Raw genomic sequence first — 128,200 nt, forward strand, 5'->3', positions numbered from 1 at the left:
TCTCTCGCTCTCCCTCTCACTCCCTCTCTCTTTTGCTGGTCCTCTTTCCATCCCCCCTCCTCTCCTCCCCCCTCCCTCTCTTCCCCATCTCCCCCTCCCTCCCTCATCTGGAGGCCTCACACTCAGGATGCTACAATATCCCCCCTTTCCGGGGCTTCACGTGAAGGACATGGTTCCTTGAGCCAGGAGCAAGGACGGCCAGTGCATTGGTGCCCGATTGCCGAAGGCAATCGGGCCCCCATTTTGCTTTTTCCTAACCGGCCCGTGCCCCTTGTCGACCCACTCTGGGAACCCTCTGTCTTTACACTGAAACACTCTGCGTGTGTATATACTCTACGATTGTACAATCATCAACGTGATTCCATTTGTGATGATTTTTCTTTGACCCTCATATGGAGGTTGATTTATTGTAAAGACGTTATATGTTTCTGTTCACAAGTTAAGGTCATTCTGTATGTATATATCTTTACATATTCATATCATCAACATTATACTATTTGTGATGATGTTCCCTCAACTCTCATAGGCAGAGTAACTTGTTGTGAAAACTGTACATATATATATATATATATCTCCTGACAAATCATTGTACTTTACAATGTCCCTGAACGCAACACACAGGCAAACGACCAACCAACTGGACTTCTTTAAAGGGACCTCTGACGCACGGAGCATGAACTCCTCTCATTGGTTGTTGAGACCCGCACAATTTTTTGCTGGTCCTCTTTCCATCCCCCCTCCTCTCCTCCCCCCTCCCTCTCTTCCCCATCTCCCCCTCCCTCCCTCATCTGGAGGCCTCACACTCAGGATGCTACAATATCCCCCCTTTCCGGGGCTTCACGTGAAGGACATGGTTCCTTGAGCCAGGAGCAAGGATGGCCAGTGCATTGGTGCCCGATTGCCGAAGGCAATCGGGCCCCCATTTTGCTTTTTTCTTAACCTCTACACCCCTCCTCCCCCCACCACCTCTCTAACCACATCTATGACATTCCATTTGGAGCTCCACTGGGGGGGTCCTGGACGCCTGAGATGGGAGCAGGTATGGTCTGTGCATTGGAGCGCGGCCCCCTTCGGGGACCGTGCTCCCAACTTTGATTCCCCCTAACCCTAACCCTCTGAAATATGGCCAAACTGGTGGCAAGTGGCATCTTGGCAGCTGCACGCTTGACTTTTCTCAGTTCATGGGCAGTTATTTTGCGCCTTGGTTTTTCCACACGCTTCTTGCGACCCTGTTGACTATTTTGAATGAAACGCTTGATTGTTCGATGATCACGCTTCAGAAGCTTTGCAATTTTGAGACTGCTGCATCCCTCTGCAAGATATCTCACTATTTTTGACTTTTCTGAGCCTGTCAAGTCCTTCTTTTGACCCATTTTGCCAAAGGAAAGGACGTTGCCTAATAATTATGCACACCTGATATAGGGTGTTGATGTCACTAGACCACACCCCTTCTTATTACAGAGATGCACATCACCTAATATGCTTAATAGGCTTTCGAGCCTATACAGCTTGGAGTAAGACAACATGCATGAAGAGGATGATGTGGACAAAATACTCATTTGCCTAATAATTCTGCACTCCCTGTAGATGAGTTTTAAGTAGTGATTTAAAAGTGGTGAGACAGTGTGTGGTCCGTAGAGCAAGTGAAAGTGCATCCAAAGTCTCGGGGCAGAACAACTAAAGGCTCTGAGTCCCGTGGTAGTCAGGCGAGCAGGTGGAACAGACAGAAGGGAAGCTGAAGAAGAGCGGAGTGTACGAAGGGGTGAGTATGTGTGGAGAAGATCAGATAGATATGGAGGAGCAAGGTTATGAAGCGCTTTGAAAGTGAGAAGCAGGATCTTGAAATTGACATGGAGGTGAACTGGGAGCCAATGGAGCTGTTTAAGAACAGGTGTTATATGTTCAGTGGATCTAGTTCTGGAAATAATACGAGCAGCTGTATTTTGAACTAACTGCAATTTATGGAGGGATTCATGAGGTAAACCATAGAGAAGAGAAGTACAGTAATTCAGACAAGATGTGACAAGAGCATTGACAAGTATGGCGGTACTATGTGGTGTGAGTGAGGGACGAAGATGGTTAATATTACAGAGATGAAAGTAGGAAGACCGAGTGATATTATTTATATATACTAACTTCCCTTTTTCTCATTTATCTATCAAAACTCACCCCTTACGCGTATTCCTCTAACTCTTATTTACAGCAAGAATTATTTTTATATTTACAGCAATACATGGTTATATTCATAGATTAATATTAAGCAGTATTTACAGCAACAAACAGATTATACTCTAGACCAGGGGTGTCGAACTCCAGGCCTCGAGGGCCGGTGTCCTGCAGGTTTTAGATAATACCCTGGGTCAACACACCTGAATGAAATGATTAGTTCATTACCAGGCTTCTGGAGAATTTCAAGACATGTTGAGGAGGTCATTTATCCATTTAAATCAGCTGTGTTGGATCAAGGACACATCTAAAACCTGCAGGACACCGGCCCTCCAGGCCTGGAGTTCGACACCTGTGCTCTAGACTACTAGTCAGCAGTATTTACAGCAGTAATTATACTCAAGGGTTAGTAACAGCTATTTACTAGGGCTGTCAAATGATTAAAATTTTTAATCAGATTAATCACAGCCTAAAAATTAATTAATCATGATTAATCGCAACTCGAAATATGACCAAAATGTGTGCAAACATACGGACAGATAGCGGATTTTTACACACTTGTTAGTGTTATTTAATGCTAAGACCACGCTGAGTGGCCTGCGTTCACTCAGCGTGGTCTGACGTAGGCTGGGTGTTGTGCTGGAAGCGAATTAATCACAGCCTAAAAATTGATTAATTGCAACTCGAAATATATGTATATATGTGTAAAAATCGGGACAGATAGTGGTTTTTAAACACACTTGTTTGTTTTATTTATTATTAATTGTGAGTACAAGCAGAACAGGGCTTCAAATAATTGTGAGGGATTTTTACTGAATGTTTTCCACCCGTTTAAATCTAGCACATTGTTTTATCCATATACATCTTCAAGTTCACAGAACATAGGCCTAATTCAACAGGCAAAATAGAAAAAATCTCCAATCATCCTTTTGGGTAAGGTAGATTAGTGCAAAAGAATATGAACAACAGTGAAAAGTGTTGTTTAAATCACATTCAACCATAGAACAAGCTCTAAACACACGGTCCTCTGGTCTACTCATCCTTCAGCCAGTTGCTGAGACAAACCAACTTGTCCACGTTCTCTGAGTGCAGAGCAGACCTCTTCTTGTTCACAATGTGCCCTGCTACAGAGAACAGCCTCTCACAGGGCACTGTGGAGGCAGGAGTGGCCAGGTATCTGCGAGCAAGGCGGGCCAGCTGGCTGTGGGCTCCTGCATGAGCTGCCCACCACTGTAAGGGACAGTCCTCTAAGGCAGTGCAGGGCTCTGCTCTGTAGCGCTGTATGGCTCTGTCCTGCTGTACCTCCTCCTCTGACTCAGAGTCAGAGTCCATCTGCAGCAGGCTCAGCCTCTTCTTGGCTGGACCTTCTTCTGCAGTGTGTGATCTTCTAGGAGAGTCTTCATGCAGCATGCCTGCCAGTGTGATCCACACTGCTTCTCTGTCAGTCTTGGGCACACTGCGTAGGTCTTTAAAACGTGGGTCCAGTGCAGTTGCGATCTGGAGCCATGCATAGTTGGTATGTTCCTGGCGGGAAGCAAGGTCTTCCTTAAACTTCTCTTTAAACCTCACCACATATGCAGGGTCCTCATCAGTTACTTCCATGACACGGCGCAGGTGGCAGAAGGCTGGTAGAACTACAGAGCAGGAGACGTAGGCCTCTCCTCCCAGCAGTTCAGTCACATATCTGCAGCGGAATACACACACACACACAGATAAGACAGCAAATTTAAAAAAGCTTTTTAATACTAGGTAATATTAATAAAATATTTGATTTCATTTATTTTTTAAATAAGACATTTTCATAATAACAAAACTGATTTAAGATGTATGTTTGATACATTTAATCTAAACCTACAATTATGGTCACAATGACAGGCTCACCTGCAGGGCTCTAGAAGTGTCTCCAGTCTCTGGAGTTTATCCCACTCTGGAGGCGTCAGGAGGACAAGTTTATGCTTTTGTTTATCCAGAGTCGCAGTTACTGCAGTTTGGTTGCGGATCAAGCGCTTCACCATCTCCAGCGTGGAGTTCCAGCGCGTAGGCACGTCCTGGGCCAACGGCTCCTGCTTGCGCCCCAGTGACACCTGCTCTGCGTTCAGCTCTGCTGTGTTTGCTGGGCTGTGCTTAAAATGGCCAACAATTTTGCGGCATTTGGCCAGCGCAGTGACAAAGCCACTGTCTGCGAGACTCACTGTGATGCATCTCTGTAGAATGTGCGCGGTACACGGCATGTGATTGAATGGCATGATGCGAGCCGCGGCGATCATATTGCGCGCACTGTCCGTGCCTACTGTTGTCACCTTCTCCTCAATTCTCCACCTGCAAGCAACAGTCTGGAACTGCTCTGCACAAGCCTCCGCAAAGTGCCGCTCTTCCGTTTTCATTATAGTCAGCGCAAAGGATGTCAGACCCCAGGCTTCAGTGATTAAATGCGCAGTAACTCCCAGGTAATTGTCATTACTCAATGATGTCCAGTGGTCTCCTGTCAGAGCCACGCATTCTGTGTGAACTAAAGCCTCTTCTTTTTTCTTTTTCTCCGTTTCATACAGTTCGTGGATTCGAATTGTTATTGTGCTTCTCGCTGGGGGCTTGTAGGACGCGTCCTGAGATGCAACCTTTAAAACATCCGCAAAACCCTTGTCCTCCACAATGCTTAGCGGTCTACAGTCCTTTGCTATCCATTTGGCTATATTGTCGGTCAGTTCAAAGAAGACTTACCGAGTGGCCTGCGTTCACTAAGAGTGGTCTGACGCAGGCCGGGTGAAGCTGCTGCCCCGACAAACGCGTGTTTGGCATTAAGGTGGTATTTTAAGGTTGAATTTGAACGGTGGAATTGAAACTCTTTACTACAGTGAGTGCAAATTACAACGCGTTTGTTTATTGTCCCATCTATGTTCTTCTTGTATTTAAATTCCCCATCCAGAAGGCCATCCTGTTCCTGCTTCTCCATTTTCAGTGGCGCGGTAAACAAATCAAGTGGAATTATGGGAGCGACTTATCTGCGTGTTGCGCTAAATAGTTAAATATTCTAACGTAATTAATTCCAAAATTTAATTATCGCAATTAACGCGTTAATTTCGACAGCTATACTATTTACATATGTACACTTTGGCCGAAGGTGTGACCTTTTATACAGCGACGCACGCAATTTACCCAGCGTGTCCAGACTATCAAACCCTCAGATTCCCACTGTGAGTCCCAAGTCAAGCATTACTTGCTGAGTCCAAAATTCCCCCAAAGCCCGAACAGACCTGACTACAGAGTAATTCACTTGGGTTAACCAGGTTAACTTATCAAGCTAAATGGATGACTAGATTTTCAGTGTTAACCACCGCGAGGGTGCCATTATGTACATAACTTTTCATCAATTCAACTTTTCACTTCTGCGCAGCTTACACATATTCTTCAGATACACTTCCTCGACACTGAAGAATAGCGGAAAAATAAGCCCAAACTCCCCCAACACAGCCCTGGAGTTATACTCCAGCACATGGCAAAGTAGCCTTTTACCCCCCCCCCCCAAACACACACATAGCGCTCACTCACACTCCCCCACGGGTCACAGAAGTTACAGGAAAAACACGCTGAATGATGGAGCTGAAATTGGAAGACATTTGTCACGGTCTGCGTGTGACCGTAGGGATGAGGAAAGTAAGCATTGGTAAGCATTGTCAGGCAAACTACTGAATACCGTTGCTGCTAGTGATGTGCGAATCATGAACGAGTTGTTCAATACTCGAGAATCACTTTACTGACTCGTGAATCATGATTCACAAGCCCAACTGACTCATTCACTGACTCATTCCTGTTGCTAAAACTAATTTATTTAGTAGAAATATATCTAGCTTATAATTGAAATTGTGTGGAAAAAAACAACAGCCAGTTTCTTAACAAAAACATTTCTGCTCTGAACTGGAAAAAAAAAAAAACCCTGAGTAGAAGCTCACATCAAGACAATAGCTCCTCAGTTCACAGTAGCATCGCTCAGCTAACATGCAAACAGCACATTTGACTCACTCACCCCCTCTCTCCTGGCTCACAGCTTCTTCTTCTTCTTCTTGGTCGGCAACCAATGCTAAGGAGCATTACCGCCCCCTGGCTCACGGCTCAGTGGACATTTAGATGAGAAAATATATATTTGACACATTTGAGGAAAATACTAATAAAATAAAAAATAAATAAATAAAATAAATGTTCCCTTTAGAAATCTTAAATTTTTTGCTCTATAAAAATAGCTGTTTTTCTGTTTTTCAATCACTCATCTTAGCAGTAGGATTTACATGAAACTGGAATAGCTTTATGCATACTTTTTTCCACACTGACTTTCAGGCTTCTTTAAATTCAGCCATTTGTAGGTAGATACATTTTCATCATACAATGTGCATCCTTCTGTTCCTAACTCATTACCTAGTGCATATCATTATAGATATCCAGCATGAATTTTTAGAGACCGCATGTTCCTTTATTTTCTGCATCTGCACAAGCTTTTTTTGACAGGAAATCTTCAATCCATATAAAAGGCCAGTGATATGAAAAAGAGAGGGACGTCTGATAGGAGCTTAAAAAAAAAAAATAATAATAATAATATTAAAAGAAAGAGACTAAATCACTGACAAGTGTTAGAGCTTCGTTTTATTTCCAGCAGTGTATGTGTCATTAGGTTTCCTGTTTTTGATCATCCAGAAACAAACATGGTTTTACAACGTTCAAGTAGTGCCTTTTGTTCAGAATATTTTGTAAAAAATGGTGTGTGTGTGTATATATATATATATATATATATATATATATATATATATATATATATATATATATATATATATATATATATATATATATATTATAAACAATGACATGTGATGAAGGTGAAAAGCTCTGCTGGTTTCATCTGTTTCTATAGTCCCAAAACACTAGTTATTACAGTTACACATTATTCACATTTCTTAAAAAAAATTCTATGCTTAATAAACACTGGAGAACTTTTTACAAATATCTAATAAATTATACTGAAAAAGAATCTGAAGAAATTCTGCAAACATGATTTATGACAAAACAGTGACATCTTCTGGCCATGTTTATGACAGCAGGACAGGCAGTGTTATTTCTATTCATGTTTAACTGTGAAAAACTGAAGAAGAAAAGTTTTTATTTCAGTCAAATTTAATGCTGTATTTTTTGTATCTTAACAAAATTTGGTCTTTTGGGCACTCAGTCCTATTTCCTGGGAATGAACTTATGTGAACCCTTTAGATAAACAGCAGCCAATTTCAATACAGTGGGTAACAGGAACTAAATGGGCTCTTTGTAGACTGCATCAGAACACAAAGCAGAAGAAATGGGATCTAACATTATTTGATGTAATTAATGACAGTCACAGTTCTTCACTGCAGTACAATGAATATTTCAAAGGCAGTTCCTGTTGCATTATCTGGTTGGATGGTAGGTAATCTGATTACCAACCACCAGGTCACATGTAAACTACATTTCAGTGTGTTGCACTCCTCTGTCAGACATGGCAGGTATAATATTACTGTTTTATTACATCACTAACATAAATTTAAAAACAACACATCATTGTGCCGCTGGCTTACATGCGCCCCACAGCAGACCTGATCTGCTCCAGCTGTCAGAACAGACTCTACTACAGTCAGTTACTCTGGTTTTCTCTTTAATAAAATGCAGATCTGGAGCAAATAAAACATCTGTTGGGGTTAACTATGTCTGAAACAGGAGGTCTGAAAGATATAGGCAGTAAAACCAGTGAAATCTCCCACTTCTCCAGATTTGATCACTTCTTTAGAGTCTGAACAGACAGAGATAAGATCAGGTCCATGTTAAAAAGTATCCAGAACTGGAGACCAATTGCCAGTGTAAACCCAGTTTGTGGTGTTCATGGCAATTGTCATGTCTGGTTACTCTGACACTTTGACCCGAAAAGTGACGCGACCCAGAAATTTGTCTCGCTCATCATCATTGCGGAGGTTAGAACCCTCAACTTTACACTCCACCGTCTGCTCGATGTTATAGTCTTCTTTTGTGAACAATAACTTGACTGCAACAAGCGGTTGCACGTAGTCAGGCTGTAAACGGAGAGAGAGGTTGTTAGCTGTAGCTCATAGCCATCTTCTTGGCTTAACCTCATCTAACAGGAGTCTTCTGCAGCCTTTGCCAGCAATTTTATTGAAGTTATCCAACTAAAAATATGGCTGTTGTGTAGTTAATTGTACTGGCAGACCAATCCAAGAAGTCTGAGCTCCAGTTTTCCTGAGTGGTGAACTGTATGGGAGAGAATTATTCAGCTAAATAACACCTTCAACTTACAAACCCAGTCTTGAAAACTGGCCAAAAGGATAACTTCAATCTTCGGCATAAAGCTGGAAAACTGAGCATGAATAACACTATGCACGCCTGCCACCTCTGCTGAGAAAGCCATGTACTTAGTAAATCAGAACTCAAAGAAAGTTTGGGAGGGTTAGGTTACAGACAGCCTACAAAGACTTCATCATCTACTGCATAAATTAAGGACAAGACCAAATTATGTTATTTGCTACTCGCTCCCAAACCACAAGATAAGATAACTTTCTGAATGAATTTCTTTAATTACTTCTTCTAAACCATCAACATGTTTTTTAGACTCCACAAAGAAGTCCTACCATTAGTTAATCCTTCAATCTTAAATATGATCATCCCATCTCTATTAATGGGCTACATACTACAGGCCTAAAAGCTGCCAGTAATTAAAAATCTATCACTTCACCCAGCTCACCAAGCTTTATATTATGTCAAAAATTCTTGACAGAGTATTTGTGAAACAGCTAACTGATCAGAAACCCTTTCTTTGAGTTTCTATCACGGTTCAGAACTTTCAGTACAGAAACAGTATAGTCACTGTTACAAATGATGTTTTTGCCTCTGGCAGTGGAGTGAACTGTGTGCTTGTCCTGCTAGAGTTCAGTGCAGCATTCGATACAATTTACCATAGTATTTTACATTCTTACAACGATTAGAGCATGCCTTAGGTATGAAACCTACTGTGCTGCAGCGGTTTGTTAATTCATATCGATTGGCTTTCTTCATTGGCTCCCTATTAAATCCAGAATTGAATTTAAACTCCTTCTCATATGCTCAGTCGTGAATAATTAAGCCTGATCTCATCTTAAAGACTTCACAGTAGCGCATCACCCAAATACAGTACTTTGCTATCACTGGGAACCACAAGTACGATGGGAGCCAGAGCCTTCAGATTTCAGACCCCTCTTTGTCTGCTGCCATAGGCCTAGGCTGCTAGGGGCTTCCCGTGATGTATCGTTTCTTCACTCACTGTGTTTTTATATACATCTCTGCATTTAATCATTGGTGATTATTAAGTTATGGCATTTGTTATGTCTTCCTCCCACCAACCCCAACCAGTGGCGGCAGATGGCTGCCCATTTCAATCTCCCTTCAATCGGCCAGTCCCTGTCACCAAGCTGAAATTCCCAGTCTTATCCATCTCCCCCATCATTCCAATAGCCTGGTCATTTATGTTGATCTAGAGATCAATTGCAGTCATTCTAACAGAATGATTGCATTTACCCCTCTTACCCCTCTGCAGCCTCCTCCTTGTAAGCTTGCAGCTCTTGCAGCAAGACACTAAAAAATAATTAATTTTCTCATGAAATGCATTTTAACTCCGTGAGATTTTATTCCTCCCTTCAGCTCAGTCTTGGGTTCTGTTTGAGTGATTGTGATAAAAGTTGTCATTGTTGTACTTAAAATTTGTAAACCTTGCCTTAAACTGCAGGCACATTCCATGTAAGGTTCTGGTTTCTTTATTTGGTAAGGAATGTTTACTTCCTGCCCTTTATGGGCTCACCTTTGCTTGTATATGGTGGACCATTAGATTTCAGGCTTTTTCACTGCAAATTGGAATTCCTCATGCCTCTTATAGGCATTTCTTCTGAGAACTGACAAATCAATTCGTATAACTGTGTATGGACTTTCTTGGCATTTCAGGCCTTCGCAATGTTGCTAATCCTCAAATGTTTCATACTCCTTTAGGCCATGGTAAGATTGGTTCTCTTTTCTTTGAGGGTCCTGCTTTAATTCTGTATACAATAAATTGTGTTCAGTTTAATTAAATTCAGTTTTATCAATATAGCGCCAAATCACAACAACAGTCGCCTCAAGGTGCTTTATATTGTACAGTAGATCGTACAATAATACATACAGAGAAAAACCCAACAATTATATGACCCCCTATGAGCAGCACTTTGGCGACAGTGGGAAGGAAAAACTCCCTTTTAACAGGAAGAAACCTCCAGCAGAACCAGGCTCAGGGAGGGGCGGGGCCATCTGCTGTGATTGGTTGGGGTGAGAGAAGGAAGACAGGATAAAGACATGCTGTGGAAGAGAGACAGAGTTTAACAAAATTAAATGCAGAGTGATGTATAAACACAAGGTTACTGAAGAAGAAAAACTCGATGCATCATGGGAATCCTGAGCAGCCGAGACCTATGGCAGCGTCAGTTCCTACAAATGATCTCTCCTTATGGTTGTTGTGATTTGGTGCATTACAACTAAAATTAAAGGTAAATATTTAAATAAAGCTTAGCAACCTGTATCAAATACTATTCTTGTATTCATTCCTTGTAGGTTAAGTAAACTTTGACGCTTCAAAAATAGAAGTATTGTCAAAGTGAGAGGAAATCTGTTAACCTTAAAGTTGCTCTGACATTTTCCTGCATAAATAGAAAAGTAGAAATAAATCAGATTTTTTTTTTTTGCTACATAAAAATACTTCTGAATAAGTACTCAGCATGCAATATTTACTCACGTGAGACTTCTTCCCATAGTATGGAAAAAACATCTTATCCAGACGACCCTCAGACGGAAAGTACTGCATCTGCAAGGAAGTGGCTCTCTACGAGAGAGTGAGGCACATATACAGTTCTTCAATTTAATAGTTCGAAAAAGTAATTTCATTTACTACGGAAACCTTCTAATTTGCACTTCTAAAAATGTGGTGAATTCTCCTTTTACGTTTCTCCTCTGCTTCACAGGTGCACCATGGGATATTTGCATGTTGTGGGTTACCTTGGCAGTGCAGTTGATGTAGGGATCTCCTTCTGGTTTCAGGCCGATTACCTGCAGACAGGTTTTTAATTAGTATTCACGCAAGTCATTTTTGGCTTTTTTAAAATCAACAAGTGCTTCACTGACCCGGTTCAGCTTGATTATGATGCAGGGTTTCCCCTCCTTAAACCCAAAGCTGGGGTCAGGCAAACCAGAACACTGACGCAGTGTACTTCGTTTAAACTGACAAACCTTCTTTATCGGCTCATTGTCCTGTGTAGTGTATTCGCCCACCATACACAAGTCATTACGCTCCTGAATACTGTCATTATAACCTGAAGAGGAAGAAAGACAAAATGAGGCTTGTATGTCTGAGCAGGGGCAGAGTCGACACTACCGTATTAGACAACACACAGTAAAGTCGATCAACTCTAGATCAGGGGTGGGCAACTCCAGGCATCGAGGGCCGGTGTCCTGCAGGTTTTAGATCTCACCCTGGGTCAACACACCTGAATCAAATGATGAGTTCATTCCCTGGAGAACCATAAGACATGTTGAGGAGGTCATTTAGCCATTTAAATCAGCTGTGTTGGATCAAGGATAAATCTAAAACCTGTAGGACACCAGCCCTCCAGGCCTGGAGTACCCCACCCCTGCTCTAGCTCTGATCCTACAAACCCATCCATCCATTTTCTTCTGCTTATATGGGGCGAGGTCACGGGGGCAGCAGCCCAAGCAGAGAAGCCCAGACCTCCCTCTCCCCAGCCACCTCCTCCAGCTTATCCGGGGGAACACAAAAGCATTTCCAGGCCAGCCGAAAGATATGATCTCTCCAGCCTGTCCTGGGTCTGCCCCGGGGCCTCCTCCCGGTGGGACATGCCCGGAAAACCTCGCTCATGAGGCGCCAGGGGATGTCAGATGCCCAAACTACCTCAACTGGCTCCTTTCGATGTGGAGGAGCAGCAGCTCTACTCGGAGCCCCTCCCGGATGGCCGAACTTCTCACCCTATCTCTAAGGGAGAGGCCAGCTGTCCTTCGGAGGAAGCTCATTTCCGCCGCTTGTATTCGCGATCTCGTTCTTTTGGTCACTACCCACAGCCCTTGACCACAGGTGAGGGTAGGGACGTAGATCGACCGGTAAATTGAGAGCTCCACTTTTACACTTGGCTCTCTCTTCACCACAACAGACCGGTACAGCGTCCGCATCACTGCAGCTGCTGCAACAATCCATCTGTCGATCTCCCGCTCCCTTCTCCCATCACTCATGAACAAGACCCCGAGATACTTGAACTCTTCCACTTGGGGCAGGGTCTCGTCCCTGATCCGGAGTGGGCACTCCACTCTTTTCCGGCCTACAAACCATTTCACTTTATCAATATTTCTTTGATTTATCGGTCAGCCTTCTGCCAGTGTAGCTCAGGACTCTTACATGAGCTTCTTCATCCGTCCTGTTGGAATTCTTTTGTCTTTGAACATGTTTCATACAGTTTTGAATCACTGCAAGCACATGTAATTCAGACAGCCACAGAGCTTTATCAATCCATGATACTGCCTGCATTGTGTTTCACAGATGGATGGCATGTTGGCTGTGAGCATGCAGCTATCCAACCTCAGATGTGCTGCAGTGTTTATGTGAAAAGCAATGTTTCTTCTGTGGTTTACATACATTAACACGACTTTTCAGGGTTGTTTGATGCTGTCTGCTGATCTGATCTTCCTGCGCTGTATATAGTTTCTCAGTTTTTACCAGAGTGTGTGCTCAGTTCAGGTAAAATTATTATAGTACTGTTAGGCTTAATTGGCTTCCGTCAAAATGTACATCATCATACTCAAATCCTTACTCTGACATATGTGACTGGAACTAAACACCTAAATGAAGAGGCAGAGCTCAGAGTACATCATGAGTGGACTCACTGATCCACCTCACCAGGATCTACAGCAGAGGTGGAGCCAGACACTTTATACACCCGGGGCTTAGCCACCTGCTTCACGTGGCTGCTAGGGACATTGATGAATACACAGACTCAGTCTGCGGATTTATCAGGACATGCGTGGAAGATGTCGTCCCATCCAGAACAGTTAAATCCTTCCCAAATCAAAAACCCTGGATTAACGGAGATGTTCGCGCGGCACGGAGCACCACCTTTGCCTCCGCGAACACATCGGACTACAAACACGCACATTACCAACTCCGGAAGACGATCAAAGCAGCCAAACGTGAGTACAGGGACAGGGTGGAGCAACAGTTTGACAACCCTCGGAGTATGTGGCAGGGACTAAACACGATCACAGACTTTAGAGGGAAAACCAGCACACCGCAGACCACGGCCTCTCTGTGTGAGGATCTAAACGTATTCTACGCTAGATTCGACACAGCGAACACCATGAGACCGGACAGTGTGCGCACCGCGGATGACGTCAGTGCACACACTGTGTCTGAGGAGGATGTGCGGAGGTGCTTCAGGAAGGTGAACGCACGCAAAGCTACTGGTCCGGACGGGATTCCCGGCCGCGTCCTCAAGTCATGCGCGGCTCAGCTGGCTGGAGTGTTCACGCACATCTTCAACCTTTCCCTCTCTCTGTCTGTAGTCCCAGCCTGCTTCAAAATGGCCACCATCGTCCCTGTACCCAAATCCTCCACCATCTCCTCATTGAACGACTGGCGACCTGTAGCCCTGACCCCCATCGTAAGCAAATGCTTCGAGAAGCTGGTCAGGGACTTCATCTGCTCTGCACTACCCGACTCACTGGACCCTCTACAGTTTGCATACCGCCACAACAGGTCCACTGATGATGCCATAGCCCTGACACTACACACTGCCCTGTCACACCTGGAGAAGAGAGACACGTATGTGAGGATGCTGTTTGTAGATTACAGCTCAGCATTCAATACCATCGTTCCCTCAGAAACTGCAGGATCTAGGACTGAGCAGCTCCCTCTGCAGCTGGATCCTTAGCTTCCTGTCTGACAGACGCCAAGTGGTCAGACTGGGCAGCATCACCTCATCCCCCGTCACACTGAACACTGGTGCTCCACAGGGGTGTGTACTGAGCCCTCTCCTGTACTCACTCTACATCTACGACTGCACGGCCACTAACAACTCCAACATCATTGTGAAGTTTGCGGACGACACTACAGTGGTGGGTCTTATCACCAACAGTGATGAAACAGCTTACAGGGAGGAGGTCAGCGCCCTGACCCACTGGTGTCAAGACAACCATCTCACCCTCAATGTCGCAAAGACAAAGGAGTTGATAGTGGACTTCTGGAGGTGCAGAGAAGTACACACCCCCATCACCATCAACGGCGCTGCTGTGGAGAGAGTGAGCAGCTTCCGGTTCCTTGGTGTACATCTGGCTGAGGATCTTACGTGGTCAGTACACACAAACAAAACAGTGAAGAAGGCGCAGCAGCGCCTCTTCTTTCTCAGGAGACTGAAAAGATTTGGCATGAGCCCCCGCATCCTCAGGACCTTCTATCACTGTGCCATTGAGAGCATCCTCACTGGATGCATCACCACCTGGTATGGCAACAGCACCGCCTACAACTGCAAAGCTCTCCAGCGAGTAGTGCGGTGCTCTGAACGGATAATTGGAGGTGAGCTTCCCTCCCTCCAAGACATCTACAGGAAGCGGTGCCTGAGGAAAGCGGGGAGGATCATCAAGGACTCCAGTCACCCCAGCCATAAACTGTTCAGACTGCTTCCATCAGGAAGGAGGTTCTGCAGCATCCGGTCCCGTACCAGCAGACTGAGAGACAGCTTCTTCCATCAGGCCATCAGACTGCTGAACACTTCATAGACACCTCAGCTTCACTACTGGAACTTTAACATTATGCACTCCATACTGTACAGTAACACCACTGTTTTGCACATGTCTCACTCTGTATATTTTATTTTATTTATTGTTTACTCTATTTAATTTGTAAAATATGTGTACACACACACACACACACACACACACGTAGAAAAATATTTAGTATACACATCCAGAAATGCATATACTATTATATATTGTACATATATTTATTAGTTTCAGATGTAGCCATTCTTGTATTTTGCTTGTTTACATTATTGTATTTTGCACAACTCTGTTGCTTGTGAAGCTCGCACACAAGAATTTCACTCACATGTGCTGTACCAATATACCTGCACATGTGATGTGACAATAAAAGTGATTTGATTTGCTCTTGTTCCATCTCTGTTCTGTCCTCATCCTCCTCTCTCTCTCCCCCCCCCCTCTCTCTCTCTCTGCTGACAATCAAGCCAAACACCAACATCATCAAATATACAGTTGAAACCAGATATTTACAAACTCTTCATCTAAAAACACTTTTTTAATTGTAACATCAAATCAGACTAAATCTTTATTTTTTAGATAAATATAAAAACATGTTTGTTAACTTTAAGAGTAAAGAGAGAAACTGTCTGTATTTCTTAATTGTAAATGGCACCAAATTGTATTCAAACTGAGCCACACTTATGGAGCTCCACAATTCTTTTCCTGGTGTTTTGTTAACATCTCTTGATTTTCCCATGTCACAGAAACAGGCTCTGTGTTTTGCCTTATATGCATCCACAGCTGTGCCACCAATTTACTCACATGGACTCTACGAACCAATCAGAAGCTTCTTCAGCTCAGAATGGAATCGTCTGCAGTTTCTTATAATTAACAATATACTTAGTGTACTTGTACTCCTACATTTGATGAAAGTGATACAAAACAGAAGCTCTGTCTCTCTTTATTCTGACATTTAACTAATTCAAAAGATATTTCAATATTTATTTATCTAAAACAAAACAAGTTTACTCTAAATTGATGTTTAACAGTAAAAAAAAAAAAAAAAAAAAAAAAAAAAAAGTTTTTGTTTTCTCCATAAAGTGTAAATATCTGGTTTAAACTGTGAATATACTGCTGTGTGTTGAAATTCCGTTTTTTGCATAGAAATATACTGAACAACATACAAAGCTTAATATATAAAATAACATCTGAGTTTTTTCTGTGAAAGAAGCTCCTTATGTCCATTGTTGTGTTAATCAGTACATAACTGAAACCGGTTTAGAGAGTTTGTTTAGCCGTGGAAGGTAACAACTGAAAATATGAAATAAACACATGTAAGCTAAGACTCTCTAAACAAACAGCATTGTTGTTGTTCGGCTTTTCATTTCGCCATTTATTGATTCACTTGAAGAACAAGTAACGTAATATGGGTCAAGTGATCAGTTTGACATCAATCTTTCGTGATACACCGTCATATTTACATTATTTGTACAGTACGAATGATTTGGTTTGGTACCTGGTAAAACTTAAGCTCTCCTCTGTCTGCCTGGCTGTGCTTCTCCTACAGCAAACTCGCAGGCAGCAGCTCCCCCCTCACTCACATGCGTAAGTGCTGTGCTTAGTCACCTAGTGCCTGAGCTCGGATCATACCAAAATTAGGGGGAATTCACGACTGTGCGCTATGTGTTTTGAATAATGTGTGTAGTTTTTGTTTTACACATTTGTCAGTCAGGCATCTAACTATGAAACAAATTACACTCGAAAGAGACCCTGGGCTTCTGAGACACCGATGATCTACAGAGGGGACGCTGGGATGTTAGACCGGATACATTTCACCAAGTGGTGCAATGAGAGGGAAGGTGATCGAGACTGAATGATATCACATAAATATGATATCCACGTGTCTTTCATGAAGCTCTGCACACAACAGTACATGATGGACACACACAGACAAACCCATGCGTCCAGCACACAGTCATTTGTATTTTATTTATTTTATTTTCTTCAAGCAATATTGAGAGTGATCTATTAAATGTACCAGTCATATTCACTGACATGGAAAATGTGCTACAGGAACACTAACATTGAAATGTGTGTAAAAAAACATTTTGCTTTTCAACCTAAATTCTTAGTCTGAGAACGAACATTAGGTAGCTTAATGGTTCAAGCTCATGTCTGAACACATCTTGGTCCTTTTCTTCCTGGAATAAGCAAAGTCATTTGCAGGAGTACTTCTATAATTCACCCTTACTTCAGCTAGGTTTTGGGCATAATGTTAGCACAGAGGTTCACTGATGTTCTACAGGGAGGGCCATTTATATGGATACACCATAATAACATGGGAAGGGTTGGTGATATTAAAGTCCTGTTTGTGGCACATTAGTATATGTGAGGGGGCAAACTCCTCAAGATGGGTGGTGACCATGGTGGCCATTTAGAAGTCGGCCATCTTGGATACAACTTTTGTTTTTTCAATAGGAAGAGGGCCACGTGACACATCAAACGTATTGGTAATGTCACAAGAAAAACAATGGTGTGCTTGGTTTCAACGTAACTTTATTCTTTCATGAGTTATTTACAAGTTTCTCTTTGTTCACAGCCATTGATATGTCGAAGAGGTTAACACGTGAGGAGCGGGTCGAAATTGTGTTGATATCTGGTGAACGCAGTAACCGGGTCATTGCAGCAGATTTCAATGCAAGACACCCTACGAGACCACCCATCTCCCATGCTACAGTCATCAAACTGCTTGCTAAGTTTCATGAAACCGGTTCAGTGTTGGATTTGCCAAAATGTGGACGCAAGAAAACTGTCACTAATGAAGAAACATCAGTGGCTTGTCCTAGCTTCATTCAGCAAGAGCCCACAGCGTAGCACTCGCCGCATGTCACTGGAGAGTGGCATTAGTCAAACATCTCTCCGGCGGATATTAGCTACTCACAAATGGCACCCTTACAAACTCCAGCTACTGCAGCATCTCAACGAGGATGACCCAGATTGGCGCACACAATTTGCAGAATGGGCAAAACAAAAATTGGAACAGGACCCTCAGTTCACGCAGAAGATTTTGTTCAGTGATGAGGCAAACTTTTATGTGAAAGGTGAAGTTAACAACAGTACTTTTGAAATGGTGCCGGTGCTTAAACTGTGCTCGAACCGGTGCTCGAACCGGTGCTTAAAGAATGAAGAACACAAACTTTGTCCAAAAACCTCTCGTTTAGCTGTTTTTTTGTAAAAAGATAACAATGAAGATTAGATCAAGTTTTGACAATTCCAGAAATCCCGGAAATGAGTTTGGAGACTCTGTGTGGTGGTTTACATGTTGTACTCACTTTGCAGGAGGTTGTGCAACTGTTGCATGTAATGTTTGTAGTTTTCTGGGTCACTGCGGTTGAAAGTAATTTCAACTGCATGAGGACGAATCACCAAACCTGCAACAAAATCAAAGTCATTACTGAAATTTTAAAAAATGACCATAAGTAAGGATGAGTGGCAGTAGGGTGAAACAGGAAATGAAAGCACCTGGACTGGCCACTCGATCCTGATGTCGGGGCACATTTTCGTCAAGCGTCTGCAACATCACCCACATGGTGAGAGAAAACATTCCCCCCAGGAAACCATAAAAGATGAGGTAGAAGAGGAGGATGAGACCTACAGAGAACATTCAAATGTTACTTTGTTTCACTGTTGTGGTTAAATAGACAGCAAGAGAATAGCCATTGTTGACTATCAAAAATACTATGGAAACCAGTACCCACAGTTAAAGAGTGATTATAGAAAAGAATGCCTTTATTGTCACTGTACGATTGTACAGTGAGATACAGATCATCTCATACTCAGTGCAAGGGGGGGGGGGGGGGGGGGGCAGTTCTGCTGCTCTATATACACATATGGACATTGTAAATTTGTACATTTTATTTATATATATATATATATATATATATATATATATATATATATATATATATATATATATATATATAAATAAATAAAATGTACAAATTTACAATCAGGTGTAAAAGACAGAAAAGAAAAAGTAAATAAATAAATAAACTGGGTTTTGTATATACAGTTACCGGTGATTGCACATAGAATTTAGTATTACACAATGGTGATTTATGGAGGGAACTGGAAAAATGTGGGGGTGGGGCTGTGCTATCGGTGCATGTGTTAGCTCAGGATGGTTATGGCCTTTGGAAAGAAACTGTTCTTGAGTCTGTGGGTCTTTGTGCTGATGCACCTGTAGCGCCTCCCTGAGGGAAGCAGGCTGAACATGTTGAAACCAGGGTGGGAGCTGTCCTTGATGATGTTTGCTGCTCTGCTGAGGCAGCAGGAGGAAAAAATGTCCATCAGGGAGGGGAGAGGGCAGCTGATGAGCTTCTGTGCTGCCTTAACTACATTCTGAAGCCTCACTCTACCCGCCTTAGTGCAGCTGCCCTACCATACCGTGATGCAGTTTGTTAGCAGGCTCTCAATGGATGAGCAGTAGAACATCAGACGCCCGCTGAGATGTTGTCTCTCCAGGAGATGTCAGCAGAGATGAGGACACCAAGGAACTGGAAGGTGTGGACTCTCTCCACACGCTCCCCGTTGATGTAAAGAGAGGCTAAGTCAGTGCTGTGCCTCATGAAGCCGACAATGACCTCTTTGGTTTTCTTAGTGTTCAGTGCCAGGCTGTTCTCTGAACACCAGGCTGCCAACTTCACGACTTCCTCTCTGTAGGCTGCCTCGTCTCCCTTTGAGATGAGGCAGCCTACCGTGGTGTCATCAGCAGACTTGATGATGAGATTGTTGTTTTGGGTTGAACTGCAGTCGTGGATGTAGAGAGAATACAGGAGGGGGCTCAGCACACAGCCCTGTGGGGAGCCGGTGATCAGTGTGCGAGTGGAGGAGAGATGAGGGCGGAGTCTTACAGTCTGGGGCCGGTTTGTGAGAAAGTCCTTTATCCAGGCGCATGTGAGAGGCGGGAGGCCAAGAGTGACCAGTTTGATGATGAGGACGTCTGGGATGATTGTTTTACTGGGACATGCATGTTCTAGGGGACTCAGCACAGAGTGGAGGGCGATGGCGTCTTCTGTGGATCTGTTTGCACGGTATGCAAACTGGTGGGGGTCGAATTCTGGGGGAAGGTAGTCCTTGATGTGCTGAAGGACTAGTTTCTCAAAGCATTTCATGATTACCGGTGTGAGGGCCACAGGGCGGTAATCGTTCAGGCTGGTGATGGGAGACTTCTTCGACACTGGGATGTTTGTTTCTGATTTTAGACAGGATGGGATGGCTGCCTGATCCAGTGAGAGGTTGAAGATTCTGGTGAAGATGAGGGTGAGCTGGTGGGCACATGCTCTTAGCACCTTGCCAGGTACTCCATCTGGACTCCATCTGGCCTTCCTGGGGTTCACTGCTAGGAGCACATGTCTGACATCGTGCTCCGCTACAGTGAGTGGAGCGGTGCAGGAACCAGGTGAGGATGAGAGCAGGGCTGAAGCAGATGAGTACTGCTGTTGTGGCGTTTCAAAGCTGGTGAAGAAGCGATTTATTTCCTCTGGCAGCTGTACATTCAGTGCACTGTTTTCACAGTGCTGCCTTTGTGGTTTATGTCGTCTTGTATGCCCTACCACACCTCCTGTGTGTTGTTGCTCGACAGCTGGGACTCGATGCTTCTTTTATGGTCTTTAATTCCTCTTTTCAGATCGGCTCAAGGAGTGATCGAACCTGGCCCGTTTTTGTTTTGGGAAAACCCGAATGCTTTTGTCCACAGTCACATTTCCAATACAGAACTTGATGTAGTCCAGTAATAATAATAATAATAATAATAATAATAATAATAATGATGGATTGGATTTATATAGCGCTTTTCAAGGCACCCAAAGCGCTTTAAAATACCACTATTCATTCACTCTCACATTCACACACTGGTGGAGGTAAGCTACGGTTGTAGCCACAGCTGCCCTGGGGCAGACCGACAGAAGCGAGGCTGCCATAGCCCCAGTACTGATTCTGTGAAAGTTTCTAGGTTCTGATATTGAAATATGTCCCAGTCTGTCTGTGTGGAGCAGTCCTGCAGTTTGGAGAGATCATTTTCAGGCCAGGTTGTAACTGTCTTTGTGGTGGGCTTGGTACTGCATCTGAGGGGGGTGTAGGCTGGGGAGAGCAGGAGGGAGAGGTCTTCGAACTGGCCGAGGTGGGGGGAGGGATGTGGCATGGAAACATTCTTAACAAAAAAAAACTAGTTCAAGCACATTTTGTTCATACTACTGTACTATATTAGTACATCTGAGTTATTGTGAACCAAAGAAGTCTATACCAGCTGCATAAAACTGCTTACAGAGCCATTTCTACACCTTTATCAGCACCACTTTCTCTGATTCACTTGTAAGTAAAGTTAAATGTGCTTGCACCTCTAGGGCAGGAAAGCAGAAGGGAGTCAGACTGAAGAAACTGAACAGTTGTGCTTGATTTTATGATCTATCGCCCACTTAAACTATTACTTCTGTTCAGGAAAACACAACTTTAATTTGGCATCTTAAAACATGGATAACAACAAAATGACAAAATATATTTTAGCAATAAAATTATCAGCTTGATTAAAGAGCTTGTACCTCCTGGTGGATTAACAATTACAGAAACAGGGGGCTTGGGTCCTGGTTGGTGTGTTGCCGGGGTTGTGGGCGGGTGGGTGCATGGGGGCCCAGCCCTGGAGCAGGGTGCCGCCGGTGCATCGAGCCACCTGGGGGGCTCTTCAACTGGTGGGGAAGATTGTCACATCTTGCAGGAGCTTTCCTCTCCTCAGGGGCTCTCTCTACAGGAGGGGGAGATACAGGAGAGGTGGAGGAAGATCTCAGCCTGGGTGTTTATTGTCTTATGTAGTCTGGAAGAAGAGTGGATGGTGGGGTGGGTGCAGTTTTCTCTGTGGTGGGGTTGGGTGGACTGTCCTGGGCTCTGTGGGGCCGGGGGGCACTGCTGCGCTGGGCCCCGGTCTGGATGGGCCTGGGCCCCCTTTCCCTGGTGGGTCGCGGAGTATGGGGGTGCCTACTGGGGTCAGCGGGGGAGCTGGCCCCAGGGAGGGGTCACTTGCCCCTCCCTTCCTTCCCTCCCCATCTCCAGCTGCCTCCCTCTTCCCGCTCCACCACAACTACCCACACATGCAGGGCCTTGGAGTAGGGGTATGTCACCAGGGTGCAGAGGAGGCCACCCCCCCGTCCCCTTCTGGCTGCCTCTGCCTCAATTTTATCCCACAACTTAGACATTCACATTACTCACACTCTCATTACACATACATATAGGATCTTGGGGGTGGGCACGATACACGGAATCCAAAGTACCATCAGGGTGTACACCCCACCCCTGGCGTCGTTGCCCACCTTTCAATGTTAAATACACGTAGACATTGAGGGCCAGCAGGAGGGACCATGCGCTTACCTGCTGCTCTCTGGCAGGTAGCTCCATGCCCTCCTGGTTTTAAATGCACCTTAGAACACACATGCATCAACACTACAATGAGCGGGTGGAGGGAGGTTTGGAGTCTTCTCTCACCCCCATTCTCTGCGACCTGCTGGAGCGGGGGGGCTAGGAGGAGGAGTTGGCCATCCGACTGCGGTCTGGAGTGTGGGGCCTCCCTGCTGCTGCGGAGTCGGGGCGGTCTGCCTCCCCCCACCGCAGGGAAAAGGGTAACACCACCTGGGTCTGGGTGCAGTTCCCCCCCTCCAGGGGCAAGGGTACCTAGACCCAGGGCTTAGAGTACGCTTGGGGAGTGTGATCGTGTGTACAGCGTCTCTTTATGTCTGTCTCCACGTTGGTTGAGTGTGGAGTAAGTGTATATGAGAGCATGAGGGTGGGAATGGATGTTTGTATATGTGTGTGCCTGTATGTCTGTGTCTATATGTCAGGTTGGGTGTCAGGCGCCACCTCTCTGGGGACATCTTAGGCCCTCCAAGGTATGGAGGCCTATCTCCCCCTACCACCACTTCCCCTGCCAGTGGCGGACTCCCTCAGACATCGGTGCGTTGGTGGTTCTTTGTGTCCGGGGATGGGCGTCCAGGTACACACCGGCTCACTCCTCACTCCTTCTTTCACTCCTCGTTCAAACCGTCTGTCTTCCCTGTCCATCATGTGAGATTTGGCATCTTCAAAGAGTGACCTTTGACCTTCAGATGCAGATGTACAGCTGAGTCCTGTCGAGGTGGCTGTTTGGTGTCTCCAGTATAGAGGTCTGAGCTCTCCTCGCTGCACTGCACAGCTACACTACATTGTTTAGTTTGTGTCTGAGTGTGTGGCTGGGCTAGAAGTACTCTGGGAAGACACTCCTGGCGCAGAGAACTGAAGAAGCTTCTTGGATGAGAGGTGAAACGTCTTCAAGGAACTTAAAGAAGTCCAGACGCTTTTCTTTCCAAGCTCCTTAGACTACGATGACCTGGATGACTGAGAAGCTTCACAGACAAGATGCTCCTGAGTTTCTCTGATAAACCTGATACATGAAGGATGACAATGTTGTTCTGTTTGTCTTTCTTATCCTCCCTAACTGGTGTCTGACCTTCTCTCCTCTGCATATTTGCTGACTTGATAAAAGCTCAATTATGATAACCGCATGTTTTAGGAGCTTAATTTACATGTGTGGATTCCCTCTTTTTCCCTTCAGGCTTAGAGGGAACATTTTCTGCCCGGAGTTGTTGTAGAGTCCTGATTACTCCAAGTTTGTGTTCCAGAGGGTGGTGTAAAGTGTAAAGTGTGCGTGTTAGTCCCCATAGGGAAATAGTTCCTCTGCATTTAACCCATTCACCCAGTGAAGCAGTGGGCAGCCGCCAGTGCAGCGCCCGGGGAGCAGTGTGTAGGGACGGTACCTTGCTCAGGGGTACCTCAGGGTAGCCGTTCAGTGGAGTCGAACCCCCGACCTTCCGATCATGGGGCCACCACTCTACCTACTGAGCTATCCCTGCCCCTGGTGGGAGTCACACACAGGGAAAACATGCAAACTCTTTACTGAAAGAACCTAATGCCACAGGTGCAATGCAGCAATAAAGAAACACAGCTTTTTCATTTAAAAAAAACCAAAACAAAAAACAAACATGCCTTTGTGTAATCTGAAAGAGCTGGACAAGCACAAAGCATCAAACTAGCAATCAGACTTCAGGTGTAGCAGCTATAAGTCTTATAGCCTGATTATTAGGGGTGTGGCAGGGGGATATAACTGTTAGCTAAAAGGAGCTTGCAAAGAAAAGCGTCTGGACTTCTTCAGAACTTCTTCAGTTCAGAACTGAAGAAGCTTCTCGGATGAGAGGTGAAACGTCTTCAAGCAACTTAAAGAAGTCCAGACGCTTTTCTTTGCAAGCTCCTTTGACTACGATGACCTGGATGACTGAGAACCTTCACAGACATAACTGTTAGCTGTCTTCTAGGCTTCATTTTAACTCAAATTTTATTAATACAGCGCCTAATCACAACAGTCACCTCAAGGCACCTTATACTGTAAGGTAGTAATAGATACAGAAAAACCCAACAGTCATATGACCCTCTATGAGCAAGCACTTTGGTGACAGTGGGAAGGAAAAACTCCCTTTTAACAGGAAGAAACCTCTGGCAAGTAACTGATTGGAGTGCCATGTTTTTTTATACACGAAGAACTTTAATGGCCCTAGAACAGACTACTGAGGAACCTGAAATGTGATCATATTCTGGAGCTTTTCCAGTAAACAGGAACTGCTGACTGGTCAATTAAAATTCTTATTATTCAGTTAAATTTGATATGGTGAAGGAATTAAGAGGGGGTGTTTTGTTTGTTTAATTTGGTTGGTAGAGGGGGGGTTTACAGAAACCATACTGGTGTTTGTAAAGAGTTAAATTAGTATGTACATGGGAAAAAAAGAAAAAAAAACTTTTCTAAATAAAAGCTACGCCCAGCTCCTGTATTCACGAGAATACCTGATTTGGCAAATACTTTTCATCAGATGTCTTTCCTGACACAAACTCTAAAGGATCCCTTTTCCAGGATTAAACCAAGATATTGTTTGGTGAATGTGTAAGCCAAAAAAATGAGTTACAAAGTAGTACTTTTGTATGCATTAGAGAGGGTTTACAGTAATTAAAGCAGCATGTATTGTTAAGTTCAGTCTGTTATCTGTGTGTTCATTTTTTTCCTGTCAGGCTGTGTTTTATCAGCTTTGTATCATTATCAGCTCAGACTTCTGCCTAAACATCCAGCATCACTTCGCACTGATGCTGAACAGACTAAGGCCATGTCCACACTAATACGTTTTTGTTTGAAAATGCATCTTTTTCTCTCTGTCCACACTGAGATGGCGTTTTTGGTCAAGGAAAACCGCGTTTTGAAAACGCTCTCCAAAGCAGATACATTTGAAAATCCCATTTTTGCGTTGCAGTGTGGACAGCAAACCCGGAGCCTTTTTGAAAACAATGACACATTTTAGTCATGTGATGCAGTCATGTGACCAATTAAACTAAAATAGCAGAGGGCAATTTACAGCAGTTGTTTTGTCTGTTCTCAATTTTGACAGCCCTATTAAAGATTAATATCAGTCTGCACATGCTCCAGAGAGCTTTTCTTCAAATTCTTTAATTCTCACTCGCTTTTTAAACTTTGTACTTTTGTGTTACTCACAGCAACAACTCCACCTCATTGTTAGTCCTTTAAAAAAAACCTCTGCTTTTCCTCGACGTTTTGCTGCAACGTTTCAAAGAGCCAGTGTTCTGAGAAACCATCCTACTCTGACAAAACGTCCTACCTGCATTATAATTTTGACAGTGACTTGCAACTAAACCTAACCCTACCATAACCATAACCTTAAGAAGTATTCCGGATGGGTGAGAGAAAAAGAAGCTAATTCGGTGTCGGTGTTGTGCGCATGCGCTGCGTCTGCGCAGAAACATTGGGTAGGATGTTTTTTTCAGGTAGGATGGATTCCCAGAACACCTGAAAGTTTATAAAAAGAAAAAAAAAGAAAAAAGAGAAATGAGGCAGGTTGAATCTTCTTATTTTTCACGCATGCGCAGAACTGGAATGTAAGCGTTTTTGGCCGTTTCAATGTGGACGCACACCTCTGTGAAAATGGATGAAAACGATAGTGTGGACGCGGAACGTTTTCAAACTAATTTATCTGGGCTAGTGTAGACGTAGCCTAAATCATTTAAAAATCAACCGGTTTTTCTCACTTCCTGTCAGATAACTCCTGCTCCACAGGGACCTAAAACTAAGGAGCCAAAATGGCTTCCTTCAAACAAGATGAACTTAAGACCAAGGCCCAGGCTCAGATGAAGGAGGATTATTTGGAACAGAGTCATGCTGAGCTGCTCTAGAAAGCCCAAAAATGAGGACATGAAGGTGGAAGTGAGGAGAACAGTTCTGATGAGTTGTGTCTTTGATACTGTTGGCTGTAACCCCAGAGACATTAATTCAGTCACGGTTGCGATGTCATCAGCATTACTGAACTTTTTAAACTGGAAATTTATTAATAAATCCTCAGTGTGTTGATCCTATTTTCATGTTAAGACTGAAAGCTTTTAAAACAGTTTTGTTTTTCGTAGTCACGACGGAACGGACAAACTCTTTTATTAAAATCTTTGCTGGGTTAGGATGATGATCCTAAATCTGCCTCTTAGTCTTTTGTAAATAAATGATAAGTAACGATTTTGCCTCAGTCATGACTGTAGAAATCTTATAAGCAGTCTTCCCTCTGAGCTTCACTCAGACTCATTAAATCTCATCAACGATTAAAATCAATATGAACACGATGGTTATTAAATGTTGTTAGTGTTGAATGTGTGCATTAGTACACAGTGTGTGCAGGCTGTGGTGTACAGCAGCATAAATACTGCAGTATGTTGTAGTACCGTCACAGAGTTGCAGAGGATTTTACATAATTAAACATGAACTCGGCGCGCCTGAGGGCGCAGAGGGTGAATCTGCTTTATTCTGACATCTTCAGCTGTGTTAATGAAAATCACTCATCCGAGCTCACATATTAGCCCGGCTCGGCCCGATCCGGCTCGGCCCACTGTGAAGCTGCGCGCATCGTGACAGGCACCCTTAGCTCAGCGGGATTACAGCCGTGCCCGACCGAGCCGAGTAGGGTCAGACCGGGTCAGAACAGACTTCAACTGTCGGGAAAAGATCAGGTTCTTTGGCCGCCTCTCTTACCCCAGCTGCCAGCGGTTCGGCCCAGAAACTCCCCGGTCCGCGGGTTGTAGATGAAATCCTTCCAGGAATCCTGCTTCTCCTCCTTCTTCTTCTCCATTTTCGCTTCATTCGCTTCTTTCTTGTCGTCCTTCTTTTCCTGTTTCTCCTCCTTTTTCTCTTCTTTCTCCTCCGCCTTCACCTCCTCCTTCGTATTATCCTGGTTCTGATCTTGGTTCGGTTCCTGGGTCTGATCCTGATTTGGTTCCTGGGTCTGGACCTGCGGACTGGACGACATACCGATGCCGGACTAAACTGATCTGGGCTAATCAAGGCTAAACACCAACAGCTGGGATAAACCGATCCGTCGGATCTACGTGAGGAGCCCTGTACGCGCACGCGCAATCACACACACACACACAAGCACATAGGGACTGCTGCAGAACGAGACGCATGCGCAGCACAGAGCATGTGTGAGGGCTGAGGGTCTCCAGTGATAAAGACGATGATGATGATGATGATGATGATGATGATGATGATGATGATGATGAAGATGCACTGTGTTGTGAGAATAGGCTGAGACCATCATCCATCCTAAAGTCTGTCCCAGCTGTTGTGTGTGTGTGTAGGGGGGTTTAATTACAATTAATTCTAATCAGTTAACTCTTACATCCCCAAAAGTTATCACCAATCTAACCATAACCCTACTATCGTGTGATATGGGTTAATATAATGTTAAGTCACCAGTCAGTCTCTGAAGGACGAGGATATTCAGTGTTTTTGTCAATAAAAAATATGCCTGATAAGCCCTTTCACTGTAATTTTTGTATAAAACAATAAAAATAAGCCCTGAAAGAAAAAAATAAGCTGCTCAGAAATAAATTCATGTCAAACCAACATTATATAATCATGTGACAATTGCAGTGGCAAGTAATTGGGCAAAAGCAGGATGATGTCATGCTGTTGTGACACACAGAAAGAAGGAGGAAGCCACCTGAAAAAGAGGAATAAGAAGGAAATAAGGAGCCAGGAAATGCAAGAGGATCTATTCTGTCTCTTTTGTTCAGTGCTTTTTTCTGTCCTGTTGTAATATTTCACGAATGTGACAGCGACAAACACAGTGGCTCCTGATTTCCTTGCACCTGACTCTCTCTGAGATGATGTTTGCACACTTAAAGTCATGTTTCAGATGTGGAGGAAAACAGACTCAGCAGACACTGAACACTGAATGAAGAGGTTCTGGTTCTAGTGAGAAGGTGGTACATGATATATAAAGACACAAGTTTTATTTGTTTTGGACCTTTGGGTGATGATGGAGGGGTTCATGTAGAACAAAGCAGTCTGAAAAATGGAGCCAAGCCTTAAGTGCTGCCTACCTGATCCAGACTTTTACGTCCTTTCTGGTTTTTGTTTGTTTGTTTAGTATCTCCTGTTATGGGCTTTTATTTTGTGTTTTATACTATTTTGTGGACACTTCCTGCTCCCAGTGAAAGGTGTCAGTAAATGTGGGAGCTGTGACATCACACAATTGTGATAAAGTATTGTGTGGTATCATCTATCTCTCTCTCACACACACACACAAACACACACATTTACACATTAAAAACACGCTGCTCTCTCTCTCATCATTCTTCTTCACCCTCCTTACCCCCCACCCCCACCCACCCTTCAGCAATAGGGGGAGGAGCCAGCAGAGTAAGGATGCTGTCAGGTTGCTGTGGTTTCAGCCTCTCGTTTCTTGTGGCGACCATCGTCAGGGATGTGTGTGTGTGAGGGTGAAGGGTGTGTGTGTGTGTGTGTGTGTGTGTGTGTGTGTGTGTGTGTGTGTGTGTGTGTGTGTGTGTGTGTGTGTGTGTGTGTGTGTGTGTGTGTGCATTTGAGTGGTGGTTATTGCAACTGTAAGGATATATGAATGAAGAAAGGCGAAGAGGAAGGAAAGGAAGGACGGGGGAGGAAAGTGGCATTGAAGGGTGGATCTGGATTAACGTCGATGCAGACAAAAAAATCTGTCATTTCCTCTGAGCTGCAGAGATCTGAGAGGACAACAGAAGCCTCATCACTCCATCTTTGTTCCTGCAGAGGGAGGACTGAAGGAGGGAAGGAAGGAGTCGAGGACCAAAAGGGGGAAAGAAAGGAGGACTGAAACAAGGAAAAAATAATAGGAAGCAGGGAAGGAAATAGGATCGAATCAGGGAAGGAGGGAGAGTAGGAGGAAGAGGGAGTCTGAGTCCTTGCTGGTCATCAGGTAAGGCTCCTCATTCAGCTTCAGTGTCATCTTCCTTCATCTCTTCGGTGTTTCTGCTTGTCTCCGAGCTGCTGCTGTTCCCACTGACAGTGTTCAAAATATCCAGTTTCTTCACATCCTTCTCGCCTTTCTGTGAAACCTGAAACGGCAGCATTTTACTTCAATATGGCTGCCATGTTGGGGTTAGAGTAAGGGAAAACTTCATTTGATTTGCTTTTATTTTGAAGGGGACGTCTGTCAGTCATGAGTAAACAGTGTAAAAACAAAGGTGAACACACCTAAGAAGACAAGGTCAAAGTTCAGATTGGAAGTGATTCTGTGTAAACCGTGTGTGTGTGTGTGTGTGTGTGTGTGTGTGTGTGTGTGTGTGTGTGTGTGTGTGTGTGTGGAAGGTTCATGCCTAAGTCAAAGAGATACAGCCAAAGACATACTTATCATATTCTTACCCCTGTTTTCTCCCACTATCAGAGAGTTGCTCATTAAGCAGTTATTCTTGCTGTGGATACATCACTGTGTTTCACCTGTGATGGACTACTGACCTGTCCAGGTGTATCCCACCTATACTGGAATAGGCACCACCCCACATGTTCCAAAGTAGGCTAAGGAGTTAAGGATAATGCGTGGAAGGATGGATACATATATGTTAATGGATGGACAGATGGATGGATGGATGGATGGGTGCTTTAGACAGAATTAGTGGATAGAGGCTATAAAATAAAAAACTGGAATAAACTCAACCTTCAGGGTGGTGTTCCCACAGAAATAAATAGGTGGAGCAGCACCGTTATCAACTAAAAACACTCAGTGCTGAACAGTGCCTGTTGTACTGTAGGTAACATGACTTCACTACCATCTGACAGCAGAACAGTTCCTGTTTTGAGCTTCCTGCTGTGAGGAGTATGGTATTCCTGTTTCCTCCAACAAACACATGCTGGTTACGTTAACCTGTGAGCCAGAAGGAGTGTGTGGTGGGTCAGAATCTGTAATGAAGCTGTATGTGTTAATGTGGGTGGTGGTGTAAAGGACTGAGTAGTCAGTAAACCTCTCAGGAGGCTGCTACAACTCAGAGTGTGAAGCAGCTCCACCTTGACAGATCCTAAAGGGGAGACCCTGAGTAGCAAATCCGAATCTTTCCCCTCATCCTCTCCTCGTGTCTCCTCTCTCACCCGCTTACAGGATGCATTACATCATTCTCCTGTGAGAGATGCTGCTGTTGCTAGGTTACTGCCAGCTGACTCCCTGTTCCATTTTTAGATGGATGCTGAGAAACAGAGAGGTGGGGGAGGGGATCAATATGGCGAGATGAATTCAAAGCAGTACTTTATTTAAAAGTCAGAGAAACAAATATGAAGCCTTCATGATAAAGATGAATAAAAGTGAGCCACGTTCCTCATATTCAGATGATTACTTTAATAAATTCATACAATACAATACAAATTTATTTATATAGCTCATTTAAAAACCAACGGTATACCAAAGTGCTTCACAATAAAACAGCAGGTTAAAACATGAATAATATTGTTACAGCTGGGGACCTAAGGACACCGGAAGACACACAGAAATGACACGGAGAAAGCAGGGCAGGGAAACGCTGAGAAACGCTGATTAACGCTGATTAACACTGAGTTACACAGAGTAATGCAGACGACGCAACGAGGAACACAGGCAGAGACACACCATAAATACACACAAGGTAATGAGGGAATGACACACAGGAGGGGGGCACAGCTGAACCTAATTAGACACAACGAGACACAAACCTTCAAAGTAAAAGAGGAAACGCACAGACTGTTTTACAACACAAACTCAGGGACACGAACAGAGCACAGAGGGAAGACACAGGTAGGGCTGATAAACACTGAAGCACTAAACACAAAAACCAAACCTAAGAACTAATACAAAATCAGAATTAACACAAAACACAAGGTGATGCCAAAAGGAAACACAAAACGCTGGGTCAAAATGACCCAGGATCATGACAAATATAAGACCAATAATAAAGTACTGAATATGCTAACAGGTCAATGGCACTAATTACACAAGAATAAAAGTGAATATCAAATCAAACTTGCTAAAAACAGACAGGTTTTAAGTAGAAGAACAAAATAATTACATTTCAAAGATCATATAAAACCTTGGCTGGTTGAAATGAAATGTATCCTGGAATACTTGATGAAGCAGAGACGAGAACACGTGTTTGTCGACAGTGAACTCTCACTCTGTATTTGAAAATAAAAAACGAAGATGTCTGATCTGAACGATTAGAGCTAAAAGTCACTGCTAATGATACTGCTGCTGTTCAGATCCAGATAGCTTTATGCAGCTTACCCACACAACCTACCCACATGGTCAACGTCACTAATATAATCACTAATCGCAAATACTGTTGCATGTCAAGGCAGAGATCAACAAGCAATAAGTTCAAGGAAAAATGTATACATTAATAAAATAGCAAAAAACAATTCTTCGTTACGAATAAACAGCTGTTTATTTTATTGTTTGTGCACGACACCTCAAAGAGGACTACATTATCAGCATTCCCCGGTGTCCGGACATTCACAGGTGGGAATCCAAAGACCTAGCTGTGCAGAAGAGAGATGACTAAAACAGAAATCAGTCACAATAATCCAGAAATGTGTTGTTTTTTTGTGGGCAGGCTAACATCACCTGAACTGTCTTGCTTCTGCTCTGAGGCTTCCTGGTTGAACTGAACAAGATGTGAGCAGATGTTACACGAGCCAGCGTTGCTGCTTTCCAGCTTCTAACCAGTCTTAAGGTGGAATTCATGAGTTATACTAAGAATCTTTGGCTTACACTCAGAATGATGATTGACCTTTGATCTAACGAGTGGCCCTGCACCATTCAAACATGATCTGCACTGCCAACAGGAACAAACACTGTGAACTGATTTTCTCTGCTCTTCCTCTCAGGTCATTAGGGAGTCATGACATCACAGGAGGAGGGATCTTCATTCAGGAGGTTTTTCCAATACGTGGAGGACAGTGGACTTCGAATATACGATGGTCTGGTGATCCAAAACGCCTCCGACATTGCTAGAGAGAGCGACCGCATTCGCAACCAGACCAATTGGACCTACCTGCATGAAAAACACCAGAAAAAAAGACGGCAGGAAGAAAGCATCAAGAGGTAGAAAGCATCAAACCTTAAAATGAGACCATGTTGTTTCCTGTAAACTCATCTAAACCGCAATAGAAAACTCTTAAGCACACGGACCTCATATGGGCTTAGATACGGTATACTTCTGGTAAACTGGATGTCTGTGTAGGTACTCAGTCATCCAGGTGATGGTAATCTAAGGAACTTGAAACCAACTGGACTTCTTTAAGTTTTATAAAAGAAGTTTAATTAGGTCTGAGAGAGAGAGAGAGATATTTAGGACATTTTTTTAGTGTTTTAAATGTAAATAAGAGTTTAACACATCACCACTTCAGAAACATTATGAGTGTCTTGTATTTGTTTTACAAGCTGTTGTGTTATCGGACAGTCACACTAACATGATCTCCCTTTGGTGCAACCAGGATTGGTGAGGATGTTGCCGCGGCCTCGGATGGGGCGTACTCTGGGAAACACTTCAGGATGGGTTTCATGACGATGCCAGCTCCACAGGACCGATTGCCCCCAGCCAACCAGGGCTTCACCGTCAGATCGCAGTCCCTCCACTCAGTGGGCGGAGGAGAAGATGACTCCAGCAGCAGCCGCAAACAACCCCCACCCAAACCTAAGAGAGATCCCAACACCAAATTGAGCAGCAGCTCCGAAACTGTGGATGGGGGTGGAGTTACAAGAAGAGACCACCAAGACACCAAAGAGAAGCTAGAACAGGCTGAAGGTGAGTCATTAAAACCACATGTCTCACATGGTGGAGATCTGGGCACCAAATTAGATCTGCATGTTCAGGACTGATGTTCAGGTGATGGCCACAACAAGGTCTCATTATAAACATTGTTCATGACCTCCTATTGGTCCATGTGGCGTTGTTGAGGATGCTGCCGTGGCCTCAGATGGAAATTATTCGTAAGGAGAGGTTCAATGTGTTTCACTTCACCTGACTTTATTATTAAAGAAGTGTGTGAAGCCTTTTCTTAGACCTTTAAATGAAGACACTGTAGGGATCAGAATCGAGAACCAGTTCTCTAGAAGAACCAGTTCCTAGTAGTTGAATTCTTTGGAATTGTTCAGCTGCTTGTCTCTTGATCCCACCGATCAATTCTTGCACTTGCGCTACAATCAGGTGATTTCAGTTGTAGGAGGAGGAAAGAGTAGGGCAGTTTACAGCATGCATATGAACAGAACTTTTATTTTTATTGCATTAAAGGACATGAACATGATGGTAAAGTGCAAACTGCATCCAGGACAGAAACAGCTACATTGTGTTGCTAACACAATCTCAGCTCTTTGCAAACACCTGCACAGACAGAACAAACACTGCAGCCAAGTGAGCCGTTATTTTGGGGCTGCGGTGAAGCCAGCTGCCAGTGAACTTCATCAGGTAACAAACGGATGAGCAGTCAGGCTGCAGCCTTCGTTTTTACCTGTTATTTGTTTTGTTTTTTAATATAGTTATATTGCGCCAAATCCAACAACAGTTGCCTCAATGTGCTTTATATTGTAAGGTAAAGACAATAATAGTAATAATAGACAATAAGGGTTTTTATCTTTGTTTTGTGCTGTCAGCTTTGTGTTCTTACCTAAATACTAAGAGAACGATCATTATGTGTGTCCTCTTTAGGTTAGAGATCTCTGTTGGTGTGTAGCTGTAGCTATAGGTTAATATTGCTAAATGGTGATCATGAGACTCCAAAAATCAGAGTCCTGGCCTGACAAGGTAGCTCTTCTGTGTTGTGCCATTCTCTTAGCCAGAGGTTTGGTTTCCCCGATGTATAAATCCTGCCAATCCTCCTGGCACTTAACGACGTACACTATGTTACTCTGTTTGTGTCGGGGGACCTGATCCTTGGGGTGGACCAATTTTTGGCACAGCGTGTTTTGGGATTTAAAACAAAACGCTACATCCAGATGAACAGAATCAACTTTTGGAGATTTACTTACCTAGATGATTGAGCATGCATCAAGACATGATCATGATCATTTTACTGAGAAATGCAATAGTATTAGTAATAGTAGAATTCCTTGCCCCCTGACCTCAGAAACATCACTTCTTGCCCCCTTTTTAAGTCCACCTATTCAAGATAGCTTACTCTGTATAACTTCCCCATGCTCTTAAACTTTGTGCTATTATTGTGTTCATTTCCTGTTTTTATGCTTGTCTTATTTGTTCTGTACAGTGTCCTTGGGTGTTTTGAAAGGCGCTTTTGTTATGGTCCTGAGTCTGGTGACTCAGTGTTTTGTGTTTCTTTATTATGATCTTGTTTATTCTGATTGTGTTTTCCATTAGGATTTGCCAGGTTTCGTTAGGTTTCTGTTCTGTGCCTGCCCTAGTCCCACTTTTCTGTTTTCCTTGATGTCCATGATGTTATTATGTGTGCTCATGAGTCTGTGTCTGTTAAGTTCTGTGTCTCGTCAGTTTATTCAGCGTCAGCCGTCTCTCCCAGCTGTTTCTTCTTAGCTCTGTTTACCTCTTGTATTTAGTGTCTGCCTCCTGCCCTGCTCGTTGTTGCGTTGCACCCTCACTTTCACTGTGTGTTCTGTTTGCCAGCCTGCCTGCCTGATTAGTTTGTTCTTTATTCTCAGTTTAGTTAGTTTTTTGTTCAGTTGCTTTCCAGCAATAAAGCTGAATATTTTGAGTTACGTTTGCCTCCGTGAGTCCTGTATTTTGGGTCCTCTCTTCCTGCCTGCACACAGTCATGACAGCTTTTACATGAAATGTATTATTATTATTAGTAGTAGTAATGTAACCAGTATTGTAAAGAATTACTTACTCCTGGGAGTAATTAAGCTATGTACTGCATTCATTTTAAGAATTACTTTTTTCAGTAATGACCTCGACATGGATCGCAACAAAGAGCAGAAATACCTCCAACATGCACAGTATGTCATTCATGTGCATGAATGTAATGTCTTTGATATGCTGCTTAGAGATGGTGGTGACTTTCATAATGGAGTCAATGAAAACCAAGAAGTAATATCGATAATAGAATCCGATTCGCTAAATTCTTATCAATTCCCATCCCTAAGACTATATTGAAAAGCAGAAGATATTTTTATTGTATCCGTCTGAAGTAATTCTAGTTCTTCTGTCAGTAAGATGACTGAAAAAATGACTGCCCTTGAATTTGAAGTTTAAATAGTTCTCTAAGGAATTTGTAGCTTTCAGAAGGTATGGAAGAAGTGTTGTGACAGTTGTTCGCTCTCTGTCTGCAGCTCAATGTTTCCTGCACTCTGAAGATGCCTCCAAGAAGATGCCTCCACCTAAACCCAAAAGGAATCCCAATACTCAGCTCAGCACCTCCTTTGATGAGTGCTACATCCGTAACCATGGCAACAAGAAGTCTTCCTTGCAGTGGGACAAATCTTCATCCCAAAGTCAGAGTCCAGCATCCAGGGACACAGACGAAGAGGAGCCAGTTTACATTGAGATGGTGGGAAACATCCTGCGAGGGCTGAAAGGTCAGGAAGCAGAGGAGGACGACCAGAATGAATCGGTGTACGAGGAGATGAAGTACCCAATGCTGGAAGACTTTCTGCAGGACACAAATGCTGCCATCATTGACCCTGAAGCTTGGTCATCCCGCGGCTCACTCTGTGACATTCCTCCACCTTTCCCAAATCTCCTGACTCACCGCCCACCACTGCTCATCTTCCCACCTGCCCCCGCTCAGTGCTCCCCAAACTCAGATGAGTCCCCCCTCACCCCTTTGGACGTCACACGCCTCCCCATGTTAGAAAACGTCTCCTACAGCAAGTCGGGCAGTGTTGAACAGCCGCAGAGCTCCACTCACTACCGCAAAGAACGAGACCGGGACATGCCCTCCACTCATACCATCACATCTTCTGGTCGCTCCTCAGCTCCACCTCTCCCCTCCAGCCTTTACAAGTCATCCAGCACCACACACGGTGGTCACGGTTACCCCCGCAGCCAATCAGCATGCCCATCTCCTGTCAGCATGGGACGCTCGCTAACACCTCTGAGCCTGAAGAGGCCACCACCGTATGACACCCTGATGGCAGGAGGAAGTATGCCTCGCTCTTCATCTTCATCTTCATCATCTTCACACAGGGCAGGTGAAGGAGGGGCTAAACTCAGTAACTCCTCCTCCACACATGGGTCCATGCAGAACATGTCCGTGAGGTCACAGACTCCAACAAGTCCACTAGACGAACTCAACAACCTGTTTGCATCAGGTAGACAGGTGATGAAGAGGGGATCAGGAGGGAGGAAGAGCAGGGAGGGTGAAGGTAAGAGAGTTGCAGAGTATTGCATCAACACCATATTATACTACCTGATGCACATCAAGGACAAGGTTTGGTTTTTGGGGGTGCTGGGGGACTACAAGTCAGAGCAAGTAAACCTGAGGTCACATTCACAATAATGGCCCAATCCTTTAACAATGCAAACTTTAAACCTTAATACAATTTCAGCAGGTGAGACAAATAACCCTCCACCATGCAGTTGTTATGTAGGGGGGTATTATCCACAGAGACCAAACCAGCTTGTGTGTCTGGCTGTAAACATGTTTGTTTCTGCTGTGAAATTTTAACATGGAAATCTATGGGGACTGACTCACTGCTGGAGCCCCCGCTGGATGTATGAGGAACTGTAAGTTTAAGGATTTGAGCCTTGGCTTAATTTTAGTCCCAGAGGTTGATGACTGGTTGCTATTACCCAATGGTGCTCATCCACACGTCTGAACGAAAAGTATATTAAACAGTTTTACAAGCTGTTGTGTAACACTGATTACACACTGCGGTTTGTTATCTCAAATACAAAGCAAAACCCAGTCAAACTATGTTCATTATACAAATTAAGTTCAGCACGTTGAAGTGTCCAGTTTATCTCCCACTCTAAAACTGTAAAAGACGATAGAAAAACAGTGTTTAGCTTAGTGTTTAGCTTGTGCGTCTTTATTTACACTAGATAGACTGGATATGTAAAGCACTTTGGGGTCCTTAGGGACTAGTAAAGCGCTATATAAAATACAGGCCATTTACCATTTATTTACACTAACACCCGCCAGCTTTCCTGAATGCCTCCTCAGTCTCTAATGGTCTTTGGGTCAGCTGCTGAGAAATATAATAAGTATAATAAATAAATATAAGGACAGCTGAATCTGATAAATTGACTAAGAATAAAAAAAATCACTCATTTGTAGTCAAATATGAGAGAATACTCAAAAAGTTGTCATTACTGCATTCGGTCTCCAGAGAGACTCTCCAGGGAGACTGTGTTGCCATGGTGACAACAGTCAGTTTACTTCAGCTCAATTAGAATCAAAATTGAACCTTCAGTTTAAGTCCACAAGATGTTTTTTTTTTCCAGTTTCTCAGATTAACTATAGATAGATATGTCTATATCATTGATTTACAATATTTAAACACCATATACAGTTGTGTATGTGGTTTAACCAATGTGTATACATTTTCACAGTAAAATATGTGAGTACAGCTACTGTTACCCAGATCTGCTGAAATAGTGAATGTATTTAGCCAATTTTACCTTCAACTGCACTGGAAAAACACTGCTAAAACTTTAATTGTCTAATTCTATTGTATTGGGTATGATGGCATTAAATTAACAGAATATATGAACAACAGACAGTGACTATAGTTATTTTCTGCTAACAGTATCTTAATTTTTTACAAATTTACAGCACCTAAATCTTCTAATGTACTGGTAGACAACCTACCAATGCATTAGGCATTTAGTTAGTTTTATCTGGGTGTACTGATAGCATAGAGTTTTATTTTTTAACAGCTTCCCTTTAAGAAGTACATCTCAGTCTTCTGTACTGCGATATCTCCATGGTGCAGCTAGGGCATCACATATTTCACATTAGAAAAATCACACAGCACACCAGCAAACAAAATGTCACAAAAGACATATTGATAATTTCCCCCACACACCAGGCATTGTGGAACTGGCTTGGTTTGTCCACAGTTTACCTTCTTTGCTTTCTTCTGACCACAGCTCATGCTAGGGCCTTCATCTGGGTTGGGGTTTTCTCCAAGACCCAGGTCAGACAGATTACTTTTTCTTTATTTTTTTAAATATTTATCTTTGCTATTAGGCACTGCATTGTTTTACTCACAGCATGAGTATTATGTAATTTCTTCTTCGTCCTCTTCTGTTTTACGGGCAGTTGGCAACCAATTTATTTGGGGAGGTACTTGAACTGCCCTCTAGTGGAAGTTATATTCTTGGATTTGTTGGATTTAATGGTTTTGATTCTCATTAATGTTTTCTGTTTATGTTATAGTCTTAGTTTATAGTCCTTAGTTTTCTGTTACTTTGCCTTCCCCGTGTTCCACATCTAGTTACTCTTGTCTCTGTGCTCCATGTTCTCCCTGTCTTCTCTGTCTGCCGTGTCTCCTTGTATAGTTGGTGTTTCCATGTCTTATATTTCCTGTTTTACTTTGAAATTCTTGTGTCCTGTGTTTCAGTTTTGCTTCCTCGCCGTTTTGTTCATGGGCTGCATCCTCCTGAGGACCCGGGTCCTCAGAAGGTCGGGTAGGCTGGAAGTAAACGGCTGTGGAATTGGACGGTCTATCTTTCTGATTAGCGTCACCGCTGTCTCGGTGGAGTTTAATAAACTCGGCCGTCTGCTCCTTGCTATCTAAAGTATAACAGGACACTGGAGTGAACTCTCGACTGTCTCATACTTCTGTTTAATCAGTTTTCTGTTTGACGTTTATTCAGCTGTGTGAAAACCACTCAAGGGATTAATAAAGTTTTATTTCATCTTACTTTAATCTCAGCCAAACCGATTTACTCACGAACAAATAAAACACTGAAAAAAGCCAAATAATAAAAATTTAGGTTGTCTAAGTGACTTATATATTACGTTTAACCTGAGTAGCGAAAGTCCGCGGTGATCTGAAAATGATGTGCCGGGAGTTGTGCCGTTCTCGGCGGCTTCAGTGACCCTCGAGCTCCCGGCTAGCTATCGAGCTGGTGGGTAACAGACGTCTCCAAAAACGTCGAAGCACTTTTGCAAATAAGTGATATCTTGATAAACCGAGCAGATATTTGAAGTTTACACAGCTACATTTTTCGCCTGAAAATATGTTAAAAGTTTATTTTGTGACCCAGAAAGATTAATAACAGTAATTTTAAAACTTAGTAGCGGCCGCCATTGTTGGAAACTGGAGTTTGGCTGGGCCGCGCTATGAATTCTGGGATATGGTGGGCCACGAAGGACACATCTGACCCATCCTTCAAATTCGGGGAAAAGGAGGACGGCTGCACTCGGAGGAGTCTACGAATTTGGACAGCCTTCGGCGCGTTGCTGTGATGAAATTGGCCTACAAATGCGGCCTCAGGAGGAAGCAGCCCATGAATTTGGATCAGAACCAGATCAGGATCATAGATCTGGAGCAAATCAGTTCTTGTATCAGCTCATCTGGCCAGGATTCACTTTGGATCTGTTTATTGTGGCTTGTTGCCGTTTGTTGTGGTCAGCAGTCCAGAGCTGACAACAACAACAACTACTGAGTATAAGTTAACATTGTACCTTCTAATGTCTGGTTAGAGTGTCTGAAAAATCACACTTTTTCTCTGATAAACAGTTTAATTAAATTCTCGCACCTCATGAGAGTTTATTTACAAAGTGTTGGAGCTCCACTTCAAAGAAAGTTTTAATGCCTAATGACAGCTAACAGTGGAAAAAACAGCAGTTACTGTCAAAAAATTCACCTTGTGACATGGACGGTTCTCACTTGGAATATTGAACACTTGATATAACACTGACCGTGAGCAGTACAGCCACTGCGCAGTAGTCCAACACAGTGGTTTACTATGCATTTTCATGCAACATTTGAATAACACAAAATTAATAGTTTCATAATATGAAAATACTAGTGATGTCAGCGTTAATCTCATTAAAATGACGCTAACTCCATAACCGCATTAACGTGGCAACACTCTGTTAGCGAGTTAGCGCATTAGCGCCCCGTGTGCCCCGTGCGTGGAGTGTGTGTAGATACTCTGTTTTCCAGTGTCTCCAGAAGTGGTCTGCTAGGTGCTGGACTTGCTGCCATTGCTGCTTGTAGAGATCCTTCTCTGTAAACTTCCCCGGTGGAGGTGGTGCGCTTGCCTTTTGTGTAAGGAGCATAGCCGGGCTAGTATTTCAAGTGAGTCTGCATCTGAAGAGACAGGAACTACAGGCCTGGAGTTAATAATAGTTGTTACTTCTGCCATTAAAGTGCGCAATACTTCGTGTGTGAGATGGGAACAATCTGTGCGCATTAGCATAGAGTCCAGGATCCTCCTTGCAACTCCAATCGTGCATTCCCATGCGCCACCAGAGTGCAGTTGTATTCACCGGCTCCAGATAGCAAAGAAGAAGAATAGACAGTTAATGAAAACATCCATGGACTCAATCACTTCTATGTGAACAGCACGAGTACTTAGACAAGTAAATAGCACTGCCCAGCGCTTATTGTAGGCTAGTCCTCCTTTTGTGCGCCTTCCAACTACATTCCAAGGCCCAAAGACATCCAGGCCTCTGTAAGTAAAGGGGGAAGAACTACTAAGTTGTTCCTCTGGCAATTGCGACATCTTCTAGCTCTCAGTTCTGCCTCGCAGCTTCCGACAAATGACACATCCATGAATAACACTGCCTATGCATCTTTTGCCACCTATCAGCCATATTCCAGCCGCTCGAATCGCACCCTCAGAGAAACTAGCTGTCTGCACAGAGCGAATAATAACACTCCTTGCCTTGGACAACTGTGGCTTTGAACACTGATGCCATCCTTTGCATTCCTTAGCAATTTGGGTCATGGACTGAGCAATATGAATAAGTGTGGCAACTGGTCATTGCAAAGAGTTCCATGAAAAAAATTTCTCAAACCTTTCTGGAGCGAGTTTCTTTTCCTCTTTCTTACTGGCACAGCAAGTGACTCGTGGCCAGATCGCTTTATCTGAGTCTGGTTCAACAACACTGAAGATGTCTTGCTTTTGTATTGTTCATACAAGATTGCTGGTCCAGACAGCTGGTTCGTATTAGTAAGCTGAGAGGCTTGGATTGATCTTGACGCATGATCTGCTGGATTATGTTCTGTGGGCACATATCGCCTGTCATGTCTGCAGTGGCAGACGAGTGGAGGTTGAAAGTAGGACCCAAGATGCAGGAAGTGTCAGATACAGGTGAACTTTATTAAACCGGTAAGTAAAACAAACAAAAACATAGCAGGCAAGAAACAGAAGCTAAGGAACCTATACTGGGAGAAGTCCAGAAACAAACCAAAACAGACCACAAAATCAAAAACGCAGGAACACAAGAAAACCGAGCCAACAAACAGTTCAGGGGGCTGACCCAGAGGCCAACAGCGCAGGAATCCCAAACAGTTAAATTCAGGAGGCCGACCGTGCGAAAAGCCGCAGGTGGTGGCGCTGCAGGCGACAGCATGGGAGCTAGCGTGGGAGCTGCAGGTGGTGGCGCTGCAGGCAACAGCATGAGGGCCGCAGATGGTGGCGCTGCATGCTGGACGGGCCCCTCGGACCCTCCAGCGGAGGCTGACGAAGGCTGGATGGGCCCTTCGGACCCTCCAGCAGAGACAGGCACAAAAGCAGCAGGCACGAGGTCCTGTGACAGACACGAAGGTGACTGAAGCTGCGCAGGGCACTGACTCTGCCCAAGCAGTGCTAACAAGATGCACTTCTAAGTAAAACAAACAAAAACGTAGCAGGCAAGAAACAGAAGCTAAGGAACCTATACTGGGAAAAACTAAGAAAACACCGACCTGAAACGGGGATGGGGGAGACGCAGGGAGATAACAGAATGAGGCAGGGAAAGAACACAGGTGAACCAGCAACGCACACGAGAAAACACAGGGCTTAAATACACACAGGGAAATCAGGGAATGGGAGACAGAAGGGAGACACGGCTGGGATTAATTTTTGCTGAGGAGACGGATGGCTTGTGGAAAAAAGCTGTTGCACAGTCTGGATGTGTGTGCCCAAATGCTTCGGTACCTTTTTCCAGATGGCAGGAGTGTGAAGAGTGTGTGAGAGGGGTGTGTCCGATCAGCCACAATGCTGGTGGCTTTGCGAATGCATCGTGTGGTGTAGATGTCCTCAATAGAGGGGAGAGAGACCCCGATGATCTTCTCTGCTGTTCCCACTATCCGCTGTAGGGTCTTGCGGTCTGATATGGCACAGTTTCCAAACCAGACAGTGATGCAGCCGCTTAGGATGTTCTCGATAGTTCCTCTATAGAAGGTGGTCAGGATCGGTGGTGGAAGCCGAGCCTTTCTCAGTCTTCTCAGAAAGAAAAGACGCTGTTGGGCTTTCTTGTGCAGGGAGCTGGTGTTGAGGGACCAGCCGAGGTCCTTCCCCAGGAATTTGGTGCTGTCGACGATCTTCACAGAGGAGCCGTTGATGCTCAGCGGTGAGTGGTCGCCTCGTGTCCTCCTAAAGTCAACAACCATCTCTTTTGTCTTGTCAACCTTCGTTATGGCGGTATGCAAATTGCAGTGGGTCCAGTGAGGGGGGCAGCAGATTCTTGATGTGTCTCATGACGAGCCGCTCGAAGCACTTCATGATGGTGGGTGTAAGTGGAACAGGACGGTAGTCGTTGAGACAGGACACAGAAAACTTCTTGGGCACAGGGACGATGGTGGTGGCCTTGAGGCACGTGGGAACGACGGCACTGCTCAGAGAGATGTTGAAGATGTCGGTGAGAACATCTGCCAGCTGATCAGCACATTCTCTGAGTACTCTGCCTGGGATGTTGTCTGGTCCAGCAGCTTTACGTGGGTTGACTCTGCGTAGAGTTTTCCTCACCTCAGCTGTAGTGAGACACAGGACCTGGTCGTTCGGAGGAGGGGTGGTCTTCCTCGCCGCCACGTCGTTCTGCCTGTCGAACCGAGCGTAGAAGTTGTTCAGCGCATCTGGGAGGGAGCCGTCACTGTCACAGGCAGGTGATGTCATCCTGTAGTTAGTAATGGCTTGTAAGCCCTGCCACATGCGCTGTGTGTCGCCGCTGTCCTTGAAGTGGTTGTGGATTCTCTGGGCGTGTGCGCGCTTCGCCTCTCTGATGGCCTAAGAAAGTTCAGCCCTAGCTCTTCTAAGTGCCACCTTATCTCCCTCTTTGAAGGCAGAGTCTCGGGTCCTTAGAAGTGCACGCACTTCCACAGTAATCCACGGTTTCTGGTTGGGTCGTGAGATGATGGTCTTGAAGACAGTGATGTCATCGGTGCACTTGTTGATGTAGCTGGACACTGATGATGTGTACTCCTCCAAGTCAGTGAAGTCACCGTAAGTTGCAGCCTCCCTAAACATGTTCCAGTCAGTGCTCTCGAAACAGTCCTGAAGAGCAGAGATGGCTCCTGCTGGCCAGGTTTTCACCTGCTTCAGAACCGGTTTTGATCGCCTGACGAGTGGTCTGTATGCTGGAATTAGCATAACAGAGATGTGGTCTGAGTAGCCGAGGTGGGGGCGGGGCTCTGCCCGATATGCACCGGGATGTTTGTGTAAACAAGATCCAGCGTGTTTTCCCCTCTCGTTGCAAAGTCCACATACTGATGGAATCTAGGAAGCACTGACTTGAGATTTGCATGGTTGAAATCTCCAGCAACAATAAACAGTCCATCCGGGTGTGTATTTTGCAGTTCACTGATCTTTGTATACAGTTCCCATAGCGCTTCCTTAGCATTAGCGCTAGGTGGAATGTACACTCCGATAATGAAAACAGTGGTGAATTCCTGTGGTAAATAAAAAGGTCTGCATCTAACAGTCACAAACTCCACCAGCGATGAGCAATAACTAGAAACTAGCACAGAGTTCCTGCACCATTTCTCGTTGATGTAAACACACAAGCCGCCACCGCGAGTCTTACCGCACAGAGCTGCATTTCTGTCGGCGCGAAACGAGGCCAGCCCGTTTAGTTCCTCACGATTGTCTGAAATGTCATTGCTTTCAAGCAGTGTTGGCAGTGTGAGGCTGATACCACCATTATGTGCCTCAACCTGATAGCCATTCGCTCTTCTTCCAGATCTCTCTAATGCCAGCACATGTCTTCAAGGTGTAGGGGAATGCATCACCTTGAATTTTGAACAGGTCAAAAAATCCTGTCCTTGCTAATGATCTGTTACTCTGGTTGTCGAGCATATCATTATCATCATCGTCAGTGGTCCTAGCCTGTTTGGCGCCCCGGGCGAACACTCCCTCTGGCGCCGCCCCCCCCCCCCCCCCCCCCCCACACACACACACACACATAAAACATATTAAGGATTATACATTAACATAAAACTGTTGTCAGAACCATACTGAATTTTGCCAGAGAAACACACATATGAAGAGAGAGAGAGAGTATGCATTGTATCCAAATGGCTACCAAACAGCCGTCATAATTCGTCATACAATGAGAGCAGGACAAATCAACAACTGACACTGACTAATTAATATTAAAATCTGTAACATAATGTATTGTTTGGAGTTTAGTCTGTTACTGTTACTATGTTTACCATTTCTTTTTGGAGCAACTGTAACCCACATCATTTCCTTAGGGATTAATAAAGTGTTCTGATTCTGATTGGTTCAGGATGACCTGCCATTATCCAATCACACATCTTCTTACCTGCATCTGTTGCTCGTTTCTCCTCCTCTTCTTTTCCCTTTTTTCTAAACTGAGCACCTGATGGCTTTGAGCTTTTCTTGTCCATCTTCCACTGGTTTTAATGTTGCACTCCAGTATGAACACAAATAATGGAGGACTCGAGGATCACCACAACATAACTTAACAGACCTACACCTTAGTTCACTGATTCACTTTGTCTAAGGTTTATTTCTGGGATTTCACACAACCCAGGATTCAAATCATGAATCCATGATGGGCTTGGATTTACAACATTATGAATGAAATGTGCTCTATTTGGAAGCAGCAGGTCTCCCTCCCCTTTCGACGGGTTGCGTGAGACTTTAAATCATCAAACTGTAAATTATAAACTGTAAATCTTTGTTGATCCCTTTACCCCGAGTCGTAAAGTGTATATTTATTTTCTTACTCTTCTTATATTTATTGTTTGTTTACTTGCACTGCTGTAACTGGAGCCTCGTCGTCTCGTCTCTCTATATACTGGACTGTAAGTAGCGGAGATGACAATAAAGTTTACTTTGACTTCAGCAGCGCGCAGGTGCACCGAGGGCTCTCGCGCTCTCGCGCTCACTTTTCTCATATAGAGTTTCAAAAAAACATCGGTGCAAATTATAAGTCTCTATCATGATGTCTGGTGTTTTCGTGTTTGTCGTTTTGTTTTTATTTTGCAAGTTGATTATTAGACGCTGCTCCAGCCAGCCAGAGAATCCCCCGCCGCCCCGCCCTCTCCTCCCTGTGCTGCAAGCAGCAGGCGCACCTCGCAAACGGAGGGCGCCCTTACTCCCAGCAAATGGGCGAGAGAAAACCGATCGGTGCCTATGCCATTCCCAATATGCGCTGGCTGATGTCGGGGCAGCAGGAGTACGAGCAATTTTTTATTTTTATTTTTTTTTGCCGATGCCCGTGATGCCACCCCGGGCAACCGCCCGTGTTGCCCGTATCAAAAACTGCTACTGATCATCGTTTATATAGCACTTTAAAAACACAGCAGGCAGACCAAAGTGCTGAACAACACAAAAACAAAGAAAAGCAAAACATAGTAGGGATGTCAGTTTCCCGCATAGTTTAAAGTCAGGAAATTAAAATAGGTTTTCAATCTCGACTTAAAGACCTGCACTGAAGACACTTGTCTAATATGAAAGGGAAGGTTGTTCCAAAGCATCGGAGCCGCAATTGAGAAAGCTCGATCTCCTCCGAGTTTCAGCCGCGACTTAGGGACTGACAACAGCAATTGATCAGCTGAATGGAGCGAGCGAGTAGAAGTATGAGGCTTCAACAAATCGGATAAATATACAGGGGCCAGACCGTTTAAAGATTTAAAAACCAATAAAAGGACTTTAAAACTGATCCTAAAAACAATAGGAAGCCAATGGAGTGAAGCCAGAACCAGAGGGATGCGGTCAAATTTCCTTCTACCAGTTAAAAAAAATGTGCCGCTGCATTTTGCACTAATTGCAAGCATGACAGGGTGCCCAACCTGGAAGTTTTCCATTAAATAAGGCCTGCAGACGAGCGGTGAGCGGTAGCTAACATTCTTTAATCCAAACACACAAAGAACAGAAAACCAAGCTTGTGGAGAGCCTACATGACCGCGGGGCAGGTCAGCAGAGTCTCCCTGAGCCCAGCATGGCTCTCAGTTAAACACCTTCTCCAGGAACAAAAGGCAGTACACAGCTGTTTCACACCTTGAGGTTCACACTCCCTTGCTGCCTCCCAGAGTCCTCGAAGAGACAAAAGACTCTTCCTGTGGAGTTCCTGTTTCCCCCAACATCCTTACTACACCCCCACCATTTGTCTAACTGTATGAGTGTGAACATGTTTAAATCCAGTGGCACCAAGGTATCATACAATAAAATAATGTGATTAATACATAAGTAAAAGAAATTCCTATACAATCCCACCCTTTGATTCTTAAATCAAGAATCACATTAATACCAGAATTTCTTTCCTGACATTGCGTATGTCACATCAACATTATTATTCACTTAAAGGAGTTTCACACTGTGTATCCTCACTTCACTGCTCTCCCACCACCCTTTGTTCATCTTTAATCTTCCCCGCAATCTAAGCTCTCACATGCAAATGGCAACAACAATGATACAGAGGAAAGGTCTTCTCCAGAGTGTCAAAGTACTTTGCATGGCAGAGTGAAACAGCATTAGGTGGTCATTCTCAGTCACAGTCATGGCTCCTGGTGTCTGTGCCATTTTCAGAGTCATAATTCCAACGCTGGTCTCCCTCTGCGCTGTCACCTTTGGAGCTTGGCATGCTCTCTTCATCCCTCGATTTCTGTTCTAACGCGGCTGTAGAGAGCAGAGCAAGTCGTACACTCCTGTAGTCTTCCTCCACGTCCACGTAGAAACTCTTTTATTTTATTTTAAGATTTTGCTGTTCAAAATCTTCTCGTGACAATCCTTTGGAAGCCCAGTGGTGCAGCCCACTGTCGTTTGTCTGCTGTCCTGCAGATGGTTCCTGCTTCTCACTGGTCCTGTTGAAGCGTTCTCTCCCGGTCATGGTCTGCATCTGCACCTCACTCAATCCTTCCATATCCTTCATGTCACGGTCTCTGCAATTTAAAAATGAAAACTTCCCTGGAAAAACCCTCTTTTGCCCTCTGTCAGCTTAGCACAATTAGACACGCACAATAAAGTTGTGCATTATCTCTTACAAATTCCCAGGGATTCTCCCCTGGAGTAGCTTCACTCCAGGCCCTGTCTTAAGAAAAAGTAAAACATTAGCCAGTGGTGTGTCCTGCTGTAAATCATGTGATCACATGATCACATGATTTACGGTAGAGTATCACTTCCTGTTCCTGCTCAAACACAGTGGTGTTTCTGAGTAGCTTATTTGCTTAGCAATTTAATTAACAACTTTTAAATACATTCTTTTTCATAGTATAATCTTCACGTGCTTCATCCGAAGCACACTTTCTGTGTACTCACTACCTAATTTATAGCCAAAGTATTCACTCACTGTCTCTGTACTGTTTCGCTAGCTTAGCTTAGCTCGTAGCCGACTCGTTAGCACCATGGCTACTTCACCTGTCCCTCCTGCACTTTCTTGCTCATTGTGTCAGATGTTTAGTTACTCCTCGGCCTCCTTTAGCAGTAATGATATCTGTAACAAATGTAGCATATTTGCAGCTCTGGAGGCCAGGATTACTGAATTGGAGACTCGGCTTCGCACCCTTCATTCACCCGTAGCTAGCCAGGCCCCTGTAGCTGGTGCAGCCGAAGATAGCGTAGGCCCCGCTAGCTGTTCCCCGGCAGACCCCAAGCAGCTGGGGAAAGAGGGCGGCTGGGTCACGGTGAGGAGGAAGCATAGTCCTAAACAGAAGCCCCAGGTACACCACCAACCCATTCATGTGTCTAACCGTTTTTCCCCACTCGGTGACACACCCGCCGGGGGTCAAACTCTGGTAATTGGTGATTCTGTTCTCAGACATGTGAAGCTAGAGACACCGGCAACCATAGTCAATTGTCTTCCAGGGGCCAGAGCAGGCGACATTGAAGGAAATTTAAAACTGCTGGCTAAGGGTAAACGTAAATTCAGTAAGATCATAATTCACGTCGGCAGTAATGACACCCGGTTACGCCAATCGGAGGTCACTAAAATCAATATGGAATCGGTGTGCAACTTTGCCAAAACAATGTCAGACTCTGTAGTTTTCTCTGGTCCCCTCCCCAATCAGACCAGGAGTGACATGTTTAGCTGCATGTTCTCCTTAAATTGCTGGCTGTCTGAGTGGTGTCCCAGAAATGATGTGGGCTTCATAGATAATTGGCAAACCTTCTGGAGGAAACCTGGTCTTGTTAGGAGAGACGGCATCCATCCCACTTTGGATGGAGCAGCTCTCATTTCTAGAAATATGGACAAATTTATTAAACCCCCCAAAATATGACTATCCAGAGTTGGGACCAGGAAGCAGAGTTGCAGTCTTACACGTCTCTCTGCAGCTTCTCTCCTCCTGCTACCCCCCCAAAAACCCATCTCCATAGAGACTGTGTCAGCTCCCAAACAGACAAAAAACAAACTAAAAACCAGCAACAAACAACTTAAACATAAACAATTACAAAGAAAGAACAATACAGTATCCACATCTGAACCAAAGAGTAAAACAGTGAAATGTGGATTATTAAATATTAGGTCTCTCTCCTCCAAGTCTCTGTTAGTACATGACTTAATAATTGATCAACAAATTGATTTACTCTGCCTTACAGAAACCTGGTTGCAGCAGGATGATTATGTTAGTTTAAATGAATCAACACCCCCGAGTCATTCTAACTACCAGAAATCTCGAAGCACAGGCCGAGGGGGAGGTGTGGCAGCAATTTTTCACACCAGCCTATTAATTAATGAAAGACCAAGACAGACTTTTAATTCATTTGAAAGCCTGATGCTTAACATTGTCCACCCCAGCTGTGAAACTCTGAAACCAGTCTTACTTGTTATCATCTATCGTCCACCTGGGCCTTACACAGAGTTTCTGTCTGATTTCTCAGACTTTATATCTAATTTAGTTCTGAGCTCAGATAAAATAATTATTGTGGGTGATTTTAACATCCATGTAGATGCTAAAAATGACAGCCTCAACATGGCATTTAATCTGTTATTAGACTCAATTGGTTTCTCTCAAAATGTAAAAGAACCCACCCACCACTTTAATCACACTCTAGATCTTGTTTTAACATATGGCATAGAAACTGAACATTTAACAGTGTTTCCTGAAAACCCTCTCCTGTCTGATCATTTCCTGATAACATTTACATTTACAATAATTGATTACACAGCGGTGGAGAGTAGACTTTATCAAAGTAGATGTCTTTCTGAAAGCACTGTAACTAAGTTTAAGAAGAAAGTGTACTTTATTGGTCCCCGTGGGGAAAACCCCTCTCTGCATTTAACCCATTCACTCAGTGAAGCAGTGGGCAGCCACTGGGCGCCCAGGGGGCAGTGTGTAGGGACGGTACCTTGCTCAGGGGTACCTCAGGGTAGCTGTTCAGGGGAATCGAACCCCCGACCTTCCGATCATGGGGCCACCACTCTACCTACTGAGCTACCCCTGCCCAGGTTAAGAACATAATCCACCCACTGTTATCATCTTCAATGCCCTGTACCAACACAGAGCAGAGCAGCTATCTGAACGCTACCCCAACAGAAGTCGATCATCTTGTTAATAATTTTACCTCCTCACTACGTACGACTCTGGATACTGTAGCTCCTGTGAAAACTAAGGTCTCTAATCAGAAGTACCTGACTCCGTGGTAAAATTCTCAAACACGTACCCTAAAGCAGATGACTCGTAATCTGGAGAGGAAATGGCGTGTCACAAATTTAGAGGATCATCATTTAGCCTGGAGAAATAGTTTGCTGCTTTATAAGAAAGCCCTCCGCAAAGCCAGAACATCTTACTATTCATCACTGATTGAAGAAAATAAGACCAACCCCAGGTTTCTCTTCAGCACTGACAAAAAGTCAGAGCTCTTGTGAGCCAACAATCCCTTTAACGTTAACTATTAATGACTTCATGAACTTCTTCACAAATAAAATTTTTATCATTAGAGAAAAAATTACCAGTAATCATCCCACAGATGTAATATTATCTACAGCTACTCTTAGTACCATTGATGTTAAGTTAGACTCTTTTTCTCTAATTGATCTTTCTGAGTTAACTTCAATAATTACTTCCTCCAAGCCATCAACGTGTCTTTTAGACCCCATTCCTACAAAACTGCTCAAAGAAGTCCTGCCATTAATTAATTCTTCGATCTTAAATATGATCAACCTATCTCTAATGATCGGCTATGTACCACAGGCCTTCAAGCTGGCTGTAGTTAAACCTTTACTCAAAAAGCATCTCTAGACCCAGCAGTCTTAGCTAATTATAGGCTAATCTCCAACCTTCCTTTCATATCAAAACTCCTTGAAAGAGTAGTTGTCAAACAGCTAACAGATCATCTGCAGAGGAATGGTTTATTTGAAGAGTTTCAGTCAGGTTTCAGAGCTCATCACAGCACAGAAACAGCTTTTGCAACAGATCTTCTTATGGCCTCTGACAGTGGACTCATCTCTGTGCTTGTCCTGCTAGACCTCAGTGCAGCATTCGATACTGTCGACCATAATATCCTATTAGAGCGATTAGAACATGCTGTAGGTATTACAGGTACTGCACTGCAGTGGTTTGTATCATATCTATCTAATAGACTCCAGTTTGTGCATGTAAATGGAGAGTCCTCTTCACACACTGAGGTTAATTATGGAGTTCCACAGGGTTCAGTGCTAGGACCAATTCTGTTTACATTATACATGCTTCCCTTAGGCAGCATCATTAGAAGACATAGCATACATTTACACTGCTATGCAGATGACACCCAGCTCTATCTGTCCATGAAGCCAGATAACACACACCAATGAGTCAAACTGCAGGAATGTCTTAAAGACATAAAGACCTGGATGGCCGCTAACTTTCTGCTTCTTAATTCAGAAAAAGCTGAGGTTATTGTACTCGGCCCTGAAAAGCCTAGAAATATGGTATCTAAGCAGATTCTTACTCTGGATGGCATTACCTTGGCCTCCAGTAACGCTGTGAGGAACCTTGGAGTCATTTTTGACCAGGACATGTCTTTCAACGCACATATTAAACAAATATGTAAGACTGCGTTCTTCCATTTGCGCAACATCTCTAAAATTAGAAATATCCTGTCTCAGAGTGACGCTGAAAAACTAGTTCATGCATTTATTACTTCCAGGCTGGACTACTGTAATTCATTATTATCAGGATGTCCAAAAAACTCACTGAAAAGCCTTCAGCTAATCCAAAATGCTGCAGCAAGAGTCCTGACAGGGACTAGAAAGAGAGAGCAGATTTCTCCTGTTTTGGCTTCCCTTCATTGGCTTCCTGTTAAGTCCAGAATTGAATTCAAAATCCTGCTCCTCACATACAAGGTCTTAAATAATCAGGCCCCATCTTATCTTAATGACCTTGTAGTACCATATCACCCTATTAGAGCGCTTCGCTCTCGCTCTGCAGGCCTACTTGTTGTTCCTAGAGTATTTAAAAGTAGAATGGGAGGCAGAGCCTTCAGTTTTCAGGCCCCTCTTCTGTGGAACCAGCTTCCAGTTTGGATTCAGGAGACAGACACTATCTCTACTTTCAAGATTAGGCTTCAAACTTTCCTTTTTGCTAAAGCATATAGTTAGGGCTGGACCAGGTGACCCTGAACCCTCCCTTAGTTATGCTGCAATAGACATAGGCTGCCGGGGGATTCCCATGATGCATTGAGTTTTTCCTTCCCAGTCACCTTTCTCACTCACTATGTATTAACAGACCTCTCTGCATTGAATCATATCTGTTATTAACCTCTGTCTCTCTTCCACAGCATGTCTTTTATCCTGTCTTCCTTCTCTCACCCCAACCAGTCGCAGCAGATGGCCACCCCTCCCTGAGCCTGGTTCTGCCGGAGGTTTCTTCCTGTTAAAAGGGAGTTTTTCCTTCCCACTGTTGCCAAAGTGCTTGCTCATAGGGGGTCATATGATTGTTGGGTTTTTCTCTGTATCTATGAAGCGCCTTGAGGCGACTTATGTTGTGATTTGGCGCTATATAAATAAAATTGAATTGAATTGAATTGAATTGATTAGATCCCACGATTAACCCTCGGCTGTGGAAAAAGTGATGTAGATGTTAGCGCAGCGCATCTGTATGCACACTTTCTCACAGTGACCTCTGCACTGTAAACAATACAAGGTCTTGAATAACACACTGCTAGTAAATTCACAAAGACACAGAAAGTGGCATTTAAAAGGTTAAGTCAGCACGACCCAAAAGCCCATGCAACCTGTTGCTGCCACATTTCTGCTCCTGTAAAAAGAAACATACATACATCCACCCTTTTGTCACTCTGGGTGCAGGTGCAATCTTGCATACTGGTGTCAAGTCAGTCAAGCTTTTGTCAGTCCAGTCAGTCCCCATTTTTTATTTGCTGACAGTAGAACCTCTCGTGACGCAATAAGTTTCTACTGCCAGCAATGACGCCATTTCAAAAAAGAAATAAGAATTTAGACTGGATCACCTCGCTGAATCCTTTTTTGACAGGGACTTGTTTTCTGATTGTCCCAAATAAGTGGCTTTCTCCTGAGCCCATTTTAATTTTGGAGAAGCTCACTTGCGATTGATCAACATGTTGTGTAGCGCTTTCGATTCCGATCTTGCAGGCCTGCTTGAAAAAGAGAAAATTGCCAAAACAAAATTCTGCACTGTTAAAATAAAAATATGAAGGCCTCTTTTTAGAAGTTGTCTAAGCGTACTCTCTTAGAATGATAGATCAAAACTGGCAGGTTCAAAGTGGTACCAAAGGAAAATGCATCAGTAAATCTCCAAAACTTTCATCCACCAGTCACACCTCACACAACAACAATATTCTATTAGATGATGAGTTTTGTGGGGATAGGTTAATTGATTAATCCAAATTGTCACTAGGAGTGAATGTGAGTGTGAATGGTTGTCTGTCCCTGTGTGTTAGCCCTGCGACAGACTGGCGACCTGTCCAGGGTGTACCCCGCCTTTCGCCCTATGACAGCTGGGATAGGCTCCAGCGCCCCCCGCGACCCTGAAAAGGATAAGCGGAAGCGAATGGATGGATGGATGGATGATGAGTTTTGTTTTCCAATGTACCCAGATGTGTGTCATGATAAGACCTCCCCCACACATCAGAAACAAGAAACTCAATAATCTATTAGTCCCCACTCATCTGACGCCCCTGCAGCATTCTGTTCACCCCTGCTATGGTTCAATCATCCTTCCCCAAAAATAATACTTGTATCACTTCTTAACCCACTAAGTGAACCGGACAAGATGATGGTAACAGAAACGCTTAAAATACTGTTTGATCTTCATGAGTTTCATTGCATGTGTGTGTGTGTTAGTAGGATTAATGCATTTTTCTGTTTGTGTAATTTTGTGTACCTCTCCTCTTTGCGGTGCTCCAGACACTTTTCAATTCTCCACGTAAGGCAGTCGTTCTTTCTTCCCAGTTTCCTAAACCCAAATTTCATTCCCCACACTAAAACAGCTTCCTCCATGTCCTCCCTGCTCCTTCCACTGTGGTCTCATCCCATCTCCCCTCTTTGCAGCAGTCCAGTGAGAATCTATTGTCTTTCAGCTTTGTCCTGTCTTTTCCACTGTCTCATTTTGCCATTTTGCTCCAAAAGTGGCAAATGTCCAACTCAGGCAGTCTTTTCAAAGGTCCATTCACACACAGTGAAGTTGCAGCTCGTTGGAAATGCACATCCATCCATCCAGTCATGATGGTGCCATTTTTCTCCTCGCTGCCGCTGTCTTGCACAGCTGCTGCTGCTGGACCTTTTCTTCACTGCTCAGGATGCTGCTGTGAGCTCTTGAGATCCATCTCGTTGTTCTGGAACTGCATTTCTTGTCTTCAGGGAGAGATTCTTGGAGCTTGTGTTCTCAGGGTGAAAAACACATGGAAGTTAAGCTGTAAAACAATTCAGCCAAAACTTGGCTTGAGTGTTTCTAATGGTGTAAACCTACAATTTTCTTCCGACTGCTGCACGTGGAAAATTGATCCGGGTCTGCTCTTCACCTGCAAGTGACACACTGAGACATTTTGATCATTCTTATCACTGCTTAAAACAACACCCCTCTCTCTGGTTCTGAACTCCCTTTTCTTAAAAACCCAGAGAGATTGTAGTTGTTCTACGTTGAAAAACACCAAACCCTCTTCCTATTTTCGTCTGCTAAAAAAATAAATGTTTGTGTGTCCACCCCAGGGGAGCAGGTGGCCTGCAGTACCACCCTCTCCCTCTAGTTGGAAACAACTGTTATACACATTTCTATACTCCTCTCTTTTTTTTTTTCCAACATTTTTTAACCCCATTTCTCACTGTTTTTACACACACATCAACTTTTCCCACACAATCATTCTCTGCAATCTTACACACCACACATTTAGAATTTAAGATGGCGCTGGAGTGACGGCAGCCTTTCCAAGTAGCTCTGCAACACCGCACCTTTTTTATTAACTTTAACTTTTTTAGACTAGGCTTTTCAAACTTTTTTTCACCTTCCTCTACTTATACCTCTTAGATATAGCGATACAAGATGGATAATGCACTTTTTAAAACTTCTGGAACCAGTTCCTTCATCTATTCGAGAGCGGAGCTGCTGGCACTAAAAACAAAGGGACAGACCGGCATGCGACACAACATCCCGGCCGAGCTAAAGAGGAGCTACAGAGGCTGCAAAGCTGGAGCGAGGAGAGCGGATCACCGGAGGCGATTCAAACCATCAATCCCGACAGTGATCATGGGCAACGTGAACTCGTTACAGAATAAGATTGATGAACTGTGCGCTCTGAACAACCACAGACTATACCGTGAGTGCAGCTTGTTTATCTTCACGGAGACGTGGCTAACCGAGCTAACGCCGCAGGCAAACGTAGACCTATGCGGTTTCACATCCGTGAGAGCCGATAGGGACACGCAGGCCAGCGGAAAAAGCAGAGGTGGGGGACTCATTGTCTACGTTAACAACAGATACTGTAACCCTGGACACGTCTCCGTTAAAGTTTTGGTATGCCGTCCGGACCTGGAGCTGCTAGCTGTTAGCTTGCGGCCATATTATCTACCTCGGGAGTTCAGTCATGTGATCTGTGTGTGTGTTTACATCCCTCCGAGGGCCGACGCAACAGCTGCCTGTGAGAAAATACACACAGTCACAGCAAGACTTCAGACACAAAACCCCGAGGCTTTCATTATTATATCTGGAGACTTTAACCATGCCACACTGGACTCTACTCTGGCTGCTTTTCACCAGTTTGTGAATTGTCCCACAAGGAGCAACAGGACAATTGACCTACTGTATGCTAATGTGAGAGATGCATACAGAGCCACCCCCCTCCCCCCACTAGGGAAGTCAGACCACAGCCTGGTTTACCTACAGCCACAATACACACCCCTCGTCCAAAGGCAGCCGGTCACAACGCGCTCCATCCGGAGATGGACCCCAGAAAAGGAGGATGCTCTGAGGGACTGTTATGACACCACAGACTGGGATGTGCTCCTGAGCCCACATGGTGAGGACATAGAGGGGGCGACACACTGTCTTACAGACTACCTCAACTTTTGTGTGGACACGGTCGCCCCTGCTAAGACGGTACGGTGTTATCCTAATAACAAACCGTGGGTAACACAGGAAGTCAAATCTGTCCTCAACATGAAGAAGAAGGCTTTCAGGAGCAAAGTGAAGGAGGAGATGAAGGCAGCACAGCGGGAGGTGAAACGCTGCCTGAGGGAAGCAAAGGACACCTACAGGAGGAAGGTGGAGCAGAAGTTGGAGAGGAACAATATGAGGGAGGTCTGGAATGGTGTGAAAACCATCACAGGCCACAACACCAAGAAAAGCACAGTGGGGGGGACTGTGGAGAAGGCAAACGAACTCAACAACTCCTTCAACAGGTTTGACCAGCCCACAACCCCCCCACCCTCACCTTCACTACAGAGTCCAATCCCCACTCTCCTACCTCCCTCGCTTCCCCCCTTCCTGACACCATGACACCCCCCTCCTCCAATCCCTCTCTCAGCAGCAAGACATCTCCCCCCCTCCCCTCCTCCCAAACATCTCCCAGTGTCACAGTGGATCAGGTCAGGAGACAACTGAGGAAGCTTCGCCCCAGAAAGGCAGCAGGCCCAGACAAGGTGTGTCCTAGGATGCTTAAGGCGTGTGCTGCTGAACTTGGGGAGCCGCTACAACGAGTCTTCAACCTCAGTCTGCGACTGGGGAGAGTGCCCGCCCTATGGAAGACATCCTGCATCGTCCCGGTCCCCAAAAAGAACCGGCCCAATGAGCTGAATGACTTCCGACCGGTGGCACTGACGTCACATCTTATGAAGACTCTAGAGCGGCTCTTCCTCAACCTCCTCCGACCACAGGTACAACATGCCCAGGACCCACTACAGTTTGCATACAAGGCGGGTGTCGGAGTGGAGGATGCCATCCTGTACCTCCTACACAGAGCCCACTCACACCTGGATGGGGGAAAAGGCACGGTCAGGATCCTGTTTCTTGACTTTTCCAGTGCCTTTAATACCATCCGGCCCTGTATGCTTCAAGAAAAACTGAACAGGATGGAGGTGGACCCCTGCCTGGTGGCTTGGCTCTCCGACTACCTCACCGACAGACCACAGTACGTCAGGCTGAAGGACATCACGTCTGACACAGTGGTCAGCAGCACAGGAGCACCACAGGGAACTGTGCTGTCCCCTCTTCTCTTCACCCTGTACACCTCTGATTTCTGCTACAACTCTGAATTATGCCATATTCAGAAGTTTGCAGACGACACAGCCATCATGGGGTGTATCTGGGATGATCAGGAAGAGGAGTACAGAAGTCTGGTGAGGAACTTTGTCGCATGGAGTCACACAAACCACCTGCAACTCAACACCTCAAAGACTAAGGAACTGGTTGTGGACTTCGGGAGGTCCAGAGAAGGTCCACTACCGGTTCAGATAGAGGGGGAGGAGGTGGAGGTGGTCAACAAGTACAAGTACCTCGGGCTGTGGGTGGACAATAAACTGGACTGGTCATGCAACACAGAGCACCTGTATAAAAAAGCCCAAAGCCGACTGTAATTCCTCAGGAGGCTGAGGTCTTTTAACATCTGCAGGAAGCTCCTGAGGATGTTTTACCAGTCAGTGGTTGCTGGAGTACTTTTCTATGCTGTGGTGTGCTGGGGGAGCAGCACAGCAAAGAAGGACTCATCCAGGCTGGAGAAACTGATCAGGAGGGCTAGCTCTGTGGTCGGCATGAAGCTGGACACTCTGGTGACAGTGGCAGAGAAAAGGACATTAAAGAAACTGCTGGACATTATGAACAATGCTGGGCATCCTCTGCACACGGCCATTAACAACCAGAAGAGTCTGTTCAGTGACAGGTTGCTTCTCCCAAAGACAAGAACTAACAGACTTAAAAACTCCTTTGTCCCACACGCCATCAGACTGTTTAACTCCTCCCTGGAGGGGAGAGGGAGGGGAAACAGGAGGACAAAGGAGGGGGGAACAACTAAGCTGTAGTGCCTCTTCACCTCACTGTGCAATACCTTGTGCAATACTTTTGTAAATAGTCAACGGTGCAATAGACTCAATACTTGAAATGTGCAATTCACTTGTATTTTTATTTTTTATTCCTATTTATTCTATTTATCCCCTTCGTATATTTTATTTATATTGTCTCTGTATTTATATATATATGTGTGTGTGTGTGTGTATTATATATATATATATATATATATATATATATATATATATATATATATATATATATATATATATATATATATATATATATATATATATAATATTCTGTAACTCTGTAACTTCTGTCGGTGCTGTGCTTTTTTGGAAATCGAATTTCCCAGAGGAACCCACCCGAGGGATTAATAAAGTTCTATCTAATCTAATCTAATCTAATCTTTACTCAGTTCTTACCATACAGTCACGCATTGAGTTTTGTGCCTGGCCGCCTGGTGGAAGCCTGCCGCTTTACTGGATCCAGTTTCCCTTTACATTCAGAGCGTCCTCTGCAATGGCCTTCTTCCCTTACCGGCAGAAAAGTGCTAAAATACCGTCACTGCACGTAGGAATGATTTCCCAACAGTGTACTCGAACCGCCGTCCCTGTGGACCGAACACAGGCCTGGGCCGGCTTCTCCCCAACTGCGTGCTCGAGCCACTGTCCTTGTGATGAGCCGTTCCCAACACAAGCCTGGGGTCTCAAACCACCAGGATTTTTCCCGACGGTGGATTTTAATTACCGTCCCTGTGCTGGACAAAAACCCGAACACAGGCCTGGGGTCTCAAACCACCAGGATTTTTCCCGACGGTGGATTTTAATTACCGTCCCTGTGCTGGACAAAAACCCGAACACAAGCCTGGGGTCTCAAACCACCAGGATTTTTCCCGACGGTGGATTTTAATTACCGTCCCTGTGCTGGACAAAAACCCGAACACAGGCCTGGGGTCTCAAACCACCAGGATTTTTCCCGACGGTGGATTTTAATTACCGTCCCTGTGCTGGACAAAAACCCGAACACAGGCCTGGGGTCTCAAACCACCAGGATTTTTCCCGACGGTGGATTTTAATTACCGTCCCTGTGCTGGACAAAAACCCGAACACAAGCCTGGGGTCTCAAACCACCAGGATTTTTCCCGACGGTGGATTTTAATTACCGTCCCTGTGCTGGACAAAAACCCGAACACAGGCCTGGGGTCTCAAACCACCAGGATTTTCCCTCCGGAGACTCGAACTCCGGAGTCGGCCAGCGTTCCCCCCCTCGGCCAGACAAACACTCTCCATGACTGTATACAAGTTAGCTACAACTCACCCATCTGCAGGAGTCCCCTCAAAGTCGATGGTCTCAGTGGTGGCTGAAACCCACGGCTCCGTGACTCCTCCATTTCCTTTTCTTCAACAGCTGGTAGGACAAAGGTACCTTTTTCCTCAGGGGTGAACCGTTGTTCAGCGACCACACGGATCACAACCCAACCCCAATTAAAAGGGAATCGTAATAGGCAAAGCATGAGGTAATAAAGGCATGAATAACAGTCTCCAAATTGTGTTTGGGAATTACGTTCTTTTGAATTCTTTTGGCAGCAAAGAAAGACTAGACCCAGAGTGGTCAAAACTCAAAAAATGATCTTTATTTTACATTTCCGGAAATGAAGAACTGCGGAGACGAGCACGCATCCACAGCTCTGACAAAATCACAAGGTGTATATATAGTTCGGCTACACACGCTAAGTTTCGATAAAAACAACTCTGGAGTGCACTCTGCTTAGTTTCACTTTTGTCACGGCGGGTGAGGAGAGCCGTGTGAAAATAATAAATGAGGATCCAATCGCAGGCAGTAGTGGAGAAGTGAAGGTGGTTTATTGAACACGAAATAAATATGGACAAACAGCAAATGGAGCACGAACTAAACTAGACTGGAAACAACTAAACTACAGAGCACAAACCTGGACAAGAATGAGAACGAGCAGAGGAGATGGACAGCAGGGAGAACACACGGGTGAGACATGGTGGATACACAGATGGACCAGCAACTACAATGACAGAGGACACGACTTAAATACACAGAGAAACACAGGGGAATTACACACAGGTGGTGGACACAGCTGGGAATAATCAACAAGACGAGACAGAGGTAAAACTGAACACACTCACATGAGACGCAGACCTTCACAATAAAACAGGAACACAAGAAACCATCACACTAAGACGCAGACTCGACAGAGAGAGAGACAGAAAATGACACATGGAACTAAACTAAACCTGCAAAAACATGACAACTCAAAATACTGGGTCAAACTGACCCACAACCATGACAGTACCCCCCCTCCAAGGGCTGGCTCCCGACAGCCCAAAATAAAAAAAACAGAGCACCAGACCAGGGCAAGCGGAGGGGGTCCAGGAAGGAGGGTCCGAAACAAAAAACAAGGAGCACAAGAGTCCAAACACAAGAAAACAGTCCAAGAACACAGGAAAACAGATCAAAACACAACCAAATCAGAGCTCAACAAGAGTCCAAGAAAAGTTCAGGGGGTCGACCCGGGGGTCGACAACACAAGGACCAAGACAGTTCTGGAGGCCGGCCGTGCACACAGCAACGGCGGCAACGGGCAAACAGTTCTGGAGGCCGACCATGCACACGGCAACGGCGGCGACGGGCAAACAGTTCTGGAGACCGACCACTTGGAAGGCAGTGGCGGCCACTGAGCAGGTCCGGAGGTCAGCCGCGATGCCAGCGGCGGCGACAAACTCTTTCCGGAGGCCGTCCCCGAAGTCCATGATGCCAACTTAGAGGCCCGGAAAACGGCCGGCAGAGGCGAGGCGGAACGGGTCAAGCTGGCTCTGACGGCGGTGTGGCAACCGCAGGACCAGACGGGGCAGGACCAGACGAGGCAGGACCAGACGAGGCAGGAACAGACGAGGCAGGAACAGACGAGGCAGGAACAGACGAGGACGAAGGCGGAGCTGAAGCTGGACCAGACGAGGACGAAGCCGGAGCTGAAGCTGGACCAGGTGAAGACGAAGACACGGAGGCTGGACCAGGCGTGGATGAAGACACGGAACCTGACGGCAGCGGGACGGCTGCGGAACCTGACAGTGGTGATGCTGCAGGAGGTGATGTGGATGCAGGCAACGGTGTAGAAGTCACAGGGGATGATTCAACAGGTGGTGGCTGAACAAACCTCCCTGGACCGTCAGCAGACATGAGGATGTGCTTGCTGGGTCCTCCAGGACCCCCAGCAGACGAGGCGTGGTGCTGGGTGGGCTCCACGGACCCACCAGCTGACTTGGCTTGAAGCTGGACGGGCTCCTCGGACCCACCAGCTGGCTTGTCTTGAGGCTGGATGGGCTCCTCGGGCCCTCCAGCAGACGTGGCATGAGGCTGGACGGGCGACTCGGGCCCTCCAGCTGACGAGGCAGGACGCTGGCTGGGTTCTCCCAAACCCCCAGCAGACGAAACTTGAGGCTGGCTGGGTTCTCCCAAACCCCCAGCAGACGAAACTTGAGGCTGGCTGGGTTCTCCCGAACCCCCAGCAGACGAAACTTGAGGCTGGACGGGCTCCTCGGGCCCTCCAGCTGACGAAACGGTAGGCTGGATGGGCTCCTCGGGCCCTCCAGCTGACGAAACTGTAGGCTGGACGGGCTCCTCGGGCCCTCCAGCTAGAGCAGACACTGAAGTAGCAGGTACGGAGACCTCTGCCAGTGTGGACACTGGCTGGGACTGAGCAGCACAGTGGCTAGACTCAGGCAGCAACAGTGGGATGCAGTCCTCAGAGGGCTTAAAGTGTTCCCCAATACACTCAGCAGAGGACGGAGGCGGACGGATGAACTCACTTGAACTCTCAGGGGGTGCTGAGAGCTGAGACTGTTCTGGTGAGCTCTCCAGTGAGGCTGCTGGCGCTGGCGTCTTGACCTCTAGGGGTCCAGAGTTGGCTGGTGACTGACACCCAGCCTCTGGGGAGGCCCTAGAGGGAGCAACTGTCTCTGACATGGCCAGCTTAAGAGAACCAGCAGATGTTGTGATGAAGTGTGTTCCCTGCTTAGAATGAGACAGTGAGGATGGTGGCTGAATGAGTGAGTGGGTAGGCTGCTGAACTGGTGGCAACTGAGCTACAGGTAGCGAAGTTGTAACAGGTGGTGGAGTGGCTGGCTGAACTGAGGGCAGCTGGGCTGCTAACTGTGTTACAGGCCCCACATTAACTTGTGGTGAAGGTGTGGATGGGAGAACATGGTCAGGAAGGACTGTTTCAGTGAGGTTTACAGCTTCCCCTGAATAGACCAGTGCAGATGAAAAATAGTCCCAAACGTTTTCATTCTCTGAATTCATAATGCCAGGCTCAGTAATTCCAGGCTTGGCAGCAGCAAAGCGGAATCAGTCATTAACACAGGACGTGGGCACAGGAAAGACAGTCTTAGAAGCAATAGCCATAGATGAAGCAGAAAAAACACTATTATCTTCGGTGGAAACGCAAAAAATAGTCCCAGAATAAATAGTCCTTGTATCCGACAAAGCAGAAACAGTGTCCCTCTCACTCACCACTGCCGGTTGTTTACATGTCCTGACATCCGGCTGTGGGGTGCCACGCCGACAGTGCAAACGTCGCTTCTTTCTTGGAGACCGCTCGACAGGCCGGGTAATCCCTCGTCCGGCGGTTCAGACGGCACGTCCTCTGTTGAAGCGAGCAGGCGAGCGGTAGCGGCGGGGGGGTGTAGGTGAAGCTCGTGAGGAACAAAATTCTGTACGAGCGGATGCAGTGAGTCCAATAACCAGGGGTAACTGGAAATAAGGTGTTGTAGGTTGGCTTCCACAGTGTAAAGAGACGCTTCTCCCTCATGCTCTAACAGCTGGTAAATCAATTTAGAAGCAGAGTCGATAACGGCCTCCTGAAGCTCCCTAGGTGGGGTGACTGCCGCTGGATCCATATCTGGCTGGTCCGTACTGTCACGGCGGGTGAGGAGAGCCGTGTGAAAATAATAAATGAGGATCCAATCGCAGGCAGTAGTGGAGAAGTGAAGGTGGTTTATTGAACACGAAATAAATATGGACAAACAGCAAATGGAGCACGAACTAAACTAGACTGGAAACAACTAAACTACAGAGCACAAACCTGGACAAGAATGAGAACGAGCAGAGGAGATGGACAGCAGGGAGAACACACGGGTGAGACATGGTGGATACACAGATGGACCAGCAACTACAATGACAGAGGACACGACTTAAATACACAGAGAAACACAGGGGAATTACACACAGGTGGTGGACACAGCTGGGAATAATCAACAAGACGAGACAGAGGTAAAACTGAACACACTCACATGAGACGCAGACCTTCACAATAAAACAGGAACAAGAAACCATCCCACTAAGACGCAGACTCGACAGAGAGAGAGACAGAAAATGACACATGGAACTAAACTATCCATCCATCCATCCATCCATTCGCTTCCGCTTATCCTTTTCAGGGTCGCGGGGGGCGCTGGAGCCCATCCCAGCTGTCATAGGGCGAGAGGCAGGGTACACCCTGGACAGGTCGCCAGTCTGTCGCAGGGCCAACACACAAGGACAGACAACCATTCACACTCACATTCGCACTCACATTCACACCTAGTGGCAATTTGTATTATCCAATTAACCTATCCCCACAAGCTGCATGTCTTTGGAACAAAAATAAACCTGCAAAAACATGACAACTCAAAATACTGGGTCAAACTGACCCACAACCGTGACAAATTTCTGTCTGCACCTCCTGTGCTCTGCAAAAGCATGCAGTTTCCTGTCAGCCTGCGACCTAGTTTATACTCAAAGTTGGCCCTCTCTTATTAAAATACATAAAACAAAATAATCAGCAAATAAGCACTAAGAATATATATTTAAATCCTAAAAAAAAGGCTTGACCTTTGATAGGCATCTGATTAAAAGCCAATTTTACCACCCCGTTTACATGACCATCAAAGGTAAGTTCGGAATCAAAATTCACACCAAGATTTACAATTGAACATTTCAGATGAGAGGCCAAAACACCGAAATCAGCATCTGGAGAAACAATACAGCGATGCGGGCCACATAAAATTGCTTCCGTTTTATGGTCATTAAAATTAAAAAAGTTATTTGCCATCCACAGTTTAACGTCACTGAGACAGTCAAGTAAAGATTGACAGGGAGAAGTATCCAGGTGCACAGGAAGCTCACAGCAGGCGATGATAAGGCATCCTGCTTTCCTTCCTCCCCGCTGTCCTCTGCTGGAGTGTCTAAGGACTTGTTTATCCATAGTGGTGGACCAGGATATAATGCTTTATTGTGGCTGTCACTGTTGCACTCATCACATTTTAATGTAGCTTTGCAGGTGAGGGCAAGATGTGTGGATGATGACCAGCATCTGAAACAAATCCCTTGCTCTTTTAAGTAGGCTTTGTTACTCAATAGTTTTGAATCTAAAGCCACAGCATTTCCTCGGTGGGTGAGGCTTGTTCCTACATAGCAGACAGGTTTGGGCCAGATCTGGTGTCAAGCTGGCACTGCTGGCTGACTTCTGGCATGGTAAGTGGTATGTCATCCAGATATGGGCCAGGCCTGGCATAGATGGGACTGTTTTTGTGATGGCATGCCATATCTGGTCCGATTATGATTTGGTGTATGTGGCCCAGGCTCATAGAAAACAGGTCTGGGGGCGGGTCTGGCATCAAGCTGGCACTTCTGACTGACTGGTGTCATGGCAGGGTGTGTGTCAACCAGATGTGGGCCAAGTCTGGCAATGATGGCACTATTTAGGTTTATATCTTCCTATTGTTGTTAGAAGACCCAAATGCCATGTTGCAATACTATACTTCTATGGTAGCCAACGTTTCAAATGCAGGTTTGACAGGTCTGTGAGTGTACACTTTATCCAAAACCTAGTGAGGGTTTACTCATGTTTAAGATAAGATAAGATAAGATAAGATAAGATAAGATAAGATAAGATAACCTTTATTAGTCCCACACGTGGGAAATTTGTTTTGTCACAGCAGGAGTGGACAGTGCAAAAGTTACTGGCTCTTCCAGTCTGCATGTCAATGTAGTTAGGAAGCACTCAATTTAGAGCAATTGTGTGATTGGGTGAATGTGGCATGTTGTATAGAGCACTTTGAATAATCCAGGAGAGTAGGAAAGTGCTATATAAGAATCAGTCCATTCACTGTCTGAACAGAGTTTTGTCACGTTGCTTTTGCACTATTATGTTCCAGCACATGTTGTTATTACATGGCTTGATTAAGGTATACATTAGGCTGACATCTGGGGCCAGAGTTGAAACTGTTCTGGGCCAGCACAAGGCCAGCAATGTGTCTGAAACTGGCCTTGCATTGGCCCATGTGTGGGCCACCTCTGGCAAACCAGATCTGGGCCACCAAAGGGCCGTCATTCTTTACGGTATGTGGGCCATGTTTAAGCACATTGTATGGGCCAGATCTGGGCCATACCAGTTTTGCTATGTGGGTTATGGATGGGACAATATTTATCTGGTTCATCTTTAGCCGTTACCTTCGGATCTGCAGCTGAAGAGACAGTAGTCTTTTGCACTAAAACTGGTTTCCTGAATGTTGCAAGCTTTAAGAAGGCCTCTCTAGCTTGGGAGAATAGTTGCTTGGAAGTGCAAAGCTGGGATCGTTCCCTGTTTTAGCTTGGTGGCAGATAAACTGAGTAAAGAGAAGGGAGGATAGGATGTATGATACTCTTCCTTATACTTGGATCCTTGAGAAACCCATTTGTCCTGCACGTTGTAAATGGTAAATGGCCTGTATTTGTATAGTGCTTTTACTAGTCCCTAAGGACCCCAAAGTGCTTTACACATCCAGTCATCCAACCATTCACACACGTGATGGCAGCTTTTCTACATTGGGGCCAATGCCATGAGCGGTGTCCAGGTAAAGATAGCCATCCTCCTTAGCTGATAGTAGCTCCATTAGACCAAGATCACCAAGTTCTCTTAACTTACGATTGTCCTTCTTTGAGATTTTAGGAAAGCTGTCCAGTTTCTCAAACAAAGAACTTCCTATGACCTCAGGGGCACCGTAACATTCATCCAACCTGTCCCAAGTCATGTTTAAGGTTGCTTTAAGGCTGGGTTGCCTACCTGAACTGCCCTCATATGCCTCACATACTCTGACGACTCTTTCCCAAGCCATTTCAACAGCAAGTTCAACTCTTCAATGGCTGTAAGGTCTAAATCCTTTATTGTGTTAAGGAAAGATGACCTCCATGCTCTGTGGGTTTCTGGACAGTCATCAAATTTTTACAAACCAGTACTCACAAGCTCTTTCTGTGCTAAATACTTGTCAATGCCATGTCCATCATACCTGCAGACTCTGGATGCACACTCTTCGTCGGTGGACTAGCTGCATATCGCGGAGTGACAGACCTTGCCCTTTCCTGACATTTGTCACTATATGGTTCCTGCAGGGTTGCCTGTTTTTTAATATGGGGAGACGTTTGTCTTGTAGTTGGACAGGTAAGTTGTTCTTCGGCATCCAGTTGCGGAGAGTAGGAATGCTGTTTAATACTTTCATTGTCCTCCTCCTTCCAGGTGTTTTGAGAACATTGCGTCGTAAAGCAGGTGGGGTGCTCTGGGTTCTGGTCATGTGCCAAGTGCAACGTCGTTTCAGATTGTTGACTAAGACGTGTGGCCTGGTCCCTACCATATTCACTTACACGTTCATTCAAAGTTTTGCTGAGTGGCTTTTCTTACTGCAACGCTCCTCACCCAGATGTTCTGCTGATGCCTCCAATATCTCTGTCTGGGCAATGGCAGCTGGAGCCTCTTTTCCAGATGCAGGGCATCTAAATTAGCCTCCAATCTTGCTTTGTCGACTTTGATAGCAATTTCCCTTTCTGTAAATGTTGCACGTGCTTTTGCAGCTTCTACTAACGGTCTTGCTCGTGCTGCCTCAACACCCGCAGATGATTTTGATGAGCGTGTAGAACTAGAACACCGGGAAGTTTAATCTTTAACTGCTTCATCTTTAATGCTCAGCGATTCCTTCAGTGAATGTGTCACAACCTGGGCCTCTGACCCAGCGCTCTGAGTTTATTTTTGTATCTTCTCATGTTAGCTTTGTGATCACGTGTTAGTCCTATTTAGTTTAGGTTAAAGGCAGTCATTATTTATTGTTTCCTTGGTTTCAATGTTTGGATTCTTGTCTAATTTATCATGTGTTTTAGATCTGTGAGCTAAGTGTTGTCATGTCTAGTTTCTTGTTTTATTTTGAAGTAGATTGCATGTTCTGGGTTCATGTGGTTAGTTTTTCTCTCCCCTGTGTTGTCACTATGTTTGATTCTAGTCAGCTGTGTCCTCATGTGTCTCCACTTCCCCTGATCACCTCATGTGTGTATTTAAGTCCTCAGTCTTCCTGTATGAGGTGCCATAAGGGACATTATTACTGAAACGCTCTCACACACACTACTGAAATACACTCACGCACTCCACTGAAACCAGTGGCATTTCCGCTGAACAGGAAGTTGTTTCCTGACAAGGAAACTGATGGAAAAAGTGGTATATTTCAAAACACTATAAGGATGTCTACTCAGCAACCTTGCTAGTACAGCAGTCCCCAACCTTTTTTGCGCCACATAAACGATATAAAAATAAAAATAAACGATAAATACCATGAAAACCATAAATTTCAAACTCAAGCCTCAACTCTTGCGACCCGGTACCAAACGACTCACAGACCGGTACTGGTCCAGGACCTGGGGGTTGGGGACGGCTGTGCTTGTAGCCTAAGTGAAGCAGCTGCATTACTTAACAATATTTTTAGCTTCCTTGAATCAAGGAATGGATTCAAGGTGCAACAGGGAATTCGGCAAGTATGTCTTGTTTCCCCTAAGCTTTTTATATTGGCAACTCAGTTGTTAACACTATTAATCAAAAATTCTAACGACATACAAGGAATATCAATTTTTAATAAAGACTTCAAAATAAGTCAATTCACAGATGATACATCTATTTTTTTTAAAAGATAAATACATGGTAGAGAAAACTAAAGCTTTTCGTTTATCTCTCAGTATCAAAAAAATGTGAACTTCTCCCGATTCATACAAGCTCTGACTCCTCAATAGCTTTGGTTAGAGTTGAATCTAAAGTTAAATATATAGGGCTAATAATATCTAAAAAAAAAAAAAAAAAAAAAAAAAATTAGCAGAAAAGACACCAATATTTCTAACTGTATCATGGAGATGAAGAAATCACTTAGCCACTGGCTAATCAGAGACCTCGCTATTTTTGGCAGAAACATTCTATCTAAAGCTGAAGGCATCTCCAAATTGATTTATCCTTGTCACTCTCTATATATCTCCTCTAAAAGCATTAATAAGGCTAACACAGTTATTTTCAAATTTTTGTGGAGGAATAAAACCCATTACATAGAAAGATATCAGCCTGTGAAGGAATACAATAAAGGTGGTATCAAAACTCCAGAATTAGAATTTATGGTTGGCACCCTTAGAATTAAATGGTTAAAATCTTGTCTGTCACAGCCAGACTCTACTTAGCTCCACATCCCATGATCCTTGTTTAATAAAATAGTATACAGGATTAGAATTTATTTTGAAATGTGATTTTGCGGTAAATATAATCCCCATAAAGATATCAAACTTTCCAAAACAGACTTTGCATTTTTGGGAAAATGAGATTTACCCACAACGTCTCCCCATAATTCAACCTTATGGAATAATAGGGTAATAACACTTAATCAAAAATCAATTTTCAAGAGTGACTGGTTTGAACAAAAAGATTATATTCATAACAGATTTGTTGGATGATAGTGGTGTCATTCTAAGTTACACAGACCTTTCAGAAAAATATTGTCTAAACTGTTCTCAAAGAGAATATAACAAATTTTGTGAACTGGTCCCACTGCCTCTGCTTCATTTGATTAAAATTTTTATGATATACAATAATTTCTCATCAGTTCTCCCAAATTTATTGCCAGGGCAATGTCAGCTGTTTGATAAAAATGCAATAAGAAATTTGTTAGTAGTTTCTTCAAAGACAAAATATTTCATAGTTACAACAGAATGGTGACATGGCATGGTTCTAATTTAGTTATTTCATATACACTGGATAAAGCATACTAAAAATTTATGAAATAGCCTATTCTACCTAAAGTTAAAGAAACACACTTTAAACAAAATTAATCCTGTGGCAGAATTTCTAAAAAAAGAGATTTGGCTTTGAGGTGGATCAGTGAAGCGCAGTTTGGATCTTCTTTTGCTGCTGGTTCAGTCAATATTGTTAGGAGAGAGATAAAACTAACAGCTTTAGAATCTGTGCAAAACCAGCATGAAAACAAAGCGCGGATCCACCGACAGATCAGAATCAGTGAGCTGTCGGCTTTCAGCCTTGACCGTGTCTGTGCCGTCGGGTGAGAAAGACGACATCTCACTGATTCTGATCCGCGGGTCCGCGCTTTGTGTTTACATCTTTGTGCAGAAGCCGTGTTCCTGCTCTCATTTACTGTCTTAGCTGTTTGGTGGTTGTTGAAATTTTGTGAGGTTTCACCTGAGATTCTGGCATTTCGGGCAAAATAAATTTATATTAAAAAATCAATTCATGATTTTAATGAATCGATTTCACGTTATCCAAGCCAGAATCGATTTTAATCAATAAATCGATTATAAAAACCCACCCCTAACTAGCAGGTTGCTAAGTAGACATCTGTGTAGTGGTTTGTTTGAAATCTACCACTTTTTCCTTCAGTTTCCTTGTCAAGAATTAACTTCCTGTTCAACTGAAACGCCTTGGTTTTTCAGTTGTGTGTCTGAGAGCGTTTCAGTTGTGTGTGTGAGAGCGTTTCAGTAGTGTGTGTGAGAGAGTTTCAGTTGTGTGTGTGAGAGCATTTCAATTGTGTGTGTGAGAGCTTTTCAGTAGTGTGTGTGAGAGCGTTTCAGTTGTGTGTGTGAGAGAGTTTCAGTTGTGTGTGTGTGTGAGAGCATTTCAGTAGTGTGTGTGAGAGCGTTTCAGTAGTGTGTGTGAGAGCGTTTCAGTAGTGTGTGTGAGAGCGTTTCAGTAGTGTGTGTGTGAGAGCGTTTCAGTAGTGTGTGTGAGAGCGTTTCAGTTGTGTGTGAGAGAGTTTCAGTTGTGTGTGTGTGAGAGCATTTCAGTAGTGTGTGTGAGAACATTTCAGTAGTGTGTGTGAGAGCGTTTCAGTTGTGTGTGTGAGAGTTTCAGTTGTGTGTGTGAGAGCGTTTCAGTTGTGTGTGTGAGAGCGTTTCAGTAGTGTGTGTGTGAGAGCATTTCAGTTGTGTGTGTGAGAGCGTTTCAGTTGTGTGTGTGAGAGCATTTCAGTAGTGTGTGAGAGCATTTCAGTAGTGTGTGAGAGCATTTCAGTAGAGTGTGTGAGAGCGTTTCAGTTGTGTGTGTGAGAGCATTTCAGTAGTGTGTGTGAGAGCGTTTCAGTTGTGTGTGTGAGAGCATTTCAGTAGTGTGTGTGAGAGCATTTCAGTAGTGTGTGAGAGCGTTTCAGTTGTGTGTGAGAGCATTTCAGTAGTGTGTGTGAGAGCGTTTCAGTTGTGTGTGTGAGAGCGTTTCAGTTGTGTGTGTGAGAGCGTTTCAGTAGTGTGTGTGAGAGCATTTTAGTTGTGTGTGTGAGAGCGTTTCAGTTGTGCGTGAGAGCATTTCAGTTGTGTGTGTGAGAGCATTTCAGTAGTGTGTGAGAGCGTTTCAGTTGTGTGTGAGAGCATTTCAGTAGTGTGTGTGAGAGCGTTTCAGTTGTGTGTGTGAGAGCGTTTCAGTTGTGTGTGTGAGAGCGTTTCAGTAGTGTGTGTGAGAGCATTTTAGTTGTGTGTGTGAGAGCGTTTCAGTTGTGTGTGTGTGAGAGCATTTCAGTAGTGTGTGTGAGAGAGTTTCAGTTGTGTGTGTGAGAGAGTTTCAGTAGTGTGTGTGAGAGCATTTCAGTAGTGTGTGTGAGAGCGTTTCAGTTGTGTGTGTGTGAGAGCGTTTCAGTAGTGTGTGTGAGAGAGTTTCAGTCGTGTGTGTGTGTGAGAGCATTTCAGTAGTGTGTGTGAGAGCATTTCAGTAGTGTGTGTGAGAGCGTTTCAGTTGTGTGTGTGTGAGAGCGTTTCAGTAGTGTGTGTGAGAGAGTTTCAGTTGTGTGTGTGTGAGAGCGTTTCAGTTGTGTGTGTGTGAGAGCGTTTCAGTTGTGTGTGTGAGAGCATTTCAGTTGTGTGTGTGTGAGAGCGTTTCAGTTGTGTGTGTGTGAGAGCGTTTCAGTTGTGTGTGTGAGAGCATTTCAGTAGTGTGTGTGAGAGCGTTTCAGTTGTGTGTGTGTGAGAGCGTTTCAGTTGTGTGTGTGAGAGCGTTTCAGTAGTGTGTGTGAGAGAGTTTCAGTTGTGTGTGAGAGCATTTCAATTGTGTGTGTGAGAGAGTTTCAGTAGTGTGTGTGAGAGCGTTTCAGTAGTGTGTGTGAGAGAGTTTCAGTTGTGTGTGAGAGCATTTCAATTGTGTGTGTGAGAGCGTTTCAGTAGTGTGTGAGAGCTTTTCAGTAGTGTGTGTGAGAGCGTTTCAGTTGTGTGTGTGAGAGAGTTTCAGTTGTGTGTGTGTGAGAGCGTTTCAGTAGTGTGTGTGAGAGAGTTTCAGTTGTGTGTGTGTGAGAGCGTTTCAGTAGTGTGTGTGAGAGCGTTTCAGTTGTGTGTGAGAGAGTTTCAGTTGTGTGTGTGTGAGAGCATTTCAGTAGTGTGTGTGAGAGCGTTTCAGTTGTGTGTGTGAGAGCATTTCAGTAGTGTGTGTGAGAGAGTTTCAGTAGTGTGTGTGAGAGAGTTTCAGTTGTGTGTGTGTGAGAGCATTTCAGTTGTGTGTGTGAGAGCATTTCAGTAGTGTGTGTGAGAGAGTTTCAGTAGTGTGTGTGAGAGAGTTTCAGTTGTGTGTGTGTGAGAGCATTTCAGTTGTGTGTGTGAGAGCGTTTCAGTAGTGTGTGTGAGAGAGTTTCAGTTGTGTGTGAGAGCATTTCAATTGTGTGTGTGAGAGCGTTTCAGTAGTGTGTGAGAGCTTTTCAGTAGTGTGTGTGAGAGCGTTTCAGTTGTGTGTGTGAGAGAGTTTCAGTTGTGTGTGTGTGAGAGCGTTTCAGTAGTGTGTGTGAGAGAGTTTCAGTTGTGTGTGTGTGAGAGCGTTTCAGTTGTGTGTGAGAGAGTTTCAGTTGTGTGTGTGTGAGAGCATTTCAGTAGTGTGTGTGAGAGCGTTTCAGTTGTGTGTGTGAGAGCATTTCAGTAGTGTGTGTGAGAGAGTTTCAGTAGTGTGTGTGAGAGCGTTTCAGTTGTGTGTGTGAGAGCATTTCAGTAGTGTGTGTGAGAGCGTTTCAGTTGTGTGTGTGTGAGAGCGTTTCAGTAGTGTGTGTGTGAGAGCATTTCAGTTGTGTGTGTGAGAGCATTTCAGTAGAGTGTGTGAGAGCGTTTCAGTTGTGTGTGTGAGAGCATTTCAGTAGTGTGTGTGAGAGCGTTTCAGTTGTGTGTGTGAGAGTTTCAGTTGTGTGTGTGAGAGCGTTTCAGTTGTGTGTGTGAGAGCATTTCAGTAGTGTGTGTGAGAGAGTTTCAGTAGTGTGTGTGAGAGAGTTTCAGTTGTGTGTGAGAGCGTTTCAGTAGTGTGTGTGAGAGAGTTTCAGTTGTGTGTGAGAGCGTTTCAGTAGTGTGTGAGAGTTTCAGTTGTGTGTGTGAGAGCATTTCAGTAGTGTGTGTGAGAGCGTTTCAGTTGTGTGTGTGAGAGCGTTTCAGTTGTGTGTGTGAGAGCGTTTCAGTAGTGTGTGTGAGAGCGTTTCAGTTGTGTGTGTGAGAGCGTTTCAGTAGTGTGTGTGAGAGCATTTTAGTTGTGTGTGTGAGAGCGTTTCAGTTGTGTGTGTGTGAGAGCATTTCAGTAGTGTGTGTGAGAGCGTTTCAGTAGTGTGTGTGAGAGCATTTCAGTAGTGTGTGTGTGAGAGCGTTTCAGTTGTGTGTGTGTGAGAGCGTTTCAGTTGTGTGTGTGAGAGCGTTTCAGTTGTGTGTGTGAGAGCGTTTCAGTAGTGTGTGTGAGAGCATTTTAGTTGTGTGTGTGAGAGCGTTTCAGTTGTGTGTGTGTGAGAGCATTTCAGTAGTGTGTGTGAGAGAGTTTCAGTTGTGTGTGTGAGAGAGTTTCAGTTGTGTGTGTGAGAGCGTTTCAGTAGTGTGTGTGAGAGCGTTTCAGTTGTGTGTGTGTGAGAGCGTTTCAGTAGTGTGTGTGAGAGCATTTCAGTAGTGTGTGTGAGAGCATTTCAGTAGTGTGTGTGAGAGCGTTTCAGTAGTGTGTGTGAGAGCGTTTCAGTAGTGTGTGTGAGAGCGTTTCAGTTGTGTGTGTGAGAGCGTTTCAGTTGTGTGTGTGAGAGAGCATTTCAGTAGTGTGTGTGAGAGCATTTCAGTTGTGTGTGAGAGCGTTTCAGTTGTGTGTGTGAGAGAGCATTTCAGTAGTGTGTGTGAGAGCGTTTCAGTTGTGTGTGTGTGAGAGCGTTTCAGTTGTGTGTGTGAGAGAGTTTCAGTAGTGTGTGTGAGAGAGTTTCAGTTGTGTGTGTCAGAGAGTTTCAGTAGTGTGTGTCAGAGAGTTTCAGTAGTGTGTGTGAGAGCGTTTCAGTTGTGTGTGTGTGAGAGCGTTTCAGTAGTGTGTGTGAGAGAGTTTCAGTTGTGTGTGTGTGAGAGCGTTTCAGTTGTGTGTGTGAGAGCGTTTCAGTAGTGTGTGTGAGAGAGTTTCAGTTGTGTGTGTGTGAGAGCGTTTCAGTTGTGTATGTGTGAGAGAGTTTCAGTTGTGTGTGTGTGAGAGCATTTCAGTAGTGTGTGTGAGAGCATTTCAGTAGTGTGTGTGAGAGCGTTTCAGTTATGTGTGTGTGAGAGAGTTTCAGTTGTGTGTGTGTGAGAGAGTTTCAGTTGTGTGTGTGTGAGAGCATTTCAGTAGTGTGTGTGAGAGCATTTCAGTAGTGTGTGTGAGAGCGTTTCAGTAGTGTGTGTGAGAGCATTTCAGTAGTGTGTGTGTGAGAGCGTTTCAGTTGTGTGTGTGAGAGCATTTCAGTAGTGTGTGTGAGAGCATTTCAGTAGTGTGTGTGAGAGCGTTTCAGTAGTGTGTGTGAGAGCGTTTCAGTTGTGTGTGTGTGAGAGCGTTTCAGTTGTGTGTGAGAGCATTTCAGTTGTGTGTGTGAGCGCATTTCAGTTGTGTGTGTGAGAGTTTCAGTAGTGTGTGTGAGAGAGTTTCAGTAGTGTGTGTCAGAGAGTTTCAGTAGTGTGTGTGAGAGCGTTTCAGTTGTGTGTGTGTGAGAGCGTTTCAGTTGTGTGTGTGAGAGAGTTTCAGTAGTGTGTGTGAGAGAGTTTCAGTTGTGTGTGTCAGAGAGTTTCAGTAGTGTGTGTCAGAGAGTTTCAGTAGTGTGTGTGAGAGCGTTTCAGTTGTGTGTGTGAGAGAGTTTCAGTAGTGTGTGTGAGAGCGTTTCAGTTGTGTGTGTGTGAGAGCATTTCAGTAGTGTGTGTAAGAGCGTTTCAGTTGTGTGTGTGTGAGAGCATTTCAGTAGTGTGTGTAAGAGCGTTTCAGTTGTGTGTGTGTGAGAGCATTTCAGTAGTGTGTGTAAGAGCGTTTCAGTAGTGTGTGTGAGAGCGTTTCAGTTGTGTGTGTGAGAGTTTCAGTTGTGTGTGTGAGAGCGTTTCAGTTGTGTGTGTGAGAGCATTTCAGTAGTGTGTGTGAGAGCGTTTCAGTAGTGTGTGTGAGAGCATTTCAGTAGTGTGTGTGAGAGCGTTTCAGTTGTGTGTGTGAGAGCGTTTCAGTAGTGTGTGTGTGAGAGCGTTTCAGTAGTGTGTGTGAGAGCTTTTCAGTAGTGTGTGTGAGAGCGTTTCAGTTGTGTGTGTGTGAGAGCGTTTCAGTTGTGTGTGTGTGAGAGCATTTCAGTAGTGTGTGTGAGAGCGTTTCAGTAGTGTGTGTGAGAGCGTTTCAGTTGTGTGTGTGAGAGCTTTTCAGTAGTGTGTGTGAGAGCGTTTCAGTTGTGTGTGTGTGAGAGCGTTTCAGTAGTGTGTGTGTGAGAGCGTTTCAGTAGTGTGTGTGAGAGCGTTTCAGTAGTGTGTGTGTGAGAGCGTTTCAGTTGTGTGTGTGAGAGCGTTTCAGTTGTGTGTGTGTGAGAGCGTTTCAGTAGTGTGTGTGAGAGCGTTTCAGTAGTGTGTGTGTGAGAGCGTTTCAGTTGTGTGTGTTAGAGCTTTTCAGTTGTGTGTGTGAGAGCGTTTCAGTAGTGTGTGTGTGAGAGCATTTCAGTTGTGTGTGTGAGAGCGTTTCAGTTGTGTGTGTGTGAGAGCGTTTCAGTAGTGTGTGTGAGAGCTTTTCAGTAGTGTGTATGAGAGCATTTCAGTAGTGTGTGTGAGAGCGTTTCAGTTGTGTGTGTGAGAGCGTTTCAGTTGTGTGTGTGTGAGAGCATTTCAGTAGTGTGTGTGAGAGCGTTTCAGTAGTGTGTGTGAGAGCTTTTCAGTAGTGTGTGTGAGAGCGTTTCAGTTGTGTGTGTGTGAGAGCGTTTCAGTAGTGTGTGTGAGAGCTTTTCAGTAGTGTGTGTGAGAGCGTTTCAGTTGTGTGTGTGAGAGCTTTTCAGTTGTGTGTGTGAGAGCGTTTCAGTAGTGTGTGTGAGAGCGTTTCAGTAGTGTGTGTGTGAGAGCGTTTCAGTAGTGTGTGTGTGAGAGCGTTTCAGTAGTGTGTGTGTGAGAGTTTCAGTTGTGTGTGTGTGAGAGCGTTTCAGTAGTGTGTGTGAGAGAGTTTCAGTTGTGTGTGTGTGAGAGCGTTTCAGTTGTGTGTGTGAGAGCGTTTCAGTAGTGTGTGTGTGAGAGCGTTTCAGTAGTGTGTGTGAGAGAGTTTCAGTTGTGTGTGTGTGAGAGCGTTTCAGTAGTGTGTGTGAGAGCTTTTCAGTAGTGTGTGTGAGAGCGTTTCAGTTGTGTGTGTGAGAGCTAAAATTTCAGTAATGTGTGTGAGAGCGTTTCAGTAGTGTGTGTGAGAGCGTTTCAGTAGTGTGTGTGTGAGAGCGTTTCAGTAGTGTGTGAGAGAGCGTTTCAGTTGTGTGTGTGAGAGCTTTTCAGTAGTGTGTGTGAGAGCATTTCAGTAGTGTGTGTGAGAGCGTTTCAGTAGTGTGTGTGTGAGAGCGTTTCAGTAGTGTGTGTGAGAGCTAAAATTTCAGTAGTGTGTGTGAGAGCTAAAATTTCAGTAGTGTGTGTGAGAGCGTTTCAGCAATAATGTCCCTTACGGCATTTCATATTCCTGTGTTCAGCGTCGTGTTGTCTGTCATCTCTCAGTCATAGAGTGTCATAGGTTTTTGTCTTCACTGTGTTTGATAGTTACTCAGTGTTCATGGTTTCTTCATAGTTTTTTCACTGAGTTTCATAGTCTTTTAGTTACACAGTGTTCACATTCCTCTTTGTTTTCTTAGTTTCATGTTTTGTCTGCAGCCAGCTAAATAAAGCTCGCTTTTGGTTAAAAACACGTCACGTCTCCTGCAACGCCTTTCTCTCTGCATCTGCATCTGGGTCCTGAAGTCAAACCAATCCGGCGCACCCTGCCGTGACAGAAGGGCTTCTCCTACATTTTTTGTCCATGTTCTCTGCAATCTGCTGCAATAGTATAGTTTAGCCATCTGGGTATTCGTCTTTTCACTGTACTGCTCTCCTTGTGTGTGTGCATATGTGCGTATGTACACAATTCAGCAGCCAACCAAACTCCATTCAAAAGGATACGGGAGTCAGGATATAGCATCCAAGCTCCAGGTGACTTATTTTACATTGCACTACCATACACCATTGCATCACAGTGAAAAGACAATGCTTTTGAAGGCATAAACAAGAAAGAGGATTGCAGCAGACAATTACAGGAACCCTTCAACTTACACTGAACAAAAATATAAACGCAACACTTTTGTTTTTGCTCCCATTCCCCATGGGATGGACGTAGAGACCTAAAATTCATTCCAGATACACAATATAACCATCCCTCCCAAACAGTGGTCACAAATCAGTCCAAATGTGTGGTAGTGGGCACATCTGCTATATTGAGATAATCCATCCCACCTCACAGGTGTGCCACATCAGGATGCTGATCTGACATCATGAGTAGTGCACAGGTGTACCTCAGACTGCCCACAACAAAAGGCCACCCTGGAATGTGCAGTTTTTTGCGCTATTGGGGGTCTGGGGACCCAGAACCGGTCAGTATCTGGTGTGACCACCATTTGCCTCATGCAGTGCAACACATCGTCGCATGGAGTCTATCGGGGCGATCGTGGCTCAAGAGTTGGGAGTTCGCCTTGTAATCGGAAGGTTGCCGGTTCGAGCCCCGGCTCGGACAGTCTCGGTCGTTGTGTCCTTGGGCAAGACACTTCACCCGTTGCCTACTGGTGGTGGTCAGAGGGCCCGGTGGCGCCAGTGTCCGGCAGCCTCGCCTCTGTCAGTGCGCCCCAGGGTGGCTGTGGCTACAATGTAGCTTGCCATCACCAGTGTGTGAATGGGTGGATGACTGGATATGTAAAGTCCTTAGGGACTAGTAAAGCGCTATATAACTACAGGCCATTTACCCCAACTAACATGGCTGACTTCTTGTTCTTGGTCAAAGTGCATGCACATTAACAACAATTTACAAGGCCCAGTAGGGGGCACTAAACTCAAGGCAGAACAGACCTCCAAGCCCATTGTTCAGTAAGTGGTGCTAGTTTCAGTCATTGTACAAATGTCCTGTTTATAAGGTTTGAACCTGCAGTCACCTGATCCTGATGAACCGTTTCTCCTACTGAAACGTCCAGATGAACAGAATCAACTCTGTGGGAGTTCCTCACTTGGATAATTGAGCATCAAGACAATTACATTTAATTTTTAAATTACAGTTCATCTAATGCCCCTGAAAAGCTCTTAGCTTTACTATCATTTCTGAGTTAGCTCTCATTTTTTTCTCTTCCTGGAAATGCAGCAGCTATATCTTTAGCTAGCAACTCACTGCAAAGACTGCACACAAACAGTTTGTGTGTTTGCAGATATTTGTTAAACTCATAAAAACATAGCATTTGAAATTACCTGACACTTAAAAAAAAGTTACTCCCTTTATGCTTGCTCCTCTTCTATACCGCTATCCAGATGCTGAAGCACCACAGACACTGCACCTGCAGTCGCTCCGTCCCCCTTTAACTTACACCTCTGGGACATTTGAAATGTGGTGCTCAGAGATTCCAAGTGCTCTGACACTCAACTCCTTTGTAAAGATGGACGTGGGTCTGCTATGGTGAAAGTACGTCTTAACATGGACAACAAAAAGATCACAGAGTTATTTCTTGAGATAAAACAGACTACATGCCATAAACGAAAGAGCAGGTCAGATGCACTCATCTTTCACAGCAACTATCTGAATGTTCATTGGCAGAATAAATATGACTGTCTTTAGGCAGGGGTGGAATATATTGCATAGTATATTGTGTATAAGAAGAAGTGGACTGCAAATTGATAAGCTGCATGGTTTGGTTTGATAATAGGTTTAATGGGTCAAGGTCTGATGTCACAGGAACTGAGTGTTTCTTTACTTCCTCTGCAGCTTCTTTTGCTGCTGTAGACAAATACCAACAAACAACATACAACTGCAAAGTGTATATCTCCCCTTACCTTAGTCTTGAAGTGCATATTTATGTCTTACTCTTCCTATATTTATTGTTGTTATTTTGCACTGAATGAACTGGAGCCTCATCATCTCGTCTCTCTATACAGGGAGTGCAGAATTATTAAACAAATGAGTATTTTGTCCACATCATCCTCTTCATGCATGTTGTCTTACTCCAAGCTGTATAGGCTCGAAAGCCTACTACCAATTAAGCATATTAGGTGATGTGCATCTCTGTAATGAGAAGGGGTGTGGTCTAATGACATCAACACCCTATATCAGGTGTGCATAATTATTAGGCAACGTCCTTTCCTTTGGCAAAATGGGTCAAAAGAAGGACTTGACAGGCTCAGAAAAGTCAAAAATAGTGAGATATCTGGCAGAGGGATGCAGCAGTCTCAAAATTGCAAAGCTTCTGAAGCGTGATCATCGAACAATCAAGCGTTTCATTCAAAATAGTCAACAGGGTCGCAAGAAGCGTGTGGAAAAACCAAGGCGCAAAATAACTGCCCATGAACTGAGAAAAGTCAAGCGTGCAGCTGCCAAGATGCCACTTGCCACCAGTTTGGCCATATTTCAGAGCTGCAACATCACTGGAGTGGCCAAAAGCACAAGGTGTGCAATACTCAGAGACATGGCCAAGGTAAGAAAGGCTGAAAGACGACCACCACTGAACAAGACACACAAGCTGAAACGTCAAGACTGGGCCAAGAAATATCTCAAGACTGGTTTTTCTAAGGTTTTATGGACTGATGACATGAGAGTGAGTCTTGATGGGCCAGATGGATGGGCCCGTGGCTGGATTGGTAAAGGGCAGAGAGCTCCAGTCCCACTCAGATGCCAGCAAGGTGGAGGTGGAGTACTGGTTTGGGCTGGTATCATCAAAGATGAGCTTGTGGGGCCTTTTCGGGTTGAGGATGGAGTCAAGCTCAACTCCCAGTCCTACTGCCAGTTTCTGGAAGACACCTTCTTCAAGCAGTGGTACAGGAAGAAGTCTGCATCCTTCAAGAAAAACATGATTTTCATGCAGGACAATGCTCCATCACACGCGTCCAAGTACTCCACAGCGTGGCTGGCAAGAAAGGGTATAAAAGAAGAAAAACTAATGACATGGCCTCCTTGTTCACCTGATCTGAACCCCATTGAGAACCTGTGGTCCATCATCAAATGTGAGATTTACAAGGAGGGAAAACAGTACACCTCTCTGAACAGTGTCTGGGAGGCTGTGGTTGCTGCTGCACGCAATGTTGATGGTGAACAGATCAAAACACTGACAGAATCCATGGATGGCAGGCTTTTGAGTGTCCTTGCAAAGAAAGGTGGCTATATTGGTCGCTGATTTGTTTTTGTTTTGTTTTTGAATGTCAGAAATGTATATTTGTGAATGTGGAGATGTTATATTGGTTTCACTGGTAAAAATAAATCATTGAAATGGGTATATATTTGTTTTTTGTTAAGTTGCCTAATAATTATGCACAGTAATAGTCACCTGCACACAGAGATATCCCCCTAAAATAGCTCAAACTAAAAACAAACTAAAAACTACTTCCAAAAACATTCAGCTTTGATATTAATGAGTTTTTTGGGTTCATTGAGAACATGGTTGTTGTTCAATAATAAAATTATTCCTCAAAAATACAACTTGCCTAATAATTCTGCACTCCCTGTATACTGTACTGTATATGGCAGAGATGACGATAAAGTTTACTTTGACTGACTCTTCAGGACTTACTGAGTTGATGTTGTTGTGCCTCTGTAGGAGATGGCAAGTCCAGACATGACAGTAAAGACAGAGATGGACAGTCGAGTCCGGTTTCCAGCAGGATGGGGAGGTCATCTGTCAGTCCCACCATGATGCTGACAGGAGGAGGAGGTGAGTCAGAAAGCAACATCACTGACTTCATGTTTAAGGAGTTTAACTATGAAGAGAAGAGAAAGGTCTGCTGAACATTGTGTCAGTGTGTCTTGAGAGAGAGAGATGTTTTTTACAGTTGTAGCACTCCAACTTCATGCTGCCATTTACAGAAACTTCAAGACAGGTAAAATCAGCTGAAGGACCGTGTTTGCGCTGATATTTTTATGTGCAGCATGTTTTCAGTGTGATAGATTTTGTATGTGCAGCTTGTTCCTGAAAGTAGTGGATGAAGCCCACTTGGTGGGAGTTGTTTAATCAGCCTCAATAAGCAAGCAGAAGAAGACACTCTGCCTGTCATTTGGAGTTATTAAAAGATATGGAGAAGTTCTCAAAACACAAAAATGAAGATAAAAGTGACATTGGAAAATATAGAGCGATGGAGAGAGTACAACCATGCAGTGATTAAAGCTTGGAAGTACTCACATTACTTTGAGTTTGATTCTGTAAAAAGTGACAGAAACATTAGCGTCTGCAGTGCACTCTGCATGGGAAGAAAACTTCTTTCTACAGCGAAAAATTAAATTTCAAATCTGAGCGTGCAGCGAGCGGGCTGCCACGGGAATGTGACACTCACAGAGAAACCCCCAGATGCCCCCACTGACATGACTGCTGTGGGCAAACCTCCACCCGCCCCACTCCTGCTAAACAGGTGACTATAGAAGTGCTGCTGAATCTTTGATTTAATTTATTTTCGACTGTGTTTTACTTGCATCTATTTGAAAGAGTGTAAACACAAAACATTTTATTTTATATGCTGGAATATGCAAAAAATAAGTTTAAATGTTAAAGAATTTCTTCAAGTCAAAGACTGTTGCATATAATTTCATTTTGCTTGATGCATAAAGTTAAAAGATTAAAACTAATGAAACAAGTTTATGAAGAGACTTTTTCATTAGATTCAGTTTGATATGATGGATTATGGAGAAAAAAATAGAATTGGGCTGAAAGGTCTGTTGCTTTACATTACATATTCAGGTTGTGTATCATGTTTTTAAAAAGTAACTGAGTAATAAGTTACTAATTACATTTGAAAATAAGTAATCAGTAATGTAACAGGATTGGTTTTTTGGAGAAGTAATAAGTGACTAATTACATTTTTTTTTAGTAATTTGAACAACACTGGTCACGAATGGTGCATTGTTTCTGGCTTTTGTACATTATTGCTGGGACAGCAGTTTACATGAAGACATGCTGTTTTGTGGAGAGCTACCAACACGAGCCATGACTCAGGAGAGTTTCCACTGCATTGACAACTACTTATGGGGATTTCATTTTTCTGGCAGTGGGGTAAGGTGTGTCAGCTACTAGCACCTGCTTAACTCTTATTATTTTACTTCCTGATCCCCACTTTGCTGTTAGACATGTATGTTTGGGAGCCTTTAATAAGTATGACACTTAAAAGATGTCCAAGGTAAGAAGACAAACTGAGAAGAAAACTGCTGCTGAGAGTGGCGCTAGTGCTGCCCTGAACCCGGCGCTTGTCGCCTTGCTTGAACAGCACAGAACAGCCATAGCTGCAGATGTTAAGCCTACATCTTGATGTAATTAATGGTAAGCTGGACAAGATGGACTAAATGTGAAGGGGGAGAGAGGGGGAGAACAAACTTTTCAAAACTAAACTTTCTGACTTGGAGAGCAGAAGCAGAGGGCCAAACATTCGTCTGGTGGGTTTGCCGGAATCAGTGGATCTGGGTCCACAGCAAACTGAGTACTGTGGACACAAGCTCCAGTTCTAAATGGACTACAACGCAGACTTCGAAAATCAGCGAGCCCAGTATAAGGATGTTATGGCCGAGTTGTATAGGAGAGGCCTCCAACCTTCCCTATTCTTCCCCGCCATACTTCGGATTACTCTTCCAGATGGAAATAACCGTCAACCGGAGTCAGTTGATGAGGCTACCCACTTTATTTAATCCTTTGAGGAAGACCAACGCTCTCCATCCTGAGGTGGCTATTGTAGCCGGTCAGTGCACTCACCTTAAATCACCAGTATAATAGGTCAGACTGGTCTGCGCAGCACCCTCGATCTGACTGATACTGTACAGCCGTGCCGTTAGTATAGTATTGTGTTCTTTGCTGTTCATTTTAAGGAAAACTTGTTTGTTGTGTGGTTGCTTTGGTCTTGTTGTGTTTTGTTTCTCTTCTTCATCACCTTTAAATATGGGCCCTGCTTTAAGTTTAGGGGTTAACGTTTAATGGTGCAGGTACAAGGCGTACGTGGTAGTGGTACGGGGGAGTACTTAGCTAGTATGGGAAGCGAGCAGGGGCTTAGGCAGTTGCTGTTCAATGCAACCTGCTGAGGTAATATTGGTGGTTGGTATTGTTTTAGTTCCCTTTACGTTGTGGCATGTTATTGTATTTTATTTCTCGGGTGGGGTTGGTTTTCATGTTTTTTTGTTGTTGTTGTTTTTGGGCTGTAAGTTTGTGAGAAAGATCTGCAGGTTGGATCCATTGTTGCTCACAGATGAACAATTTGTCTTTAATATTTCTTGTAAAATTAAAACGTTACTTAGTGAGAATGGAACACCTGGTATGCCAAACAGGACGGTATGGGAGGCTTTAAAGGCGTTCCTGAGAGGAGAAATAATTTAATTGGCAGCATCTCAAAGACAGTGTGCACAATGGGAGCAGAGGCTTATTTCAGACCAGATTATGAGCATCAACAGGCAGTACGGTCAATCACCATGACCGGCGCTGTACAAAGAACGCCTGAGCTTACAAACCAAACTCACCCTACTTTCAACTCAGCAAGTGGAAGGATGTCTGATTATCAATCAATCAATCAATCAAAGCTTTATTCGCCACATGCAGGGCACATAAATGTCCACAGCACAACATTGTGAAAGACATGACAAGCCACAGGATTGGGTGGGGGGTGAGGAGTAATCCGAAGCGAACACAGCAGCCGCCCTGCACAGCGCTACCATTCCAGCGTGGCACACAGACCCGCCGTGTTCCCCCACAGGAAACAAGCATCGAAGGCGTTTGGAAAGGGAGGGGGATGAGTGCGTGCTTATCAGTGTAAGTGTATGTGTGTGCGTGTCCATAGTTCAGCTGAGACTGTTACAATTCAATGTTGTCAGTGTTTTGTTTTAGGCGTGACTGTTATGTGTTTCCTGTTTTACTTTGAAGGTCTGTCTTATCTCAGTGTGTTCAGGTTACGCTTCCTTGTCTCGTTAGTTCTGATTTGCCCCAGCTGTGTTTCCCTCCTGTTGTCCATTCCCTGATTGTTCCCTCTATGTATTTAAGCCCTGTGTTTCAGTTTGTCATGGGTCGTGATCTCCCCCTGTGTTGTAAATAGTTTGTTGTATATAGATGTAAATAGTTGTCGATACTGTTTTTACTCGGTAGCTGTAGGGGTGAGAAGCCATTTTTCTTTGGGAACCTTTTCTCCTGTTTTTGGTTAGGGAGGCAGGTAAGACACCTATAATTTTCGTTTGGGGTTTTCTGTGAAGGTAAGCCAGCTGCATTTCATTTCTAGAGTTTTTGTTTGTTGTTTTGGCCATGCTCACCCTGATGCTTGCTACCTTTTGGGACTCAATAAACTGACTGGCTGTTGTGAAATCCGTGGTAGCTGTTTTTTGTTGGTTCGTCCTCCTTAAGAGCAGGGAGTGGGGGGGCATTTTTCCTTATTTTTATTTTCCTTATGTTGCACGCCAGTTTTCCCTGGGCTGGGGTGTAACAAGACTGTGTCCTTCGCCCTGCCAGGCTAAGTAAACAGTCTTCCAGCCAACCCAGGTGGCCTTGCATGGAATGGGAAGGAACAGACTCAACACAGTCGTTATCAGGGAGTTTTGTTCAGCTCCAGCCTTGAGCCCACAGCTGGCGCCGAAGGGGTAGCCGCATTATGATGGTAATTTTTCTTTTGCAAACAACTCGTGAGAATTTCAAGCTGTTTTTAACACTCTGACACTGGTCTCTCAATCTCCCGTTAATAGCTGCGAGTTTCTCCGTGATGTTATTAGCCGTTGATTCTGTGGTCTTGTCACTCTTTTTGCTCACATAGCAGATTCTGAGACCTCAGGACCGCAGCCAACTGATCCAAGATGTAATCCAGCTCCACCCAGAGATGTTGTTCTGAGTTGATTCTTTCCTGATGTAATCCAACATACATACGCTCAAAGGTGTTATTCTGAGCATTCACTGCAGTCGTAAGCGCCTCCAAGCTCTTAACCATGCTGCCTTCAGTGAGCCCTTTCTGAGAAGTCGCACCTGTCGTTCCAATCCCAGCGGGCAGCCTTGTGGGGATTTGAACAGCCGGTTCCGCTGTCTTAATTCTCCGATAAGCCAGGGCCAAGCCAGCTCCGATCAGCAAGAACCCTGTTATCATGGTTCCGAATAGGTACATATCTTCAGCGTCCTCGATCAACAGTCCCGCCAGGCACACGACCCTCTGCCACCCGTCCATCGTGTATCCGGCAGGGAAAGTCCCTCCAGGGCACTCGGGCTCTCCCGAGCCCAGACTTCTCGTTAAAGGGTGTCAATAGCATTCAGAGACCAGTTGATCAAATCCATAATTCTCTTTTAGGTTTTAAAGAACAGACTGTGAGAGACTGTTCCAGGGAAAGTAATAAAAAACATGAGACAAGACAAGGACATGAGGAGCTAAGCAGGGAAGATAAGGGAGAGAAGAGGAGAAAAGTGCGACCGCCTTCGCTGAGAGCCAAAGAAGAAGGAACAAGAGTGAATTTTACGAACATGGTGGAAAGACTTGTAAGCTTTTGGCTAATCGACTGTGCGGCATGAGAGCTAAACAAATCATAACAGGAGTGAGGGCGGACAATGGAGTGATGACTACAGATCAGAAGGCGATTAATGACATTTTCTCTTCATTTTACTCTAAATTATTTACGTCAGAATCTACAGTAGATGTAAAAGATTTGCATGACTTCTTTGACTCCATCGATATGCCTTCGCTTCCTCCAGAAGCCCCCATTTTTCTGGAAGCCCCCATTAAAAAAACAGGAAATTCAGGTGGCAATAGCATCCATGCAATCCAGGAAATCTCCAGGCTCTGATGGATTTTCTACACACTTTAATAATAAAAAAATTCTCAGACAATTTGGCTCCCTTCCTTTGCCAAGTTTTCGCAGAATTGCTTGACTTTGGGGCACTTCCTTCATCATGTTACCAGGCCTGTATAACAGTGTTACAAGGACAAGGACCCAACTGACTGTGCTTCTTATAGACCTATATCTCTGTTAAACACAGATGTTAAAATTCTGTCTAAGCTACTGGCACACAGGCTGGAAGAAATTGCTACAATTTCTCCCGACCAAACTGGCCTTATTAAAAATCAACATTCCTTCTTTAACATACAGCAACTTTTTAATATTATCTATACCCCCAACCATGTTGTGGCTGAATGCTTTATTGCTATGGATGCAGAAAAAGCATTTGATAGGGTGGAGTGGTAGTATTTGTTTTTTACTTTAGAAAGGTTTGGAATGGGCTCCTGGATTAAACTGCTTTACGCTAGTCCCACGGCATAAGGGGTAACTAACTGTCGCTACTCTGACTATTTTGGTGTATGCTGTATGTGAGAGAGTACCACCTTGACCTATCATCACCACTTTGGGTCACCATGGAGTCTTATTCGAGCAGGAAAATTTCTCTACCCACAACTTTGGGCTCATCGCTCCCTCTGGCCCTGCCTTTACTCTAGCCTAGCAATCATAGAGTAGTCCAGCAGTCTTAGAATCTGGACTCAGTTTAGGAAGAGTCTTGGCCTCCGAGCTTTAGAGCAGGGCAATATGGCCAAAAATATTTATCACGATATATATATTTGAAAATTTGCGATAACGATATAACTGACAATATAATTGATGTGAGACAAAATACAACTCCACAACTTTACTAGTGCAAAAAACCCATTTATTTTCACTTAAACAAGCAGCTGTTTTTTATGTGCATTAAAGTTATATAAAAATTTAACTGTGCAAATGCAAATTCCTTGCTGAGCATAACCATGTATAATATCCACTGAAGTTAAAAAGAGGTGCTTTGCAACATTAAACTGCAGTGTGCCAAATAAAAATAATAATAATAATAACAATAATGGATTGCATTTATATAGCGCTTTTCGGGACCCCTCAAAGCGCTTTACAATACCACTATTCATTCGCTCTCACATTCATACACTGGTGAAGGCAAGCTACAGTTGTAGCCACAGCTGCCCTGGGGCAGACTGACAGAGGCGAAGCTGCCATATTGCGCCATCGGCCCCTCTGGCCAAAAAAGTCAAATACGTATTTTTCGGTGCACAGGATTATAAGAAACATTAAGCGAAACAAAGTAGTCAGATAACCTTATCAAACCTTATTCAACTCATTCTTCTTGCTTCTTCCACTTCTGTACCATTCATTCATTAATGCTGTATTCTATCAAAGTTGCTCTATTCCTGTGTTGTTGCAGTATATGAATGACTAACCTTGTATTGTGGATGGATTATCTCAGTTGTTCTCCTGACTGAAGTTTGGTCCGTTTACAGCATCCTGCCATGCGATTGCATTTGTCTCTAACCATCAGGAACCTTCACGTTAACTTTTAGCGAGTGGAAAAGTGTTAGCATTCATCCTCCAGCTTCACTGTTTATGTTATGCTAACATAGCTGTGTAGCTAGCGATCACATAGCACATCATTATATACCAGCTAGCCCAACTTCAGTAACCCTACAAACGTCACTGCTGTTTAGTTTTCTGGCTTCATTTATGTTGGAAGTGATAGCAGAGCTGTACGTTTGAATTTTTTCTGAAATCTCTCAGTCAGAACATGCTATATCATGTTTAGGTGGAAACTAGCGAGCTAACTTCCGCTAACTTCCGCTAACTTCCGCTAACTTATAACTCCGTTAAATGTAATAAATTCTGTTTTCATGGATGCCTGGATGTTAAACTTCATAGTTACACCTGGTAAAGCAGCAATGCTGATCGTTTTATTAAAGATGAAAGAATTTAGACAGTTTTTCACTCTCAGTGATGCTGCAGTGTTCGTTTGACTTTGGGACCAGAAGCGGGCGGATGCCAGAACGGAATATTTTGCTAATCTAATAGCTTCAAAAAAGAAAAATCCCAGAGTATTGTTTGATACAATTAAAAACATTGTCTCTCCTGATATTCCTCATGTACCAGTCTATACTAAATCTGATTGTAATGACTTTTTAAACTATTTTGTTAATAAGGTCGCTGCTGTCAGGTCTAATATTTCTCCATCATCCTCTCAGTATCACACTGACACGTTGCTTACCTCTGATACCTGGTCCTCTTTTACTCCTGTTACCTTACAGGACATCAGTGCTCTGCTTGGTCGAATGAAACTGACTTCAAGCCACCTTGATGTACTTCCTCCATTTTTCATTAGTGTGTTTGATTCTATTTGCCCCTGTATTCTGGAAATAATTAATACTTCTCTTTATACTGGCTCAGTTCCTAGCTATTTTAAACAAGCTATTGTTGAACCAATGTTAAAGAAACCAAATTTGGATCCATCTCTTCCAAGCAGTTACAGGCCAATATCAAAACTACCATTGGTGTCAAAGATCTTGGAAAAAACAGTTGCAGAACAACTTAACAACTTTTTGGAAAAGAACAATGTTCTGGACATTTTCCAGTCTGGTTTCCGCAAATTGCACTCCACTGAAACCGCTTTGCTTAAAGTGTCTAGTGACATTCTGATGGCAGCAGACTCTGGAGAGTACACTGTTCTGGTTATGTTGGATCTCAGCTCTGCTTTTGATACTGTCACGGTTCGGGGCAGCGGCCGTGTGAAGAGTGGAAGGAGGACTCAAAATGCAGCACTTATTCAGATGTGAGTGTGATTTATTGATAATACCAACATAAAGTGGAGATGGCAAAACTGAACTAAGGACGAACTAAACTGGGATAAACTACACAAAGGAGTGGCAAACCTGAACATGAAGGGAGAACAGCAGGGAGAGCACGCAGGGGATTTCACAGGGTATAAACACAGACGACGCGACGAGGAGCAGAGGAAAACACACACTATAAGTACACAGAGAGACACTGGGAAATCACACACAGGTGGGGGAAACAGCTGGACCTGATTAACCTGACGAGACAGGGGAACACTAACACCAGGGACCAATAGAGGGAGCACAAACCCAGAACCCAGTATCTAAAATCCCAAACACAAACCATCCCAAAACAGCCCAAGAATAATAATGAAAGTAATAACAATAAAGAACATAAACACAAAGTCACTGAGTCATGGCCACAGGACCATGACAGATACTGTTGATCACAGCATCATGATAAATAGGCTGAAGGACTTGTTTGGGATTACTGGCGTTGTTTTAAAATGGTTTATGTCATATCTATCTGAGAGATCCTTTACTGTCTGTATAAATCATGTGCTGTCGGAAATATCAGTTCTGTCTTCTGGGGTACCTCAAGGATCTGTTTTAGGTCCTATTCTCTTTTTGCTGTATATACTCCCTCTAGGCCACATTATCAGACGTTACAATAATATTTCTTATCATCTCTATGCTGATGACATTCAGTTGTACTGTTCTTTCAAAGCTTCTGAGTTGTATAAATTGTCTTATTTAAATAATTGTCTGTCAGAAATCAAACAATGGTTAAATGACAGTTTCCTTCAGATAAATTCAATTCAATTCTTTACTTATTTGTCACATGTAGTTATAACTAGTACAACACACAGTGAAATGTTTTTTCCGGCTAAAAAGTACTCCCCCCCCCCCCCCCCCCCGACTGTGCATCTTACTAAACTTATAATAAAAAAATATCTATATGAACTAAGGACGAACTAAACTGGGATAAACTACACAAAGGAGTGGCAAACCTGAACATGAAGGGAGAACAGCAGGGAGAGCACGCAGGGGATTTCACAAGGTATGAATACAGACGACGCGACGAGGAGCAGAGGAAAACACACACTATAAGTACACAGAGAGACACTGGGAAATCACACACAGGTGGGGGAAACAGCTGGACCTGATTAACCTGACGTGACAGGGGAACACTAACACCAGGGACCAATAGAGGGAGCACAAACCCAGAACCCAGTGCCTAAAATCCCAAACACAAACCATCCCAAAACAGCCCAAGAATAATAATGAAAGTAATAACAATAAAGAACATAAACACAAAGTCACTGAGTCATGGCCGCAGGACCATGACAGTACCCCCCCCCCCTCAAGGGCTGGCCCCTGACAGCCACAGAAACACACCACCAGACCCGGGCGGGTGGCAGGGGGCCCAGGACGGAGGGACCGGGCCATGACCAAAACGAAGGCCCCAGAGTCCCAAACAAACGTTCACAAAACTCACAGGGGAGCAGAGTCCGAAGCACAGTTCAGGCGGCCGGCCACGAAGAAGGCCGCAGAGGCGCACAAAAGGTTCAGGAGGCCGGCCGTGCGGAAGGCAACGGCAGCCACTCAGGCGAAGAGGGTCCGGGGGCCGGCCGTGCGGAAGCCAACGGCAGCCACTCAGGCGAAGAGGGTCCGGGGGCCGGCCGTGCGGAAGGCAACGGCGGCCGCTCAGGCGAAGAGGGTCCGGGGGCCGGCCGTGCGGAAGGCAACGGCGGCCGCTCAGGCGAAGAGGGTCCGGGGGCCGGCCGTGCGGAAGGCAACGGCGGCCGCTCAGGCGATGGCGGTCCGGGGGCCGGCCGTGCGGAAGGCAACGGCGGCCGCTCAGGTGATGGTGGTCCGGGGGCCGGCCGTGCGGAAGGCAACGGTGGCCAGTCAGGCGACGGCGACCGGCCAGTAGCCTAGCCAGCGGTCTAGAAAACAGCCGTTTAGCTCCAGACCCAAACGAGGCTGGGCCAGGCGAGGCTGAAGGTACGGAAGCCGGGGCCGCAGCAGGCGAAGATGCTGAAGACGCTGCTGCAGGCGACGATGCGGATGCTGAAGACGCTGCTGCAGGCGAAGATGCAGACACGAAGGCTGGACCAGACGAAGATGCAGACACGAAGGCTGGACCAGACGAGGATGCAGACACGAAGGCTGGACCAGACGAGGATGCAGACACGAAGGCTGGACCAGACGAAGATGCAGACACGAAGGCTGGACCAGACGAGGATGCAGACACGAAGGCTGGACCAGACGAGGGTGAAGCTGGGCCGGGCGAGGACGAAGCTGTAGCCGAAGCCGGGCCGGGCGAGGCTGAAGCAGAAGCTGAAGCTGGACCAGGCGAGGATGAAGCTGGACCGGGCGAGGTTGAAGCTGGACCGGGCGAGGATGAAGCTGAAGCCGGGCCGGGCGAGGATGAAGCTGAAGCCGGGCCAGGCGAGGATGAAGCTGAAGCCGGGCCGGGCGAGGATGAAGCTGAAGCCGGGCCAGGCGAGGATGAAGCTGAAGCCAGGCCAGGCGTGGATGAAGCTGAAGCCGGGCCAGGCGTGGATGAAGCCGGGCCAGGCGAGGATGAAACTGAAGCTGGACCAGGCGAGGATGAAGCCGGGCCAGGTGAGGATGAAACTGAAGCTGGACCAGGCGAGGATGAAGCCGGGCCAGGTGAGGATGCGTCCTCAGGCTGAGGTGTGGCCGTAGCAGGCGGTAGCACTGCCGGTGGTGGTACTGCAGGAGGCGGCGCTGCAGCCGCAGGTGGAGAAGCAGCCACAGGTGGAGAAGCAGCCACAGGAGGCCGGACGGGCTCCTCGGGCCCCCCAGCCGACGTGGCAGCCGGTGTGGCATGAGGCCGGACGGGCTCCTCGGGCCCCCCAGCAGGCGAAACAGGAGGCTGGACGGGCTCCTCGGGCCCCCCAGCAGGCGAAGCAGGAGGCTGGACGGGCTCCTCGGGCCCCCCAGCAAAAACAGCCACAGAACCAGCGGGCACGTGGGCCTCTGGCACACACGAAACAAAACCAGCAGGCACGTGGGCCTCTGGCACACATACAGAGGGCTGCAGCTGCGCAGAGCACTGACCCTGCTCAGGCAGTGACAGCCCGGTGCAGTTCACAGCTGGCATCTTGGCCTCCAGGGGTCCAGAGTAAGCTGAGGGCAGTAACCCAGCCTCTGAGGAAGCCCCGGAGTGAGCAACAGTCTCTAATGTTGCCAGCTTTTGAGGAACAGGTCCGTAGTGAAACAGTTTGTCTCCCTGCTCAGAAACAGCGGTGGAAAAGCAGTGTGAAAATTGTGACTCAGCCATTAACTGAACTACGGGTTGCGGTGATGCAAGCGGTGGTGGTGGCTGAGTGGCTAACTGGAGCGGCGGCAGAACAGGTAATTGTGTCCTTGGGGAGGCTAGCGGTTGAGCTACAGACTGGGAGGCTTGTGGCTGGACACAGAACTGAGCCGGAGAATGGCGATAAAGTCCTGGCTCAGAAGGGGCGGCAGAGAAACAGTCTCTCGGTTTTACAGAGGGTTTGTACACGCCCACTTGCGAAGGATCTGTTACCACGAAGGTGGGTAAGCGACCCGTACAGTCTCCCATCCCGCTCTGAATAGCCCCAGAAAACAGAGTCCCGGAAACTGGGGAAGCCGGAGCATCTCGCTCGCTCACCGCCTCGGGCTGCTCGAAAGTAAAAGCAGACGGGGGGTGAAGCCCGAGGTCCAAAAGAAGAAACTCCCGCTCCCACGAACAAAGCGAGCCCAGAAGCCATGGGAGACCGGTCACCAGACGCTGTAGCCGCCTCTCTATAGCGCGCTGAGACGTGCCACCCGGGTTTTCCAGCCACAGGTCGATGAGCTCCTGTGTGGCATCGATGAGAGTCTCACGTAGCTCCCTGGACGGATTAAGCGCTGCTGGGTCCATGTTGTGGTCGCGTCGTACTGTCACGGTTCGGGGCAGCGGCCGTGTGAAGAGTGGAAGGAGGACTCAAAATGCAGCACTTATTCAGATGTGAGGGTGATTTATTGATAATACCAACATAAAGTGGAGATGGCAAAACTGAACTAAGGACGAACTAAACTGGGATAAACTACACAAAGGAGTGGCAAACCTGAACATGAAGGGAGAACAGCAGGGAGAGCACGCAGGGGATTTCACAGGGTATAAACACAGACGACGCGACGAGGAGCAGAGGAAAACACACACTATAAGTACACAGAGAGACACTGGGAAATCACACACAGGTGGGGAAAACAGCTGGACCTGATTAACCTGACGAGACAGGGGAACACTAACACCAGGGACCAATAGAGGGAGCACAAACCCAGAACCCAGTATCTAAAATCCCAAACACAAACCATCCCAAAACAGCCCAAGAATAATAATGAAAGTAATAACAATAAAGAACATAAACACAAAGTCACTGAGTCATGGCCACAGGACCATGACAGATACTGTTGATCACAGCATCATGATAAATAGGCTGAAGGACTTGTTTGGGATTACTGGCGTTGTTTTAAAATGGTTTATGTCATATCTATCTGAGAGATCCTTTACTGTCTGTATAAATCATGTGCTGTCGGAAACATCAGTTCTGTCTTCTGGGGTACCTCAAGGATCTGTTTTAGGTCCTATTCTCTTTTTGCTGTATATACTCCCTCTAGGCCACATTATCAGACGTTACAATAATATTTCTTATCATCTCTATGCTGATGACATTCAGTTGTACTGTTCTTTCAAAGCTTCTGAGTTGTATAAATTGTCTTATTTAAATAATTGTCTGTCAGAAATCAAACAATGGTTAAATGACAGTTTCCTTCAGATAAATTCAATTCAATTCTTTATTTATTTGTCACATGTAGTTATAACTAGTACAACACACAGTGAAATGTTTTTTCCGGCTAAAAAGTACTCCCCCCCCCCCCCCCCCCGACTGTGCATCTTACTAAACTTATAATAAAAAAATATCTATATAAAAGTATAAAAATGTATAACATCGTGCAAAATATTACGCTGTAATAGTTAAGAGCTATAGTGTACGTATTTACATAAATACAGATGTAAATGATAAAATACAAATAAAAATAAGGATAAAACTCAAAGGAAAATTATATACTGTGTATGGAATTGTCCATCATGTTGTCCGATTTGTGTTTTGATTGAGGAGTCTCACTGTTTGTGGGTAAAAACTCCTCCTGAACCTTTCAGTTCTTGTTTTCAGGCTACAGAGGCGTTTCCCTGACCTCAGTGGCCTGAACAGTTTGTAAGCGGGATGGCTGGAGTCGTTAGTGATCCTGATGGCCCGGGATCTGCACCTTTCAGCGTAGATGTCCTGCAGTGTTGGTAAAGATGTTCCCATAGTGCGTTCAGCTGTGCGCACGACCCTCTGCAGGGCTTTCTGTTGCTGTACTGTGCAGTTCCCGTACCACACCGTGATGTTATTACACAGGATGCTCTCAATGACACCAGTGTAGAATCTCCTCTGGATGTTCTTGGAGATCTTAAACCTCTTTAAACGCCTCAGATGATAGAGGCGCTGTCTGCCTTTGCTGATGAGGAAGTCCGTATGTGTGTTCCAATTAAGGTCCTCGTTGATATAAACACCGAGGTATTTAAAATTAGAGACTTTCTCCACAGGGTTTCCATTGATCTGAATTGGGGTGTGAGTTTTCTCGCCTCTCTGTCTCCTAAAATCAATCACCATCTCCTTTGTTTTGCTGATATTCATGGAGAGGTGGTTTGCCACACACCACTTTGCTAATCCGTCCACCTCGCTTCGGTAGGCCCTCTCGTCATTCCCGGAGATGAGTCCTACCACCACTGTGTCGTCAGCGAACTTCACAATGGAGTTAGTGGGGTATCTGGCCGTGCAGTCCGCGGTGTAGAGGGAATAAAGAAGAGGGCTAAGCACACATCCCTGGGGGGCCCCTATGTTCAGTGAAAGGGTATGAGAGTACACATCCCCTATTCTCACCGACTGTGGTCTCGCAGTCAAAAAGCTGTGAATCCACCTGCACAAGGATGTGCTGAATCCCAGATCCCGGAGCTTATCCGTAAGGATGTGGGGCACTATGGTGTTGAACGCTGAGCTGTAGTCTATAAACAGCATTCTCACATAGTTCCCACGTCCCTCATCTAGATGGCTCAGTGTGGTGTGCAGGACCTGTGCTACAGCATCTCCAGTGGATCTATTTGTCCGGTATGCAAACTGCAATGAGTCCAAGTTGGGAGGGAGGAAAGAACTAATAAAGGGTTTCATGAGCCTCTCAAAACATTTCATCACTACAGATGTTAGGGCCACTGGGCGATAATCATTTAGGCTGGCTGGGCGGGTGTTCTTAGGGATCGGAACAATCACTGATGTTTTAAATAAATGCAGATAAAACAGAAACTTTGATTATTGCACCTGATCACATGCTCTCAGAAATTAGGCAGCATATCAGTTTTTTAGACCCTTCATTTCAGTCGAGTCTCAGAAACTTAGGTGTTATATTTGACAGTTCGATGTCTCTTGAGAAACACTCTAAACAACTTGTCCGGAACTGTTTTTATCATCTAAGAAACATTTCTAAACTCAGGCTACTGGTGTCAAAGGCAGAACTTGAGATGATTACTCATGCTTTTATCTCTTCTCGTTTGGATTATTGTAACGATCTTTTTAGGTGTCTCAACAAATCAGCTCTGGATCGCCTTCAGTCTGTACAGAATGCAGCGGCAAGACTTTTAACTGGTACAAACAAGAGGTCACACATTACTCCAGTTTTGGCTTCTCTTCATTGGTTGCCTGTAAATTTTAGGGTTCATTTTAAAATTTTAGTTGTAACTTTTAGAGCTCTGCACGGTGAAGCTCCCCAGTATATCTCTGACCTGCTGAAACCTCATGTTTCATCCCGAGCACTTAGGTCTTCAAGTCAGAGACTACTGGTGGTCCCACGTACTAGGTTTAAAACACGTGGGGATCAGGCTTTTCAGGCACCGAGGCTGTGGAACTCTCTGCCGTTGTCTTTACGCTGTCTAGACTCTACTGACTCCTTTAAAAAGCAGCTGAAGACATTTTTATACAAACGGGCTTTTAATTAATTTTAACTTGTATGTCTGATCTTATTGTAAAGCACTTTGTGATTTTTATCTGTGAAATGTGCTATATAAATAAATTTCACTTACTTACTTACTTACTTACTTACTTACTTTAGGACCCAGATTACTCCCAGATTTACGAGCACCTTAGTCCGACAAATATGGCAATACGACGGCCCACTTGCATGTTCTACAAAAAAAATTGTGCTTTGGTGGGTATCTGACAGACAAACACCAAACCAGTTCCACATCACTGAAGTTGCAGCATTTTTACAAACCAATTCTGGTTCATCCGTTTCACTCAATGATCCGCTTTCTCCCTTCTCATTCTCCATTGCCGCCATGCTTTTTCGGCCATGTGCGTATGAAAACAAAGGCACTGCGCATGCACGTTTTACCCATATTCTATCGCGATATTTCATTTTCTTATCATGGCCTAACATTGTACAGATATTACCGTGAACAGTATAATATGGCCCAGCCCTACCAGGCTTTCTCACTTCAACGCCCAATTGCAGCAAACCACCTATTTGTTCCTTCAATGACAGATAACGCTTTTCACATCTGGCACAGAAAGGGTCTAAAATCTTTTGCTGACTTGGATTTAGAAGGACAATTTGCAAGTTTTTCTCAAATATCCACTAAATTTGCCATTGCTACATCTCAGTTTTTTTCATTTTTTACATGTCAGACACTACATGCAGACTATGACAGCACAATTCCCCTAAAAACCTCCAGACAATCCGGTAGATTATGTTGTAATGGTCAGTCCAACCTCCAATATCAGCCTCGTACAATCTAATCTCCCACTTACAATGTTCTTCAGTAGCTGCCATCAAATGTAAATGGGAACAAGACCTTAACTTTCATATCACAGATGAACTGTGGGACTCTGTCCTCGGCCAAGTTCACAATACATCGATGTGTGCTCAACACACTCTCATTCAATTTAAGATAGTTCATCGGGGGCACTGATCCAGCGCTAAGATGGTGTGTATATACCCAGAGGTGGATCCAATCAGTAGAAGGTGTGGGGGTGGTACATTACTTCATATGTACTGGTCCTGTCCTTTGTTGACCAACCTTTGTTGACCAACCTTTGGACCTCTGTTTTCCAAACAATGTCTGAAGTCCTCAAATTAAACCAGAGCCACTCTGTGCTATGTTTGGTGCAGACCTGAAGCTGCCCAACTCTAGACTCAGAGCACTAAACCTTTCATTACTGCTGGTCAGACAGCTACTTCACTAAAGTGGAAAGACTCTTTTCCCCCCTCGCATGTGCAATCTGTAAAAGATATAATGTCCATTGTTTCTGAGTAACCCACGGATTCTCCCTCTTCCCCGTTTTTTTTCTTGTTCCTGTCTATTTGTTTGGTTATTTGGTTTTAGTGTAGTTGTTGTTTTAAACTTGAGTATGAACTTATACAAAATGCAGCAAGATATTTAAAAAACAGTTTTGTTGATTAAAAAACACTATATCGGATTCATATTGGTATCAGCAGATATCCAAATTTATGATATCGGTATCGGACATAAAAAAGTGGTATCGTGCCATCTCTACTTTGTATTACACGTTGCTCTGAAACCTTTGTGTAATAAAATGACTTTTGAAAGAAAAGACAACTACTTCACTGAGAACGACCTGGACTGGCAGGACAGTGTTGGGGTATGCAGTGATGGTGCAGCTTCAATGACTTGCAGGCATCACAACATCATGTTCTTGATCGTGCACCAGCAGCTAAATGGACCCAGTTCTCACAGCTTCTGGAAGTTTCCACCAACAGCACTTTAAAGTTGCAGTGGAGCAAACTTGATGTGGGCTCCTTCTGGAGTGCTGTCTCAAAGGAGGACCCATGTCTGGCACTAAGAGCTGTGAAACTCCTTCTCCCATTCACAACTACATATCTGTGTGAATCAGGATTTTCCATTGTGGTCACAACCAAGACCAAAGCCCGAAACAGACTCAGAGAGTGATCCTTTCCCCAACCCTACCCAGACCGGATTTGATCGTGTCTCAGAGGCAGGCTCAGGTGTCTCAGGTAAAGGGGAGTTACCTGTTGTGACTGTTTGCACATTTGTCTTAAATATAAAGAGTAACTTCTGGTTCTGCCAATGAAAAACGGTTTACTGCTGAAACTTTCAGATTCACTCACAGATTATATGTCACGGCTGGGGCAACAGTCATGTGGTGTTACGAGAGAAGGACCCAAAATGCAGGTACTGGCTGGGGTGCGAGTGAGTGTTTATTTACAGTGACAGGAAACAGGAAACAGGAAATAAGGAACAGGGAGCTACTAAAACCTAGACTGGGCAAAACTAATAAACAAACCTGAAAATATAAGGACACGGGATGATACACGGAGATGACATGGAGAAAGCAGGGGAGACACGGAGAAAGACTGAATAACACAGATGAACCGACGGTGAGCACAGGTAGATACACACTATCAATGCACACAGAAGGGAATAAGGAATGGCCCGAACAGGATGGAGACACAGCTGTTCCTAACTGACATCACCAGACACTGACTTACAAAGTAAAACCGGAAACTCACAAGCTGTTCTAGAACACTAACTTAGGGACACGAACAGAGCGCAGAAGGGAGAACACTAAAACACTAAACACAAGGACCAACTCCTAAGAACTAATACAAAATAAGAATTCACACCAAATCAGAAGAAACTAAAAAGTAATAACAATAAACTCAAAACGCTGGGTCACCGACCCGGGACCATGACTTTATAAGGCTATATTTTCATTTGCGCTTTGTTTACATTCTATAACAGTTTATTTATTTAGTTATTCATTTAGTCAGAAAATTATTTTGAATGTATTTATTTTATCATCACATTATTTATCCAGTTTTTTCTTCTCTTTTGCTGTAGTAAAATTGAATTGTGAATTATTTTTGTGTCAGTTTGATTCCCATGAAAGTTAACCTGTTTGGCATTTTGTTCTTTGTGCAGGTTCACATACACATAATAAATAAATGTCTTTGTGATTATTACATTGCATCATGTCTTCATCATGTTTATTTGATAAGGTTTTAGTCGTTAAAATGAAGTAGATTGGATGTAGTTATTAAGTATAAATCAAACCAAAAGCAACGCCAATTTATTCAGTGTCAGTAATAGCCCTAACCTCGGGCCACTGTGTAGTGGAAAGGTTGGGCCCCGAGGTACAAAAAAAAAAGGGTAAGAACTAGAGATGGACCGATCCGATATTACGTATCGGTATCGGTCCGATACTGACCTAAATTACTGGATCGGATATCGGAGAAAAATAAAAAATGTAATCCGATCCATTAAATATCACGAAAGCACCTCACAAAACTTGCAACACACCGTAACTCACCTCAGAACGTTAGCACGTCGGAGCAGTATGCATCACGTGATAGAGCGGCTGTGGCGTGCAGGACCTGTCGGTGGTCTGGATAGCATGTGGAGCTTCGCTAGCAACCCGGCATTTCATCTCCGACAAAGTTATCCCGAGAGAAGTAAAGCAAGTGTGTAAGTCCATCTCTGAATGTTTGTAAAGCATTCCTGCGTTAAGCTTAACAAGCGATATATGGAGCGACTTCCTCCTCTTGCTGCTACTTCAATCATGAAACTGCTTAACGATCAGCTGATCGGCTTTTCTGTCGCGAGTCCGTGTCTCTTGTTTGTTTTTGGCCCACTTTGCACCAGAAAGAGCAAACCAGCGGTTGAACAACAGCAGCACGTTTAAGCTTGATCAGCTGTTGTTAGAATGTATTTAATATTACTTTCTACACCAGGATCTTTTTCTACGTAGCTGACGCTGGTAACTGTGCAGGGGCGGATCTAGCAAAGTTTAGCCAGGGGGGCCGATAGGGCATGAACAGGGAAAAGGGGCACAAAGACATACTTTTCTTTCTTATTCTCATTTAAAATGTCGAGCTTTTAATAAATAATTATCTGACACCCAAAGTTTTAATTTGATGTAAAATGAATAGAAGTCAATTACTGTATATAGTGACTATTAAGTCTAATATATATACCCTAGTAAGCTATAGTACTTTTTCCTTTGGGAAGGTACCATCTGTGCAGTCTGCAATTTTGTTGAAGAAAGATGTTGAATCTATTTAATATTTTAATATATTGAAAAAAATAATTGATTTCTGTGCATTTTTTTCACACTGCATCAAATTAAGGTTGATTACGTCGATTAAGCATCATGAGGTGGAGCGTGAGGGGTGGTTCCCTATGTTTTATTTATTTATTTTTGTTGTTGCTGGGAGTTGGAACCCTATTAGTTAGGTTGCTTAATATTTACGCTAAGTACTCTTTAAAATACCAGAATAGGGAGGATGGTGTAGGTTTAAGTTTATTAGATTGATCAGTATTGCTGAACTATGAAATATTTTTTTTTGCATACAGGTATAACAGAATAGCTTTAGTGTAGTTGTTGTTTTAAACTTGAGTATGAACTTATACAAAATGCAGCAAGATATTTAAAAAAACAGTTTTGTTGATTAAAAAACACTATATCGGATTCATATCGGTATCGGCAGATATCCAAATTTATGATATCGGTATCGGTATCGGACATAAAAAAAGTGGTATCGTGCCATCTCTAGTAAGAACTATTAAATTCCTCTGCACTATACTTCCTGTTTTCTGCACAGGACGTGCAGTCTATTCTGTGACTTTTGGCCTACATTCTAACTCACAAGGGTGTTTTCCTACACTGGGCTCTATAAAACAATATAAACAGAAAATAAGCATTAAGAATATATATTTATTTCATAACAGAACCCCTGGAGGACTAAAAATCTACACAAACATATGTGCACCGAGGTGATGTCTCTTTGAGTTTACTGACGATCACTGATCTGTATCTGCAGAACCAAAGTCTGCGGGTAAGCTCGGCCGCTCAGCTTCGACTTCAGGAGTTCCTTCACCAGGCGGCATGCCACATCGTCACCTGCATGAGCCGCATCACCTTGCCCTAAGCCAGGTACAGCATGTGTAAAGCACCTGTTTACCTGTTTATTGTCTGTGTTACATGTTGAGATGATAATGACCTGAAATATTTTTACACAGGTTTTAACTGAACAAGAGAAAATAAAACAACTTGAGAGTAAAAGAAGCTTTGGTCCATCAGCTGAAGTCTGACAAGATGTGCGCACGTTTTTACTAATTTGGACTTTTGTATCATTCATGTCAAATATTTCAATCTTTTGGATTTATCTTTCATTTTGAAACTAACAGCATGCGGTTAAATGCTCCAGTACTTATACTGTAGTTTCTATAGTGATACAAAGTTAAATGCTAATACTAACATTATATTAACATTACACTAAACTAACAACAACACTGTTCAAATTCACTCTGAAATTAAAACCTTTTAAATCATAAAAGATCGAATTAAAAGTGTCAGTAAACTTTTTACCTGAACATGTGGATGCAACCACACCTACTTCCACCAATAATAACTCCACCCACTAATATCTATCCCACTTCTTTAACATGTAAGCAAAACTTAAATTCAATCATTTATTAACAATGATTATGTTGTACAATATGGTTGTTTCTATAATTATAATCTTATTATATTTGTTTATAATATAATCAAAATGTATGGATGTCAAAGTTATCCTCATACACGAAAGCTGCTGTGATAATTTCACACGTACACACAACCGTGAGCTAAAGTCATCTAATTAAAAACATGTTATTGTCTTCTCTGTCTGTCTTTCTGTGTGTGTGTGTGTGTGTGTGTGTGTGTGTGTGTGTGTGTGTGTGTGTGTGTGTGTGTGTGTGTGTCCGTCCATTCGCTTATCTAACTCAAAAAAGACAATAAAAGAAAAAAAAGACAATAAAGCTTAAAGTATTGACTGTAACTATTAATATTGACACAAAGACAGATTCATCAGGATGCCACATCACAGAGTAACAGCCAATCACATGCCAGACTGATAATGCCTACTGTTGCTAAATGAATCAATACACAACAAGAAACTCAGATTTCATATGCTCATGAATAAAAAGGGGGACAAAAACAACACCAAGAGGCACAAAACACAATAAAGACTAAAAATAAAACCAAAAATGGCACCAATAGATGAAAAAAACAACGAGACAAAAAAAAAAAAAAACAACGCAAAAACACCACAAAACTCTACAAAGAGGCATCTTGACAAATGCTCAATCATTCAGGTAAGGAAATCCCAGAGAGTTGATTCTGTTCATCTGGACATAGTGCACTCTGTGGGAGTGGGACAACACTGTCATGGTCCTGGGTCAGTGACCCAATATTTTGTAGCTTTTTCATTTGTGTTTCTTTTTTTTTATAATTCAAGTATTTATTAGATTTTGCATTCTATAACAGCAAATACAGAGATGCAACAACCAAAAGCAAGAAGCAAACAAACAAACAAAATAAAACACAACGAAACAAAACAAAACAAGTGAGGTTTTAACATATGTTGTATTAAGCTCAAATGTCCAAGTCAGGTAGACATGTAGGTGCAAAAATTGTCCCACTGTTCCAGCGCAGCTTCCGTCACATGGTGTATTTTTCCCAGCATCTTTTCGCACGCAACATTCCCAATCATTCTGTCTTTCCACATTTTAAGCGTTGGAATATGAGAGTCCTTCCAGTGTTCCAAAATGACACGGGCACATGTTACCAATGCAGTACTTAACACTCTAAACTGGTGTTTATTTAATTGCAGCACCTCTCCTTTGTCTCCTAGTAAACATAATTTAGGTGATCTGGGTAGGTTACAAAGTGTCCACCCCTGCAAATAATTCAGTACAGTGTTCCAAACTGGAAAAACCAGCGGGCATTCCCAGAGGGCATGTATCAGAGTACCTTTGGCTTGTTGGCATTTCCAACACAAGTCATCTCTACCAATCCCCATTCTATACAGCCTTGAAGGAATATAATAGTATCTGTTAAGAATTTTGTATTGAATAAATTTCCCCCTGGCTTCCCTAATGTGTAATCCATTGTTCGACAATGTAGAATCCCATGTATCTTCATCCATTGTACGCCCTAGATCCCTTTCCCATGCTTTTTTCAGGCTCTTATTTATATTATTTTTAATCCATGGGCAAATATTATACCATTTCGCAGCTGTTCATTTGTGTTTCTTGACTATTTGTTATTTAGGGTTGTCACTGTTAATAGTTTTGGTTCTGTTCTATTTATTTTATTTATTTATTTATTTATAAAGCACATTTAATAACAACAGGGAGCTGACCAAAGTGCTGTACAGAGTAACAGTTAAACAATGACATTGACAACAACGACAGGTAAGAAAATTAAAAGAAAATTAGGATAAAAGAATTGGTAACTCTCATACAGTTTCGAAAGCCAGAGTAAAAAAATATTTTAAAATATTTAAAAAGAGTAACAGTTGGGGCCTTTCTAATGTGGAGAGGTAGATCATTCCACTGTTTCGGTGCCACAACCGCAAACACCCGATCTCCTCTATGAACCATCCTAGACTTATGTAAGGTAAGGAGCAGGTGATCGCTTGATCGAAGGGCTCTAGAGGGCGTATAAAACTGCAATATGTCAGACAAATAGTCCGGTGCCTGGCCAATTAGCACTTTATAAGTCAAAAGTAAGATTTTGAATTTAATTCTAAAACGCACTGGAAGCCAATGAAGCACCGGAATTAATTTGTTTCTCGAATATAAGTTTGCTATCCAAGAAAAGCCCCAGAACTGTTCTAGTCATTCCTGTTCTCAGGTTTTGTATTTTGAGCTCCTTCTGTTCTGTGTGACTGTGCCTGCCTTCGTCCCACGTCTCCATGTTTCCTCCCTGTTGCCATGTCTGACATCTTAGTGTTAAGTTTGAGTCTGTGCATACCCGTTGTATTTCCTGTCTTACTTTGAAGGTCCATGTCTTGTGTCTAGTTTTTCTTCCCTAGTCTCATTAGCCCTGATTTCTCCCAGCTGTGTTTCCCTCCTGTTCCCTGGTTACTCCACTGTGTATATAAGCCCTGTGTTTTATCCTGCGTGTTGCTGGTTTGTCTGCATGGTCTCCCTGTGTGACCCTTCCTCTGTGTCGTCTGTGGATTTAGGTTTAGGTTCCCCTTTGTTTCTGAGCATTCCATCCTCCGCTCCTGCTGTATCCTGCTCACTTATAAATAAAAGCTCACTCATCCCATCAAAGTCAGCGCCTGTGTTTGAGTCCTTACCTCACCTCCACACGTCTGCCGTCGCAGCTGTGACAAATATGCTCAATACGCTATGTCCAGCTAAACAGAAACAACTGTTTGGTACTACAAAGAGACCAAAAAACCCACAAAGACTCAAAATTACAACAAAAATAACACAAAGAGGAATGGGACGAAAAGGGACCCAAAAAATCCCCAAAAAACAGCAACAGGAGACCACAAACCAAAACAAAACGACATAGAATATGATTACTGTTTAATTTATATATATATCACAACAGTAGTCATGTCAAGGCAGTTTTTATTGTAATCTAATGGAGTTAGCCCGGATGTTGCTAACCCGGAGTTAGCAACATCCCCCAAGAACACGAAGAGGAGAGTCCTGGCCCCTAGCCCTGCCAGTGTAGCAGAAATGATGAGGATGATGATGCAGCAGCAGCCGTTCTTCTCTGCGTGAGTAGCTTAATGTTGTTCGTGTGTAATCTACGCTGAGTAGGCTAACCACGTTATTACATTAATGCATGTAAGGTGAACTAGCAAACACCGTCGTAGTTACATGCGGCTGTCTTCTTGTTTGATGGCAGATACTCCCTTCACCCTGGCCAAAAAGGCTAAAATGACCAAAGAAAAAGTGGAAAACAGTTAAACATGAGAGGTTTTTGGACAAAGTTTGTGTTTTTTCCATTGTTTAAGCACTGCTTCCAGCCAAGAGTGATGCCATATATGCCCCATAGCTGCAGAAACGGCTAACATTGTTATCTTTTACAAAAAAACAGTTAAAAATCAGTTAAACATGAGAGGTTTTTGGACAAAGTGTGTGTTCTCCATTCTTTAAGCACCGGCACCGTTTCAAAAGTACCAGTTTGGTACTGGTATTGGATAAAACCTATACGATACCCATCCCTAGTCATGGTCCTGGGTCTGTGGAGCCAGCATTTATGTGTCTTTTGTGTAGTACTGTGAGGTAAGGATCGTGTTCCCAGCTTTGGTTGTTGTGATCCCTCTGTTTACACTTGCTGTCATGACTCTTCTGTTCCCTGTTTAGTTGTTCTCCACAGTCACTGTGTCAGGCTGAGGCTCTGTCTGTGTGTTTCCTGTCTTATTTTGATAGTCCCTTGTCCTGTGTGCATTGTGTTCAGTATTAGGTCCAGCGTGCTTCTACCTGTAGCCTATCCTCTCATCATCCTGTATGTGGATTCAGGTCCTCTGTCTTCCTTTGCTTGTTGTCATGTTGTCCCATGTTAGCTGAGTGTTATCTCCTCTTGGTTTGTTTGTAATTTCATGTTCAGTATTGACTCCCTTTGTCAAGTCAAAGTCATCTTTATTGTCGAAACCACATATACAGATCATACATACATACATCATATACAGGGGCAGGGATAGCTCAGTAGGTAGAGTGGTGGCCCCATGATTGGAAGGTCAGGGGTCCAAATCCACTGAACGGCTATCCTGAGGTACCCCTGAGCAAGGTACCGTCCCTACACACTGCTCCCTGGGCGCCCAATGGCTGCCCACTGCTTCACTGAGTGAATGTGTCATGGTCCTGAGTCTGTGTCTGTCTATGGTGTCACTGTGTCTGTTCGTGAGTCTGTCTGTTAAGGTCAGTGTCTTGTCTGGTCCTCTGTGTCTATGAGTTTCCTGTTTTATTCTGAAGGTCTCTGTCTTATGTGAGTGTGTTCAGATTACGTTTCCCCTGTCCCGTCAGCTGTGACTTCTCCCAGGTGTGTTCCTCTCCTGTCTCCCATCCCTTGATGGGAGACAGGAGTCTTCCCAGTTTAGGGTTCCTCAGTTGCTTCTCATACGCCCGCTGCCTGTTGGTGTCATTTTGCCACTTTGAAAATAAACACTCACTCATATCATCCATCCTTTGCCTGCGTTTTGGGTCCTTTAATAATTCCACACGGCTCATCCTACGAACCGTGACAGAATGGGTTAAATGCCAAGAGGGATTTCCCCACGGGGATCAATAAAGTACAGATTACACAGGAATTTGATGATGCAGTGCTGACACGGCCCTCGGTCTGACACGAAAGATACAAATGTTGTTTCTGTGTTTGTGTCCATCATCTGCCACAGTCAGACATGACAATAACTCATCATTAAATGCAGAGGTGCATAAACACACAGTGAGTGAAGAAGAAACACCCAGGCATCATAAGATAAGATAAGATAAGATAGAACTTTATTAATCCCTCGGGTGGGTTCCTCTGGGAAATTCGACTTCCAAAAAGCACAGCACCGACAGAAGTTACAGAGTTACAGAATTGTTATATATATATATATATATATATATATATATATATATATATATATATATATATATATATATATATACATATACACACACACACACACACACACACACACACACACACACACACACACACACACACACACACATATATAAATACAGAGACAAATATAAATAAAATATACAAAGGGGATAAATAGAATAAATAGGAATAAAAAATAAAAATACAAGTGAATTGCACATTTCAAGTATTGAGTCTATTGCACCGTTGACTATTTACAAAAAGTATTGCACAAGGTATTGCACAGTGAGGTGAAGAGGCACTACAGCTTAGTTGTTCCCCCCTCCTTTGTCCTCCTGTCTCCCCTCCCTCTCCCCTCCAGAGAGGAGTTAAACAGTTTGATGGCGTGTGGGACAAAGGAGTTTTTAAGTCTGTTAGTTCTTGTCTTGGGGAGAAGCAACCTGTCACTGAACAGACTCTTCTGGTTGTTAATGGCTGTGTGCAGAGGATGCCCAGCATTGTCCATAATGTCCATCAGTTTCTTTAATGTCCTTTTCTCTGCCACTGTCACCAGAGTGTCCAGCTTCATGCCGACCACAGAGCCAGCCTTCCTGATCAGTTTCTCCAGCCTGCATGAGTCCTTCTTTGCTGTGCTGCTCCCCCAGCACACCACAGCATAGAAAAGTACTCCAGCAACCACCGACTGGTAAAACATCCTCAGGAGCTTCCTGCAGATGTTAAAAGACCTCAGCCTCCTGAGGAAGTACAGTCGGCTTTGGGCTTTTTTATACAGGTGCTCTGTGTTGCATGACCAGTCCAGTTTATTGTCCACCCACAGCCCGAGGTACTTGTACTTGTTGACCACCTCCACCTCCTCCCCCTCTATCTGAACCGGCAGTGGACCTTCTCTGGACCTCCCGAAGTCCACAACCAGTTCCTTAGTCTTTGAGGTGTTGAGTTGCAGGTGGTTTGTGTGACTCCATGCGACAAAGTTCCTCACCAGACTTCTGTACTCCTCTTCCTGATCATCCCAGATACACCCCATGATGGCCGTGTCATCTGCAAACTTCTGAATATGGCATAATTCAGAGTTGTAGCAGAAGTCAGAGGGGTACAGGGTGAAGAGAAGAGGGGACAGCACAGTTCCCTGTGGTGCTCCTGTGCTGCTGACCACAGTGTCAGACGTGATGTCCTTCAGCCTGACGTACTGTGGTCTGTCGGTGAGGTAGTCGGAGATCCAAGCCACCAGGCAGGGGTCCACCTCCATCCTGTTCAGTTTTTCCTGAAGCATACAGGGCCGGATGGTATTAAAGGCACTGGAAAAGTCAAGAAACAGTATCCTGACCGTGCCTTTTCCCCCATCCAGGTGTGAGTGGGCTCTGTGTAGGAGGTACAGGATGGCATCCTCCACTCCGACACCCGCCTTGTATGCAAACTGTAGTGGGTCCTGGGCATGTTGTACCTGTGGTCGGAGGAGGTTGAGGAAGAGCCGCTCTAGAGTCTTCATAAGATGTGATGGGAATCCCCCCGCATTAAAAGAGAAGTGCATTTCATTAATGCCAAAAAGGGAAACACAGCATTTTGATAATGAAATAAGGCACAACTGGAACATATAATGAAATATAAAACAGTGAACAGGCCTGTAGGGATCAGTCCATGTAGGTTCTCAGTTATCCAGTAGGAAATTAAGACACTTATATCCAAATTTCCTAATCCTTCAGAGGCACTTAGTGTGTCTCAGAAGGATAACAGAAAACCAGACTGGGCTCAGTTAAATCACAATTTACACCAGTAATGAGGGAAACAGATACAGCCATGAAAAAAATTACTAAAATCAGGGCTTAAAGGGGCTGCTTAGGCTAACGCCATGTTTTCAGATCACCTCGGATTGCCCAGAACTCTCGCTGAGTAGGTGCTAAAAAATTACCAGTACGTAATGGGACATAAGGTGTACGTAAGGTACTAGTACATAATGGAAAACCCTGAAAACTGAGTCAATCTGCGCCGAGCTGACCCAAGTAGGCACTAATCAGAAAAGTGCTTTTAGATTCTATTCTTACATACCTGCTTCATGCCCTGGAGGACGGGGCTGTGGCCCCCCACACCCTCTAGCAGATCATTACATGAAGGAACCTTTTAAAAACAAGCGCGTCCATGCTCACAGGTGTACACACGGGTGATCACACCCACAAACTACACCCTTTTTGCTCCTACCTCAAAGCACACTGTGTTCTGTTGATCTTATGTGCTGCACAATAATGTTTAATATTTAGTATTTACTGTCATATTCCCATATATCATTGTGATGTTGTTGATTCTATTACTCTTGTTCTCTTCTGCTTGTTTTCTTTTTTCTTTCTCAGCAGGTGATCCAGGTGATTGATATATGCATTTTTTTTTCTCTGCCCGTTCTGTTGGTTTTTGTCTTTTGCCCTTCTCCCCCGTCCCTCTTCTCAGCTGTTTCTCTTTCCCTCTTTCTTTCTCCCCTTCTTTCCCCCAGTCAAGTCTGTCCCGTATTCAGTAAGTGAAAATAAAATAAACAATAAAAGGTGAATCAAATGGACCATTACGGCAAGGCTGGGATGGTCAATTTGGTAAAGTAAATCCGTTGGGCATCTTTCTTTGCCTTTAGACAACAATTCTGATGGCAAAAGAGCCAAACGGGACAGGCAAAAAAAAAAAAAAAAAAAAAAAAAAAGATTCTATTCTTACATTTAAAAACCATATGAAATACTACAGAGCTCATTGTAAACACATTAGGAAACTGATGAAGCATCTAACCCTTTGTTCAAAGCAATGTCAATTCACGACGGTCACAGGCAAACAAGACTCATCAGGTCACTCCACAAACAGGCTGGACAGAAAATCATATCATTATTGTTTACAACACGATAAGTTATGTTTTGGTAATAGAGTTGTGTATTAAGAGATACAGTTAGCATACAAGCTTATACATAATACTGTGTGTGTGTGTGTGTGTGTGTGTGTGTGTGTGTGTGTGTGTGTGTGTGTGTGTGTGTGTGTGTGTGTGTGTGTGTGTGTGTGTGTGTGTTTTGCTGACTCATTTTAAATTATCTTACTGTTCAAAAAAAAGTACTACACTTTTACAAAGTATAAAATTTTAAATAAATAATCAAACAAATAAATAGACCTGGTCCAGCCCTAACACAAGGAAAGTTTGAAGCCTAATCTTGAAAGTAGAGATAGTGTCTGTCTCCTGAATCCAAACTGGAAGCTGGTTCCACAGAAGAGGGGCCTGAAAACTGAAGGCTCTGCCTCCCATTCTACTTTTAAATACTCTAGGAACAACAAGTAGGCCTGCAGAGCGAGAGCGAAGTGCTCTAATAGGGTGATATGGTACTACAAGGTCATTAAGATAAGATGGGGCCTGATTATTTAAGACTTTAAAACTGACCAGCACATTTATAACATCAAAAGACGGCCTTGTGCTGCTACAGACATTAGTAAATCTAACCCTGGATGTTATATTATATTTCACAGAAAAGTCAGTGAAATATAAGGTTGAAATTAAACCTTATATTTCACTGACTTTTCTGGTATAAATTACCTCCAGAAAACAATGTTGTAGGGAAGTTAGACGGAGGTTTTGTAGTCCATCTTCTGCAAACTGTAGTGTGAGCACTTCAGACATCCAATGTCACATCATGGAGGAAAAACAAACGTGAGGTCATTCCTGTCCTCAGCATCATCTCTTTTCCTTGACCTCAGTGACATTTTTATCTAGGTCAAAGAAAGCAGGTTAGGAATAGGAATGTGACGGTGAACCTGCAGGGCGTCCACAGCCAGCAGTTGTGTGAAACATCACAGTAACGTTGTGTGTCTCAGTGTAGTTTGCAGTGAGAAGGGAGGTATGGGTCTGTTGATGTCGAGCTGTTCTTTGTGTCCAGATGCCATGGCTATGTGGCGACGCCACCATGATGGAGATGATTGAGAAAAAGAGAGTTTTATGTCGAGAGATCAAAGCTCGTCAGCGGCCAGATAAGAATCTGTGCAAACAGGACAGTATGCCCATCTTGCCCAGCTGGAAGAGGAAGCAGCCACCGCCATACTCGGCCTCGCCCACTGCCGCTGGCCATGCTGCCACCGTGTTCTGGGACACCGCCATCTGAAAGACAAATACTCGCGCCATGAAACACCCAGAACAGTGTTGTGTAAAACGGAGAAACACAGCAATGATGATCATGATGAGGTTCCACCGTGCACTGAATGCTTGAATGTGATGAAAGATGCTTTTCCTTCCTTGTTTCACGAGAGCAAGAGCAGAGCCACTGCTGAAAGTCATCTGACTAAACTTCTTTCTTCCCTTCTGAGCATCTTACTTTTTTACATGAATTCAAGTTATACTGAATCTAATAGTCATGAAAGAGCAAACGTTCTTCAGTTACATACAAAAACTAACAGGTGGACCTGCTCCTCCGTGTGGTATGTTTGTCATTTAAAGAAAGAACATACCACAGTAAAGCTGCAGATGTCCTGATGTGTGCAGGTCCGTTCACCATCAGAAGAATAATCAGAGAAATCGGTCAATCTGTGCAGAGGGCAGTAATGTTCACACAGAGCCCTCTAGTAAGGAAGTTTCACCTCCAGGAAAAGGCACTGTCCAAATCAGCGTCTTCACAGAGAAAAGGGGTGTGGTTTCCCAGTGATCTAGATATTGATTAGCCAATCTGTTTCCTTGCATGGGTTAAGCAGGAAGTTGCCCCTGAGGTTACCTGATAAGCAGCTCCCCCCCCACACACACACACAAACTCTCACACACACACTCATGCGGGTGTTCTCCTGCCATCCAATCAGAGTCTAGAAGGGCGTGGTCATTCGGGTGTAGCAGAGCTTTCTGTCGTCTTTCTACTCGTTATTTTTCTATCTGTAAAAGACTGATGGTTTTTTTTAAGTCTGACAGTTGTGTAGCAGAAAAAAGTCATTTATAAAGTAACAAAAAGGCTGAAAATGTTGCTTAATCGTGTTTTTATATTTAAAAAATTAAAGGCTTGCTCATCTGTGTGTGAAAGAATGACGTGACCGTGTTTTATATGGAAAACACTTTTATTCAGATGAGAAAGGCTATTTTGAAAAGAGAATATTTTGACAGGTTGTTTGTTCGTCTGCTCTCATCAGCTGCCCCGACTGTCATCAACAACAGGGAGAGACAGCTTTGTCAGGGTCAAAGGTCACTCCTTTGGGGGCAGTAGATGATGATGACGGTCTGCAGAAAGCTTTCACTTGATGAATGCAGTTTATTGATCATTGGTGAATGAGCTGATTGATTATCATGATGTCAAATCAAAGCACTGAAGCAAAGCATTATGGGATATCAGATAAATGTAAATCAGCCTCAAGCCACGTGGCATCTGACTACAGACAAGATGGAGGACAGGAAATCATGTGACATCAGCAGCACCCGGCATTTGAAGTCACAGCAACCTCGCTCTTGTGTAACAGAGGAGCATCGCAGCCGGGGTTATAATGGAGTCATGTGACGTCTCCACCTCAGCTGATTCTACAAACATCAAAGTTTGACAGGAATTATGAGGCCTGTTCCTCCTCATCGTGCACGCCCCGCCTACTCGGCCACGTGTAAACGACCGCACGTGTCTTCCAATTCTGAGGTCACGTGACTTCCTGTCTGCCACAGACGTTGACCATCTTGTCCACAGATGTTCTCGAAGCCATGGGGAGATTTCATATTTGGATATGCACACAAACTCTCACACTCGCTGTGATCAACACAGAGTGTGATCATGTCATCTATAGCGTCCTTGTTAACGATTTGATGCTTTTTGTTCCTGTAATCAACCAAGTGCACTTCAGTTTGTAAAAGTCGATATTAAAATAAAACTTTATTAACTTGTCCTGAGAAATTTTAAGATTAATCAATGAACAGGATCAGTGTCTGTGAAACATAAGACTGATCGTTCCCTCAGACTGTCAGAGAAATGTTTAAATCATTGTTCCCACCGCGCTCGGTGTCACTGAACGTTACACAGCAGAACCACAGCAGAGTGCAGGACAGATTCTACTGCGATCCCATGATGCTGAACGCAGCTGTGCAGCCAGGTAACAACGTGATGATGATGATGATGATGATGATGATGATGTCCATTCCCACAAAGACTTCCTGAGCTTGCTCAGTTTGTCTTCCTCCTTTCCTCTGTGCCAGAGCGTGAGCAGCCGTAGCACAGGCCGGTCAGAGAGAGGGACCAACATGTAATCAGTACATCATTACTTTATCACTGAAAGATGATGGTACTGTATGTAAGGTAATTACATACATGTAATGTCATGTTGACCACTGCACTGAGGGAACAGTCACATGACCTGAGAGTGTCACATGACTCCTCCATGCAACACGAAAAACTAAAATATTTTATTCTTCAAACGACACCTGGCTTAAGGCTCGGGATGATGATGTAAAGGTCAGTCACATAAAAATCAGGTCATTTTGTCCACATGATGGCGCTGTTTCACTCTCATTCGTGTACTTCACCTGTGGGCAGGTGTCCCTGTGACTGAGCGGAGTGCTGGCACTGAATCAGGGTCCTGCTCCAGAAAGCAGCTTCAGTTAAACTCTGAGTCCGTTACTGTGGCAACAGACTCTGTGAACTTCACCTTTTCACTGGCAGGTGTTCTCTCTGACTCCGCCCTGAGTCCTGCAGCCCAACCATTTAACTGACCTTCCATTTCGTAGAATAGCTGTCAGAGATCAGAGTGAAGTTCGTACAAACACTTATTTTTCACTGTAACCTCTGACCTTAACACATTCTCAGTGGGTATGCCAGACAGCAGGGAGTCCACAGCACTGACTCTGCAGGATGGATCCAAATTGGATCAGGAGCACAGATTCAGAGCGGATCAGACCGAGGTTCGGCTCTGTTTTGGAACTGTGTTCCCGATTTAAACGTCTCCTCCTGAAATGTTTGAACCGTGTCTGAGCGGCATGCAGACAGCTCTATAACAGATGCTGTGGGCAAACTTGCTCCGATTGTTGGATTTAAGGTCAAAGGTCACATCAGGATTCAGCTGATCTAAATCAAACTTTATTCAGTCTGTGACGATGACAGAGTGCTCTTTGTTGACTCTTTGCCCTGGTCTGTCAGGCTGAACATACTCAGAGCTGATTGGACCAGCTCGAATCTTCTGGAACAGGAAGTTCAGGGTTTGCTGAAGCCGCTTCCTGGATCAGGGTCCAGGTGAACGAGTTCAGAGTCTGTGTTTATTTTTATTGACTGTTGTGACACTGTGATGAAAATAAATCAGATTTTTAATGAACACACTTTTGCCATTTTTATCATTAAACTGGAGTCAAATAGTTTAGTACTGTGGATTCAGATTCATGGTTTTACTGGGTCAAAGCAAAGAATGCTGAGTAAAACGTTAGTGACTGTCTGTTTTCAGACATAAGTTTTCACTTAAACTGTGATTCTGATTTTAAATAAACTTAGCAAGAATACGTCCAGCGTGTTACAGACAGAAATATATCTCCCTCTGGAATCCAGCAGAATTTTATTACTCTGTTGGGGAGGTCGCCTGGTTCCAGCACCACAACACCAGCTCACCTTAAATGCAAATAAGAAAAAATACAGCATCAGCAATAAAAAGGTGATTATTAAATCATGTCCAGGAATTAAAGTGCTTCCTCTTTTTCTCTCAGCTGCTCCCTTTACAGGTTGCCACAATGGATCATCCTCATCTTTCTCACCAACCCTCTGCATGTTCTCTTTCACTACATCCATGAACCCTCTCTGAGGTCTTCTTCCTCCCTTCTGCCTGAACTCATCCATTCTCCACATCCTGTCAGCTCTGTCTCTGCCAATCGATACAAGTTCTCATCTCGTTGGTGTCCAGCCTCACATACAGCTCACTTTAAGCCTTTTAGTTCTCCTTTGAAATCTCTCTTATCTGCACACCTAGCCTCTTAGTACTCCTGCCTACTTTCTTAATCTCCCTTTCTCATTTTTCATTTGATAACCTCTTCCTTTGAATACTTTCCAAAATCGCACTGGGGTGGCTGTAGCTCAGGTGGCAGAGCAGGTCAGCCACAAATCAGAAGGTCGGTGGTTCGATCCCAGGCTACCTCCTGGCTGCATGCCAAGTATCCTTGGGCAAGATACCAACCCCATGTTTGCCTACTGGTGGTGGTCAGAGGGCCCGGTGGCGCCAGTGTCCGGCAGCCTCGCCTCTGTCAGTGCGCCCCAGGGCAGCTGTGGCTACAATGTAGCTTGCCATCGCCAGTGTGTGAATGTGTGTGTGTGAATGGGTGAATGACTGAATGTAGTGTAAAGCGCTTTGGGGTCCTTAGGGACTAGAAAAGCGCTATACAAATGCAGGCCATTTACCATTTACCTGATATGGGGGCAAAGATGGAGGAAGCTATGGATGTGTTGCACAGAAACATATCATTATTCTGGAGACATGTGAAAGAAGAGATTTAGCGTCGACTCAGCTGTCGGTAAGAGCGGTAGGTTCCACTTTGCAGACGTGCTGCTGTGGGAGGACTGGGAGGAGGCTGTGGCCTCACACTGAACAAGCGAGGCGAGCTGGGAAACGGTTGGAGACGATCTGAGGTGATGACAGATGAACAATTTTGTTCAAAAAAATTATTACTGGGCCAATAGAGCTCTATTAAACGTCACCTGTCACTGAGCTAGTCCTAGGTTTTTCGGTACTTAACTCCTATGTTAAACTTAAAAATGTTGTTCGGCTCATTAAACATTCAGGGTTGAGCGACACATCAGGATGTCACATTTTGGACTGACCAATGGGGAGACAGGTTTTGTTTTTCAGCATTTGCCACATTCACTCATTTCGCTTCACTGTGATTTAGACTGCAGCTCATTACCAGTTAAACTCTCAGATTTCCATAAGCAGGTGCCTCTTTAATGGAAATGAACATACAAACATAACTTTACTCCTCACAGTACAACAACAGGTACATCGACTGGGTAAATAGTCTGTGGATGAATGGAGATTCATTTTACAGATGAGGAGGATGTGACTTGTTACCTGTAAGAAGTTCAACATCAGATACGCTGACGGAACTATAAAAGTGTCCCTTTGAGATCAAAGATAAAGAAGATATTGTGCTCTCTAAGGTCTCCTCTGGACTGACACAGCTCCGCAGAGCAGGAATTGACTTTTGTGACACAAACAAGGCGATCAGAGCTATTTTGTCCTAACCCTGTTATATTCTTAAAGAATTTAAGAACGAGAAGATTAGGGTTATACAAAGAAAATATATTTCTCTTCCCCTTTCACCTAAAGTAAAAAAAGTAAACATCAAAATAATAAATACGATTTTTATAAGATTGAAATTTAATCTGAATACATGTGTATTCTGTGAAAACGACACTGAAAGCCTGCATCACGTGTTTTTTCACTGTGAATGGGTTCAAGCTTTTTGGAACGGCACGTGGCGCTGCATGCAGTCCAGGGCGACTCAATCGTCGGGATAGTTATTGACAATAAAATCTGCATTCTGTTTTCAGGACAGTGCTGTTATGAGGGATATCTTTTTATCCATAAATGTAGATGCTGTGAAGCTTAACTGTGTATGAAAAGATGGCTGAATGAAAAACTCCCGACTGCTCTTTCTACTTTTCTTCTTTTGACATACAGTAAAGGACTTTTTCTCTTCGCACTTTGTGTTGACCTTTGTTACACTGTAACAGTTTTTTCTTTTTTATAATCTTTCAGGCTCAACCTTGTGGACATGTTTCTTTAATCATTGTTGGACTGATGTTCATAAATACATTCAGTATGATAACATCGTTTTTTGGATAAATTCCACCTGACGTTTTAAAATGTACGTCTTTTATGTCAGGATGAATTGGAAATGATTTTTTTTTTCATTTTCTCATTTTTCTGGTGACGTCTCCGCAGACGCTCTGGGTGCGCACGCTCAGTTAATTTGTTGAGCGCTTCACCTTTCCTCCAGCAGGTGGCGGTCCTACCACGAAGGAGAAGAAGAGAGATTCGCCTTCTGACCCGGAAGTAACCATCGCGTCAGACCGCCATGTTGGTAGCAAAGAGAGCGAGGAATCATCCCGCGGAGAGCGTATTCGTCTGACCTCTGACCCGGGCCGGCTGACCCGAACCCTCCTCGGTCGGTTCGTCCTCCGAAAACGTGTGCGCGCGGACCGGCATGGGACAAAGACAACATGGCAGCCCTGAGCACGTTCTCTTCGCAGGTGGAGCTGATCATGGAGGTAGCCGTGGGGAGCGCTGTGCACGAGTTGGGGAGGGAGGGCGCGCGAGCGGAGCACGGCCAGGTGAGGAGCTCAGGTGAAGATTATGTGAGAGCAAAATCCGCCGTCACTTCCGGTTTCGCGTTAAAAACATGCTACAGAAGGGATGAAAGGTAAAAAAAAAACAACACGTTTTGGCCCCGCCCACTGACACGCAGGAGACGCCTGGAGGCAGGTGTTTGATCTTTGACCCAGGTATATGCAGCTCTGAAGTGCGCATGCCTTCAGGTTTGTCCAGAAGTGTGGTGCGCGCGCATGGTTTAGCTGTAACTGCTCACATGACCAAAGTTTACGTAAACAGATCTGTTCGCAGCCTCATCTTCACCTGCCGCAGGTGGTATGACGTCATCATCCTCTACTTAACCTAAACAGAAGCTTAAGGTTAACCAGCATCAACAGAGGAGAAAACAGCAGCACCTAAACCTTAAAGGTGCAGCCTCGCTAACCACCCTCATTAGAAATGAGGCCAAGCATCACGGTGCCATCTGTAAACAGCTGGGGCTGCAGTCACTGGGCTCAGCGCACAGCTTTGGGGGGAACCTGTGTTTAGGAAGGCCTGGAAATGCCTTTTGTTGTCATTGTGCATGCACCAACTGTCCACGGAATAAAAAGATAAATAAAAGCAGAGAAAATCTGTGAATGACATCGTCACATGACTGAGCGTGCAGGTGATTGTGAAGAGCTGTGGAAACGGCGTCCTCGGTGAAGCGGTTCCAAGTCAGGCTGGATGGTTTCGGTGTTTGTCTCAGCACTGTCGGTGTTCGTGCCACAGGCCAACAGTCAGTCAGGCATTCGCACTGAAAACATGCTGCATGTCATGGAGAAAACTCGCTGTGAGCATCAGTCAGTCTCCAAGAGAGTCAGCATGTTGTGACTTGAGGGTGAACTCCTCAGGTGGATGTGGGCGGGGCCTGTCTACAGGTTGCGTAATCAGAAATCAGTTACGCTCGGGTCCTCAGATCAGATGTTTTACCTGTTCCACCTGTGCATCTATCATGTCACCCATGCGTCTGTGCTGCAGGCTCACCTGTCCATCGTGCTGGGGGGCGTGGCCAGAGAGGCAGTCCGTAAAATCTGCAGAGTCTTCAGGGAGCTGTATGCAAGCGTAGAGGTGGAAAATGAAGCTCTCAGGGCAGAACTGAGTTGCCTCGAAAACACACCCGGCGCTTCGAGGATGGCCAAATCGGCGGTGAAGTTCAGCCCGGCAGGTGAGACCCAGGGTCAAAGGTCGAACAGTCATTCAGCTCAAAAGCCCGGGTTAAAGTCTCACAGGAAACTCATTTGGTTTCTCCTGCAGATGCACCCACCCTGTCTCTGGATGTCCAATCAGCTGCTGCCACTGCTGCTGTGGCTGTGGTCATCCTCAGCCCGCCGGTGCACGCACCAGTCACAGGCCAAAACAATCTGACCGCACTGCAGAATGGTGCTGTGAGTGTTTTGGACATGACGCACTTCTCTGCAGATCCTCAGGTGTCACGTGATATGATCCAGCCTGCAGATGTGACATCACTTCCTGACTGTGAGGATCAGCCGGCCGCTGAGCTTCCAGGTGATGAAACCCACGAAGAGCAGTGTGACGCTGTGAGTGATGACAGCTGCTTCAAACTGGTTGATTGACTGGTTGATGGTTCTGTATGTGGTGACCAATAATACCATTGCGTTTTCCAGGCAGCAGAGACGAAGTCTGAACCTGCAGAACAGAAACATGATGATCAGCAGGTGCCCGGGGGTCCGACAGGTGAGAGCTCTGCCTCCCATCTACTTTTAAATACTGTGCGAACCACAGGTGAGCCTGTGGTGTGAGAGCGATGTGCTCTAATGGCGTGATACGCTACATTAAGATGAGATGGGGCCTGATTATTCAAGACCTAGTACGTGAGGATCTTGATGATGTCGTCCTTCAGAACAGCTGATGGTCCATTAATCAGTCGCTTCTGTTTGTCAAACCTGCAGCGTCTCTGACTTCCTGTCTGTCTTACTGTTCAGGTGTGAGCGAGGAGCAGCAGAAGGAGCAGGAGAGGAGGCGGAGGAGGGAGCTGTACAAGGAGAAGAGGTTTTTCTGCGAGCTGTGTGACAAAGGCTTCCATCAGAAGCACCAGCTGCTGAAGCACGCCGCGTGCCACCTGAAGCCGTTCCCCTGCAGCTCCTGCGACAAAGGTTTCTACAAAGCGCAGACGCTGCAGCGCCACCTGCTCGCCCACCGTCTCCGCGAGGCGCAGGAGAGCGACCCAGACAAGCTGTTGCGCTGTGACCAATGCGACAGGAAGTTCAGGCTGCCACGTCAGCTTCGAGCGCACCAGGCCTGTCACCGGCTTGAGAAAACGCCACTCAAGTGCTACGCATGTGACCGCACCTTTACCTCCAGTGGGGCACTGCGATACCACGAGGTGTCGCATGCCAAAGTCAAGCCCTTCATGTGCGACGTCTGCGGAAAGAGCTTTACGCGCAAGAAGAGCCTGCGGGAGCACCAGACCGTGCACACCGGGGCACGGCCGTACTCCTGCCAGACCTGCGCCAAGAGCTTCTCCACCGCCAGCAACCTGCGCGTGCACAAAAGGTCGCACTCCGAGGAACGCCCGTACAAGTGCGACAAGTGCGACAAGGCATTCAAGTGCCGGATGGGGCTGCTGCAGCACCGTGTGGTCCACTCGGGAGAGAAACCCTTTACTTGTCCCACCTGTGGCCTGAGCTTCGGCCTCAAATACAACTTCCAGAGACACCTGAGGCTACACAGCGGGGAGAAGCCCTTCAGGTACGAGGCCCCGAACGATAACGTATATTTTCTGGGTCTCAGCGAGTCTGTTTCGGTATTTGACAGAAATCTCTGCTTTTTATTGGCTCAACACACAACATCTGACAAAAAAAAACACACCTGAACGATCCAGGGTCACATACACGCGCTGCTCCAGGGCGCACTCTGACCCTCGGGCGAAACGCTCGCCTGTGTCTCTTAACGCACCTGAGTGAGGTGTACAGGTGAACAGCATCAGCGCGGTCCTTAGCAGGAAGACTAGACTTATGCGACTGCAGGTGAACTGATTAAATAAGGTGATCGTGGATTTTATGAGTGCTTCAATGTAACGTCAAACATGAAGCAGAGGGGGGTTGTTTGCTGACATCCACCAGTGAACCGCCAACAGAGCGCGGCACGGCGCTGCAGGCAGACACGAGAAATACCAGCGTCAGCTTTCCTGTTCATTCGGTTCAGTTCAGGTTTATTTATATGGGCCAACTTCGCAGTGATTAACACTGCACAGTAAAAGCCCTACAGCACTACAGACGGCCCTGAGCACTCGGTGAACACTGCTTTGTGTTGTGTGCTGATCACTCAAAACATCAAGATCGTGTTGATTTCTGTGAGTTGCGTCTTCTTTAACCTCTGACCCTTCCTCACCTGTCCTTCCTTCCTCAGGTGTGATCAGTGTGGCGAAGGCTTCACGGGGACCTGGGCTCTGAAGACTCACATGCTTGTTCACGGCGTGGCAAAGCCGTTCATGTGCGACCTGTGCGGAAAGACGTTCTTCTACAACTGCCAGCTGCAGAAGCACCAGCAGCTGGTTCACGGCAGCGGTGGCGATCGGGGAAAGTCCGGCGGGGAGGCGGGCAGGCGGCGGTCCACCGGAGTCAAACCGTTCAGCTGTAAAGTCTGTCCAAAGAGCTTCAGCAGCAGCAGCTCGCTGCGCACGCACGAGAAGAGCCACGCCCAAAACAAAGAGTTCACCTGCGACACATGTGGGAAAGCCTTCCACCTGCGTCACCTGTACCTGTACCACCTGAGGCAGCACAGCGGCGACCGGCCACACGTCTGCGCTGTCTGTCACAAAGGCTTCCTGCTGGCATCGCAGCTGAAGCAGCACGAGCTTCTGCACACAGGTGTCAAACCTCACCGCTGCGAGCACTGCGGCAAAGAGTTCAGGACGCCTCAGAACTACCACCGCCACCTGCTGGTGCACACCGGCGAGAAGCCGTACGAGTGCGCTGTGTGTGGCCGGAAGTTCCGCCAGTCCAACCAGCTGAAGTCTCACATGCAGATCCACACCGGTGTCAAGCTGTACTCGTGCGAACGCTGTGGGCGGGGCTTCTCCGACTCACGCCAGCTCAAGAAACACCGCTGTGGAGACAGCGAGCACGACTCGCGCGATTCTGCCAGCAAGCACAGGAAGCAGACGGACGCGTTCCCATGGACGCACGAATTCACGGCACAGTGACACAGAAACAGGCCAGCGGGAAAACCCAGACAATTCCCGCTGAGTCCACCCCCCGCGACTGTGTCCGGCACATCAACATCAAATTGTGTTTAGGGAGTGTGTCCATCCACCTCTTGAAGCCGGCATTGATTGGCTGGTTTGTTCCTTTGGCGTTTCTGTTTTTTTTATCCCCTGTTAAAGTCAGCGACACAGAAAATGTTTGATCTCTGCTGCAAAACCACCTCGCACACTCCCCTGATGCCCCCGCATGTCTCGGGTTGAAATCTAAAACAAAGGTAAAGAGTAGCTGGGCCCTGACAGCATCTCCAGCCTTAGGAGGTAAAATGACAACTCTTCTAAATGGACTTTGACTCTCACCTGGCGTCTCACCTGGTCGTGGTGATTTAAGTTCAGCTGCCAAAATCAAACAGACCTTGACCTCAGTCAGTGACAGAAGAGGAATCAGATGAAAGCAGCTCTAATAAACATTTAGTTTCTGTTTCATCTGCTAAAAAATGACTTTGCTGTGTTTCAGTGTGTAGAATAAAACTCCTTTGACTGACGAGCTTTTATTGGATGTGCTGCTCCAGCTTCAAAATGATTTTTCTGCCCTCGATGAACGTGAAGTAATAATTCAGATTAAAAGGCAGCTGCAATGTGTCAAAGATAATGTCTACCAATCAAATACATTTTGTCCATTAAATTCAACGTGCAGACTTATGTAGCTAAAGCTAAAAATTACATGTGATTAGTTGAAGTCACATTGAGTGTACGAGCAGAGTCTTCATCCAGGAAGTAGGTTCAAATCAGACAGCTGCACTGATATTAAGCACATACGTGATTAATATCAGTGCAGCTCTTATGCAACGATTCTCTATAGCAACAGGTAAGTAAAGAGCGGAGCTCCCATTTAAATCCATGAACGTGATGTTGATCTACAAACATCAGAAGAGAGACCAGCTTTAATCAGACATTTATCTAGCTTTCATTTTCAGATGAAGCTCAGTAGTGTGAGACAAATGATGAAGCTCAGATTTGACCTTTTGATTTAATGTTTATAGGTAATGATCAGCTGACAGGATGCAGACGCTGAAAATAAATAAAGGGGAGACAGTGTGGACATGTCTGCAGCAGTTAGTACCTACATTTCAACATATCTGAAGATGAAATAGAAGAACGTGCTATGGAGACTGCATTTAGAACCTGTTAAGAGTGCTGAACAATCACAGGACTGTGGCTGTGGAGGCTGAGTGCACTGACCTCACTGTCATATTCAAAAAACCAGTTTGAGATAAGCTGTGTGATCGTGCTGAAAGCAGCATCAGAAAATGATATACTGTGGTCATAAACCCACAGACGTGGTCAGCAATAACACTCAGGTAGGCTGTGGAGTTCAATGATGTTCAGCTGGTACTGGAAATCTGCCCTATACCATCACATCAGCAGCAGTCTGAGCACTGGCGCAGGCAGGGTGGATCCATGCTTTCATCTTTACACCAAACATTTAAATTTTGCTGCAGAAATCATGATCAGATCGGAAAACATTTTTTCATTTTGTGGTCCAATTTTGGTGAGTCTGGGAACTGTAGCCTCAGTTTCCTGTTCAGGTGTTGTAGGGATTGCAGCCAATCGTCTTCTCGGAGGAGCGGCTTCACTCTGCTTTGGTCCTTGGCAGAGACAGCAGCTTACCAGGTGGTAGTGATAGCCAAATGAAGCTTTCTGAAGCTTGTATTGAAAAACGGTTCATTACTCGAAGCTTTTCAACACAGTCCTCTCTGGTGACATCTGGTGGCCAAAAATATGAAGCGCAGCTTGAATCCACAAAATAAAACCAACTGCTTCATTATGATTGCCCACTCGACAGAGTGGAGTTCTGTCTGATATTGGGCCGCCGCTGTGTTGCTTTGAACGTCTATTTTGGGGGGTTAAAAAAATGTGGTTTATTTGTTTAATAAATAATTATGACCAGTAAACTCTCCTTGTTTAAACACACACACCCGCCCTCTCACATCATCTATAATTGACTGAGTCAGGACTCTTCCAGACACTAAACCAAGGCACAATGTACATTTCAATTCCTTTAATTTTAAGTTTATATTCTATCCTGTAAAATAGTCAGATGTCTATTCATATTAATGTACAGAATTCACCTGCTTGCTGCTACTACTGCACATTCACCCAATGTATATACTATATGTGTGTATATATATATATAATGTTTTTCCTCTACACCCCCCCCCCCCAATTTCTTTGCACATGTCGAGGAGCGTGTCAGGCTACATTTCACTGTGTGTTATACTTGTATAACTATGCATGTGACAAATAAAGAACCTTGAACCTTGAACATGCACCATGGCGTGGTCTTTCTTTGCTTTTCACTTCTTGATGTTGGTAAATACAATAATTGAAAAATACCACGTTACATATAATATACATGTAATAATGTACAACACATTATGGAGTATGCTTCTGCTGTGAGGTCCTGCCTCCATGCACTTGTGAAATTAATCGCAAGATGGGTGTATTTATCAATAATATTATATTAGGGAAATTTTCCCAGACATATTTCTGACCTGGGGGTAGAACTGATTGTGAAATGGAAAATGCTTATGAACTTGCGAATTAAAAACATGATGCATTTAAAAGGTAGCCCTTTTTCATTTTTATTTAAGAAGAAAATTAGTTCCACTGTGCGATGGCCGATCTCCTTTTCGTGGAGATAATTTCTTCTGCATTAAGGAAAATCCCTTCACATGGCACAGAGGAGGCTGGAGTACAGAGAAACTGGTAGAGATGCAGTTATACAGTCTACCACACAAACTATCAGCTAAAGAGAATAAATAAATTAAATTGCTGCACATTTGGCAGACTAACATTTTAAGATTAATTAAACAATAAAAAATATATATTTTTTAATATTAAATGTAACGAGTCAAATGGAAGTTTTTCTAAAGTTATTTGATGATATTTATATTATGAAAAACGGATTTTTGACATTTTGAGTTTTTCCCGTTGTCAGATATAATAAACACGCACAAAACAAAAGCAAACAGCCAGAACACAAAGCTGGAAAACCCACCCGATCGACCAAAATCAACTCAAAATACTCCCACACAACAGAACCTCCTCTATTCCTCGCTGGCTCCAAATCTCTCAGTAGAAATATCAGTGGTTCGCTATCTGTCACCATCAAACACTCCACAAATCCCGCGAATGATTCGCTTCCTTATGAACCATTGAATCAGACACCGAAGCAGTCACGCTCTAAATGAAGCTTCGGACGTCACCGATCACGTGACTCTGGGCAAACGAATCAAGCTTCGACACAGTGACACACGCACCGGAGCGTCAGCTTCAAGCGAGCCATCACTACCAGGTGGTAACAGAGAAAGTAAGGACAGATTCAATGATGATGGAGTAAAAAGGTGTTGGCCAGAGGGGCCGATGGCGCGATATGGCAGCCTCGCTTCTGTCAGTCTGCCCCAGGGCAGCTGTGGCTACAACTGTAGCTGCCTCCACCAGTGTATGAATGTGAGAGTGAATGAATAGTGTAAAGCGCTTTGGGTGCCTTGAAAAGCGCTATATAAATCCAATCCATTATTATTATTATTATTAAAGAATATTCTACCTTACAGAGGGCAGGATGGTCATGTTTGTGTCATTTAATCAACACCACTGAGTCATTCTAACTGTCAGAATCCTCGAAACACAGGCTGAGGAGGAGCGGCAGCAATCTTCCACTCCGAGCTCATTAACCAGCCATAGACCCAGACAGAAAGCCTGACTGGCTCCTGCATTTCAGCAACTCGTCTTTACAGCAGTGGTGGGAGTAGATTTACTACTTAACATCTTAAGTATCATACATTAACTGCAATACTTGTGTGGTTTTAGTACTAAAGACCAGAGGTGGGACCAAGTCATTGTTTTGCAAGTCTCAAGTAAGTCTCAAGTCTTTATCCTCAAGTCTCAAGTCAAGTCTCAAGTAATGTCAGGCAAGTCAGAGTCGAGTCTCAAGTCACTGGTGTAAAAGTCCGAGTCAAGTCACAAGTCTGAAACTTTGAATTTCAAGTCCTTTCGAGTCTTTAAAAAAAAAAAAAAAACGAAAAAATAATGTTGCAGTTATGCTAAATGTAAATATTAGACCATGTAATTTTAAAATCTGTGTTTTTCTCAACACATGACAAAATAGTGAACTTAGAAAATATACACAAATTGTGAAATTGCACCTCTTTAAAATGCAGCTCAATTAAACTTAGCTCCAAGAATAATTTTCACCGACAGTTCTGAGATAAGCTGCATGTTATTCTTGGATGCGGTTGTAGGACCAGCTTTAAAATCGCATGACAAAAATATCATACACATTAAAAAAAAACTGCATCACCAACGTAGCCTGTACAACATTTGCTAGTTAGATGAAGTCAGCTATCTCATTGTAGCATATTTATATGCATATTTATAATCATACGCTTCTTGGAGTGAGTGCATACACTCATGAAGTTTAGTAACTTCAGGTCACTGCAACAAGCCCAGGTACAGTTTACCGACGGATGGGTACAGGGACCATGAAATGCACCGTGTAGAACGAAAGACCATCGTACGTATCATAAGTTTACCAGTCTCACAAATCGTCGTCATAAATACACATTCCTTAACCGTTTATTAATATAACCTTTGAGCACAACGGTAATTAATTAGCAGTGGAAATAATTTCTGGTACCCATCACAGAAATGTAGCAGTGACAATAATATTGTATGCTGTAATCGTACTGGACAATTAGTGATACAAAAAACCTGTTTTATCCTGTGAATAAAAGTATATGTTTTTGTCAATGTACCATAATAACAGAAGCGAAACGCAATATTGTGTCAGGACAATTCACTATTTATGCACAATAAATAAAGGAGCATAGCGCGACCATTTCTGTTCAGCGCCAGACTTGCTTGTAACCTATATCACCAATTATGTTATGAAAATGACGCATTAACTACTAAAAAACACTGACCTTCGTGTAAATGCTTGGAGCAGACTAACCTGTGAGCTGGAGTGTTCTGGGACGTTATAATTGGTCTTTGAATGGCTGCAATCCAGGCCATCCTCGCCTCTTTGTTACTTCGGAAACATGGCTCGAACAATTTCTCTTCAACGACATAATCCGATAACAACCGATCTCTTTACCCGTCGGCTTCCCGTGGCTGTCATGCGACCGGCTATTGCAGTTAATAATACAACAGCTTCTTGACATTTTTGTGTTTCTTTTTATCGCTGTATAACTGATTTTAATTGAAAGCCTGCGTGAGCTAGTACCGCTTGCCACGAGTTCCCAGAATCCTTTGCGGTTCTACCCGTGAATGACGTCACATTTTCAATCTCTATATAATATGCATGTTAAATTTTATATTTGGGGTAAAATATCAAGTCTTTTCAAGTAAACCGGTTCAAGTCCAATTCAAGTCCCAAGTCATTGGTGTAAAAGTCCAAGTCAAGCCACAAGTCTTAGAACATTTTTTCAAGTCAAGTCTAAAGTCATAAAATTAATGACTCGAGTCTGACTCGAGTCCAAGTCATGTGACTCGAGTCCACACCTCTGCTAAAGACTGCCCAAAACAATTAATGGCTGCCCTCTGATACCCCTTGGGACCATCGCCAGGTCCATCACAGCTGACCCCTCGCACCCTGCTCACCACCTGACGGCACTCAGGTCAGTCTGGTCCCACACCTGCAGACTCACAAACAGCTTATTCACCTGGGCCATTCAAACTGTAAACAAACACTCCTCTTGTCTGTAATTAATTACTGATGTCTTACTTATTATATTTTTATTCCATGCACAGTCGGTGTGGAGCACCCACACTTGAAATACATGTACAATGACAAAAAAGGCTATTCTATTATGGGTTCGCTGCGGTATCTCTGGTTTGTGTACGTTATTTACAGTAAACCGCTGAGCTTGTAGAGCTGTGAACAGCAGGGGGCGCTCCGTGAGAATTGGGTTAATCCACGAAGAAGAAGAAGACTAAAGCGACGAGAGAGGGAGGGAAAATTGTTTGGTCCAAAGCGCATGCGCATTGTGCCAACAGCCAGTTCACGCGGGTGTTCAGTGCTAGCTGGTTAGCTGCAGTAAAGTCGGTTAAACTCCGGCAAACTCAGACAGTCTTCGTGCAGCCGTTGGTTTCAGGTAAAGCGTGGCAGTTTCCCATGAGCCCCGTTTGTTTCCGGGGTGAAAAAATAAGTTTGGCGCTGTTTTTTCCGCGGTTTAATCCGCCAACGAACCGCTGCTAGTTCGGACATAACACGAAGCTAACGTCAGCGTCAACGGAAGCTTTAAACGGCCCGGCTGCTCAGGTGAGTCCAAGTAATCGTGACGGCATACTTCCGAAACACAGACACCTGAGCTAGCTTAACTTTGACCCCGTTAGGTGCTGTTGTAGGAATGGATTGTTTACTGGCTCGCGGACCTTTGGGTCAGAGGTCAGCAGCGGGCTCTAGCTGCCACAGGGGGGGAGTATTGAGCAGTAATCGAGTACGTTTCCTTTGACAGCTCAATCCTGGAGAGAGGAAGTACAGCACTACCTGTCTCACTGAGTTCCTCTTTGTTTAGGTCCTTCCTTGCTGAGCTGTAACGTCTAAGAGGAGGAGGAAGATGTCTCCGGCGTCAGAGGTTGAGGGCTCGGACGTAGGGGGGCGGGGCCAGGAGACTACGCTGTCCAAAGAAGACTGTCTGTGTCCCGTCTGCCTCGAGGTCTTCATGGAGCCCGTCACACTGCCCTGCACACACACCTTCTGCAAGGTAACACGCACACACAATGAGTGCGTGTAGCTCAGGTGTGTTAAGTTACCTGCACGACCAGCAGGTGTGTGCACAGACAGGTTAGGGGGTGTGCGTGCGTGTGTCGCAGTAGTCAGGACCTTTTTTGTGTGTGTGTGTGTTTCCGTTTTGTCCTTGAATGACATCATCAGGCTTATTCATTTCCTGTGACTGAAGACGTGGTTTTAAATAAAGTGAATTATAACTGACCCGATGAGAGCTTCAGCTCCTTCTGCTTCAGTTCCACCAGTCACACACCTGCATTCTAACCTGAACAGGCCAACAGCAGCCAATTAAATGGCCAATCAGTGACTGGACTGATGGCGTTTAGCCTCCTGAGCTGATCTTCATGTCAGAGGTCAAAGGTCTGCTGGATGCCAGCACCTTCAGCCTGACCTCACACATTACAGTCATATGACTTCTCCTCAGGGCGCTCCGGCAGAACTGGGCCTGACTGTGTGTGTACCTGTGCAGGTGTGCTTCCTGGAGTCGGTGGATAAAGCCACGCTGTGCTGTCCCATGTGCAGGAAGAGGGTTTCCACCTGGGCTAGGTTACACAGCAGGAACAACACGCTAGTGAACGAGACACTGTGGAGGCGGATCCAAACCTGCTTCCCCCGACAGTGCGAGCATCACCTCAGCGGGCAGGGTGAGGCCGAGGACCCCCACTCAGGTAACGCAGACACAAATCTTTGGCTCAAAACTGCAGTTTGTGAGGGGCAGCCAATCAGAAAAGGTACTGCTTTTGTAAAGGGTGAGGGGCAAACAGCATGTTTGACGGAAGCTCAGAAAAAGGATTACTCTGAAATGTGAACTATGCAGAGCTGCTTTCTTATAGGTCAATGTGATGTTGAACCCACTGTGTGTGTGTGTGTGTGTGTGTGTGTGTGTGTGTGTGTGTGTGTGTGTGTGTGTGTGTGTGTGTGTGTGTGTGTGTGTGTGTGTGTGTGTGTG

General features: G+C 44.5%; 4 protein-coding genes across 8 annotated transcripts in view; 3 read left to right on the top strand and 1 right to left on the bottom strand.

Annotated features, from left to right (window-relative positions):
- Positions 1-6,777: 6,777 nt before the first annotated feature.
- Positions 6,778-27,528, bottom strand: LOC308401168 (sodium/potassium-transporting ATPase subunit beta-3-like). Its single transcript, XM_080889285.1, has 7 exons — positions 27,146-27,528; positions 18,520-18,648; positions 18,330-18,428; positions 11,365-11,552; positions 11,239-11,289; positions 10,979-11,065; positions 6,778-8,243 (listed from the first exon to the last, which is right to left on the bottom strand). The coding sequence occupies exons 1-7, from the start codon at positions 27,417-27,419 to the stop codon at positions 8,076-8,078; spliced, it is 996 nt and encodes a 331-aa protein (XP_080745411.1). The 5' UTR covers positions 27,420-27,528; the 3' UTR covers positions 6,778-8,075.
- Positions 27,529-28,883: 1,355 nt separating this feature from the next.
- nyap2a (neuronal tyrosine-phosphorylated phosphoinositide-3-kinase adaptor 2a) lies at positions 28,884-110,474 on the top strand. Of its 2 annotated transcripts, none has more exons than XM_080889981.1 (8): positions 28,884-29,366; positions 32,023-32,142; positions 32,297-32,513; positions 32,906-33,216; positions 35,709-36,743; positions 80,549-80,662; positions 100,452-100,564; positions 109,900-110,474. In XM_080889981.1, exons 3-8 carry the CDS (start codon positions 32,311-32,313, stop codon positions 110,119-110,121), a joined length of 1,998 nt encoding a protein of 665 aa, XP_080746107.1. In that variant the 5' UTR covers positions 28,884-29,366; positions 32,023-32,142; positions 32,297-32,310; the 3' UTR covers positions 110,122-110,474. The 2 variants fall into 2 exon arrangements, with proteins under 2 accessions (XP_080746107.1, XP_080746108.1); XM_080889982.1 differs by lacking the exon at positions 109,900-110,474 and adding an exon at positions 100,651-101,258.
- Positions 110,475-115,935: 5,461 nt separating this feature from the next.
- Positions 115,936-121,003, top strand: LOC308400565 (uncharacterized protein). Of its 4 annotated transcripts, none has more exons than XM_080888344.1 (6): positions 115,936-116,214; positions 117,275-117,461; positions 117,551-117,834; positions 117,922-117,991; positions 118,240-119,005; positions 119,666-121,003. In XM_080888344.1, exons 1-6 carry the CDS (start codon positions 116,167-116,169, stop codon positions 120,459-120,461), a joined length of 2,151 nt encoding a protein of 716 aa, XP_080744470.1. In that variant the 5' UTR covers positions 115,936-116,166; the 3' UTR covers positions 120,462-121,003. The 4 variants fall into 4 exon arrangements, with proteins under 4 accessions (XP_080744470.1, XP_080744469.1, XP_080744471.1 ...); XM_080888343.1 differs by having other exon boundaries at positions 115,938-116,277; XM_080888345.1 differs by having other exon boundaries at positions 115,939-116,366.
- Positions 121,004-126,494: 5,491 nt separating this feature from the next.
- The window catches only part of rnf168 (ring finger protein 168), a 7,555-nt gene continuing 5,849 nt past the window's right edge, over positions 126,495-128,200 (top strand). The window contains exons 1-3 of the mRNA XM_080890188.1: positions 126,495-126,783; positions 127,040-127,228; positions 127,721-127,919. Of these exons, the coding sequence (XP_080746314.1) occupies positions 127,082-127,228; positions 127,721-127,919 (346 nt within the window). The 5' untranslated portion in view covers positions 126,495-126,783; positions 127,040-127,081. The remainder of the gene's footprint in view (positions 126,784-127,039; positions 127,229-127,720; positions 127,920-128,200) is intronic.

This window comes from Rhamphochromis sp. 'chilingali' (genome assembly GCF_963969265.1).
Source record: "Rhamphochromis sp. 'chilingali' genome assembly, chromosome: 8".
NCBI lineage: Eukaryota > Metazoa > Chordata > Actinopteri > Cichliformes > Cichlidae > Rhamphochromis > Rhamphochromis sp. 'chilingali'.

Excerpts from the sequence above, each read along its gene's own strand:
- LOC308401168 (XM_080889285.1), bottom strand. The coding sequence starts at position 27,419 with ATGTCGTCCAGTCCGCAGGTCCAGACCCAGGAACCAAATCAGGATCAG. Across the intron at positions 11,553-18,329 it reads GTTGCACAACCTCCTGCAAA|GTTATAATGACAGTATTCAG; the intron begins GTGAGTACAACA and ends CTTCCTCTTCAG. Across the intron at positions 8,244-10,978 it reads ACTATGGGAAGAAGTCTCAC|CCTGACTACGTGCAACCGCT; the intron begins GTGAGTAAATAT and ends CTCCGTTTACAG.
- nyap2a (XM_080889981.1), top strand. The coding sequence starts at position 32,311 with ATGACATCACAGGAGGAGGGATCTTCATTCAGGAGGTTTTTCCAATAC. Across the intron at positions 32,514-32,905 it reads CAGGAAGAAAGCATCAAGAG|GATTGGTGAGGATGTTGCCG; the intron begins GTAGAAAGCATC and ends TGGTGCAACCAG. Across the intron at positions 100,565-109,899 it reads ATCACCTTGCCCTAAGCCAG|ATGCCATGGCTATGTGGCGA; the intron begins GTACAGCATGTG and ends CTTTGTGTCCAG.
- LOC308400565 (XM_080888342.1), top strand. The coding sequence starts at position 117,152 with ATGTGGGCGGGGCCTGTCTACAGGTTGCGTAATCAGAAATCAGTTACG. Across the intron at positions 117,462-117,550 it reads GGTGAAGTTCAGCCCGGCAG|ATGCACCCACCCTGTCTCTG; the intron begins GTGAGACCCAGG and ends TTTCTCCTGCAG. Across the intron at positions 117,992-118,239 it reads GGTGCCCGGGGGTCCGACAG|GTGTGAGCGAGGAGCAGCAG; the intron begins GTGAGAGCTCTG and ends CTTACTGTTCAG.